Source organism: Erinaceus europaeus, chromosome 7 (genome assembly GCF_950295315.1).
Source record: "Erinaceus europaeus chromosome 7, mEriEur2.1, whole genome shotgun sequence".
Taxonomy (NCBI): Eukaryota; Metazoa; Chordata; class Mammalia; order Eulipotyphla; family Erinaceidae; genus Erinaceus; species Erinaceus europaeus.
This window is the reverse complement of record NC_080168.1, coordinates 84,418,907-84,556,374: the sequence shown is the minus strand read 5'-3', so window position 1 is coordinate 84,556,374 and position 137,468 is coordinate 84,418,907. Positions and strand designations below refer to the sequence as shown.

Below are 137,468 nucleotides of genomic sequence, written 5' to 3'. Positions count from 1 at the left end.
ACTCTTTTCCACATACATTTTAAAGACATTTTCAATGAAAGGAATCCAATTACAAAGAAGACTAAGGCAAGTATAAACCTATGGGACTTCATCAAATTAAAAAGCTTCTTCACAGCAAAAGAAACCACTACCCAAACCAAGAGACCCCTCACAGAATGGGAGAACATCTTTACATGCCATATATCAGATAAGAGTTTAATAACCGGGAGTTGGGCTGTAGCGCAGCGGGTTAAGCGCAGGTGGCACAAAGCACAAGGACCGGCATAAGGATCCCGGTTCGAACCCCAGCTCCCCTCCTGCAGGGGAGTCGCTTCACAGGCGGTGAAGCAGGTCTGCAGGTGTCTATCTTTCTCTCCTCCTCTGTCTTCCCCATCTCTCTCCATTTCTCTCTGTCCTATCCAACAACGACAACAACAATAATAACTACAACAATAAAACAACAAAGGCAACAAAAGGGAATAAATAAATAAAATAAATATTTAAAAAAAAGTTTAATAACCAACATATATAAAGAGCTTGCCAGACTCAACAACAAGACAACAAATAACCCTATCCAAAAATGGGGGGAGGACTTGGACAGAATATTCACCACAGAAGAGATGCAAAAGGCCGAGAAACACATGAAAAATGCTCCAAGTTTCTGATTGTCAGAGAAATGCAAATAAAGACAACAATGAGATATCACTTTACTCCTGTGAGAATGTCATACATCAGAAAAGGTAACAGCAACAAATGCTGGAGAGGGTGTGGGGTCAAAGGAACCCTCCTGCACTGCTGGTGGGAATGTAAATTGGTCCAACCTCTGTGGAGAACAGTCTGGAGAACTCTTAGAAGGCTAGAAATGGACCTACCCTATGACCCTGCAGTTCCTCTCCTGGGGATATATATCCTAAGGAACCCAACACATCCATCCAAAAAGATCTGTGTACACATATGTTCTTGGCAGCACAATTTGTAATAGCCAAAACCTGGAAGCAACCCAGGTGTCCAACAACAGATGAGTGGCTGACAAGTTGTGGTCTATATACACAATGGAATACTACTCAGCTGTAAAAAATGGTGACTTCATCGTTTTCAGCCGATCCTGGATGGACCTTGAAAAAATCATGTTGAGTGAAATAAGTCAGAAACAGAAGGATGAATATGGGATGATCTCACTCTCAGGCAAAAGTTGAAAAACAAGATCAGAAGAGAAAACACAAGTAGAACCTGAACTGGAATTGGCGTACTGCACCAAAGTAAAAGACTCTGGGGTGGGTGTGTGGGGAGAATACAGGTCCATGAAGGATGATAAATGACATAGTGGGGGTTGTATTGTTAAATGGGAAACTGGGGAATGTTACACATGTACAAACTATTGTATTTACTGTTGAATATAAAACATTAATTCCCCAATAAAGAAATAAATTTAAAAAAAAAAGGAGACAGAGAGACACCTGTAGCACTGCTTCACCAATCACAAAGCTTTCCTCCTGCAGGTGGGGACTGGGGTCTCGAACCTAGGTCCTTACACTTTGTAACGTGTGCTCAACCAGGTGTGCCACCATCCAGCCCCTAAATGTGAAATTTTTTACAGAACATGTGAATCTAATCTGTTAAGTCTAACATGTTTATTTTTAGTCTGTCAAGATAAATCACTAATGGACTAGAAATAAAGGCCAAAGAATTTAAATTAACATACCAACATAATATTACCAATGTACACTAAGCTTTTAGTCTGTGTTAAATGTTTCTGATGTATTTATTATTCAATTCCCACAAGCAAGCCTATAAGCTAGGTAGTATAACATTATTTTCTTACTACTATATGTTTTAATTCATTATTTAGAAACTCAAGAATGAATTAGATTTCCATAGTCACTGCTGGTGAGAATGTAAAATGATTAAATCATTTTGGAAACCGTTGGGTAGTTTCTTAAAAAGTCAATAATCGGGGCTGAGTGGTGGCACAACTGGTTGAGTGCACATGTTACAATGCGCAAGGGCCTGGGTTCAAGCCCCTGGTCCCCATGGGCAGGTGTGGTCCTTGTGCTTTGTGTCATGTGCGTTTACCCCACTGCGCTACTTATTGCCCAGCCCCCCCAATACAAATTATTAAGAAGAAAATGGGGGGGGGGTGCACCTGGTTAAGCACACACTTTACAGTGTGCAAGGATACAGGTTCAAATCCCTGCAGAGGGAAAGCTTTATGAGTGGTGGAACAAGGCTGCAAATGTCTGTCTTTCCCTCTCCCTCTTCCTCTCAACCTCCCCCTCCCCTCTCAATTTCTCTCTGTCTCTATCTAGTAAATAAGTAAAATCTATACTTAAACAGATTAAAAAAAACTGTATCTTTATAGATTATAAACTGCCTTAGGACAGGAGTCACATATTTATTTTCACTAATAACACAGAAGTGCTATCATGCAAATCATAGGTGACCACATTCAAGCTCTAACACAAATCCTTAGTTCTGAAGTCAGGCAGCTAGCAGTTTTGTTTTTGTTTTTACTGGTGGAGCACTACTCAGCTCTGGCTTATGGTGCTGTTGAGAATTGAACCTGGGACTGCAGAGCCTTAAGCAGGAAAGTCTTTTTACATAACCATTATACTATCTCCTCAGCAGCTGGCAGTTCTTACCTCCCATTATCTCTTAGAATACAATATTCCAAGGGGAGAAATATGACCAAGACTAGCAATGCCAACCACTACACTTTGGTAAGACTGAGGCCAAAGACAGGGTGAGATATTAAAATATCTGACTAATATACAATCAAAACTTGTTAAGAATGTTTTTGAAAGAAGGAACTTTGTTAACAGACCTGTTTCAGGTGCCTCTTCTGCATCTGACTTCTCAAAAATATTAAGTCTCTTCCCCTTGAATATACTTTGGTTAAGACTGAAAAAGGAAAACAATCAGTTTTATTGAATATTTCATACACCCCCAATAAAATACAGCCTATGAGAAAACATTTTACATGAACTATTATTCAATGTAGATGGAAAATCACTGGTCAACTTAAAAATAAGAAGACCTTATTAAAATTAGATAAAGTAGAGGCCCAGGAGTAGGGCTTGCATAAAGCATTCAACTCTTCAGCATGAGGACCCAAGTTCGATCCCTGGATATCAAACATACAAAAGTGATACTCTATCTCATAAATAAATAAACAAATAAATCTTTAAGAAAGCAAATAAAAGGTGGGGATAGATAGCATAATGGTTATACAAAAAGACTCTCCAGCCTGAGGCTCCCAAATCCCAGGTTCAATCCCCCACACCACCATAAACCAGAGCTGATCAGTGTTCTGGAAAGAAAAAAAATCCTGCTTAAGGCTCCAAGTTCTGAGTTATAGTCACCAGCCCCATCATAAACCAAAGCTGAGCAGTGCTCTAGTTAAAAAAAAAAAAAAAAAAAAAAAAAAAAATATATATATATATATATATATATAAAATGAATTTTTTTAAAAAAAGCAAATAAAGATCACAGAACACTTTTTTCTTTATTGGGGGTATTAGTGGCTTACAGTTGACAGTAAAATACAGTAGTGTGTACATGTGTAACATTTCTCAGTTTTCCACATAATAATCTAACCCCCTCTAGGTCCTCCTGTGCCATCATGTTCCAGAACCTGAAACCTCACCCCAACCCCAAAGTCTTTACTTTGGTGCAATGCACCTCCTCCTCACCCCCCACTCCACATGTTTTATACTAAAAGATCTCAACATATTTTTATTGGCATTTATGCTTTAGAACTATTCTCAGTGCCTTGAATGCTTCTCTCCACCAGCCAATATTCCCTCAGCTGTCTGTCAGGTAAACAGGATGAGGGACTAAAGTAATTTACAGTAAACAACAACTGATTTGGAAAGTGTGGAATTTTAAAAAGAGAATTGCAGGAGTCGGGCAGTAGCGCAGTGGGGTAAGGGCACGTGGCGCAAAGCGCAAGGACCGGCGGAAGGATCCCGGTTCGAGCTCCCAGCTCCCCACCTGCAGGGGAGTCACTTCACAGGTGGTGAAGCAGGTCTGCAGGTGTCTATCTGTCTCTCCCCCTCTGTCTTCCCCTCCCCCCCCTCCATTTCTCTCTGTCCTATCCTACAACAATAAAGAACAACAAGGGCAACAAAAGGGAAAATAAATAAATATTAAAAAAAAAAGAGAGAGAATTGCACAAAAGAGGAAGGAAGGGGATGCACATTTGCCATGCATCCATTATAAAGAATTCATACACGTTCCTTAGGAAAGTCAATTAAACTGGTTTCACTTTAAGCATTTCATTCAGGAGAGAGGTGACAATGGGGCTATGTAAGTTGCCCTAGTCACAACTTAAGTCAGGCAACTGTGACTTCAAAGCCAGTGGGCCATGAATCACACCCTCTGTAATAGAAGGAATCAGTTCAGGGCTGATTGTCTCAAGTTAGAGTTGAGTAACCAATTTAGTATCTCATCACTGCTTCCCTTTATTTTAGTCCTTTAGTCAGATTTTCAATGCACTGATCATATATTGCACAATAACCCCTTTTCTACTTTTTGTTTGCTTCTCTCACCACCTTCCCATTTCAGCACATATGCAAATCAAAACTATAATATAACATTCTGATGTGGTTACATAGAATATTTTCAAATAAATTCGGTTTAAAGAAGATTATAAGACTGAAGTAAAGGGAGTCGGTGGTAGTGCAGCAGGTTAAGCGCAGGTGGCGCAAAGTGCAAGGACCAGCTTAAGGATCCCGGTTGGAGCCCCTGGCTCCCCACCTGCAGGGAAGTTGCTTCACAGGTGGTGAAGCAGGTCTGCAGGTGTCTATCTTTCTCTCCCCCTCTGTCTTCCCTCCTCTCTCCATTTCTCTCTGTCCTATCCAACAACGATGAAGACAACAAGAATAACTACAACAATAAAAACAACAAGGGCAACAAATGGGAATAAATAAATGTCAGAATGTCCCATAAATTAAAAAAAAAAAAGACTTAAGTAAAATATTCTTGAAGAATCTTAAGCCTCAGGTACACATTCTATTTTACTCAGTAGCATGCTACAGATACAAAATGACAAGGGCGGGCGGTAGTGCAGTGCAAGTGCACATGGTGCAAAGTGCAAGGACCAGCATAAGGATCCCGGTTCGAGCCCCAGGCTCCCCACCTGCATGGGGTCGCTTCACAGGGGTGAAGCAGGTCTGCAGGTGTCTTTTTTCTCCCCCTCTCTATCTCCCTTCCTCTCTCAATTTCTCTCAGTCCTATCTGACAACAGCAGCAACAATGGCAACAATAACAACAACAACAAGAGCAACAAAATAGGAAAAATGGCCTCCAGGAGCAGTGGACTCATACTGTAGGCACCGAGCCCCAGCAATAATGCTGGAGGCAAAAAAAAAAAAAAAAGATATAAAATCACTTTAAATTGGTAATTCAAATAATTTTCCAAGCATAGTAACTTCTTGAAGTTCCTTTATTAACTGCTAATCATCTTTTCCAGCCTTCCACGATACTTTAGTAATTTTAACAACCAGAGGAGATAATTTAAGTTCCTAAGGTTATACTTAAGACAAAATCCATGGGTTATCAGTATTAGAAACATACTCCAACTGTGACCATATCTTGCTTTATAAAGGTCAATCAGATATTGCCAAATCATGTCCAAATGTCTTCTTAGAACTGCAATTATCACTTCATAGGCTTTCATTAAAAAAGAACAGAAACTTAATGCAATGCAGATGGTTTTCTATTACAAAATAGGTATAAGGTATGGCTTAGCATCTTTAAGAACTGCAAATTACTAAATAATGCAAATGGCTACAAATAACTGACCACTTTAAAGTATGATGACCTTCCTTTCCTTCCTTTTTAGAGGTGGGTTATGTCTCTAAGACATGAAGATAATTAGAAAAAGGATAGGAATACACATTTTCAGGCATGCATCAGAATAAAATATAGCACTGCTCACAAAATGCTCACTTGTTCCAAACTCAGTTAGCTCCACTTATTCCTTGTTCATCATGGATAAAATGAGGTAAGGCCCATTTTGATTAATGGGACAAAAAAGTGTCCCTACATGGGCAGCTAGTCCCAGGGCACCCTTCTGTCTCGATACAACGGTACATGGTCAATAAGATGACAGGCCAAAAATGTACAGATAATTGTCAGCAATAGCAGACTCAGCAGTAAAAGTACAGTGAAACAAAGCCAAATAGGTTACAAAGTCCAAATACCATGTCCTAAGAGCACTGGTCTTCTCTTGGTCAAGAAAATCATCAGCACCTTCATCAAACTGAATCTGATGCACTGGCCTTCTACTTCTGGCTGTGGGAGACTTGGCAATCTTCATATCTGATATTAAATTACTGAAACTGAAATAAGAAACAGGTTAAATACATTAGAAACTTTACTTGTGGATAGTAATAAACTTTCCTAAATGTGAGATTCATATCACTTAATTTTTTTCACACTTATGCACTAATACAGCATAAAGAGCTATGCTTAAACAGTCTTAAACATAAACATTCACATTCCACAAAGATTTATTTTTCTGTTCATTTAAAGACGTTCTTCAGAAATACTCAAGACATAAAAACATATTCTGTCAAGCTGCTAAACATCTAGAGAAGTTAGCTACAATCAGTATACCTGTATACCAATTGCCTACATTTTAAAAATGCATAAAAATTGAATGTTAGGTATTTTTACTTATTGTTTTACACTTGCTCAAATACCAATAAGGCCACTAAATGGCATCATATGTGAGCTTCTGAATTCATTCCCAGGCACTGCATGAAAATGAATCATCAAAGTATTACATTCTGTTTATGAGGTAACTTTATATATAAATTAATGTACCATATATTATACTATATATTAGTCATCTGGCACATGATGATAGCCCATCTTTAGCTATTTTATTTATTTTCCTTTTTTTTTTAATCATTGTGTGGTTATTATTACTGTTGTTATTGATGTTGTTGATGGAGAGGACAGAGAGAAATGGAGAAAGGAGGGGAACATAGAGATGGGGAGAAAAAGATAGACGCCTGAAGACCTGCTTCACTGCCTGTTAAACAACCCCTCTGCAGATGGGGAGCTGGGGGCTTGAACTGGGATCCTCACGCCAGTCCTCGGGTTTTGCACCATGTGTACTTAACCTGCTGAGCTACTGGCCAACCCCCGATAGCCCATATTTAGATGTCAGCATTCATGACATAGTTATTTAGTTACTAACCTAATTTTAGGTCTTTCTTTATTTCTCTGTGCCTTTAAGTCTTCCTCATGCAGCTGGAGCTGTCTGAGCAGCTCTGACTTGGTTGTCTGCCTGTTAAAAGGGAGAGAATCTGCAACAGCAGATGCAGCAGCCACCAACTCAGGACTGAGGGACTCACTGTTAGAAAAAAAAAGAATCATTATTTACTAGGTCATTCACTTATTAGAAAGTAAAATTTGTCAGAAACAACTTTCTGTCACTCAAAAGTATATTTAATTCAATTTCTGACAACATCAGGAGTTTATAAGTATGAGGTACCAGTTTCAGAAAAACTTCAAGATGTTAAATTTAGTGGACACTTAGCATAGTTTTGGCTAAGAACAATATATTAGACTGGAAGGGTAAGGAATCAGCCTTAGAAGTTATAAAGTCATAGGACCTTTTAAGAAATATTTATTTCCTTTTGTTGCCCTTGTTGTTTTATTGTTGTAGTTATTATTGTTGTTGTTGTTTGATAGGACAGAGAGAAATGGAGAAAGGGTGGGGAAGACAGAGAGGGGAAGAGAAATGTATACACTTGTGAAGTGACTCCTCGTGCAGGTGGGGAGCCGGGGGCTTGAACTGGGATCCTAACGCCAGTCTTTGCATTTTGCGCCACCTGCACTTAGCCTGCTGTGCTACCACCTGACTCCATAAAGTCATAGGACTTTTAAATTAGAGGTAATTTTATTTAAAAGTTGCTCATAGAAGTTTCATTCATCATAGTCTAAAACTATAAACAACCTAAGTCTATCTTTAGGAGACTATAAATTGTGGTACATTCACATAATAAAGAAGTACTCAGTTTTTGCCAACAACATGAATAAAAATGAATGGAAGAAACTGGAGAAAAAGGAGTGCAGTAAGCCCTCACTTAACATCCTACACAGGTTCTTGAAAACTGTAATTTTATGACAAGTCATACATAATGAAATAGAATCTTTAAATAACATCATTTTCTTCAATGTCACTTCAAGTTAATGATTAGGAAAAAAAACTATTACTACTGAGCAAAATATATTATATGAGGAACTCCTTTATAGATCCTGTTTATACAAGTACTAGAACAGGAAAAAAAAAATCAATGGTGAAAAATAAAATAGTGATTGCTTAGGAGAGAAATCTATTGACATAAAAATTGGAAAATGGGAGGGCCGGGCAGTAGCACAGAGGGTTAAGCGCACATGGCACCGAAGCATAAGGACCGGCATAAGGATCCTGATTCAAGACCCCAGCTCCCCACCTGCAGGGGAGTCGCTTCACAGGCGGTGAAGCAGGTCTGCAGGTGTCTTTCTTTCTCTCCCCCTCTCTGTCTTCCCCTCCTCTCTCCATTTCTCTCTGTCCTACCCAACAATGACATCAATAGCAACAACAATAATAACTACGACAATAAATCAACAAGGACAACAAAAGGGAAAACAAAAAAAAAATTGAAAATAAAAAATGCTCTTCATCTTGGTAAGTCTGTGGATTACATGAAAATGGTCCTTTATTAGAATCTTACAGCTAGAATTTGTATAGTTCAGTGTATATAAATCTTAACAAGCAAAAAAAACCCCTATAAATCAATATCAAGTAGAAGATAGAAAGTGGGTAAAACTATAGATAATATAGGAAATGGCAAGATGTTGCCAAGCATTGAAGTTGGGTAACAGGTGCCTCGATGTGCATTTTACAGCTTTGCTTCCTTTATGATTTAGACTTTCCTGCTAAGAGCAGCCAAGGCAGAGTACAGGATATGTGTGAGTGAAGTCCCAAGTTCAATTCCTATTACTGCATAGGCACTGGCTTTCTCATAAATAAGCAAATCTTAAAATAAATAAACCTTTTAAAAGAAAAAGCCACTCTTCAGAAAGTTAAGAGTGAAGTTACTAGAAACATATCAGAAATAAAAAATAACTTATTTACATTTTTTTTAATCACAAGAGAATTATCACATCAATTGAGTGGGGGCCAAATGACTGATGTACTACACTTGTACTACACCTGATGATCTGTTATCCCCAAGGTTGTTGGATAAAGATGTCAACAACTTTGCTTAGTAAGAAATGGGAGTATAGGGGCTGGGTAGTGGCGCAGTGGGTTAAGTGCACATGGTGCAATGCCCCTGGCTTCCCACCTATGGGGGGGTGTCACTTCACAGGTGGTGAAGCAGGTCTGCAGGTGTCTTTCTCTCCCCCTCTTTGTCTTCCCCTCCTCTCTCCATTTCTCTCTGTCCTATCCAGCAACAACAACAATAAACAACAAGGGTAACAGAAGGAGAAAAATAGCCTCCAGGAGCAGTGGATTCATAGTGCAGGAAGCCCCAGTGATAACCATGGAGACAAAAAAAAAATAGTATCTTGATGGGATAAATATGACTGGAATGGGGCAAAATAAAATAAGAACAAGAATAACAATCTGCTAAAATAAAGTGCTACTTTAAAATGACAAGACTGAGAAAGTTTGGGGTAGTCTGGCCATAGACAGAAAAGTGTTACTTTCTAAACTTTCATCTGTGAATGAAGTGTAAGTAAAGGGTACCCCACATCACCTTACCTATGGCATGAATTACTTACAAATTTTAATTTCAGATTTTAATATATATATTTGATCACAGTATGCAAAGAATATAGTGAGTATTCCTTTTCTAGAATCATGCACTTTATAACAATGGTGTGTTCTTGTTAATCCTAGCTTCTGATTTTGTAATATGAAATGGTCTAATTATAAGAGAATCTCTGTCATCAAACATAAGATAATGTTGAGAGCACATGCCACCATGCACAAGGAATCAGGTTCAAGTCCCTGGTCTTCAGCTGCAGTGGGTTGGACCTTCACAAGCAGTAAAGAAGGTCTGCAGCTGTCTTATCTTTCTCTTTCCCTCCCCTTTATATCTCTCCCTCCTATCTCAATTTCTCTCTGTTCTATCAACTAAAAGGAAAGAATGGCTGCCAGGAGTATTGGGTTCGTTGTGCAGGCACTGACCCTGATGGCAAATTATTATTATTATTAGTGATGGTGACATACAAGTATCTTTCTATATACTAACATTTTATTCATTCATGAGAAAGATAGGAGGAGAGAAAGAACCTGACACCACTCTAGTACATATGCTGCCAGGGGATCGAACTCAGGACCTCATGCTTGAGAGTCAGTGCTCTATTCACTGCCCCACCTCCTGGACCACATCTATATACATTTCAATCAAGTGTTGAAAGCTTGTTAAAATATCAAGGTCCCAGTGCCCAGCTACAGTGGGGAAGATTCATGAGTGATGAAGCAGTGCTGCAGATCTCTCTCTCCTTCCTCTATCAATTTCTCTCTGTCTCAACTAATAAATACATAAGAATAAAAATAATAATTATTGGGGGTCGGGCGGTGGCAAAGCGGGTTAAGCACAAGTGGCGCAAAGTGCAAGAACCAGCATACGGAATCTGGTTCAAGCCCATGGCTCCCCATCTGCAGGGGAGTCGCTTTACAGGCGGTGAAGCAGGTCTGCAGGTGTCTATCTTTCTCTTCCCCCCTCTGTCTTCCCCTCCTCTCCATTTCTCTCTGTCCTATCCAACAATAAACAACACCACAATAACAATAATAACCACAACAAGGCTACAACAAGGGCAACAAAAGGGGGAAAAATGGCCACCAGGAGAAGTGGATTCATGGTGCAGGCACTGAGCCCCAGCAATAACCCTGGAGGCAAAAAAAAAATTTTTAAATAAAAATAATAATTATTATTTTTTAAAATTTCAATGTGGATTATTCACAATAACTAAAACATGAAAGCAACCTATATACCTATTGACCAATGAGTGGCTGCATAAAGAAGTTATGTGATATATACTCAATGGAGTTCTACTCAGCAATTTTTTAAAAGATAGTATTAAATAAATAAATAAAAGACGGTATGATGTCCTCTTGGACAAAATTAATGGCACAGGAGGTGAATATGCTTAGTGAAGCAAGGATGTGAAAGACAACTACCAGATAGTTTCACTCATGTGGAATATAGAAAACTGAAAGTCATGAACTTAGGGGAAAAAAAAAAAAAAGGAGTCAACTTGTCTCTAAATCTTCATGAAAACAAAGGGGCAGAGAATTTTGGTGGTGTGCATGGTATGGAACTATGCTTCCATAATCTTTTGATTTTGTGAAACACTACTAAATCACTAATAAGAAAAATAAAACAATTTAACATGGAACAGGAAATGAGAGTGGTGATGCAAAAGTTAGTCCATAAAAAAATGATACAAATTCCTCCTCAGTTCTCTTGGGAGACTTATCCTTGGAACAGAGGCACTGTCCTTTAAGGAAACTTAGGTCACGAAGCCAGGCAGTACCACTGGTAGAGCACACCTGCTATAAAGCAAAAGGATCAGGGTTCAAGGCCCCCTATCTATCACGCTCTCCTGTCTCAATTTTACTTTGTCTCTATCCAGTAATAAATAAATTAAAATATTAGGGGGAAAAAGTCAATCAGACTAGAGTTAGTAACACTGAGTTCTCAATTAGAACACTACTGGTTTCCTCTTTTATACAGCATATACAGGTATCCCCCATTTAAATATAAAAACAAAAGTATTTCTCAAGTAATTTTTAGTCCACATACTTACAAAGTGTTACCTCGTTTTCATTTACTCAGTATTGCTCATGTACTCTTAATTCATTTTGGTTGTCTGGTTTGGTTTGGTTGGTTTTTTATTTTTTATTTTATTATTTTTTAAAGATTTTATTTATTTATTAATGAGAAAGTAGGAGGAGAGACAAAGAACCAGATGTCACTCTGGCACATGTGCTGCCGGGGATTGAACTAGGGACCTCATGCTTGAGAGTCTAGTGCTTTATCCACTATGCTACCTCCTGGGCCACTTGTTTGGTTTTTCAACCAGAGCACTGCTCAGCTCTGGTTTATGATAGGGATTGAACCTGGGACCCCTGGTGCCTGAAGCATGAAAATCTTTTTGCAAAGCTATTATGCTATCTTCCCAGCCCTCTAACTCATTCCTCGCCCCCCAAAAGAAAAAACTTACTAGAATTGGAATAATTATTATCAAAGAACGTCCAACTTGCAATTCAATTTACCTCTCCTGTGAGGCAGCTCTTCTACCTTTTTGATGTCTACCAGTTGAAGCCTCCGAACTTTTAAGTGGTTTTCTGCCAGGTGGCCTTGTTGTTTGCACATTTGCTACGCTTAATTCAACTTTCATGTCCATAATAATATTCAACAAGTCTTTTTTCTTCTTCTCCTGTATGTTGACTGGCTCCTTGGAAACATCCTGGGTTGGAACAGATGCATCATCTTTCTTGCTGTAGATCACACTGTTAGTACTGAAATATCTTGTCCTTAAAAGATTATAAATAAAAAATGTGTTTAGTCTTGTGCAATAATTGTTATGTACATTTTCTCATACTCACATCTTTCCTTAGGGCTGGTACTAGTCCCATTTTGCAGATAAAGAAGTGAGAAATCAGTGAAATACAGTTAACTTACCCAAGGTTACAAAGCTCAGAGCTCTCTAAGACCCAAGACACACCAGTGCTTCAGAAATGGGTTACAGGTATACTAAGATATTGACCAACTGGTCTTTTAAGCAATGACCAAGAACCAGGGCTGCTGGCACTGCCCAAACTGTCTATAGCCTCTTATTTACCTCAGGCCTTAGTATAAATATAAACTCTATGTGCTCTATGGTATTAAAAGAAAAAGTTGTAAAACACTGTCAACAAATCTCAATTTATTATTCTCAAACCACATCTGACTGCCAAATACTTGATGTAAATATTTCCTTTCAAATGTCATAAGGGTGGGTACAGATAGCATAAAGGTTATATAAATACACTTCCCTCAGGCTAGGGGTATGGATTGACCTGCCAAAACCCATGTTCAGTGGAGAAGCAATTACAGAAGCCAGAATTCCCACCTTCTGCACCCCAAAAAGAATTTTGGTCCATACTTCAGTGGGAGAGAAGTGATAGGGGGAAGATGACCAGAGGACTCTGAATTCCAACTGCATCAGGACCCAGAGAGAAAAGTGGAAAAAAAGGAAGGTCACTCAGAAGTAGTAATAGGTATAGGTGTGACTTAGAAAGAAAAAGAATATAGGACCATAGGGGGAGAAGGCGGGGGGCACAAATATACATACATAGTTAAAAATAATAATGAATCATTAAGTTAGTGGTCCTCAACTTAATGATACTTTACGCGTCGTGTTGAAACTATAAGCTACAGTGTCACTTAGGGCTCAACTCGGTGCCGCCAATAATGCGAGCACCTGCCACAAGCTAGATACGGCGGGACGGGGAGGGGGTGCACCTGGTTAAATGCACAAGGACACAGGTTCAAGTCCCCGGTCCCCACCTGCAGAGGAGAAAGGGTCTCCAGCAGGTGAAGCAAGGCTGCAGGTGTCTCTCGGTCTCTATCTCCCCCTCTCTTCTCAATTCCTGTCTCTATTCAACAAATAAATAATATATATGCAAGAATGTCACGGCCATTTTGGGAAGCAAAACCCAAAGCCAATTCCTGACGCTGCTGAAGGTCAGAAGGGGCTGCGGGGCTCTGCTCACCTCTGACCTCGGCAGGTGCTTCCCTTTCTGGGCTCGCTCTCTCCTCGGGCTAAAAGCTGCGGTTGCTAAAACCCCGCAGATCATAATCTAACTCCCCGCCTCCCCCCCAACTCTAGCATGATGGGGAGCTGGGGACCCGCGGCGCCTACCTGAGCGCCCCCCGCCCAGACGAGGGGGACACACGCGGAGCCCCCGGGGGCCCGCGGCCTCCAGCGCACACGGAGCGGCGGGGGAGGGTCGCGGACAATCTCGCGAACATTTCGCGGAAACCAGCACCACCCGCAACACACCGGACGTAGTAGGTGCTCCACCCAATGTGTTCCCCGCTCACTCTTCCGTTCCCAGTAGACCCGAGCCTTTTCCTTTTAGTTCCGGTAGACAACAGAGGTCGGCAATTGAGTTCCGGGCTGGCCCGAGGCGGGGCGGAGCTCGCTGCCGGCGACCCCGCCCTCCTGCCCGCAAGTTCCGCAGTGGGGCGGGGCTGGAGGCGGGGCCTGACTGACACGTGCAGGTGCCCTCCACCCAGCAAAGGATGCAGACACAGGTAATACCAGGCAAAGGACAGATTTCCTTCCAAGTGTTTTGGAGAGAAGTCTCCATAGCGTTCATCTAGTACTCAAAATGATCCGTGGAGTGACAACTACACTGTAAATCATTAACTCCCTACCCAGTAAATTAAAAAGAAAATGATCTATGGGAACAAATTTGCTACCCCATATTATGTTTCTCTGGCATAAGGATTATTTTGAGCTGCTTACTTTTAAAAATATTTATTTCACTTTCTTTTTGAATGTGAGACACGCGGGGAGAAAGACACAGAAAGCCCAGAACACTTATCAGCTCTGGCTTGTGGAGCTGATGGGGATTGAACCTGGAATCTCAGTCTCAGGCATAAAATTTGCATAATATCATCATGCTTTCTCCCAACCCCTGAGCTGCTTGATTTTTAAGTAGCAGCACATAGGGAAAGCTCTGAAAACTGAGTGTAAGTTGGCCATATTGCAAGACATGCACGCACATAGAAGAAAAACAAAAACTCCAAAAACTGTAAGGGTATCTTCCTCCCAGCTCCAAGAATAGAAAGCACAGTACAAATATATATCCTAACAAAGTCTGTTAAAATTATTTTCTGTATGTTCACAACCCAGGTCTGAGCCAAGTCCCCACAGCATCAAAGGTATCTTCGCTGCTGTGGCTTCATTCACTTTCTCTCTCTGGAGGAAAAATAAAAATTACTCTCTATATCTTACAGTTTCGTTATGGCCCAACAAACGTTTTCTTACTAAATATTTGCTTTTCCTGACTTGCTGTAAATTGTCTCTCTTCCCTCCCCCAAAGTTTCAGATCCTAATTCCTAAAAAAGGTAATGGTCTAAGCCATTTCAGGAATCAGTCCATTTTCTCAAATGTCTTTCATGTATATGGGATTGATAGGCCGTGTTAAAATTTTGTTTTACTCGTGCTAATATTTACTTGCTTATTTATTTATTTATTTATTTCTCCTTTCCTTTTGTTAGAGAGAACATGTCAGCCAAGAATTTGGAAGGGTAGAAGAAAAATTATCTTTCTTCCCCTACACCACCAAGGAAGAAAAAAAAAATTAGCTATACTTGTAGAGTGCACACTTTACCATGCTTCATGAGAGCAATGGAGGAGGCATATTTTCCCTTCTCTCTTTCATCCTCTATCAAACAAAAGGGGAAAAAAGGGTGGGGGGGGCAAGAGATGGAAAAAGCATTTTTACTCATTTGGTTTCTCCCTTTCATTAAAAAAAAAAGTTAAATAACAATTTGAAAAACAGACAAATCCCAAGGACACTGTGTTAGTGAAAGAAGGCAGATCCAAGTGACCACACGCTGTATGAATCACTTTTTTTTCTCTTTTCTTGGACACTGTGACGGAGATAAGAATCTAGAGACAGCAATCAGATTGGTAGTTACCAGGAAATGCAGATAGGAGAAGTGACTGTGCATGAAGGTGTTTGAGGGAACAATGTCTAGGATTACTGAAATATTTTTTAAGTTTTTTTTTAAAAAATTTGTGATTAATAGTGGATTACAAGGTTGTAAGATTACAGGGTTCAGTTCCACATCACATCCATAAAATATTCTATCTTGACTCTTGTAGGGGTTTTGACATTTTTATGTTTATCATAAAATGTAGACTGAAAAGTGAATTTCTCTAGATATAAATGATGTCACAATAAATTTGATGTCAACCAAAAAGATAATTCATAGAGTAATAACTAAACCACAAAAAAGTCAAGAAACTCTAAAAAAGTTAATCTGTTCTTTGAAAGACTGTAACTTGTACAGTCTCCCAAAGAGATCATTCATAAAACTGACAAAAATGTAATCTGAAAGTAAAAAGGTTTTCCCTCCTTTTGTTCCCATTTTGGCACTCACTAGTCATTTTCTGCCAGTAACTCCTTGAATTATGCTCTCCAGAGCAATATGCCACTGGCCGGAGACAGCAAATAAGTTGATAGGTCCTGATACACATCAGTGACTTTGTTCAAAATGTCTCATGAAATTCTACACTAAACGACAAACTTTCAGTGAAAATGAAAGACAAATCTCTCTTAAAATTGCTGCATAACAGACCATCCCCTAAATGTAGTGGGTGAAGAAAGTAGTTTATTATTCCTCATGGTCTTGTGGGTGACTGGGCTCAGCCTTGGGGTTCATGCTTGAAATCTTCCACGAGGGTGTCATCAGATCAGATAGCATGCTAGTCTAGAGGGATGGCCAAGTTGGCTTCTTTCACTCACATAGCTGGTGGCTTAGCTGAGATTGCTGGAAAACTCAGGAATTGGTGCTCTCTTGTTCACTCTTTCTTTTTTAATTTAAATTTTTTAAAAAATATTTTTAACTTTATTTGATAGAACAGAGAGAAATTGAGAGAGGGGGGAGATAGAGACACAGAAAGATACCTGCAGCACTGCTTCACCCCTCTGGAAACTTTCCCCCAGCAGGTGGGGACTGGGGGCTTAAACCTGGCCCTCTCACTCTCTCTTCATATGGTCTCTGTGGCTTATCAGTAATGAACACCTGTATCTTCATGATAATAATTAAGGTGGTATTCATTCATTCATTCATTCATTCATTTTTTTGCCTTCAGAGTTACTGCCAAGGCTCAGTGCCTGCACTACGAATCCACTGCTCCTGGAGGCCATTTTTCCCATTTTTGTTGTCCTTTTTGTGCCCCTGTTGTTGTTATTGCTGTTGGATAGGACAGAGAGAAATTAGGAGAGAAGGGGAAGACAGAGAGAAGGAGAGAAAGATAAATACCTGCAGACCTGCTTTAGCGCTCGTGAAGCAATCCCCCCCTTGCAGGTGGGGAGCCAGGGGCTTGAACCAGGATCCTTACACTGCTCCCTGCGCTTTGTGCCATGTGCACTTAACCCTTTGTGCTACCACCCAGCCCACACCACACACACAAATTCTATTATACCAGCAAAAGCTTCCCCAAACACCAATACAAGTCCTCAGTAATGACAATGTATGAAATTGGCATGAATTGTTTGCATACAATGCCACTTTTAAAACAAGACCATTTCCTCTCCTTCCATTTATACCTTTTTATGATCATATATATGATTTTTAATTTCTTTTTAATTTTTTAAAATTATTTTTACTTATTTGTTGGAGACACCCAGAAGTCAAGAGGAAAAAGGAGAGACAGAAAGATACCTGTAACACTGTTTCACCACTTGCAAAGCCCTGCAGATGGGAATTGGGGGCTCAAAAGGAATCAAGAGGGAGAAAGAGAGATACCTGCAGCACTGTTTCATTGCTCATGAAGCTTCCCCCTGCAGGTAGGGACTGGGGGTTTGGATCCAGGGCCTCATACATGGTAACATGTGCACTCAGTCAGGTTGTTTAATGAAATAATATTGTGGCAGGGGGGTAAAATTATGCTTCAAAGGTCACTTAATCCCTCTAGTTGTCAGACCAGATTTTGAGTTCATGAAATATGAGATAGCTCTTTTGGGAAAAAAAATAGCAATAAATGTGTCATCATGCCCTAATACTTGAGCTGATGACAAGGTAACCTACAACGATACAAAGTCAAATCAAGAAGAGCTTGCAAAAAAAGAAAAAAATGTACCTGGGGGGTCGGGTGGTAGTGCAATGGGTTAAGCCTACATGGTGTGAAGCACAAGGACGGGGTCAGGGATCCCAGTTCAAGCCCCTGTCTCTCTCTCCCCTTCTCTGTCTTTCCCTCCTCTCTCAATTTCTCTCTGTCCTATCCACAACAATGACAGCAACGACAACAATGTTAATAACAACAATGACAAGGATGGGCAACAAGGGGAAAAAGTAGCCTCCAGGAGCAGAGGATTCATAGTGCAGGCACAGAGCCCCAGCAATAACCCTGAAGGCAAAAAAAAAAAAAGTACCTTTCAGGCTTCAAGAATTTATTGGTGCCATTGCTTAGTGTTGGGGACTCCAAATGCCAGATGCCAATGTCGACGACCATAAAAAAAAAAAAAAATCTTGCTATAGGTTCTAGAGTTAATTCCATGTGCTTGCTAAACACCTCCCTGCATGAGGAAGGCAGGACCAAGACTGGTATTAACAGCAGGCAAAGCTACTTCAGAGATGCTGTGTGGCATAGAATCCTCACTCAGTTCCCCTAACTAGAGAGAAAAAAAAAAAAAAAAACTCTGACATGTTTTTTTATTTTTATTTATTTATTTTTTAATTTATTTCTTTATTGGGGAATTAATGTTTTATATTCAACAGTAAATACAATAGGTTGTACATGCATAACATTCCTCAGTTTCCCATTTAACAATACAACCCCCACTATGTCATTTATCATCCTTCATGGACCTGCATTCTACCCACCCACCCACCCCAGAGTCTTTTACTTGGGTGCAATACGCCAATTCCATTTCAGGTTCTACTTGTGTTTTCTTTTCTGATCTTGTTTTTCAACTTCTGCCTGAGAGTGAGATCATCCCATATTCATCCTTCTGTTTCTGACTTATTTCACTCAACATGATTTTTTCAAGGTCCATCCAAGATCACTGAAAACAGTGAAGTCACCATTTTTCACAGCTGAGTAGTATTCCATTGTGTATATATACCACAACTTGCTCAGCCACTCATCTGTTGTTGGACACCTGGGTTGTCTAACAACAATATTTGTCCAATATTTTTTATATTTATTTATTTTCCCTTTTGTTGCCCTTTTTTATGTTGTTGTAATTGTTATAGCTGTTGTTATTGATGTCGACGTTAGATAGGACAGAGAGCGCGTAACTGGCTGTGCTACCGCCCGACTCCCAACTCTGACATGTTTTTAAGACCATTTTAGATTTTGTCCCAGGGGATGGGGAGATAGCAAAATGGTTATGCAAAAAGACTCTCATGTCTGAGCCTCCAAGATCCCATGTTTAATCCCCACCACCATAAGCCAGAGCTGAGCAGGGCCCTGGTTGAAAAAAAAAAAAAGTGTTAAGCGCAGGTGCTGCAAAGTGCAAGGACCGGTGTAAGGATCCTGGTTCGAGCTCCAAGCTCCCCACCTGCAGGGGAGTCACTTCACAGGTAGTGAAGCAGGTCTGCAGGTGTCTATCTTTCTTGCCCCTCTCTGTCTTCCCCTCCTCTCTCCATTTCTCTCTGTCCTAACAATGACGATATCAATAACAAAAACAATAATAAGTACAACAATGAAACAACAAGGGCAACAAAAGGGAATACATAAATAAATATTAAAACATATATATAGTCATGACTGCTGCTGGGAACCCGGGATCCATTATGTCCCAGAATTAAAAAGAAGACTAACTGGAACACTTATTGACAAGTGTAAGAGTGGTCTGGAGAGTGGACACACCAGTATGTTTACTGAGTGTGACCCTGAACAGACATCCCTCACAATATTTATTAATAAAAGTCTGCATTGCATCAGAGCATAGAATGAGAAATATCAAAAACAGTTAATTTTGGCGATACCAGGCGATTCACATGTAGGCCTCTGGCTACGCAGTAGGTACACATTTTATCCGTACCATGCATTCCATAGTCTATGAGGAGCAGCAGTGTTTTCATAGCATGCAGCTTTAGGCCTTTTTGCCTTGGGGGCTTGTTGGCCCAGTTGCTCTATGTCAATCCACCAGATGCCCAGCAGAGAACAGGAACTGTAGTCAGAGGGGAACATGAGTGAACATGAGTGATTGCAGGTGGCCAAGCTGTCTTTCTGTTCTAAACATAGCTCCCAATAATTGGAAATTGTATGGTAGAAAATAAACTTGTGTCAAGAGGTAACAGGCATTGTAATTCAGGGTTCACCAACATTAAGTAGTAGGCAGCAAGAAATCAGTGGGTTTCCAACAAATAAAAGTAGGTTTTCTCCCAAGAAAATCATGACAACAAAGAATAGAGCAATCTCAATAAAAGTCCCAGGTTGAGTAAAAACAGACTCCAGCGGGCAAGAGGAGGCAATTGGGGGCTCGGCTCTCCATCTTCCTGTGTGAATTTGGACGTTTTCTTCCTCACTGAGTCCCAGGCACCTTATGTATGGAAAGGGGAGTAACAACACCACCTTCTTTTTCAGGACAGCTGTCAGAATCCGTGGGTTATAGCTATGCCTCTGTGTGGGGCCGGGTGGTGATGTACCTGGTTGAGTGCACACGTTATAGTGCAGAAGGACATGAGTTTGACATCCTGGTCCCCACCTGCAAGGAGAAAGCTTTGGAAGTGGTGAAGCAGTGCTGTCTGTAGGTGTCTCTCTGCCTCTCTATCTCCCCCTACCCTCTTGATTTTGGGCTGTCTCTATCCAGTAAATAATAATAATGAAGAAATTTTAAAAATGGGGGTCAGGCGGTACCGCAGTGGGTTAAGCACACACAAGGCGCAAAGTGCAAGGACCCATACCGGTTTGAGCCCCCGGCTCCCCACCTGCAAGGGAGTCGCTTCACAGGTGGTGAAGCAGGTCTGCAGGTGTCTTTCTTTCTCTCCCTCTCTCTATCTTCCCCTCCTCTCTCCATTTCTCTCTGTCCTATCTAACAACAATAATAACTAAACTGTAAAAAAAAAAAAGGGTCAACAAAAGGGAAAATAAATATTAAAAAAAGAAAACTAATTAAAAGTAATCAAGAAAACAGAAGCAAGCAAACTGTAAGACTTGGGAGAACTATGGTGGTTATCTTTGGGAGGTGGGAAGGTGGGGGACACAGAACTTTGGTGGTAGGTGTGGTGTGGAACTATACACTGTGATCTTAAAATCTTGTAACCCACTATTAATCACAAATTTAAAAAAAATCAGTGAAAGTGAAAAGTACAATATAAAAATTTTAGATCTTTTTATTCCCATTGCTCTTTTACAAATATTGGTGAGGGCTATACCATCAGTATTTCCTCAATAACCTTACCTGTAGTTAATTTAATTTAATTTAATTTAATTAAAAAAGTATGCTATTTATTTTTATCTTCCTGAGATAGATATACACAGAGAAGGATGAAGAGAGACCAAAGTACTGCTCAACTCTGGTTTATGGTGGTGTTGAGGATTCAACCTGGGGCTTTGGAGCCTTGTGCATTTTAAAAGCCTTTTGAGGGCAGAGTAGATAGGATAATGGTTTATGCAAACAGATTCTCATGCCTGAGGCTCCAGTGTTCCAGGTTCAATCCTTAGTACCATCATAAGGCAGAGCGGAGCAGTGCTCTGGTAAAAAAAAAAAAAAAAAAAACAAATAAAAAAACCTTTTACATAACCATGATGCTCTTCTTCCAGTCAACTTAATTATTATTATTATTATTATTATTATTATTTTGCTGCCAGTGTTATTGCTGGGGCTCGGTGCCTGTATTATGAATCTACTGCTCCTGGAGGCCATTTTTTCCTCCATTTTGTTGCCGTTATTGTTACTGCTGTTGTTGGATAGGATAGAGAAATGGAGAGAGGATGGGAAGATAGAGAGGGGGAGAGAAAGACACCTGTAGACCTGCTTCACTGCTTGTGAAGTGACACCCCCTGCAGGTGGGGAGCTGGGGGCTCGAACCAAGATCCTTATGCCGGTCCTTGTGCATTGTGCCATGTGCAGTTAACCCACTGCACTATCCCTGCCCCTCACCTTAGTTATTTTATTTACTCATTTTTCTTAATTATTTTTTAACCTTTAACTTTCTCCAATAAATTTTCTTAATACAATATACAGAAGTTTGAATTAAAGTGATTGTTTGTGTGTGTGTGTGTGTAAGAGAGAAAGAAAGAGGGAGCTAAGGAGGGAGGGAGGGAGATGAGAGTGGAAGAGTGAGTGAGAGAGAGAGAGAAGGGGATGTCAGGACACCACTCCTGGGGATTGAGCCCAGGGTCTTATGCATACAGGAAAGAATGTGTTCTCTTTGCTGAAATACCTTCCAAACAATTGTGTTGTATAACATAGAGACATGTGGTAATAGTATACTTTTAAAAAAGATGTATTTATTCACAAGGAAAGGAGGGAGGAAGGTTGGGAAGGAGAGAGAAGGAGACTGAACCAGAGCATCACTCTGAAAAATGCAATGCCAGGAATTGAACTTGAGACTTCATGCTTGAGGATCTAATGCTTTACCCACTTCACCACCTCCCAGGCCACTTATATTAGCATACTTTAATATTTTAATACTTGTGTGTTTGCATGAGACCTATGATATTAGTATCAATGTGTAAAAGTTCGTATCTACCTCCAGATGCTGGTCTGGCATGGTCTGGCAGGTCTTAAGGTTGGTTCACCCTTGATATGTCAAGATAAAACCAACACACAATGGGGCAAAGCAACACTGGGTCCTGCCAGGGCCTGGATGGAAGAGTTTCTTGGTTGCCATCACCCTTTTCAGAAGATTTTCATGCTCAGAGCAAAAACTAGGTCAGGGGCAAGGGTGGCAAGCCATCAGCCACCTGGAGCCTGGACAGATGAGGAAGTGGTTTTTGTCCTTCAAATCTGACTGAGCTTGCATCATCCCCACCGCCACCATCACCACCATCGCTGTGCAGAATGACGCATTCTTGGCCCACTAGTAGGTAAAATTGCTTTGGATGCTGCGTTTATCAAAGGTCAGGGCCACGTCACTCTAACAGGAGCTGCACTGCACCAGACATGTGTGGTGTAATAGGGATGCTGAAGCAGTCGCTGGTGAGTAATAAGCAGAGATGACAGAGGCACTTCCAGGCAGCACTGTCCCCCAGCTACACTTTAAAGTGACTGGGAGTCTGGGGTACCCTCCTCCACACTGCCTTATTTATTAATTTCTCTGTCATCAGTGGTGTATTACTGCTCCAGGATTACTTTTTTTTTCTTCAGATAGATAGATAGATAGAGAGAGAGAGAGAGAGTGAAAGAGGAGCAGAGAGCGCATTGAAGAGACCATACATTGATGTCCCCATAATGTAGTGTGGGCGGGGTTTGAACAGAGTTGGTGCATATAGCAATGCAGTGCACTAGCCAAGTGAGCTTATTTTGCTGGCTTCGTCTTGTCTTTCTGTGCTTATTCTCTGTCATGCACCTCTCTCTAGGCTGTTTCTTGGAGTTCTCCTCTTCCAGCCGCCTTCAGGCCTGGCCCCTGGGCCAAGACATTCTCTCCAAAGTAGCCTCTCCTCCTTCCCTATCGCTTATCCACCTGCAGGTTGATAGCTAACTTACGATCAAGCTAACTTACAGCCGTACTGGAAAACCCAAACTGCTGGCCTAATATGCTAGCTAATATTAGAAACTTAAATTCTTCTTCTTTTTTCCCCCCCTATTTTGTTGCCCTTGTCGTTATTGTTATTGTTGCCATTGATGCTGTTCTTGTTGGATAGGACAGAGAGAAATCCAGAGAGGAGGGGACACCTCCTTGAGAGAGAAAAATAGACACCTGCAGAGCAGCTTTACTGCCTGTGAAACGACCCCCCCTGCAGGAGGGGAGCCAGGGGATCGAACCGGGGTCCTTACGCCGGTCCTTGCACTTTGGGCCATGAGTGCTTAACCTGCTGCGCTACCGCCCTACCCCAGAAACTTAAATTCTTGAGGAAAAAAAGTTTTGATAAGATCTTAAAAGCAGAAGACCTCAGCTCTGGCTGAGATCAGTTTCCTCTGGCTTTCCGGCCTCTCAAAGGAAGCCCTGGTGAAACTGCTTTTCAGGGAGTCGGGCGGTAGCAAAGCACAAGGACTGGCGTAAGGATCTTGGTTTGAGCCCCCGACTCCCCACTGGCAGGGGAATCTCTTCACAAGCGGTGAAGCAGGTCTGCAGGTATCTATCTTTCTCTCCTCCTCTCTGTCTCCCCCTCCTCTCTCCATTTCTCTCTGTCCTATCTAACAACTACGACAACAATAATAACTACAACAATAAAACAACAAGGGCAACAAAAGGAAATAAATAAATAAGAAGAAACTGCTTTTCAGAGCTCATGTGCTTAGCCCCTGGACACATTTGTGGTGTTCGAGCGCCCTCTGCGGGTATAACAAGTTTATGACACGTGTACATTAAGAATGTGTCTCCGTGTCTGAGTCCCATATGTGCATCCCGCCAAAATATTACAAATTAAACTTGAACATGTACTGTGGATTCGCCTCATTACTTGCAGTTCTGTTCTATACCACACCACGCTCAGTCCAAGCTGATGGTGCCTTGATCGATGACTTTCTCACAATAGTCACCATCCTAGCTCCTTCTCCCTGTTCTTGCTCTACAGTAATTCTTTCTCTACTAAGCTACCAGAGTGGTCCTTAACCATTTAATTCAGACCACCTTTCCCCCATGCACTTAAAATCCTGACCTGTATCTCTTGTGAACCTTTTTTTTTTTTGTTTGTGTGTTTGTTTTACCAGAACACTGCTCAGGTCTGGCTTGTGGTGATGCTGGGGACAGAACCTAAGACTTTGGAGCCTCAGGCACAAGAGTCTTTTTCCATCACCACTATGCTGTCTCCCTAGCCCTTTAGTGAACATAGAGTAAATGTAAAGCCCATACCTTGACCTATGTGCTTACATTACCACCCTGTGCCAGCAGCGATGACCTTGCTCCCACCCACCTCTCCTTCCTCTCTCCATTCCAGAAACTTGATCTTCTTGATAATCAGAAATAGTAAGAGGTGTAGGTGTGACTTAAAAAGAAAGAGAAGAAGGGACCATTGGGGATAAAAAGATACATATTCAGATAGTTATAGAAATAAGTCTATAACTAGATAGCATAATGGTTATGCAAAGAGATTCTCATGCCTGAGGCTCCAAAGTCCCAGGTTCAATCACCTGTACCACCATAAACCAGAGCTGAGTAGTGCTCTGGTAAAAAAAAAAAAAAAAAAAAAAAGGAAAGAAAGAAAGAAAAGAAATAAGTCAACCCATATCTGCAACTTTGGGAGAACTACTGTAGCTTCCAGTGGAGGGAATGGGGATACAGGACTCTAGTGGTGGGAACAGTGCAGAATTATACCCTTTTTATCTTATTATTTTGTGAATCAATATTAAGTCACTAAGAAAATTAAAAAAAAAAAAAAGAAACGTGGCCTTCTTTAGGTTTTTTTGTAGTTCTGCTTTAGAACTTTTAGACTTCACTAATTTTTGCCTGAGCCCAACAGCTAACATGCAGATGGGCTAAAGGTATGGTCTGGGGAGATGGAGTCAGAGTTGGAAATAGGACTAGAAAGCTGGATCAGGGAAGACAGTAGCTCCCAAATATGGGGAAAGCATGTAAGATACCATCTACCGTAAACCCTATCAATCTGATCTGAGGCCCATATTCAGCACAGGAGCCTGTGTAACCTCTGCATCGCTGTAGGTCTGAGCTTGTGTTCCATGATCATAGCTAGGAACATTCTAGGTTGTACTCATTTCAGGACCCGTCTTCCTCGAGTGGCAGAGTATGTTGACCCAGCCTCCTTTGAAGAATGGGGTAGTCCCTACCATTGTTGTTCCATATTGAGGGCATATTGTGTGTGTGTGTGTGTGTGTGTGTGTGTGTGGTGTGATGTGGTGTGTGTGTGTGTGTGTGTATGTGTGTGTGTGTGTGTAGCATCAATGGCTGTCCCACAAAATTTCCTCCAATCAGAAGTGCATTCACTAAAAACCTCATTTACATATTCTCGGGTCTTAGCTATTCTCTCAACCATGGTAGATTAAACGCCAGACTTTCCTTTCTCACTCACCACCCATATTCCTCATTCAGTTCTTGTGAGAGGTGATCAACATACTTTATTATTAATTTTTAAAATTAAGATACAGAGAGAGGCAGAGGGAGATAGTGGGTGTGGCCACAGCACCAAAGCTTTTTTCAGTGTGGTTAGGGTTAGTGCTGGGCTCTAACCCAGATCATACACATGGCAAAAGCAGTGCACTATCCAAGTAAGTTGTTTTACTAGGCCCAGAATTTCTTCTTCTTCTTCTTCTTCTTCTTCTTCTTCTTCTTCTTCTTCTTCTTCTTCTCCTTCTCCTTCTCCTTCTCCTTCTCCTTCTCCTCCTCCTCCTCCTCCTTCTCCTCCTCCTCCTCCTTCCTCTTCTCCTCCTTCCTCTCCTCCTCCTCCTCCTCCTCTTCCTCCTCCTCCTTCTTCTTTTTACGAGAGAGATACAGAGTGAGAGCAGAGCACTGCTCACCTCTGGCTTATGAAGGTGATGAGGACTGAACTTGGGACCTAAGAGCCTCGGGCATAAGAGTCTTTTGCATAATCGTTATGTTATCTCAATATCCTTTTAAACAATTGCCTTTTGAGCATCATTAGCCACAGTGAGTTTCTGCTGATTGCCAAGAGTCCTGGATAATATATACCAACAGACTTTCATCCTCTTGTCTTTCCAAAGTCTCTCTGATATGGAGGCTTCCAGGGAGACTCCCCAGAAGCTCTCCCATTTCCTGCTTTAGTCCATCTCTTTAAGCCTTTCTCTTGGATGCCATACTACACACATCCCTCTTATATATTCTGCTTTAAGGAAGTTCACCTATTTCTCCTTTTCTTGGAATGGGGTTTCTTTGAAACCCTTCTTCTGCACTTCTGTATTTCCAGCACTTGGCTGGACACTCAGTCTAGCGTGTGATAAATGTTAAATGAAAGCTTGTTATTGATGAGAGGCAGAGATCTGATGTATTGGGAGAACCAGGACAGGAAAAAAAAAGTGGTCTAGCTAATACATGTCCAGTCATTTCCCTGCCCCCATCATCCTTCCTTAACTTTATCACAGCTGAGTTTAAAAAAGTCTCTTTGTCTCTCTCTCTCTGATTATTTTAATGAGACAGATATAGAGAGAAAGAAATAGAAAATGAGACTAGAGCACTGTGAAGCTCTGGCTTATGGTGGTGTTAAGGATTGAACCCAGGACCTCAGAGACTCAAGCATGAAAGGTTTTTCTTTTTCCCCTTAATCATTATGCCATCTCCTCAGTCTCCTGTGTCAGTCTCTTACAACAAAACATTTTCACATATTTACATATTTTACTATAATTCTGTTGTCCAAAAATGTAAATTGTCCCTCAAGTCACATTTCCTAAACTTCCCTCTGCATAGCGGTCCAAGATTTCCTTTTTTTTTAAAATTTTTTAATTTTTTTTTATTTTTTTATTTTTATTAAAGAAAGGATTAATTAACAAAACCATAGGGTAGGAGGGGTACAACTCCACACAATTCCCACCGCCCAATCTCCATATCCCACCCCCTCCCCCGATAGCTTTCCCATTCTCTATCCCTCTGGGAGCATGGACCCAGGGTCCTTGTGGGTTGCAGAAGGTAGAAGGTCTGGCTTCTGTAATTGCTTCCTCGCTGAACATGGGCGTTGACTGGTCGGTCCATACTCCCAGTCTGCCTCTCTCTTTCCCTAGTAGGATGGGTCTCTGGGGAAGCTGAGCTCCAGGACACATTGGTGGTGTCTTCAATCCAGGGAAGTCTGGCCGGCATCCTGATGACACCTGGAACCTGGTGACTGAAAAGAGAGTTAACATACAAAGCCATACAAATTGTTGAGCAATCATGGACCCAAAGCTTGGAAAAGTGGAGAGGAAGTATTAGGGCGGTCCAAGATTTCCATCCCATCTCCAATCAAAACCTTTGATACAGGGTGAGGATAGATAGCATAATGGTTATGCAAACAGACTCTCATGCCTGGGGATCCAAAGTCCCAGGTTTAATCCCTCTAACTACCAGGGCTGATGAGTAAAAAAATAATGGTAAAAAATAATAGTACATAATAATAATAAACAAATAAACACACACTATTTTTTCTTGATTCAATCACTCATATTAAAATAAGCTTAGAAATTACTTACTTGGGGCCAGGTGGTGGTGTACCTGGTTAAGCACTCACAGTACAGTGCAAAAGGCCTCGGGTTCCAGCCCCCGGTCCCCACCTGCAGGGGGAAAGCTTTGCAAGTGGTGAAGCAGGGCTGCAGGGGTCTCTCTCCCTCTCTATCTCCCCCACCCCTCTCAATTTCTCTCTGTCTCTATCTAATAATAAATAAGATATCTAAAAAATTTGAAAAAAGAAAGAAAAAAAAGAAATGACTTACTTGGGGCCAGGTGGTAGTGCACCTGGTTAAGCGCACACATTATAGTGCACAAGCCCAGGTCTCCACCTGTAGGGGGAAAGCTTCACAAGTGGTGAAGCAGTGCTGCAGGTGTCTCTCTGTCTTTCTCCCTCTTTATATCCTCCTTCCCTTTCAACTTCTCTCTGTTTTTGTCCATATAATTAATTAATTAGTTAATTAATTAAAAGTAATAAAAATAAAACATGTTAAAAAAGAAATCACTGCTTTAGCTGACTGCTACAATTCTAAAATAGGAAAATTTTATTCAGTTGCAACTAGAACATATTTATTATTTTTATTCAGGTTATAAAACACAAACTTTCTAGAGTAGATTTGAAATGTTCAAATAAAACAAAAAATAAGATCAGGGAATCGGGTGGTAGCGCAGTGGGTTAAGCGCACGTTGTGTGAAGCGCAAGGACCGGCATAAGGTTCCCTGTTTAAGCCCCCCACACACACACCTGCAGAGGAGTCGCTTCACAGGCGGTGAAGCAGGTTTGTTAAGTGTCTATTTTTCTCTCCCCCTCTCTGTCTTCCCCTCCTCTCTCCATTTCTCTCTGTCGTAACAACTACGACATCAGTAACAACAACAATAATAACTACTACAACAATGAAAAACAAGGACAACAGAAGGGAAAATAAATAAAATATATTTAAAAAAATAAGATCACATATTTCAAAATGAAGAAAGAAAATAGCTATTTCAGAAGCAAGTAGATAATAAAACATATAGTCCTTCAGTAATCTGTGAGGATTTTACAAACCAGGACCCTACATTAAAATTGACTGCAGTCTATTGGGGGGGGAGTATTTTTTAAGAGTATTATTTTCAGTCATTGACATACTTCTTCTTCTAGCATTTGCCATTGACATACTTATTGTCTGTGACTGTTTTTACTCTACACTGACCAAAAAATAGTCTTGACAATGTTGTCTGAAAATACTTTATCTTTTCAGAAAATGTTTGCCAAATCTAGAGCAGTTCAGCAGCACCTATAGAGCAAAATAGTTGTAGCTTAGTTGAAACTAAATTATTATATAAGTTTGCTTGAGTTAAGTGATGGCTAAGAAAATGTCCCTGTCAGATTTCACATTTACTCTATCACATGTAACTGAATAGGGAAGGCAATAATGTTCTTGTGAATAACATAAGTCTCAGTATCTCTCTCTCTCTACGCCATGAGAAGTACAAGGATGGTGTTAGGAAGATACGGAATCTTATTTGAAGCTCAGAGTTGGAACTGGAGACTTTTCCCAATTCTTTGCTATTACAAATTGTATCTTTTTTTTTCCATATAAATTCCTCCTCTATCTCTTTTCTTCTTCTCCCCTTCCCCTCCCCCCTCCCTTCTCCTCCTCCTTCTTCTTCTCCTTCTCCTTCTTCCAGCATGGTTATTGCTGGGACTCTGTGACAGCAGGATGAATCTACTGATCCTGATAGCTAGTTGGCTCCCTTCCCCTACCCCCTTCACTTTCCTTTCCCCTTTTTCTCCCCTTTCCTTTCTTTCATAGAGACATAGAGAAATTGAGAGGGGGAATGGGGGGATAGAGAGGAAGATAGGAAAAGTAACATTGCTTCAGGACTCATGAAGCTTCCCCCATAAGAACTAGGTAACCCAGGTAACTAGTACACATGGTAATTAGTGTGTTCTACCAAATGCAGTAGCACCAGCCTCTTAAATATAATTTCAAATTTAAACCTAGAGCTCATGAAACTGGTACTTCTTTTGACTTTTATTTTCCCATTCCCCACGCTCCAGCTCCCCTATCTTCCTCCTCTTCTTCTTCCCTTTTCCCTTCCTTTCCCCCTTCTCCTCCTTCTTCTTGTTTATACCATTAACAAGCACCAAATTAAAAGATTATGGGGGAAGGAAGAGATGGGAAAGGATAGAGTGTCGGGAGTTGAATGGTAGCGCAGCAGGTTAAGTGCACTTTGTGTGAAGCGCAAGGACCTGGCATAAGGAGCCGGGTTTGAGCCCCCAGCTCCCCACCTGCAGGGGATTCACTTCACAGGTGGTGAAACAGGTCTGCAGGTGTCTATCTTTCTCTTTCACTCTCTGTCTTCCCCTCCTCTCTCCATTTCTCTTTGTCCTATCTAAAAAGAAAGAAAGAAAGAAAGAAAGAAAGAAAGAAAGAAAGAAAGAAAGAAAGAAAGAATGGAAGGAAGAAAAATTTAAGAGTGCCTTAGGGTCTTGGCTTATTTTGATGAAAAAGGTGAGAGTGTTCTGCAGACATCTACCTGGTGAGATGAGGAACTACCACCCATGTGTCAACAACTATACTGTAAACCAATAACCACCCCTCACCAAAAAATCTACCAAGGAGGAAAAAAAAAAAAAAACCCAAAAAAACTAAAACAAATTGCTCTTCTTTTAAATATTTTCTTTCTTTTTTATATATTTATTTATTTTCCATGTTTTACCCTTGTTGTCTTTTTGTTGTTATTTTTATTATTGTTGCTGCTAATGTTGTTGTTGTTGGCTAGGGCAGAGAGAAGTGGAGAGAGGAGGGGAAGACAGAGAGGGAGAGAGAAAGACAGACACCTGCAGACCTGCTTCACCGCCTGTGAAACGACTCCCCTGCAGGTGGGGAGCCGGGGGCTCGAACCGGGATCCTTATGCTGGTCCTTGCGCTTCACGCCACGTGTGCTTAACCCGCTGAGCTAGCGCCCGACTCCCTCTTTTAAGTATTTTCTAAGGAGCTGGGAAGATAGCATAATGGTTAGGCAAAACAACTTTCATACCTAATGTTCCAAACTCCCAGGTTCAATCTTTTTTTTTTTTATTTAAAGATTTTATTTATTTATTAATGAGAAAGATAGGAAGAGAGAGAAAGAACTATCATTCTGGCACATGTGCTGCTGGGGATCAAACTCAGGATCTCATTCTTGAGAATCCAATGCTTTATCCACTGTGTCACCTCCTGGACCACTCAGGTTCAATCCTTTGTATTTCCTTAAGCCAGAGCTAAGCAGTGCCCTGGCTAAAAAATAATAATAATAAAAGTAAAGTGAAATAAAATATCATATAAAGGACTCTTTCATGAGACACACAGAAATCCAAATACATGGTTATTTCATATATAAACTCTCCTGACTCCAAAACAGGTTTGAGAAGCTTTTCAGTAATAGTCACATTTGTGGTTTCTGGGCAATGGCACACCTGTTTGAGCATACACTTTACAATGTGTAAGGACCTGAGTTCAAGCCCCTTAGTCTTCGTACCTGGAGTGGGAAAAGCTTCTCAAGTGGTGAAGCAGTGCTGCTGGTGTCTTTCTCTCTCCCTCCTTCTCTCCCTCTCCCCTATCACTTTCTCTCTGTTCTATCAAGTAAATAAATAAATGTAGTCAAGAATGTTCCAATGGGAGTTGAATTTGTGTAAACAAGGCACTGTTACCTTTTTTCCCCATGAAGTAAAAACACGTTTTAACTAATACTACAGAGTTAATTAAGATTACAGAGAGAAAGAGAGAGAAAGAAAGATATTGTGCCCTTTGGGACAGAATCACCTTGAGGTGATTATACTTAGTGAATTAAGGATATGAAAGACAACTACTGGATGGTTTCACTCATATGTAGGATATAGAGAAACTTATAACTTGCAAAGAAAAAAAAATTATCCAAGCTGTCTTTACAACATTGTGAGAACTATGTTGGTTGGTATGTAGGGCACAGAATTTCAGTATTGGGCACATTGTGGAACTATCACCTTGCTATTTATTTTAAGATTTTATTTATTTGCTTCCAGGGTTATCACTGGGGCTCTGTGCCTGCACTATGAATCCACTGCTCCTGGAGGCTATTTTTTCCCCTTTATTGCCCTTGTTATTTATTGTTGTTGTTGTTGCTGCTGTCGTTGTTGTTGGATAGGACACAGAAATGGAGAGAGGAGGGAGGAGGGAGTGAGGTGGTAGCGCAGCAGGTTAAGTGCACATGGCCCAAAGCTCAAGGACTGGCATAAGGATCACAGTTCAAGCCCCCGGCTCCCTACCTGTAGGGATGTTGCTTTACAAGCGGCGAAGCAGGTCTGCAGGTGTCTTTCTTTCTCCCTCTCTGTCTTCCCCTCCTCTCTCCATTTCTCTCTGCCCTACCCAACTACGACATCAATGACAACAACAACAATAACTACAATAAAAATAAAACAAGGGCAACAAAAGGGAATAAATAAAATAAATAAATATTTTTTAAAAAAAGAAATGGAGAGAGGAGGAGAAGACAGGAGGACAGAAAGACAGACACCTGCAGTCTTGCTTCACTGCTTGCGAAGCGACCCCTCTACAGGTGAGGAGCCGGGGGCTTGAACCGTGATTCTTACGCGGGTCCTCGCGCTTTGTGCCTTGTGCGCTTAACCCTCTTCGCTACTACCCGGCCCCCAGATTTTACTTATTTATGAACACAAGATAGGGAGAGAGAAGATAGAACATCAGAGCATCACTATGGCATATGGAATGTTGGGATCAAAAGCTGGGCCACATGCTTCCAAGTTCAGTGCCATACTTGAATAAGAAACCATTTTTGAATTATTTGTAACTTCAGTTAACAGTGTTAAAGCATGCCCAACTGGGAGTCAGGCGGTAGCGCGGCGGGTTAAAGCGCAGGTGGCGCAAAGCACAAAGACTGGCGTAAGGATGCTGGTTCGAGCCCCCAACTCCCCACCTACAGGGGAGTCGCTTCACAAGTGGTGAAGCAGGTCTGCAGGTGTCTATCTTTCTCTCCCTCTCTCTGTCTTCCCCATCTCTCTCCATTTCTCTCTGTCCTATCCAACAAGGACGACATCAGTTACAACAATAAAACAAGGACAATAAAGGGGAATTTTTTTAAAAAAAACCATGCCCAACATGGACCAAAGAGCTTCAAATGGTGAAATTATTTATCTTAGTGTCATTAACTAGTTCATTGTGAAATCCTGTAAAATAGCCAAGGCTCCCTTACCCATTAGTTACTCTGCTGTCCTCTCCTCCCTGACCTGCGTCACCCCTGCCCCTTCACCACAGAGTCAACCGTGCTGAAACTCTTGGGTTACGCAACTCCAGGTGCAGCAAACAGTCACCTAAGCAAAAGGCTTAGTGCACTGACTTGTGTGCTGTTTTTGAACCTAGGTCTGAAATACTGCTGGGTCAACTGATTGAGAAAAGTGATGCTTGGCTACAATTCTGTCCTCAGGAGGCCCTAGGATTCCTGGGGGAAATCGCTCTAGAACAAGATCTACAGGGGGCACTTCCATGACTTGATGCTAACCAGGAGTTTTTCCAATCAGTTCTCTGAGCTCCAATTAAGATGTTAATTTTTAAAAATTATTTATTACTGAATAGAGATAGAGAGAAATTGAGAAGGGAGGGGGAGATAGAAAGGGAGAGAGACAGAAATACCTGCAGACCTGCTTCACTACTTGTGAAGCTTTCCTCCTGCACGTGGGGACCAGGGGCTTGAACCTGGGTCATTGCGCACTGTAGCGGGTGCACTTAACCAGGTGCGCCACTGCCTGGCCGCCTGATGTTAATTTTTTTTATCTGCATTCCTAAAAATCTCTATTTTTAATCTCTATCCATATCCATAAAAAAAAGATGGCAGAAAGAGTGATGACTACGAATGATTTCAAGGCACTAAGGCTATTTTATACATCACAGAGAGAAATTTCCTCTAGGAGATACTTTTGGTGCCTGCAACCCTCTTGCTTCTAAGAAGACGTCTCTTGGGAGTCGGACAATAGCACAGCGGGTTAAGCGCAGGTGGCTTGAAGCTCAAGAACCAGCGTAAGAATCCCAGTTCAAGCCCCCGGCTCCCCACCTGAGGGGAGTCGCTTCACAGGTAGTGAAGCAGGTCTGCAGGTGTCTATCTTTCTCTCCCCCTCTGTCTTCCCCTCCTCTCTCCATTTCTCTCTGTCCTATCCAACAACAATGACATCAATAATAACAATAATAACTATAACAAAACAACAAGGGCAACTAAAGGGAATAAATATTAAAAAAAAAAAAAAGACTTCTCTTGTGGTTGGGTAGTGGTGCACCTGTTACCATGCATAAAGACCTAGATTCAAACCTTTGGTCCTCACCTACAAGAGGGAAGCTACACATGTCTTCGTGGGAAATGTTGCATAACATAGAAGCAAAGGACAAGAACTTTATGATTAGAACTTGTGGACTCCCAGCTCTTTAATACTTAGATAGCTTTGGGCAAGAACTTGGCATCTGAAAGCCTCGTTCTCCATGCCAACATCATTTGTGTGAGCCAGGGCTTTAGGTATGGGGACACAGCAAGAAAGACAACAGACACCCATCCAAAAAAAAATCTGTGTACACATATGTTCTTGGCAGCACAATTTGTAATAGCCAAAACCTGGAAGCAACTCAGGTGTCCAACAACAGATGAGTGGCTGAGCAAGTTGTGGTATATATACACAATGGAATACTACTCAGTTATAAAAAATGGTGACTTCATCGTTTTCAGCCGATCTCGGATGGACCTTGAAAAATTCATGTTAGCACAGCTATATACAAGATACTGGGTACTGTACAGCAAACCATAACAAAGGGACTTTTCAAAGTTAACCCAATTAACAAATAATGTGTGGGTAATATTAACTATTGATTGTCTTTTTGAACCCTAAGACAGCAGGAACCTCACATCTTCACTATAGAGCCCCTACTTCCCCCAGTCCTGGCACCCTTGGATAGGGCTCACTTTCCCGTATGCTTCTCCCAATCCATACCAAATAATATTGCATCCGCCGATCACAACCTAACCAAAGCAACGATTGCCATCTCAACATGCTTCACCTCAGACTCTATCCAGAGACTTCACGTGTGGAATGACAACCCTTCAGCTTCATTACTCGGGTGAGACCTTTCCTTTTATAGTACACTCTAATTTCATCTCAGGTAGTTCACTTTCTAACAAAGTCCCATAACCTAGACATACACCAGTTTCTGTGAGAGAGAGCGTATGTGCACACGTATCCATAAACTACTGCAAAATATATACCTGAAAGCAGGATTACACTAGAGTTTGCAGTGAGTACCTCCCCAACACTTCCTCTCCACTATTCCAATCTTGGGATCCATGTTTGCTCAACAAATTGATTGGCTTTGTATGTTAACTCTCTTTTCAATCACCAGGTTCCAGATGCCACCAGGATGCTGGCTAGGCTTCCCTGGATTGAGGACCCCACCAATGTGTCCTGGAGCTCAGCTTCCCCAGAGACACACCTTACTAGGGAAAGAGAGAGGCAGACTGGGAGTATGGACCGACCAGTCAACACCCATGTTCAGCAGGGAAGCAATTACAGAAGCCAGACCTTCTACCTTCTGCAACCCTCAACGACCCTGGGTCCATGCTCCCAGAGGGCTAGAGAATGGGAAGGCTATCATGGGAGAGGGTGGGTTATGGGGATTGGGTGGTGGGAATTGTGTGGAGTTGTACCCCTCCTACCTTATGCCTTTGTTCACTAATCCTTTCTTAAATTAAAAATTTAAATAAAAAAAAAATATTCTTCTGCCAGGGGATCAATCAGGTTAGATTTCTATAGGCACATTCATGGAAAAATATGTATTTTTTCAACATACATATATAGCCATTAAAAATCACTATACCTCACAACCTAACCAAAGCAACGATTGCCATCTCAACATGCTTCACCTCAGACTCTATCCAGAGACTTCACGTGTGGAATGACAACCCTTCAGCTTCATTACTCGGGTGAGACCTTTCCTTTTATAGTACACTCTAATTTCATCTCAGGTAGTTCACTTTCTAACAAAGTCCCATAACCTAGACATACACCAGTTTCTGTGAGAGAGAGCGTATGTACACACGTATCCATAAACTACTGCAAAATATATACCTGAAAGCAGGATTACACTAGAGTTTGCAGTGAGTACCTCCCTAACACTTCCTCTCCACTATTCCAAACTTGGGATCCATGATTGCTCAACAAATTATTTGGCTTTGTATGTTAACTCTCTTTTCAATCACCAGGTTCCAGATGCCACCAGGATGCTGGCTAGGCTTCCCTGGATTGAAGACCCCACCAATGTGTCCTGGAGCTCAGCTTCCCCAGAGACACACCTTACTAGGGAAAGAGAGAGGCAGACTGGGAGTATGGACCGACCAGTCAACGCCCATGTTCAGCGGGGAAGCAATTACAGAAGCCAGACCCTCTACCTTCTGCAACCCTCAACGACCCTGGGTCCATGCTCCCAGAGGGATAGAGAATGGGAAAGCTACCATTGGAGGGGGTGGGTTATGGGGATTGGGTGGTGGGAATTGTGTGGAGTTGTACCCCTCCTACCTTATGCTTTTGTTCACTAATCCTTTCTTAAATAAAAAATTAAAAAAAAAAAAAAAAAAAAGAAAAATTCATGTTAAGTGAAGTAAGTCAGGAACAGAAGGATGAATATTGGATGATCTCACTCTCAGGCAGAAGTTGAAAAACAAGATCAGAAAAGAAAACACAAGTAGAACTTGAACTGGAATTGGCATACTGCACCAAAGTAAAAGACTCTGGGGTGGGTGGGTGGGGAGAATAGAGATCCAAGAAGGATGACAGAGGACCTAGTGGGGGTTTTATTGTTATATGGAAAACTGGGAAATGTGATGCATGTACAAACTATTGTATTTACTGTTGAATGTAAAACATTAATTTCCCAATAAAGAAATTTTAAAAAAAAGAAAAAAAAAGAAAGACAACAGAAGAAAGTTTTTGAAGAAAAGGAGGAGGAGGAGGATAATAATCAGAAAGAAAAGAAAACAAGGGTGGGGGTAGATAGCATAATGGTTATGCAAACTAACTCTTATGTCTGAGGCTCCAAAGTCCCAGGTTTGATCCCCCATACCACCATAAGCCAGTACTGAGAAGTGCTCTGATATTAAAATAATAATAATAAATCAAAGAAAAAAAAAGAAAGTAAAAAGATTAGGTATTACAAAAAAAAATGCACAAAAGCTTCCTAAGAGTGTTTTAGTTAATAGACTAAACCAAGATAAGAGTTTGAAACAGCCTTTGAGGGTAGAAGAAGAAAGGGCTAGAGGGAAAGATTTCTCCAAAGGGAGGTGGGATTGAGGTTCACAGAGGGTGAAACTGTAATCGATCTGGGGTTGCAGCCACATTCCAGATTGTTCCAGCAGGCTCATGCCAGCAGGAGGTTCAAAGAAGGCCATGATGCAGTGACCTGATGGCTATGGTTTAGAAAAGCTGAATGATTCATGAAAGGACATACAGAGATTTTTACACAAACATCCTGATTCCAATTCTTGTGCTCTTTCAAATCTGTAAAAGGTGAGAATCTGGGTCTGACCTCTATGAGGTTTCTTTTGGGGCTCACTTTTCTAGTTCATAAAAGCCACTGGATCCAGTGTAGCTGAAAGGTCCACATCCACTGGGATATTGTAGCTGTGGGCTTTCCACATTATAAGATGTATCTAAGCCAGATGTGCCACTGGCAGGCCCCTGTGGTCCTGTTTTGTTATGTCATCATAGTGCCTCTGTTGCCAGTCAGGAAGGTCTCTCTGTTCATGTTAAACACTAGCACAAATGAAATATTTTTTTTCACTTTCTTTATTGGGAGATTAATGTTCTACATCCAACAGTAAATACAGTAGTTTGTACATGCATAAAATTTCTCAGTTTTCCACTCTGTCATACTTTTTGGACCTTTACTCTCCCACCCACCCCAGAATCTTTTACTTTGGTTGCAGTACACCAAATCCAGTTCAGGTTCTACTTGTGTTTTCTCTTCTGATAGCACAAGTGAAATATTTAAGTCAAAGACCAACACTAAAACCACCTCTCAATGGTAGTAGCACATCCAAACAGGGCAGAAAGGTGTAAAGGAAAAGGGCACCATGTTTTAAGGAAGGAAACTCACTGTCAGATATAAAAACAAACACAGGGATAGAACCAAAGCAAACTGAAGCTCCTACCTGTCATTTTGAGTAGCTGTCGACAGTAAAGTGTTGGACTCTCAAGTTCCAGGCCTAGCAGACTAAGAAGCTCTCCTTTTCTCTTGCTCTCATTAAAAAGTAAGTAAATATACCATCCAAGTACTAACTGGGCTGGACAGCTTAGCTTCTAAGATCAGACAAGATAGGGCGTGTTTATGGTGGTATGGCCGTAGGCTTATTTTATTTTATTTATTTTTTTAACCTATTTTAATGAGAGAAAGCGATACAGAGAAAAAGACCAGAACACTGCTCAGCTCTGGTTTATGACGGTGGTGACCGAACCTGGGACCTCAGAGCCTCAGGCACAAAAATCTTTTGCAGAACCATTAAGCTGTGCCCCCTGTTATAATTTTGCAAATCAATATTAAGTCACTCACAAAAAAAAAAAAAATTAAAAAAAACCAACCAAATAAATGAATCTTTAAAATAAAACTAGGGTCCGAGTCTCAACAACGTTTATCAATCTAAAGATTTCTGTCGGTCCAAACTCTTGGCACCTTCAGCTCCAGCTCCAACCTGAAGTTTAACTTGAGGAGGCGGAAAGCGAGCGGGAGTGGGGGCCCTTGCGCCCCCAGCGCCCCCAGCGCCCCCAGAGCCCAGGCCTCCAGTTCACCGCGGCCGCCCGGTGCCAACTTCCGCTTTCCCGGGCAGCCTGCCCCGCCGCGGGGGCGCTGCAGAGCCGCGGGCGGGCCAAGCGCACTCCCGCGCGGGGGCGGGGCGGAGGGCCGGCCGGGCCGACGTGGGTGTTAAGCGGCCGCGGGGTGGCCGCGAGAGACCCGAGAGCGAGCGCCGGAGCCCGAGCAGGACGCGGCCCCGGCGCGACGGTGAGCGCAGCCCGGGCCCTGAGCTCGCGGTGGCGGCGGCGTGCGGGCGGAGGGAGCAGGAGCGGGAGGGTCTGCGCGCGGGGGCAGCCTGACCTTCCCGGGCCGCCGCGCTCACACGTGCCCGGGGACCCGCGGTGCCCCCAGCGTGGGAGCTGCCCCGGCGCTGGAGGGACCCCGGCGGGCGCCGCGGCCTCCTTCCCGCGGGGTCACCTGCTGGAGGAGCCCCCCTCCCCCCGGGTGCCGGGTGGTGCGGTCTGGCCCGGGGGCTAGGGCGGCGCGGCCAATGAATGGGAGGCTCTTGCAGGTTGCAGGGGCATTGGCTGGGCTAGAGCCTGGAAGAGAAAGTTGGAAATAGACTCGATAAGCAGTTGCAAGGGCGGCCCCACATCGCGGGGCCGCAGATGGAGCCATTCTATCCGGCATCCCTGCGCCCTCCTGCCCCGGCTCGGGGCTCAGGGCTCGGGTAACTCGGCTGCCGGATGCTTGAGAGTGGAGGTGGGGGCTGGGGGTTCCCAGCCTGAGCCTGAGCCTAGAACCTAGAACCTAGAACCTAGAACCATCCTCTCGCTCCCTGTTCAACCTCTCCAGAGCGTAATGCCCACCCCTTCACTTTCCCTTAGAAGAACTTTCTCAGGGAAAAAAAAAAAAAGATGTATGACCTACGCAGTTGTTTCCTAAACTTTTGCAAGATGGTTACAGGAACGTTGGAAGGATTCACTTGCTTCTTGTATTTATTTGTTTTCCCTCTTGTTGCCCTTGTTTTTTTCATTGTTATTGTAGTTATTGTTGTTATTGATGTCGTCGTTGTTAGGACAGAGAGAAATGGAGAGAAGGGGAAGACAGAGAGGGGCAGAGAAAGATAAACACCTGCAGACCCGCCTCACCCCGTGTGAAGCGACTCCTCTACAGGTGGGGAGCTGGGGGCTCGAACCGGTATCCTTATGCTGGTCGCAAGCTTTGCGATACATGCCCTTAACCCGCTGCGCTACTGCCTGACTCCGATTCACTTGTTTCTATCCCAGGAGATACGTATAGCTCATAAGCGATCAGTTTCACCTCCTTCAAGCCATAGCCCTGAAGCCAGAGCTATACATCATTTGAATTGGTTTCCCACGCATGGGTCCATCCTGATCTAGGAGTAGTTTTAGTATTTAGTGTTCCAGTTCTGGATGCTATGTGCTTTATCTGTCTGCAATCTATGCCGTTTCACCTCCAGCCTGTCTGGTTTTTCTCTGAAGTGTGGAGAGTTGTGTGTGTGTGTGTGTGTGTGTGTGTGTGTGTGTGTGAGTATTTTCTTTTTGACCAAGTTGAAATACTCTGGAATTAAGTCTTAGATAATAAATAGGTAAGCGTAGGCCCAGGAGGCCAGGCTGGAATCCTCACCCTGCTACTGACCACCTTCACCTTATCTCATTTTCGGTCTGGAAAGGAGGTGGTTAGATTCAGATCGTGATGACCTGCTGCAGATACTGGGTGATACCCACCTTTTTAGCCTTAGTCATTGGCATTGCCTCTCCAGGCCTAGCAATGACCGCAAATCCTTGCCTGACTTAGTCATTTATACTAAGCCCTCTGTTTCTATTGCTGGTTTTAAAATCTTTTTATAAAGGACTAGGGGACAGCTTAGCAGGTAGTGTGCAGGTGCTGGGTTCAATCCTCAGAACACAGTAGACAGCATCAGGGAAAACTCTATGGATGGTGGAGCAGTGCTCTGCTGTTTCTCTCTCTTCCCTCTAAGTAAATAGCATTGAAAAATTGGGCTGGTAAGGCCAGTTGGCTGTATAAGGTGTGTGTAGGCCCTTGGTTTATTCCCCAGCAATGCATCAGAAAATGGTTTTGTAAAGAGAGGAAGATGCTTGGTGTCTGGTTATTAACAAAATACCTTGGTTAAAGAAAATTTCTTTGGGACTTGAACGGTAGTGCAGTGGGTTAAGCACAGGTGCTGCAAAGCACAAGGACCTGCATAAGGATCCCAGTACAAGTCCCTGGCTTCCCATCTGAAGGGGAGTCGCTTCACAAGTGGTGAAGCAGGTCTGTAGGTATCTATCTTTCTCTCCTCCTCTCTGTCTTCCCTTCCTCTCACCATTTCTCTCCTATCCAACAACAACAATAATAGCTACAACAATAAACAACAACAACAACAATAAAGATTTAAAAAAAATTCTTCATGGGCAGGGGAGATAGCATGGTGGTTATGCAAAAAAAAAAAAAAAAAAAAAAAAGCCCAAACTTTCATACCTGAGGCCATGAGGCCCCAGGTTCAGTCCTTGGCATCACTATAAGCCAGAGCTGAACAGTGCTCTGGCAAAAGAAAAAGTAAGTCTTGGTAGTTAAATTATATTCTGATGTCAGGTTGGCATTGGCACTCATCTTTGACCCAGATCAGAGGTAGCATGACCATGATCACAGTTCTTTAGTGAGAAGAGAGAGGGGAATGTGATTCCTTGTTACTCAGAGAAGCCTCTGAGCAATTGAAAGCCTTAAAGAATTGGTCGCAATTATTTTAACCTTCCATGTTAACAAGCCATCTTTTGCTTTCTCTCTGTTAAGTCCATCTCTGAATCATAGTTGACTTTTGCTTAGCAGTAAAGGAATAGACTCAAGTTTTCCCAGCTTACTTGGGTCCTTGCTCAGACATATGGAATTAAGACTTGAGTTACCTGGTCATGTTTAGTCATGGAATGTTTGACAAGTGCCCCTAGTTATTCCTACTGAATACCTCAGTGGGAGTCATAATGGGCCAGGTATTGCTCTTGCAAGTCTTCTTGATGTCCCGTGTTATTAGCCCTAATGCATCTGAGGATACTTTGTGTCTCTGACCCCACCTGAGAGCTGTCTAGCAGATTCTGCATCTTAGCAAGCTCCTCAGACAAGGTGTCTGCACTTTTGTGACTGAGAAGTACTGGAGACAGCCACAGTGACAGTCCCATCAGAAGCTATGCTGGGTAATTGTTCTTAGAACACATTCACAATTCTTCATCATACTGATCTGGTGTGGCTATTTGGAACTGCCTTTGTGTTCTGGTGAGTTTATTGTTCACCTTGTACAGGTGGTGACCCTTGGCATTAGGGGCCCAAAGGGATACTTCCTGGTGACAAGTCAATCATTGGTACACCAATCTGTGTGTCCTTAGCAGGCCTACTGTTTTGTGGTCTGCTTTTAGGAACTCGGCACAGACTGCTGTCTGAGTCTTGGAAATGGGCCCATATGTCAATGTAGGCCTCCAAAATGCAGTGTGACATAGGTTTCCTGTGGGGGGCTCGCTTACTTGATATTCTCTCAGGTTTTAGAATTGTTGCTTGATGTAATTGCCACTAGTAATGGCCTTTCCCATTCATACTCAGGAAACCTTTTATGGAGGAAGAGGGGACTGGTTACTCATTGAACCACACAGCCCAGCTAGTTTGAGCTCTTTTCCTCTGGAGCAAGGTGGAAGTGATTCTCAGCTCCCACAAGTTCAGTTCCAGGGGAGGGCAGGCTGTAGGGGCCAACTAATGATGAATATTTACCTCTTTCCAGGGATGTAACGTGCCTGTTAGCAGCTCCAGAGTTGTCTTCCCCAGAGCCCAGAGGAGCAAGAGAACATGAAGTCCAACCCTGCCATTCAAGCTGCCATTGACCTCACTGCAGGGGCCGCAGGTAATCCCCGAGGGCCCAGGTCTCTGTCCCCTAAGTATCTGCTGTGCCTGAGAAGGGAGCAGAAGGCAGAAGCAGGTGGAAGCAGCTCCTCATCATACAAGAAGCCACATGCTTTAGCTTTGGGATGAGCCCAGGTAAGGGAAGTATAGTGTTGTGTTTAGAACCTGGCAGAAGAGGGATAGTACCCATTACATATAGTCAGGGCCTGAGAAGCACCTCAGCTCAGAACTGAAGTCACTTGTCCATCATCACCTGGTGACACGGGGTTCCAGTCCCAGCCTGGCAGTCTGTAGAGCCAAAGTGGTGCAGAAATAATTCCATGCCATATCCCCAGGGTGATCCCAGCTCCTGTCCTTATTACTGTCTGGGAGAGAAGATGCCCTAGAGACACTTTGTAAGCCAGACTAACCTTAGACTTTGTCTTAGAGCCCCAGGAAAGGAAAGGCCCTGGGGTTTGCCTGGGGTGAGGTATGGGGGTTGGGCTGGCTTGAGCTCCATGGGGATGCTTGTGAGTGCTCCCAGCAGCACTTACACCACACACAGTGCTTGATTTCTTCCATCCATCTTTCCATATAAGTACCTTGTGCTAACCGATTGCGCCACTGGAGCTTCACCATCCATCTCTCCTCCTTCCTTTCCTTCCTTCCTTCCTTTTCAGACTAACTTATTTAGTAATGAGAGAGGAAGAAAGAGAGAATCAGAGCAGCACTCTGGTGTGTGTGATGCCAGGCTGAACCTAGGACTTTCTGCTTGAGAGTCCAGTGTTTTATCCACTGAGCCACCTCCCAGGCCCCTGGACTGCTCTTTAGAAAGATCATGCACATGACAAAGCAGGGACTCAAACCTCGGTGAAGTACCCTCTGCTGGGTGAGCTATCTCCCAGTCACTGCATATACATTTATCACAGCCTCCATGGTAAGGCCATGCCCACAAAATATTAGGGGTTCCCTGCTCCTGGGGAAAAACCCCAAAGCCCAACAGTTAACCTACCAGAGAGTTAGGTGGGAGGCTTGGGGTGAACCCCCATGGAGACAAGACCCAGCCCTGCCCTTTATACCATCCTGCTGTGGAACCCTGAGCAAACCTATTTTCCCTCTCTGGGACTATCTCATCTATGTCTAGAAAGGAGTATTCAAACCAACAGAAGGCCCATCTATGGGCCTTCTATCTCCATCATTCAAAGACTGAGAGCCTCTGTTGGTTGATTTCTCTTGTGCCTCACTGTAGAGGGACTTCCTAGGCCACTGATGACCTTCTAGTCTCCAGCACCAGCCATGCACCACACCCTCCCTCCCTGCCCCAGGTTCAGGCAACCTGGCCCCTGCAGAAAAGTCTGTGTACTTGGAAGACAGTTGCACCCCCCTCCCCAGAAGAGGCATTTGGGTCACTAATGTGGAAGAGACACCTCTCCACAGTTAGCAGGAAAATTAAATGTTAATATACACGAGGAAGCTTTTATTTCATTTCCATAGTACTCTAAAAAAGTATGTCTGCCTACAAATGACTGACATACCAGATTCTCAATGACTCTGCTGCAATTCTGATCTTCACAGTGACTGCATATTATAAATGCAGTGCCCAAGTATATGTCTATACAGAAATGCTTTTTTAAAAAATATTTTATTTATTAATGAGAAAGGAGGAGAGAGAGAAAGAACCAGACATCACTCTGGTACATGTGTTGCTGGGCATTGAACTCAGGACCTCATGCTTGAGAGTCCAATGCTTTATCTACTGCGCCACCTCCTGGACCACCAGAAATGCTTTTTGAGGAAAAGGCTGGCATCTTAACATTATCACAGTAGATTCCAAAGGCCGAGAATCTCTTATGTGGCCAAATGCCCTCCTGTCTGAGTAGCCTCCCAAGAAGCTTTTACTTTCCTACCATCAGCCTTGTTCATGGTGGGGGTACAACACACTTAGTCTGGGGACTAACAATTCTATTTCATAGCAGGAACAGAACTTGCTCCTAGGCAGGCCACGCCTACTTGGCCTCTAACTGGGGGCAGTGTCCAGGCCCACACATTATCTGCATCTGCTATCCCTGCCCCAGCCTTCCTCATCAGCCTCCCTGTGGCTGACCTTTGGTTCATAGGAAAAGACTTTGTTCTTCTCTGAGCCATGGTTTGTTCTGTAGGGCTATTGGGTAAGTGGACAATGGACAGCCCACTCTTCCAGCTGTGCCACTGAGGGAACAGCAACCCATTAAAAGAATCAGTGCAGAGGGTGGAAGTAAATAGCATAATGGTTATACAAAGAGATGCTCTTGACTGAGGCTCCAAAGTCTCAGGTTCAATCCCCTGTACCACCATGAGCCAGGACTGAGTAGTGCTCTGGGAAAAAAAAAAAAAAAAAGAACCAGTACAGGATGCCCCGGGAGACCAAGGGAAACCTGGGAACCTCTCAGCTCTCCTTCAGCCTAAAATCTGGAAAGAGAAAACATCACCCAGTTCAAAACATCATCCAATTCAAAAAGCACACAAGAACCACATTGAAGGAAGCTTTGGCAGGGAAGATAGCATAATGGCTATGCAAAGAGACTCATATCTAAGACTTCAAAGTCCCAGGTTCAATCCCTTGCACCACCATAAGCCAGAATTGAGTAGTGCTCTGGTAAGAAAGAAAAAAGAAAAGAAATTTTGATGCTTTTGTGGTATCTCTCTCTCTGTCTGAAATAATTGGCCTGGGGCAGTGAAGCCCTAGTGATGAAAAAAAATAAATAAAAGGAAAAACAGTCCAAAGACCTTTTCTGACTGGCATGTTTGGAAATGATGTGCCTCTCTTACCGCAGAGTATCGGTCAGCCACAGTAGAGGGACTTGAGTTTCTCCCTTGTACATTTGTGGAACAAAAGGGGCATGGTCCTTCTGCCTGGGTGTCTGTGCTCAGTCCATACCTCTGCCCTCCGTGTGAGCTATGCCTGCCCTGCTCACACCACCCCTGGCCTTCAGTTTCCCACATAGCCTGATATTGGCTGTCTTTTCTGCATCAAGAGCTGAAAACCCACAACCAACTGGGTGAGATTGGGTGTGCAGTACAGTTCTTGTGTGCCTTCTGCGAATGGGAGGCAGGGCCAATTTCAAGCCTTCCAGAAGTTTCTTTTTATCTGTTACCACTTCCATTTATTTCTGAGAGAGAGAGAAAGAGAGAGTCAGAGGTCTAAGCTCCAAGCAAGTAAAGAAGCACCTAATTCCCATAAAGTACTCACTGTGCCCTTGCTTTGATAGGTGTCTTATGATCGGCTAGTTCTTGGGCTCAGTGATTGATGTTCAGAATAGTCATCTCCCCCTTGAGGAGAAGGGGGTACTGTGAGAGCCATTTGTGTGTTGAGTTACATTGGAGGTTAGTTTCCCCTGGAGGGCAGGAGAGAATTGCAGATAGCATTAGAAAATTCACTGCATGTCTACCCCTCACCACAGGGTTATTACTTTGGTGCCCTACTTACAATTTGGTCAGGTCCTGCTTTTAGTCTCCCTTTCAGATCTTCTTCCTCAACTTCTGTTGATGAGTGGGATCATCCCATACTCATCTTTATCTTTCTGACTTAGCTCACTTAACATACTACCTTCTAGCTCCGTCCAAGATGGGTCAGAGAAGGTGGGTTCATTGTTCTTGATAGCTGCATAGTATTCCATTATGTATATATACCACAGCTTTCTCAGCCACTGGGTGGGATATGGAGAATGGGTGGTGGGAATTGTGTGGAATTGTACCCCTCCTACCCTATGGTTTTGTTAATACTTTCTTAAATAAAAAAAATTAAAAAAAAATTCACTCCATCCCTTTTACCTTCTTGCCTTTGTTGGAAATGTAACTGTTAAAGATTTGTAATAATCACATAGTGTAACTCATGGACCCTGGCCTCTTCAGGATGACTAAATTAAGCTACAGAAAGCTTCCAGCTAAAATATTTATGGTCTGGACTAAATACTTTATTCAGCTTATTTCCATCCAGATTTTTTTTTGTGTGTGTAACTTTTTTTTTCCCCTCCAGGGCTCAGTGCCTGTGCAATTACAAATCCACTGCTTCTGGAGGCCATTTTTTTTCCTTTTTGTTGCTCTTGTTGTTTATCATTGTTATTATTACTGTGTTGTTATTGCTTTCATTGTTGTTGGACAGGACAGAGAGAAATCAAGAGAGGAGGGGAAGACAGAGAGGGGTGAGAGAAAGATAAACACCTGCAGACCTGCTTCACCGCTTGTGAAGTGACCCCCCTGCAGGTGGGGAGCCGGGGGCTCAATCCGGGCCTTAAGCCGGTCCTTGTGCTTTGCACCATATGCATCTAAGCTGCTGCGCTATCGCCCAACTCCCCTGAGAGTTATTCTTAACGACTTGGTTGGAGTTGCTGCACAGTGTCATAGATATGAAGTTGTATTTCTGAAAATAGTGTAAGCAAGGGAGGGGGCTGGATGGTGGCTCACCTAGCAGAGTGCACATATTACTATGCTTGAGGACTCGGGTTCAAGGCTTTGGTCCCCACCTGCAAGGGAAAGCTTCACAAGTTGTGGAGCAAGATTACAGCCATTCTCTCTCTGTCTCTCTGTCTCTTAGAAAATAAAGCAGTGTCAGCAAGCCTTCTTTTTAGTCTGATGGGGCTTTAATAACATCTTCCAGTGAGTGTTTCCTGGCACAAGCAGGGGACATGGTGGGCCTCATGGAGGTGGTCACGCTGAGCAGTGGTAGTTCCAGGCTTGGAGATGGTAGAGGATGGTAATGGTTCATCCCTCCTGTTATCCTCAGAATTTGTATTGAGGTGGTTTCATGAAACTTAGGTTTTGCTATATGTAGAATTGTTGTGGCATAGAGTGTGTGAGGTAGGCATTATGCCGAACACAGTTTAGCCTCAGTCTAGCCCCCACCTGGATCCAAAGTACTAATTGGCAGAAGCCATGGTAGATGCTTTTCCCACAGGGCTCAGCATTTAACTCTTGAGAGATTAATTATCTGGGCTCTTTGTTTTCTCTCTCTGTTCCCTGGCCCTCTTATTATTCTGGTAGTCACTGGTACTTCTGGGTGGCAGGTAAAGAGAAGTGACTAGGGGTCTGCTGGTGGTACACCCAGTAGTGAGCACATGCTATAGTGCACAAGGACCTGGGTTCAACACCCCAGCCTCCACCTATAGGGAAGTTTTTAAAAAATATATATTTATTTATTTATTTTTCCTTTTTATTCCCCCCCTTTTTAATGTTTATGCTTGCTTAATAGTACTTAAGATGATACCTGTTCTTTTTAAAAATATTCCCTTTTGTTGCCCTTGTTTTATTGTTGTAGTTATTATTATTGTTGTTATTGTTAGATAGGACAGAGAGAAATGGAGAGAGGAGGGGAAGACAGAGAGGGTGAGAGAAAGATAGACACCTGTAGACCTGTTTCACCACCTGTGAAGCGACTCCCCTGCAGGTGGGGAGCGGGGGGGGGGGGAGGGCTCAAACCAGGATCCTTATGCCAGTCCTTGCACTTCGCACCATGTGCGCTTAACCCACTGCACTACTGCCTGACTCCTGACACCCTTTTTTATTGTTGTAGTTATTGTTGTCATTGATGTCATCGTTGTTAAATAGGACAGCGAGAAATGGAGAGAGGAGGGGAAGACAGAGGTGGGGGAGAAAGATAGACACCTGCAGACCTGCTTCACCACCTGTGAAGTGACTCCCCTGCAGGTGGGGAGCCGGGAGCTCAAACCAGGATCCTTATGCTGGTCCCTGCACTTAACCCGAAGCACTACTGCCTGACTCCCTAGGAGAAGTTTTATGAGTGGTGAAGCCGTGCTGCAGGTTTCTCTCTCCCTCACTATCTCTTCTCCCCCTCTTAGTTTCTCTGTGTCTCTATCCAATGAATGGATATATTTTTAAAGAGAAGTGACTAGCCTTCCCCTGGCTTTCACCTCCCCTTCTTTTCTCTGGTTTCTGACAGACAGGAAGTAGCTGCTATTTGTCAAGCACAGGTGGTTCAAGTTCCTGTTGCACATGTAAGGAGACAGCTTCATGAGTGGTGAAGCAGGACTGCAGGTGTCTCTTTTTTCATCTATCTTCCCCTCCCCTCTCAGTTTCTTGTCTCTATTAAAAAAAAAAAAAAAAGCGGGAGTCGGGCCGTAGCGCAGTGGGTTAAGTGCAGGTAGCACAAAGTGCAAAGACCGGAGTAAAGGTCCCGGTTGGAGCTCTCAGCTGCCCACCTGAAGGAGAGTTGCTTCACAGGTGTTGAAGCAGGTCTGCAGGTGTCTTTCTCTACCCCCCCTCTGTATTCCCCTCCTCCCTCCATTTCTTTCTGTCCTAACCAACAACGACAACATCAATAACAACAATAATAACTACAACAATAAAACAACAAAGGCAACAAAAGGGAATAAATAAATAAATATTTAAAAGAAAAAAGCATTGGTAGGTGGCAGGCAAGCCCGCTCAGCCACTTTTGCTTAGTCCTCTGAGCTGGGCATAGATCTTGAAACTCAGAAGTGATGTCTCTTGTCCATGGTGTCACAGAAGAGCCAAGCCTCAAACCCCAATTCTGTTCCATTTCTGATGTCACACACTTTTGTGTCCTGTGATCTTGATTGCTGAAATAGACATCCGTCTTCCTTACTGAATACAAACTCTGTCAGGGCTGGAGCTGGGCCCCTCGTGCACTTGGGAACCTTCCCTAGGAGGTGAGGCAGTGCCCCAAGGAAGAGGTAAGTGAACAGAAGTAGAGGTAACCCCCCTGGGGAGACATGTGCCTTCATTTCCAGAGGTCATCGGAGCCCTTCTGTCCTGTTTGTAGGGGGTACGGCATGTGTTCTGACCGGGCAACCTTTTGACACAATGAAGGTGAAGATGCAGACATTCCCTGACCTGTACAGGGGCCTCACCGACTGCTGCTTGAAGACCTACTCCCAGGTGGGCTTCCGTGGCTTCTACAAGGGCACTAGCCCAGCGCTGATTGCCAACATCGCCGAGAACTCTGTCCTCTTCATGTGCTACGGCTTCTGCCAGCAGGTGGTGCGGAAAGTGATTGGGCTGGACAGTCAGGCCAAGCTGAGGTGAGGGGATGGCTCTTGACACTTTGGGTTTCCTGGAAACATGATGCCTTAGCCAGTAGTTTTAGTATATGCTATGAGATTTTTTTTTTTTTTAATTATTGGATAGAGGTAGAGAGAAACTGAGATGGGAGGGAGAGGTAGAGAGGGACAGAGAAAAAGAAACCCTAGCCCCTCTGCCTTACAGCTTGTGGAGTTCGCCCCCTGCAGGTGAGGACGCAGGATGGGAACTGGGTCCTTGTGCATGGTAACGTGCACTCAACTGGGTGCGCCACTACCTGGCCCCACATTAGGAGGCTTTTTAAGAAATGACTTTCTCAGTTCGGACCCCCAGCTCCCCACCTGCAGGAGCTTGCTTCACAAGCGGTGAAGAGGTCTGCAGGTGTCTATCTTTTTCTCCTCTCTGTTTTCCCCTCCTCTCTCAATTTCTCTCTGTCCTTATCCAACAACAACAGCTATTACAACAATAACAACTACAACAAGCACAACAGGAGCAAAATGGGAAAAATGGCCTCCAGCAGCAGTGGATTCGTAGTGCAGGTACCAAGCCCTAGCGATAATCCTGGAGGAAAAAAAAATTAGTAAAAAGAAAGAAAAGAAAAGACTTTCTTTCTAATTATGGCATCGTCTACTGTCATTGTATAAGACTTGGAAAATATACTTTGTAGGTATTTGCACTAAAGAATTATCCATGGTATACTTTAGCCCTGGATTATCTTAGAAAATGCCTTTTCTTCCCCCCTCCCTCCTTCTATCTCTCTCTTTCTTTCTTTCTCTCTTTCTTCTTCTTCTTCTTCTTCTTCTTCTTCTTCTGCTTCTGCTTCTGCTTCTTCTTCTTTTTTTAAAAAATTTAGTTATTAGTGAGAAGGAAAACCAGAACATCACTCTGGCACATAAAATACTGAGGATTGAACTCAGGATTTCATGCTCAAGAGTCCAACACTTTTATCTATTTCCTTTTCCTCCTGGGCCACAAGATGTACCCTTTCATAGGCAGGAATTCAGGGCAGGGGAGATAGCATAGTGGTTATACAAAACAGACTTTCATGCCTGAGGCTCCAAAGTCTCAGGTTCAGTTCCCCACACCACCATAAGCCAGAGCTGAGCAGTGCTCTGGTTAAATAAAACAAATAAGCAAACAAGGCATGAATTCTGTCTCAACAGATGGAGCTTTAAAGGCTTGAAATAGGCTGTCTCCACCCAGGAAGACGGCATCTGTGGAGGGTTGAGCACTGCCTCAAAGCCCTTCCAGCATGGAGGGGTTAGGACAGGGGAGGAAGTGAAGACGTAAGCATGGGGCCAGACCAAGACAATGTGATGTCACATGGCAGAGCCCACAGGAAGAACACTGGAGGGACTGTAGCTTTCTCTGCTCCAGGGAAAGACTTTGTACTTGAAACCTAGAGTGGAAGTCTTTGTCAGCATACTCAGAGAGAGACAGAGAGGTCAGGGGAGATGCCGGGGGATGGAGTGACCACATGAGTCTGGGAAAAATCCTGTGGAGAAGAGGCCATCCTGTTTGACTTGACCTAATCTCTTACTCTTACCTTTTTATTTTATTTTACTTTATTATTATTTTTGTTTTGTATTTGGGGGGCTCCTGCTCTTTCTTCCGGCAGATCTGTGCTTGTTTGCAGCCATACTCTCTGAGCATTTACAAAAGCCCTGACATGTTTTTTTTATGCCCTCCCCATGTTTTTTTAATGAGAGGCTCTGAGCAGGTGTGACTAATTCTTTTTTGCAGGTGGGGAAGCTGGAGTATAGCTCCTGACTTGAGATCACCAGACAGCTAGCACTTGAACTTGAACCTCTGAGCCCCACCCCACTTACCCCTACCTTGAGACCTCAGTCAGGGCTTCAGAGTATTGGGGGCAGAGGGTTGGTCTAAAGAACAGAAGAATATGCAGAAGTAGTAAAAGGAAAGACCTGTTCATGAGGCCCTGTCGTGAATTTCTGCAGTGTTGTAAATATTTGTCTGGTTGTCATTGGAACAGTTCCCCACCTCCACCATTCCCCCACATCCCCATTGGTAGCTCTTTCCTTTGACCTTTGTCTGGACTGGGTCATAACTGTCATAGCAACGTCCAGGTACATGTTTGTTGAAATGGTGTCAGCGACTCTTACAAAATCCCACACTGATTGCCATTGCAGTTTCAGTTCTAAATGTTTAAACTCCAGGTGCAGCTCCCCCCACCCCAGCACCCTTCAGTGTTCTGAGCTGTGTAAGAACTTGCTAGAAAACAAAGTCCATGGCAGATCTGATTTGACCTCATGGCACTGCGGCACCATGTTCAGTGCTTCCTCAGGTTTGCACACCAAGGCCACACTTCAGCCTGAGCAGATGCCTGCCTTTATTGACAGCCACCTTCCTTCCAGAAGACTTGGAAGACTCTGTTTACTGACCTTGAATGACAGCGGCCTGTCAGCAGGCTGACAGAAAATCCCTGAGGGTGGTCAGGGAGGTATCTGTAAGCTGACTGGAAGGTAGCAGAAACCTTTACCTTTTTTTTTTCTTTTTAGATGAAGACACACACACACACACACACACACACACACACGGGGTGGGGGGAGGGAGGGAGAGAGAGAGTGAAAGAGAACATAGCTTCCTTCAGTGAGGTGGGGCCCAGGTTCAAACCTGAGTCATGTGCATGGCAAAGCAGTGCACTAACCAACTGAGTTATTTTGCCAGCCCTAGCCTTTGACTTTGAGAAATGAGGTGTCAAGTGGGATACATGGCATGAGCAGCCTCCACACACACTGGGAAGCTCAGTGCTGGAGCAGGTTTGAGTCTGGCCCTCCTCCCATGATGAGCTGCTATCTCACTCTAGAATCAAAAGGCAGTGGCATTGCAGGCATGCCTTCCTTCTGAGAGAAAGCCTCCATGCAGGTCCTCAGAGGCATGTGTGTGTGGAGGCTGTGTTGAGCTTGGGCAACTCTTTCTCTCTTCCTTTGCCCAGAGGCCAGGGCTCCTCAGAAACAACAAGTTGGTCGAGACTGGCCTTGACTGGAGACTACTGTGTGACACTAGTCTCTGAAGCTCTTGAGTCTGTTAGAACATTAGGAGAATTGAATGTGATCCATCTGGAAGGCTGTCATTTCCAGGCTGGGGACATATTGTCAGGGGGGCTCTACAGTGAGGACTGTCAGCTGTGAGGAGGTGACTGCCAGGGATTCTGGGGAGTTTGAGTGACCACAGGATGCTGGCATTGATGGCTGCCCAGCTGGGAGTAGTTAAAATGTTCCCTCAGTAAGGGATTGTTCATAGGTTCCAGTGGCCAGACACTGGCCCACAGTTGGGGAAGGAGCTTCTTTGCTTAGGATTTAAGGCTCTGATATAATGATTCTAAGGTGAGGGGCCATACTCACTGAGCCCATAGCACTGTGACTAATAAATAGCATGGGTTTTTCAGTCAGGCAGGCCTGAATTTGAATCTTAACATCAAGGGGGCCAGGTGGTGGCCCAACTTGTAGAGGCCCCAAGTCCCCAGTTCCCACCTAAAGGAGAGAAGCTTTACTGCAGGCTGTGAAGCAGTGCTAAAGAGGTCTCTCTTGCTCTCTATTTCGCTCTCTTTCTCTTTTATTTTAAACTTTAGAGTTATATTGAATAATGGTTTACAGTATGGTTATTTTTTTTCTACCATTCCCATCACTCCAAAGGTCTGTGTCTCCCATCCTCACCCTCATAAATAACCTGTATAGTTCTCCCACAGTCTGAAATATAGGTTGACATCTTTTTCACATTCATATGTTCAATTCTGCATTTGAGTAAAACCATTCTGTAGTTTTCCTTTACCTTCTTACTTGCTTCACTGAGCATCAACTTCTCCAATTCCATCCACTTGATCCCAAAGGAAACAATATCACCTTTTTTATTACTGTGTAGTACTCATTGAGTATATGTCCCCATAGTTTTTTTGCATAACCATTATGCTATCTACCCTCCAGTCCCCATACCTTTTTTATCCAGTCATCTGTCGAAAGATATTTTGGTTGTTTCTAAGTTTTTGCGATTGTCAATAAAGTCGCTATGAACATGGGGTTGTATATACCCTTTTAAATCACTATTACTATATCTTTTGGGCATATACCTAGGAGTGGAATTGCTGAATCATAAGGTATTTCCATGTGTATTTGTTTAGGGATTCTCCATACCATTTTCCATAATAGCTGTACCAATTGTGCTCCCACCAGCAGTAGAGTTCCTTTCTCTTCACATCCTCTCCAATATTTTTCTTTTATTTTATTGATGGAACTCATTCTCACAGGTGTGAGGTGGAATCTCACTGTTTTAATTTGCATTTCTCTAATGATGAGTGAATTGGAACATTTCCACATTTGTCTGTGAACCATCATACTTCTTTAAAGAACCGTCTATTCATTTCTTCTGCCCACTTTTAATTGGGTTGTTCTTTTTCTTTTTGTTGAGCTGTATGGGTTCTTTTTGAGAACTGTTTGAGATCAACCACTTGTCTAAAGTGTAGTATGCAAATATCTTTTCCCATTTGCTGGGTTTCCTGTTTATCCTTATGAAATTTTCTTTTGATGTGTAAAAGCTTTTTAATTTAATATAGTCCCATTTGTTTTGTTTTTGTTTCCCTTGCCCATGGGGTGGAGTCTCCAAATATGTCTCTAATGTTAAGGCCTTAAAATGTTTCGCCCATGATTTCTTCTATGTGTTTTATAGTTTCAGGTCTAATATCCAGATCGTTAATCTATTTGGAGTTAATTTTGGTGCATGGTATTAAGTGGTGGTCTAGTTTCATTTTCCTGCACGTGGTTGTCCAATTCACTCAATACCATTTCACCATTTGTTTATCTCACTCTCTTGGACCAAAAAAAAAAAAAAAAAGGCCTTTGTGAATGGTGGTAGAATCATGCAGGCACTGAGCTCCGGTGATAACCCTAGTGGCAATAAATAAATATTAAATGAATCCAGGGAGCTGGGTGATGATGCCTCTGGTTGAGTGCACACATGACATGTGCAAGGACCTAGATTTAAGTCCCTAGTCCCCACCTGCAGGGTGGTAGTTTCACAAATAGTGAAGCAGTACTACAGTTATCTCTCTCTTTAGCCCCCCTTCCCTCTCAATTTTTCAATGTCTCTATCCAAAATAAATAAATAACAAGTAAAAAAAAAATGAATGACTCCTAACACGACTGCTTGGTAGCCATGTGACTTTGGGCACATTATCGATCATCTCTCAGTGTCATTTTCCCCATATGGATGTTGTCATCCTCACAAGGCTGGGAGCCCTCAGTGGAGGAGCAGCCCTTGTGCTCCATTGCCACCAGATCGAGCAAGTGGTGTCTACAGGAAGTCACTGGTCTTGTGTGCTTGTCCTCTAGTGACCTGCAGAATGCAGCTGCTGGCTCCTTTGCTTCTGCCTTCGCGGCGCTGGTGCTGTGCCCCACTGAGCTGGTCAAGTGCCGGCTACAAACCATGTATGAGATGGAGTCATCGGGCAAGATAGCCAGGAGCCAGAAGTAAGTGGCATCGGGATGCACTAGAGCTCTGCTAACTGGGTGTTTAGAGATTTGTTTGTTTGGCTTTTTTATTTGTTTGTGCTGTGGTTTTTGTCCTGAAACAAACAAGACTTTATCTTCAAACAGACTTTATCTACTCCAAAATAGTTTCAAGAATTCTTGCCCCGACTAGTCAGAGGACAACTTTTTGTCATTTATTTATTTAATGTTATGTTGTTGTTGCTGGGGCCTCACTGCTCTGGGTCAGTTATTTTTGATGGATGGATGGATGGATGGATGGACGGATGGATGGATGGGGAGGGAGAGAAGGAAAGATGCCAAAGTGCCAAAGCTGTGTGTGTGTTTGTTTAATTTAGAACCTGGGTGGCATGCATGACAAAGCAGGTAACCTCCCTCAGAGCATGCAGATCCCAAGAGGACAAATTTTGGAATGGACACCCCACTCCATAAAATATTTGGCAGGGCACCTAGTTAAGCGCACACATTATAGTGCACAAGGACCCAGTGTTCAAGGGCCCAGGGAAAGTTTCACAAGTGTTGAAGTAGAGCTACAAGTGTCTCTCTGTTTCTCTCCTTCTCTGTCTCCCCCCCCTCAGTTTCTCTCTGTCTCTGTCCAATAATTAGAAAAAAAAAAAGAACTTTTTTTTTTTTGGGTGGTAGGTAATCCTTAGGGCTTCACTACTCTGGATTGACTTTTTTTTTGCCTCCAGGGCTATTGCTGGGGCTCAGTGCTGGCACTATGAACCCACTGCTCCTGAGGCCATTTTTTTTCCCTCCATTTTCTGGATAGGACAGAGAAATTGAGAGAGGAGAGAAAGATAGGCAGAGAGAAAGATAGACACCTGCAGCTTCACAGCTTGTGAAGCGACCTCCCTGCAGGTGGGGATCAGGGGGGCTGGAGCTGTGATCCTTGCACAGGTCCTTGTGCTTTGCATTATGTGTGCCACTGCCCAGCCCCCTTCTGGGTTAACTTCTTCAGATAGAATGAATCAGACAGAGAGTGAGAGAGGAGAGACGCCATAGCACCGAAGCTTCAGTGTGGTCGGGGCTGAGCTCAAACCTGGATCGTACACATGGCAAAGGGCATTAGTTTTTTGGTTTTGTTTTTTAATCTCTCATAATATGACTTCTAGAAATGCGTACACCTTTTTAAATGAAATTTCTTGACCAGAGACTAAGCTCAGATGCCAAAACTTGTTAGAAAATACTTGTATCTGGGTATCTCTAAGAAGCCTTTCTTTCTTAGAGGCCTGGTCCTTCTGGTTATAAAATCATCAGCTTCCTTAGAGCATCTCCAGTTCTGTTGAGTAGATGTGACTGTCGTTGGCTCTTTTCCTCCCCTTGCCATAACCATTTCTTTCTGTGTCTCCTCCAGCACAGTTTGGTCTGTTGTCAAGAGTATCCTTAGCAAGGATGGCCCCTTGGGATTCTACCATGGACTCTCAAGCACTTTACTTCGAGAAGTACCAGGTTATTTCTTCTTCTTTGGTGGCTATGAACTCAGCCGATCTTTCTTTGCCTCGGGGAGATCAAAAGATGAACTTGGTAAGTGTGTTGGCATCCACAACACTTGGGTTTGACGGTGTCCACTCCCCAGGGTGTGGTTGCAGTGGATTCTGCTCTTCCTGGGAGGGTATCCCCCAACATTGCGCTGGTTCTAGATGCAAGAAGGTGACATGGTGGTAGGTAGTTGCTGGCACTTTCTTCTGAGCTTGATCATTTTCTAAGGATAGGGTGGGAACATTCTATCCCAGACTACTTGACTGGGATAACACCTATTAGTTAGCTCTGGAGCCATCTTAGGGGAGAAGAAATATTTGCTATATTGGAGAAGAGATATTTTCTTGTAGGATATCAGCATGCAGTTAGCTTAAAACTTGGTAACATGTGGCCCAGGGGATAGCACAGTGGATAAAGCATTGGATTCTCAAGCAGGAAGTCCCGAGGTCTATTCCTGTCACCACGTGTGCCAGGGTGATGCTCTGGTTCTCTGTCTTTCTCCCATTTCTCTAATTAATAAATATCAAAAGACTTGGTCATAAATTTTGGTAGTGCTTTGAGAGTAGTGAAAATTTTAGTTTTCTTTTTTAAATCTTTAAAAAATAATTATTATTTATTGGGGGGAATTAATGGTTTACAGTTGACAGTAAAATAGTTTATACATGGGTAACATTTCCTAGTTTTCCACATAACAATTCAACCCTCTCTAGGTCCTCCTCTGCCATCATGTTCCAATTTAGTTCTTACTAACTTATCCTACATTATTTATGTGCTTGACCAACTGAATCAGTGTTTGACTCTCAAGGGTAGCTCCTCCCCCTCCCCTTCCCTTTACCCCTCAATATCTTGGACCTATTTTATGGTTAGTCAAGTTCCTAGACCAGACTATTGCAATGAATAAGACATCTTTGGCTTTTTCAGGGCTGTTAGACATAAAAAAATATTAAGGTATTTCAGGATAAGAAAGTTGGAAAAGGATGCAGCCTCTGGTTCATGGTATCTATTCTGTTCTCCTGGTCTAACTGCTTGGGCCTGAGTGTTCTGTGAGGCAAAGGGGCCATAGTGAGCAGCCAGATTCAGCCCTCACAAGGGATCTATTCTTGGTGCAATGAGCAGTCAGTTCAGGCTACCAAGTGGAACATTGTGCTCTTCAGTCTTTGTTTCCTTAGAGAACTGTGACTGGTAACATTCATGTATCTTATTTGCAGCCACTGCTAGGTTGACCTGGAAATGTTAAATCAGTGGTTCTTGAGACAAAATACCTTTTACTAATCTTTCATAGGCCCAGTCCCTTTGATGCTAAGTGGTGGTGTTGGTGGAATCTGCCTTTGGCTTGCTGTATACCCAGTGGATTGCATCAAATCCAGAATTCAAGTCCTTTCCATGTCTGGAAAACAGGCAGGATTTATCGGAACCTTTATAAGTGTCTTGAAAAATGAAGGTGAGTTGACTGACAGTAGAAAGCACAACTTTGGATGGGGTGAGGTAGACCAGATGTCTTTCTCCCTGCCTCAAGAACTTTAGTAGTTTATGTTCATTCAATGTAAGGGTTTCTGTTTCCAAATTATTTTCTTTCAACTGCTTTTATTATTCAGGATGCTTTGTTCTAAAGAACTTGGAGGAAAATTTAAACATAGGTACTTTATTTAAGGGAATGAGTATTTTGAAGAGAACACCATTTGTTTTTCAGAATATAAGTATTGTCAGATGACAGTCTCTAACAAACCACTGATGTATCTAAAAACATATATAAGCACCCTAAATGCTAAGACTTTTAGAATTTAAAAATGGGGGGGCCGGGTGGTGGCCTACCTGGTTGAGTGCACCTGTTACTGTGCACAGGAACCAGGTTTGAGTCCCTGGTCCCCACATGCAGAGGGAAAGCTTCACGAGTGGTGAAGCAGGGCTGCAGGTGTCTCTCTCTCCCTCTCTATCACCCCCTTTCCTCTTAATTTCTGGCTGTGCCTATCCAATAAATGAATAAATATTTTTTAAAAAGAATTAAAAAATGCCCAGTTTTGAAGGTGATTTGCTATTGATTTTTACAGTTAGGCAGGAAGGTATAGAATTGAAAATAAGTAAGGTTTGGTGTCAGTTTTATGCTACTAGAGAGTAAAGTCAGTCATTTTTTTAGCATCCACTATATGTCTTAGAGCTTGGAATATGAACTTCTCTGTCTTGCCTTTAAGAAAGAGCACACAGTATGCAGAAACTGATCAATGTGTATCCTAACAAGAGCACACACATTTTGTGTATTACTAATAGTAACCCCCTTTAAATTTTGCATGATACCTTACAGTTTTGCAAAGTACTTGGCAGTTCCCTTATCTAATTTGATGTACATGACAGCACTTAGCAGTGCTTACACAGTTACTGCCTATTATACAGCACTGTCAAGAACCTATCACTTAATTTAATTTTTAGATTCTTGACAGCTATGACTTAAACAAGACAATGCTAAGAAGCCAGTCTTGGTAGGTTGGGAAGACAGCATAATGGTTCTGAAAATGACCTTCATGGAGGCTGGACGGTAGCACACTGGTTTAAGCTCATATAGTACAAAGCACAAGGACCGGCACAAAGATCCCAATTCCAGCTCCTGGCTCCTCACCTGTGCAGGGGGGCTCGTTTCACAGGCAATGAAGCAGCTCTGCAGGTATCTATCTTTCTCTCCCCCTCTCTGTCTTCCTCTCCTTTCTTGACTTCTCTCTGGCCTATCCAACAACAGCAGCAATAACAATGGAAAAAAGATGGCCACCAGAAACAGTGGATTCGTAGTGCAGGCACCAAGCCCTAGCCATAACCCTGGAGGCAAAACAAAACAAACAAAAAATGACTTTCATATCAGAGGCTCTGAGCTCTCAGGTTCAACTCCCAGCACCACTATAAGCTAGAGCTGAGTAGTGCTGTGGTTAAAAAGAAAAGGGAGGGATGGAGAAAGGGAGGAGTGAATCTTGTTTAGGAAGGAGACAAGATAATCACGCCTAAGATCACCAAAGCTATTACCAGCTATTTAGATAAAGACACCAGACAGTCCTAATGTGACACTGTTTTCACACCCATTTGATTTTCAGCCTTCTCATTCTAGCTCAGAATCATGCATGGCTGGAAACCATGCCAGCAACTGAGGAGCAGGACAGAGACTGCCCTGAGGCAGGACACCCTCCCATTGCAGTACACTGACCCCGACACACCCACCCTTGCCCACTGCTGAACCTCATGTGCACATCTTCAGGGTGTGGGAGGAAAAACAGGAGCACCCAGAGGAAACCCAAGGACCTGGGGAGAATGTATACCTTCGTGCAAACTGTGAGCTGAGCTCAGAGTTGACTTCTCTCCTCTGTGTTAGTGGGAGGATGCTACTCAGGGGTCCACAGTCCTAGACACAGCACCTGAAGTCTCTGGGTTCTCACTGCTCTGTGTCCTAGTCCCATGCTTCATGGTCCTTGCCCTCTAAGTGAAGCATGAAGCTGCTGTCATCCATGGCTCTATGTTGCCTTCAGTTTGCCTGTGTCCTGCCTCATTCATTTACTAATAAGCTAATTGAGCATATAATTGATGCTTGTTACCGGACATCACCCAGTCTTGCAGGGAAAGCTGCTCCGAGTGTTTATTTCCATTACTCTCTGTAGTTCCATTAGTCCATGAGAAACCTGGAAGTAAGTTTGACCATGGCTTACCATTAGTTTTTTGTTTCTTTGTTTGTTCTAGATAGAGACAGATAGAGAGGGAAGGGGGAGATAGAGAAGAGAGAAAGAGAAACATGTAGCACTATTTTACTGCTTGTGAAGCTTCCCCCCTGCAGGTGTGTTGTGGGGTAAGTGTCAGAGACCACCCGAGACCAGTTCAGTCAAATTTGAGAGTTTTTTATCAAGCCAGCCAGTAACTATACCCACAACACTGCTCAGAGTGCAGTCCTGAGCTCAGTGTAGCACAACCGTTTATAGGGATAAGTGCAGGAAGCAAGCTAGGTTACAGAAGCCAAACATGCAGTGGTTAAGGCGGTCTGTTACTGTGGTCAGGACAACCCATTGTGGAAATAATCAACAATCAATGGTTAATCAATAATTTCAGAACACTAAGATCTACTTCTTGTTGGCAAGGAAAGCGGTTGCACAGGTTAAGGTTGAGGTCAAGATGGAGTCAGTTATGTTAAGGAAGTGGGGATCCTGTCACAGGTAGGAACCTGGGGATTGGACCCAGGTCCTTGCACACTGTAACATATGTTCAACCAAGTATGCCACCACCTGACTCCTCAATTGTTTCTTTTCCAGTTTTTTTTTTTTGGGGGGGGGGTGACTTGTGTATGGTCTGGATTTCTAAGTATAAAAATATCTATGCTCTGCAGCCTCAAGGGGCATCTCTAAGGCAGGGAATCTCAGTCTTTGCTTCCCCTTTTGTCTTCTAGGAGTAACAGCCTTATATTCTGGACTGAAACCTACTATGATTCGCGCCTTCCCTGCCAACGGGGCCCTGTTTTTGGCCTATGAGTACAGCAGGAAGTTGATGATGGGCCAGTTTGAAGCATACTGAAAGGTTCTGGCAACCTAGGTCTCACTGCAGGTGTTTGAGGACTTAAGTTCATCTCAGGGTTTCACGGAGTACCTATCAGACCAATGTGGAATGATTTCAATTTAGTGGAGACTGCATTGTCTTCCTCTTTTCTACTCTCAATCTTAAACCTTATGGAAGGATCTCTGTTTTGCATATATGATTTGTGCCCAAAATTGTACTGAAATAGGAAATCTCTTGTCCTTGACAGGATATATAAACTAGCCCTATGTAGATGATTTTTCTAGCAGACTTTTGCATACGCCTGCATTTCTACATGCAGACAGTTTTAGGTTATGTGTCTTGAGTGAAGCATCATTTGGTTCCATGTTTAATTTCTGATATTACCAGAAAAAAAAAAAAAGAAAAACTCACAAATAGCCATGTTTTGTGAAGATGGTTATGAACAGTTGCTTCATCCAATCTAGATGTAAGATATCTCTTACAATCTACTTGACACATGCACTCTAGTTAGTGGTTAATATTTTTAAAAACAATTTCTTCTGGTGCTTTAACACTAATATATCCATCTAGATTTAAATGAGAATATACCTGCCTACTGGTATGGTTTCTAAATCCTAGATGGGAGCATTGCTGCCTTTTAAGTCATGACTAAGTTTCAGAGTCTGCATCCTATATTGTGCCAAGCTGCTCCACTGTTTAAACAGTGCCATTGATTTTCTAGGTGGGACTCTATTCCACACTTTGACATGCTGTTGGGTGTGGTCTAGACCATGAGGCCTTTGGAAAGTAGCATAGTCCTCACCTGTGCCAGATCCCTTTTTTGTCTTCCAAAGAGCTTTCCCTGACCTGGGATTTAGGGGTAGAGCTGAGGGGACTGTGTTGTTGTACAAGGTAAAGACCTCATCCTACTAGAAATAGTCATTAGCTTCTCTCTGGGTCCTGGCCTGGCTGGGATTCCAGAACATTCTATTGGATTACATATGGGGTGTTGACCCACTTTGGACCACTCACTCATTGCTTAAACACATCAGAAACCCTTGTGGGGAGCGGAGTGCCAAAGCCAAGAGATGCCTTAGTTCCCCATCTGATGAGTGGCAGTACTGGTGGACAGTCTTCTCCTCTCAGACAAAACTGGACTGAATGTAATGCACATACTCCACTATGAGTGAAGTCAAGACTGACTTGTTCTGAAGTCTGTCTCAGGATCCATAACTCCTCACCAAGCAGTGAGAGGACGGTCCTCGTGATTGCATATGCAGTGTGAACTTATAAGGCAATGAAACGAAAGTAATTTTTTTTTTTAATTCTGCCTAACAGCACCACCCCTCACTTCATCTGATTTTTGGAGACATGGAGATGGGCAGCCATCCTTTGGCCATCTAGTGTGAGAAAGGGTCCTTGTTATCCTTAAAGAAAGCCTTGTCATCCCCAGGCTTCAGGGCTAGCATCAATGCTCACTCAATAAGAAGGAAGACTGAGGGAGTCGGGCTGTAGTACAGCGGGCTAAGCGCAGGTGGCGCAAAGCACAAAGACCGGCATAAGGATCCCGGTTCGAACCCCGGCTCCCCACCTGCAGGGGAGTCGCTTCACAGGCAGTGAAGCACGTCTGCAGGTGTCTGTCTTTCTCTCCTCCTCTCTGTCTTCCCCTCCCTCTCTCCATTTCTCTCTGTCCTATCCAACAACAACAACAACAATAATAACTACAACAATAAAACAACAAGGGCAACAAAAGGGAAAAAATAAATATTAAAAAAAAAAAGAAGGAAGACTGAAGAGAACTGATTAAGTGCACGTTACCATGCCCAAAGACCCAGGTTTGAGCTCCCACTCCCCATCTGCAGGGGGTTCACAACAGGTGTCTCTCTGTCTCTCTTTCCCTCTCTTTCTTCCCCTCCCCTCAATTTCAGTCTGTCCTGTCCAAGACAAAACAAAAAATAAAAAAAGGAAAATGGCTGCCACGAGCAGTGGATTTGTTGTGTAGGCAGCAAGTCCCCAGTGATAACCCTCGTGACCAAAAAAAAAAAAAAAAAAGTAAGACTGTAATACTGAAAGCAAGCAAGCCATCAGTGTTAACAGTTCACCCCATGGGTGTTTGTCCCTGTTGTCAGAAAGTAAACCTTATGTGAACCTTCCAGTTTCCTTCAGCTTTTTTTCTCTGTGAAGCCTCTAAGGTGTAACTGTAGCCATATTCCAAAAGTATAATCAGGAAAGCGAGATACAGACACACAGCTGCTGCCAGTAGACACTTGGGGAAGGTCATTGCTGCCATGAAGTAGACACTTGAGGAAGGTCATTGCTGCCATGAGCTATCCTCGGAGCTGTGGCTGCTCTTCTACTTGCTTTGTCTTTAGACAAAGATGATTGTTTCCTTGAGTTTCAGAGTAGGCAACTTGGATCTTCCCAAGATGCTCTACTGTTAAATCGTGCCATTCATTTTCTAGGTGGGATCATATGCCATTACTTCTGACATGAGTGGTCTAGACAACTTTGCTTTTCTCTCTGTTCTTAAATGGTCAGTATCTACTAGCTGGTGCTTCATCTGAACAGGCCTAGAATGATGCAAAATAAGAGACTGGGATGGGCTTCTAGAAGGAAGCAAACTGCTTCAGAGACCCTGTTCCTCCACCATGGTTAGTTCTGTTGACTATAGACTTTATCACATTGTTCGTTAGTGATTTAACCAACTATATTCAACAAAAAGAGTCTGAGGCAAGTAAAGAGAGAGAGGAAGTAAGGAATAAAAACTCAAGTCAGGAGAAATTTTCATTCTTTTTTTTTTTTTTTTTCCCCAAGCACTACTCAGCTTGGCTTAGGATGGTTACAGGGGATTGAAACTGGAACTTGAAAATCTCAGGCACGAGAGTCTCTTTGCATAACCTTCATGCTATCTCCTCCACCCCTCATTCTTTTTGCCTTATCCATGGTTCAGCATTTGGATACAGCTTGTACCATTTTCAGACATGGACTTCAGAAAAAAATACATAGTAACTGGAAAATAGTGTGTTTAAAGAAGGTGTGGTGTTCTCTGAGTATTATTTACTTAATCTCTACATCTAAAATGAGCTGTTTTGTTTAAGTAGTTTATGTTCATGCTAAGAACCAATTGTCAGGAATGTCTTAAGAGTTCTAGTGGTTCTGTTGCAATTAATACTGTTTTTATTTTTGCCAATAAGATTCCAGATAGAGAACTTCACTGCAGGTAAACTTGATATTGGTACTTTGGCGACAGATGTAACATATTTTCAAGAGGTGTAAAATTATACTTTTAACACATTTATATTCTTGTAAACCAAGACCATCTAAAACAAATAAAACAAATAAATTATAAAGAAGTAAATCTTCATTGACATTTTACCTACTATATTTTCAGTACATTTTAAAGAGAGTATTTTGAGGATAAGTTTAACCATAAGGGAATATGGATTTGAAGGTACAAAATATAAGACTTAGAAGGCAGCAGAAGAAATAGGGTTAGCAGGTATAAGGTAGCAAGGAGTGGGAAGTAGGTGATTCTTAGAAGGGGAACTACAGTAAGTCATCATTAACTTCATCAAAATGCAACTCGACAGCAAATTTTTCACGGTAGATTTTCCATGTCTTTGGCCTGTGTGGGTTATCCAGCTGATTCCTTGGGAGGTAAAGCCTAGAACAGAAAAAGAAAATCATTACATTTTATTTTAGGGAGAACAGAAAATCATGTGTTAGGGCACCCTTTCGTTAGAGCTCTGTCAGAAAGGCTGTTAAACCTTCATTGACTTTTGCAGCCCCTTTTCTGTCAGCTAAGAGCTAACTCCCCCTTTTTCAGTTAGTCCCGCTATCTATTAAGGGATAAAAGACCCTTAATCTTAGTAGCAAAAACAAAAAACAAAAAACAGAAAAGAAAAATCAGCAACCATATGTTCTTTTAACATCTCTTTTTTAAAAAAAATATTTATTTTATTTATTTATTCCCTTTGTTGCCTTTGTTGTTTTATTGTTGTAGTTATTATTGTTGTTGTTATTGATGTCATCATGGAGAGAGGAGGGGAAGACAGAGAGGGGGAGAGAAAGATAGACACCTGCAGACCTGCTTCACCGCCTGTGAAGCGACTCCCCTGCAGGTGGGGAGCCGGGGCTCGAACCGGGATCCTTATGCCGGTCCTTGTGCCACCTGCGCTTAACCCGCTGTGCTACAGCCCGACTCCCTTAACATCTCTTTTTATAGAATCAATGACATCTGGGTTTAATTACATTTTTAAAGATTTTCATACAACTTTAATATGGCAGATGACACTGTAGTCAGTGTTAGAAACTGACCAGAGATTCAAGTTTTCAGATTTGCAACATAAAGAAACCAAGATTTAACATACAGAACATAAAGATATACTTATCCATAAAGAGATTGTCAATGTAAGAGAAAAACAGGTGAAAGACATAAATAAGCAATTCATATGAAATTTAGGGGCAAGTAGGAGAGAGAACACAGCAGTTTACACAACAGACTTTCATGCCTGAGACTTGAAGGTCTCAGGTTCAATCCCCGGCACAACCATGAACCAGAGTTGAGCAATACAATACTAAGGTAGAAAAAAGTTTGTTTTTTTTAAGGTGGCAACACTTAAACTAAAATATCCTGGATTGAACATGAGGAAGTCATGTTAAATAAGATAAGACAAAAGGAAGATGAATACCAGATGACTTCACTCATAGGTAGAACATAGAGAGAAAAGGGAAAATACAGGGTGACACAGACTAGCTGTGATGTACTGCGGCAGAACCAAGGACTCTAAAGGAGGATGGGAAATGGGAGTTAAACTCCTGGGTGTCGGGAACCCAGTGCACAGTGGTGGAGGAAGACTTCAGTTGGTGGTAGGTGTGGTACAGACACCTATCATGGAGAGATAAGAAATTGTATTCATGGGGCGTCGGGTGGTAGCGCAGTGGGTTAAGAGCACTGGCGCGAAATGCAAGGACCGGCATAAGGATCCCAGTTCAAGCCCCCAGCTCCCCACCTGATGGGGAGTCACTTCACAGGCAGTGGAGCAGGTCTGCAGGTGTCTATCTTTCTCTCCCCCTCTCTGTCTTCCCCTTTTCTCTCCATTTCTCTCTGTCCTATCCAACAATGACATCAATAACAACAATAAGAATTACAACAACAATAAAAAAACAAGAACAAAAGGGAAGATAAATAAATATTTAAAAAAAATTGTATTCATGTGAGAACAATTGCCACATGAATAATTATGTCCCCTCCCCCATTAAAGTGATTTGGAAAAAGAACTGTAAAATAACTGCATATATTACTACAGGTAACAAAATCAGAGAAAGTATATTGTTGAAACTAAATAAAAATAATTTTAAATGAAATTTGATAGCAGTTAATGTCATAACTAATAAAACCATCTTTACCCAGTATGGATATTTTAATGTTATTTTCAAAAACATGAAAATGAGAAAAGTGATCTCATTCCTTTCTCCAATGTGAATGCAGTTCCTTAAAAGCACAAGTCATTTGAAGGGACATATGCACCTCTATGTTCATGGCTACATTATTCACAATAACCAAAGAGTGGGAACAGTCTAAATGTCCATCAAGAGATGACTGGATAAAGAAGTTATGAGGGGCAGGGGTAGATAGCATAATAGTTATACAAAAAGACACTCATGCCTAAGGTTCCTAAGTCCCAGGTTCAATCCCCTGCACCACCATAAGCCAGAGCTGAGCAGTGGTCTGGTAAAAATAAAATTAAAATAAGAAGTTATGAGACAGGGGTCAGGTCCCAGCACACCTGGTTTGAACACACGTTACCACACGCAAAGATCCACGTTCAAGCCCCCAGCTGACTCCTGCAGGGGGGAAGCTTCCTGAGTGATGAAGCAGGGCTACAGGTATTTCCCTTTCTTATTTATTTCAGAGAGAGACAAATTGAGAGAGAAGAGGAAGATAGAGAGGGAAAGAGAGAAATACATCTGCAAGACTTGTGAAGCTTTTCTCCAGCAAGTGGGGGCCAAGGACTTGAACGTGGGTCCTTGAGCAATGTAATGTATGTGCCACTATCCAGCCCCAGCCCCATCCCCTTCCCTCTCGTTTTCTATCTCTAGTCAATAAATAAAATATTTTTTAAAAGAAGTTACAAGATATATACTTCATGGAATACCACTCTGTAATAAAAAAAATATGATAGCGTATCCTTTGGGGCAATCTGGATGGAACTGGAGGTGATTATGCTTAGCAAAATAATTACAGAGATGAAAGAAAACTGGATGATTTCAGTCATATGTGGGATCTAGAAAACTGAAACATGAACTTGCAAAAAAAAAAAAACTGTCTCTAAGACTAGAAGAACTGTGATGGTTGCCATTGGGAGGATGGGGACACAGAACTTTGGTGGTGGGTACAGTGTGGAACTAGACTGTTACCTTACAACCTCGTAATGACTGTTCGTCATAAATTCAAAGAAAATGGCTTGACAAACATAAATTTTCATAAGAGGAATTTATTACCCCACTCAAGATCTGAATCTGTTTTAATTTATAATGCATGGATCTTGTGAATGATACAACAGTAGTGCTTATATCTATTTGGTTTTTTTTGTTGTTGTTGTTTAACATTTTACTTATTTATTCATAGGAGAGAGAGAGAGAACCAGGGCATCACTCTGGCACATGTCATACCAACGAACAAACTGGGGACCTCATGCCTTTAAATTCAATACTTTAGTCAAGGTCATGGTGCCACCTCCTAGCCAACAAGGGTAGCCATTTTTAAACAAGCAGATAAAGATGTGTAAGGGGGAGTCGGGCGGTAGTGCAGCAGGTTAGGTGCACATGGTGCAAAGTGCAAGGACCAGCATAAGGATCCCGGTTCGAGTCCCCGGCTCCCCACCTGCAGGGGAATTGTTTCACAAGCAGTGAAGCAGGTCTGTAGGTGTCTCTCTTTCTCTCCCCTCTCTGTCTTCCCCTCTTCTCCCCATTTCTCTCTGTCCTATCCAACTACGACGACATCAATAACTACAACAGTAAAACAGCAAGGGCAACAAAAGGGAATAAATAAATATTTAAAAAGTTTTTTAAAAAATATGTGTAAGGGAATGAAGAACAATGAATGACACAAAGATTTTCTCTTCTTTCTATGAGTTTCTGGCAATCAGTAGACATACTTGCCATCATCCCTTCCACAAACATTGGAAATTCAGCTGTTTCTACTGCATGATATAGCCATACCTGCTGTTACGTACAAACGACGTATGAAACCAGAAGAAAAATGGACAATTGTTGTAGAATTTAGGCAGATCCTAAAAAGACATAGTTTTAAAAGGTTATCTTTCCTATTAAAACTCATACCAAGAAATAATCCTAGAGGAATTAAAATTTATTTTTATGTCTTTTTTTGATAGAGACAGCCAGAAATTGAGAGGGAAGGGGGAGATTGAAAGAGAGACAGAGACACTTGAAACACTGCTTCACCACCTTTAAAGCTTTCCCCCTGTAGTTGGGGACTGGGGGCTTGAACCCAGGTCCTTGCACACTAACATGTGCACTTAACCAGGTGTGCCACCATCTGGCTCCCTATTTAACTTTATTTTAATGAGAGGCAGACGACAGACACCAAGGCACTGCTTAGCTCTGGCTTTTGATGGTACTGGGGACTGAACCTGGGACCTTAGAGCCTCAGGCATGAGATCTTTTGCATAACCATTATGGTATCTCCCCAGCCCCAGACCAATGTGTTTTAAAGATAAAAAATAAAGATGTAAGTATTGTTATACAGAAAGCCAACCTTTGTCATTTTAACATCTTGGTTTTTATATTTTTTTCTTACATGAAATTAGTACATGAAAACTGGGTTAGAACATAGAAATAATGAATGAATGATTTTTTTAAAAAACACTACAGTTCAGCTCAGATTTATGGTGATGCTGGGGACTGATCTTGAACTTGGGAGCTCAAAAGCCTTTGGCATGAAAATCAATTTGTATAAACATTATGTTGTCTCCTCAACACTGAACAATTTTTTAATTACATGCTTTAAAAACTGTTTAGATATGATCAGCCTAAACCTCTAATAGATCCCTCTCTCCACCATCACTGGTCATTTCCATTAGAAACATCATCATAAGCCCTCTTGTGGGCCTCTCCAGGACCTTGCCCTCTCCACAAAGCTGCAATGTTAGGGACTGCCCCACTCTCAGGAGGGAGGTTGGGTTAGCCTACTTTGCCACTCAAGGAAGACTGGTGTTGAAATGAGTGCAGCCTAGAATATTTCTAGCTATGACCATGGACTGCAAGCTCAGACTGACAGGCACTCAGAGGTCAGATAGGTTCCTGTGCTAAATAGGAATATATATGGGCCCTAGATCAGATAGACAGTTTAAATAGTCAATGGTATTTATATACTTTTCTCATGTTTGGGAGCTACTCTCTGCCCTGACCCAGCTTTCTAGCCCTATTCTCTCTTCTGACACCATCTACCCAACAACATTTTTAGTCCACCTGCTTGTTACCTATCAGGCTCAGGCAAAAATGACTAAATTCACGGGTCTCTTGGAACCTACCTAAAACAGACTTCCTAGCTTCTTCCCACACAAAGATCCCTAATTTCATCTGCTCTATTCCTACCTTGGGTTCCTGTTTATTAAACAATTTTTACTGCTTTATATCTTACCACCTTTCAGCCAACAAGTTGCAGATGCTACTATGACGCCATCCTGACTTCTCTGGGCAGATGACCTCACCAATGTGTCCCGAAGTCTCATCTCTCAAGAATCCTACCCCCCACTAGGGAAAGATAGAAACAGGCTGGGGGGTATGAATCAACCTTCCAATGTCCATGTCCAGTGGAGAAGCAATTACAGAAGCCAGACCTTCTATCTTCTGCACCCCATAAAGAAATTTGGTCCATACTCCCAGAGTGATATAGAATAGGGAGTTTCCAAAAGAGGGAATGGGATGCAGAACTCTGGTGGTGGGAACTATATGGAATTGTACCCCCATTATCTTACAATCTTGTTAATCATTATTAAATCACCAATTAAAAATGTATTGGGTGGTGGTGCATGTGATTGAGAACATATGCTACAATTCTCAAGAACCTAGGTTCGAGCCTCCGGTCCCCACCTATAGGGGGAATGATTTGCAAGTGGTGAAGCAGGGCTGCAGGTGTCTCTCTGTCTCTCTCCCTCTCTCACCCCCTTACCTCTCGATTTCTGGCTGTCTCTATCCAATAAATAAATAAGGATAACAAAGAAAAAGATTTATAAAAAATGTGTTTAGGCAGACTGACAGGTACTTGGAAGTTATACAGGCTCCTGTACTAAATATGAATGAATATATATGGGCCTTGGGTCAGATCAGTGGGGTAAACAGTTCATTGAATTTATATAATTTCCTCAAGTTTGGGAGCTACTCTCTGCCCAGATCTAGCTTTCCAGTCCTATTCTCGACTCTGACACCATCTTCTCAGACAATATTTTTAGTCCAACTCGATGTTAGTTATTAATATTAGGCAAAAATTATCAAAGTCATGAAGCCCTAGAAGCATACTTAAAGTAGACTTCCTAGCTTCTTTTCACCCTAAAACCCCTATTCTGCAACCCACAATGACCCTGGGTCCATGCTCCCAGAGAGATAGAGAATGGGAAAGCTATCAGGGGAGGGGGTGGGATATGGAGATTGGGTGGTGGGAATTGTGTGGAGTTGTACCCCTCCTACCCTATGGTTTTGTTAATTAATCCTTTCTTAAATAAATTTAAAAAAACCCTATTCTCCATGCTCTATTTCTACTTTCTGGTTCCTATTTATTAAACATTTTGTCCTGCTTTATAGTTTGCTGCCTTTTAGTCAACAAGTTGTGGATGCTACCATAATTCCATCCTGAACTCCCTGGGCAGATGACCTCACCAATGTGTACAAGAATCTCACCTCTCCAGAGCCCTACCACACTAGGGAAGGATAGAGACAGGCTAGACAGGCTAGAGTTATGTATCGACCTGCCAACATCCATATCCAACAGAGAAGTAATTACTGAAGCCAGACCTTCCACTTTCTGCACCTCATAAAGCATTTTGGTCCATACTTCCCAGAGGGGTAAGTGAGGGAAATACCAAAAGGCTCTGAACTCCAATTCCACTGGGACCCAGAGAGAGAAGGAGCGGGGGGGGGGGGGGGGGGGGAGGAAAGATACTTGGAAGTAGTAGGTGTGACTTAGAAAGAAAGAGAAAGCAGGACCATAGGAAAAAAGGGGGGAGGGGCCGAAAAAATATATAAATATAGTTATAGAAATAACAGTCAACTCATATCTGTGATCTTGGGAGAACTAATGCAGTTTCCATGGAGAAAATGGGGACACAGAATCTTGTGGTGCGAAAGGTGGGAAATATATCTCTGTTGTTTTATAATTTTGTAAATCAGTATTAAATCACTAATGAAAGATAAAATAAAGTAGCTCCTGAGGGAAAAAAATTGTGTTTAAGGCTGGGGAGATAACATAATGGTTATGCAAGAAGACTTTCAGCCATGAAACACCAAAGGTCACAAGCTCAGTCCCTAGCACCATGATAAATTAAAGTTGAGTAGTGCTCTAGAGTAGAAAAAAAAGTTATTATTATTATTTATATATTAAATATTTTTATATATTAAATATAAACAATATTTATATATTTATTTTATTTATTTATTCCCTTTTGTTGCCCTTGTTGTTTTATTGTTGTAGTTATTATTGTTGTTGTCGTTGTTGGATAGGACAGAGAGAAATGGAGAGAGGAGGGGAAGACAGAGAGGAGGAGAGAAAGATAGACACCTGCAGACCTGCTTCACCGCCTGTGAAGCGACTCCCCTGCAGGTGGGGAGCCGGGGTTCGAACCGGGATCCTTATGCCAGTCCTTGTGCTTTGCACCACCTGCGCTTAGCCCGCTGCACTACAGCCCGACTCCCAAAAGTTATTATTTTTTAAAATCTCTGACTTGTCTTTCTCCATAGCTAGAGATTGACATCTCCTACCATCTTCCTTGTTGGGAACTGCTGCAAAGAGAATCCCAGGGTGGGGGGGCAAATAGCATAATGGTTATGCAAACAAACTCTCATGCCTGAGGCTCCAAAGTCTCAGGTTCAGTTTCCCACACCTCCATAAGCCAATGCTGAGCAGTGCTCTGGCTAAAAAAAAAAAAAGAAAGAAAGAAAAATCACAAACTAGAGTCATTTCAAAGACCAGAGAGGGACAGTAAGTTTAAGCTGCTTCTGGGTTACTCACCGAAGTCGAATAGAATTGTACCTTTACGTCGTCATAGAGTAGTGGGCAGTTGACTGGTTTAATTACTATTTGGTCTGCTTCCACATCATGAAATAACTGTGAATGAACCAAACAGACTTCAGAACTGCACTCCTAGTTAGTAATGAAATAGTCATAGCAGTATAGCCCATGTTAACTGATCAGGGCCCCCTATACTTTTTAAAAATATTTATTTATTTATTCCCTTTTGTTGCCCTTGTTTTATTGTTGTAGTTATTGTTGTCATTGTTGTTGGATAGGACAGAGAGAAATGGAGAGAGGAGGGGAAGACAGGGAGAGAAAGATAGATACCTGCAGACCTGCTTCACCGCCTATGAAGCAACTCCCCCGCAGGTGGGGAGCCGGGGGTTCGAACCTGGATCCTTACTCGGGTCCTTGTGCTTTGTGCCACCTCCGCTTAACCCGCTGCGCTACCGCCCAACTCCCGTGGCCTCCTATACTTATAAGTACACTTGCTCTCACTTACTTATACTAAATGTATAAGTAAGTGCTGATCACTATTTCTAGAAAGTTGCAATACGTTTGAACTACTTTTAAATATATAGTTTAAATGTTTTACTTATTGGATAGAGATGCAGAGAAATTGAGAGCAAAGGGGAGACACCTAGAGCCCTGCTTCATTGCTCAGTAAGTTTACCCACTGCAGGTTGGGACTGAGAGCTTGAACCTGGGTCCTTGTACATTGTCATATGTGCATTCAGTGGGGGTGTGCCACCATCCTGCCCCTATTTAAACTTTTTAAAAGCCAACATGTTTGAGTGTGAGGTACTGCTGAAAAGCAAAACACTGAATTTTCTATTACAGTTTTTTGTTGTTGTTGTTCCTCCAGGGTTATTGCTGGGCTCGGTGCCTGCACCATGAATCCACCGCTCCTGGAGGCCATCCCTTTCCCCCTTTTGTTGCCCTTGTTGTTGTAGCCTGGTTGTGGTTATTATTATTGCCATCATTGATGTCGTTTGCTGTTGGATAGGACAGAGAGAAATGGAGAGAGGAAGGGAAGACAGAGAGGGAGAGAGAAAGACAGACACCTGCAGACCTGCTCCACTGCCTGTGAAGCGACTCCCCTGCAAGTGGGGAGCAGGGGGCTTGAACCAGGATCCTTACATCGGTCCCTGTGCTTTGCACTTAACCCACTGCGCCACCACCCGACCCCCCCATTACAGTTATATATATATATGGAGAGAGAGAGAGAGAGAGAGAGAGAGAGAGGGTGAGAGAGAGAGAGAGAGAGAGAGAGAGAGACGGAGAAGTTGAGAGGCAAGGAGACACAGATATCTGCAGTACTGCCTCACTGCTCATGAAGCTTCCTTCCCCACTGTAAGTAGAGATGGGGCTTTGAAGCTGGGTCCTGGAGGTGCAGCCACGGAGTAACACTTGTACTGTACTGGGTATACCACTGCCCAACCCCTCTATGAGTTTAAATAAAATAACTATAGGGGAATAACAGTAAGCAAGGATCCAGGTTCAAGTCCCTGGTCTCCACCTGCAGGGGGGAAGATTCACAAGTGGTGAAGCAAGCACTACAGGTGTCTCTCTGTCTCTCTACCTCCCCCACCCCTCTCAATTTCTCTCTGTCCTATCAAATAAGAGAGAGAGAAAAAAAGAAAGAGACATGTGCGCTCAATCAGGTGTGCCACCATTCAGCCCCGAAAAAATTTTTATAATTGAGAAGAACATTGACAAGATAATCCATTCCAGATAGGGACCAGTGAAGAGAAAGAGGGGTGGGGATCAACAAAAAACATGAGGTAGAAATTAAGAGAATTGTGTTCCAAGGGTCAGAGGTTCATGGGGACTGGGAGGTTTCCAGTCCTCTTGAAATGGAGTTTGCTGGCAAATTTACTGTTGGATATAAACTGAGATATGACAAAGCTATGGATTAAGAGTTCAAGCTCAAGGGCCGGGTGGTGGCGCACTTGGTTGAGTACATGTTACCATGTGCAAGTTCCTGGTTCAAGCCTCCAGGCCCTGGTTCAAGCTCCTAGTCCCTACTTGCAGGGGGAAAGCTTCATGAGCAGTGAAGTAGGTCTGCAGGTGTCTCTGTCTCTTTCTCTTTTATCCCTTTCTTCCCTTTGCCTCTCAATTTCTCTCCCACTATTCAAAAAATGAACAAATAAAATAAGTTCAGGTTCTCTTGAGGCCAGGTGGTAGCACACCACTTGAGCACACACATTACCATGTACAAGGACCCCAGTTCAAGCCCCCAGTCCCCACCTGTCATGGAAAACTTCACAAGCAGTGACACAGTGCTACAGGTATCTCTCTGTTTCTGTCTCCCTCCCTAACACCTTCCTTCTTAATACTTTTCTGCCCTATCATATAAAGTAATAATAATAATAGTAATAATAATTAGAGTTCAAGCTCTCATACATAAATAAACAAGATGTTTTTAATAAGTTCTCAGCCATTTCTCTTCATGGCCCTCATGTAATCTGTCACACGAGTTATCCTGCAACTTCATTCTGTTTCTGCATGATTTATGCTTCACTTCTTTGAAATAGAAAGTTTGCATCTTGCATACCTGAGGGGGGAAAAGTTCTCATAAAAAGGGGAAAAAATGTAATATGATGCATATATGATGACAGACCTGTGCAATTTCAAAATGTCTGTATACACACAAATACTAAACATTGGGGGCCAGTGGTGGTTCACCCAGCAGAGCACACATATTACCATGTGTAAGGATCAGGATTCAAGTCCCTGGTCCCTACCTACAGGGAGTGGTTGGCATGGGGGAGCTTCATGAGTGGTGGAGCAGTGCTGTAGGTGTCTCTCCTCTCTCTCTCTCTCTCTCTCACTCTCTCTCTCTCTCCCCCCAGCTCTATTTCTCACCCTCTATTCTATCACAGAAAAGGGGAAAATCGAATATTATGTTGCACACCTAAAACTAATATAATGCTATGTCAACTGTTTTTTATTTTCTTATTTTTTAACTATTATTTTTTAATTTTTATCTATAAAATGGAAACACTGATAAGACCATAGGATAAGAGAGATACAATTCCACACAATTCCCACCACCAGAACTCCATATCCCATGCCCTCCCCAGATAGCTTTCCTATTCTTTACCCCTCTGGGAATATGGACCCAGGGTCACTATGAGGTGCAGAAGGTGGCAGGTGCAGAAGGTCTGGCTTCTGTAATTGCTTCCCTGCTAAACTGAGTATTGGCAGGTTGGTCCATAATCCTAGCCTGTCTCTCTCTTTCCCTAGTGGGGCAGAGCTCTGGGGAAGCGGGGCTCCAGGACATCTTGGTGGGGTTGTCTGCCCAGGAAAGTCCAGTTGGCATCATGGTAGCATCTGGAACCTTGTGGCTGAAAAATATTGACTGCCCCATCCTATAGTTTTCAGTGAAGAGAATCCTCTCCAATCATACACTCCTGTGTTATTTCTTCTTGTACAGTTAGGATATCTGAGTTAGAATGACTTGAGACATTGCTAGGTAGAGATTCTTGGGCTCTATTCTGTATTTCCTAAATTATACTTTTGGAATATGACATTAAAAGCTGTATCTTTACAAGTTCCTAGGTGATTTTTATACACACTAACATTTCAGAATGTGTCTTACAATAAAATAACTAAGAGGAGAGACCAGGCAGTGGAGCACCCAACTAAGTGTACACATTACCATGTGCAAGGACCTGGGTTCAAGCCCCCAGACCCCACCTGCAGGGAGGAAGTTTCCCAAGAGGTGAGCAGGTATGCAGGTGTCTCTCTTTTTTCTCTCCCTCTCTATTTCCATTTCCCCTCAATTTCTTTCTGTCCTACCCAAAATAAATAAATATTTTTTTCAAAATGGGAAGGCTAAAATGCCCTCACTACCTTAAAAAAAATAAGAGGTAAATATAGTTAAAAATCACTTAGATACAGGACTTCCCAACTTGATTCCTGAGAATATTTGTGGAAAATATTCCTGGTGGCATTGGTGGAAAAGTGAGAGACAAAGCAGTGCTGAACTGAAAATGTGTTCTAAAGAACCGCTTTTAAATAGCAAGTTTAAATTAGCACTAAGTTGTAGCTCTACCCAGTGACACCAAATTGAATGGTAACCAGAAAGTCCCTCTTTGTAGTGTGGAGGCCAGCTTGCTAAACTAGCACAGATTTAAGACAAACATCAGAGTATTCAGTTTATAGGCTCTCTTACCCGGAAGTTTTTTAAACTTGAGTATAGATAGAAGGTCTTTTGCTGCATTGCTATTTGTAAATTCAGATCAGTACCGTTTCCATTTCCAACACCTGAATACAATGAATGAGATGGGTTGGTTAAAGTAAAGGTCAATGAGTCTCACTAATTAACACCACGGATTAAGAAAAAAGAAAACAATATTCTGCCTAACCAGGTATCAAGATAGAATAATCTAATAGGACTGAGAAAATGAAAACACAAAGTTCAATTTTTTTTTCCTCCAGGGTTATTGCTGGGCTCGGTGCCTGCACCATGAATCCACTGCTCCTGGAGGCCATTTTTCCCCTTTTGGTTGCCCTAGTTGTTGCAGCCTCGTTGCGGTTATTATTGCCATTGTTGACGTTGCTTTGTTGTTGGATAGGACAGAGAGAAATGGAGAGAGGAGGGGAAGACAGAGAGAGAGGGGAGAGAAAGATAGACACCTGCAGACCTGCTTCACCGCCCGTGAAGCGACTCCCCTGCAGGTGGGGAGCCGGGGGCTCGAACTGGGATCCTTACGCCGGTCCCTGCGCTTTGCGCCACATGCGCTTAACCCAAAAGTTCAACTTCTAAGACTTAGAATCCCATTGCTTCTCTTTCAGAGAACACAACTCACAAGTTCTTGTACTAATATGCTGCTGCTTCAGACTTCTTCATAATGGACTAAATTCCTCTTGCGCAAGTTTAAAATTAGTTCTTAGTACAGTCATTATGAAAGCATATAACAGCTATATCAAAATTTTTCTGTGGTGTTTAGCATATATTCACAGACAAAAGTTTTCTTGCTCTCTGCCTTTTTTTTTTTTTTTCCTTTCACAGGCCTACTTCCCTTAGCTGTTCCTCAAGGGTTGATTTTTCTCAAGCCAGCCCTCTATGACTTTTTATTGCTTTTCCTTATTTATTTTTGCCCTTTATTTGAATGAGAGGGAAGGATACACAGAGATCACCAGATCATCACTCAGCTCTCGTTTATAGTGGTGTGGGGATTGAATCTGAGATTGAGGCCCCACTGAGATATCCCTCTGTCCTACCTCCCCTGAGGGAGGGTGAGCTATGCAGGGAAGACAGAAGGCTGACAGGGCATGGGATTGTGAGACTGATCCCTCAACCCATGCTCCTTATTTTTCTTTCTTTGACCTCAGTGATAGTTAATGTAACCACCTTTCCTGATGATGTTGGATCTCTCTCTCTCCACTCATGGAAACTTTTCTTTTTTATTCATAGCTCTAGTTTATGGTGGTATGGAAGATTGAACCTGGAACTTCAAAGCTTCAGGCACGAAAGTCTTTTGTATAACCATTATGCTATCTCTCCCACCCCAATTTTTTTTTTCTTAAGGTTCAGAGGATTTTTATTCCTGGAAGTACTGGTAGCAGCTGTCTTTTTTTTTTTTCCAACATATTTATTTATCCCCTTTTGTTGCCCTTGTTGTTTCATTGTTGTAGTTATTGATGTTATTGTTGTTGGATAGGACAGAGAGAAATGGAGAGAGGAGGGGAAGACAGAGAGGAGGAGAGAAAGATAGATACCTGCAGACCTGCTTCACCGCCTATGAAGCGACTCCCTGTAGGTGGGGGTCCGGGGGCTCGAACCTGCATCCTTACCTTGGTCCTTGCGCTTTGCGCCATGTGCACTTAACCTGCTGCACTACCTCCTGACTCCCCGCAGTTGTCTTTTAATGTACCCTCACACAGGGGATGCAAGACTCACCCTGGAAAAGAAGCCAGCTTCCTCCTAGCCCACTCTGCTCTCCCGTAGGGAAGGTTTGAGTATGCAATCCCTCTAGGAATATTTCCTGGACCCTCAGGAAATCTAGGTAGATCTACAGTGTACTGCCCTCCCTACACACACACACACACACACACACAGGCCAACTCTTTGGCTATGTACTCATTCTACTGACTACTCAGAGACTCTTTGAGGAAAGGAAAATGTCAGCACAGAAATGAGCCCAAAACAGGAACTCGGTAGTTACTCATAAAAACAATTTGTGGGGGAGTGGGGCAGTAATGCAGTGGGTTAAGCGCAGGTGGCGCAAAGCACAAGGACCAGCATAAGGATCTTGGTTCGAGCCCCTGGCTCCCTACCTGCAGGGGAGTCGCTTCACAGGCGGTGAAGCAGGTCTGCAGGTGTCTCTCTTTCTCTCCCCGTCTTCCCCTCCTCTCTCCATTTCCCTCTGTCCTATCTAACAACATCAGTAACAACAACAATAATAACTGCAACAAGGACAACAAATGGGAATAAATAAATAAATAAAATAAAAATAAAAAAAGAATTTGTGGGGTGTCAGGCAGTAGTGCAGCAGGTTAAGTGCACGTGGCGTGAAGCACAAGCACCAGCTTAAGGATCCTGGTTCTCCACCTGTGTGTGGGGGGGTCACCTCACAAGCAGTGAAGCAGTTCTGCAGGTGTCTCTCTTTCCTCCTCTCTGTCTTCCCCTCCTCTCTCCATTTCTCTTTGTCCTATCTAACAATAGCAATAACAACAATAACTATAACAACAATAAAAAACAAGGGCAACAAAAGGGAAAATAAATATAAAAAATTTAAAAAAACAAACAAAAAAAGAATTTGTGATGGTGACATTTCTTTGCTGGTAGGATCCTTCACACACCTTGACGGAGCTCACAGGTGTAGAAAGCTATTTGGTGGAGGGGAGGAGGAAGAAGGCAGAGACCTGAGGTAGTGAGGAAAAAATTTCTCTCTCAGCAGAGGAGGGAAGGGAATGAGATAGTGGTGCCTTTGTCAGGAGGAAGCCTGATAGCTAAACAAATCAGAAATTAAAGAAATGAGTATGAAATTCCTTCTCGTGGCTCACAGACATTCCTTTCTTCATCCTTAAAGGCTCGACTCTGAAAAGTACCTTAGAGGCTGAGACCAGAAGCATTGAGGACAGGAGAAAAGCAGGAGGGCATATGAACTCCTAAGGCATCACTGAACTGATGCACAATTTCAGGGGCCCACGTTCATAGGTGAGCGTACAAAACAAACAAATACAGTGTAGCTGTTATTGGCTGGGGTTGTCTTACACAGATATAAGCAAACCCCACAGTTACCCTGACCCCCTCATACACATAACTCACATTACCTGCTTGAGTTTTCAGATACAAAGAACTTACCGTGAATTGAATATATGACGATTTTTCTGAGAAAGAGTAGTTTCCTTGGAGGTAGATTCAAACTGTACATGTTTTTCAGATCAGCAAAATACCCGACATACCTATGCTGCAGACAACATAAAGCTCAATTTAAATGAAGGGGGAGAGTCTAAAGTTGGCATTCCTGATTGAAAAAAAAAATCAGAACTTAAAGAGAGTAACTTAAAGAGATACGCATATGTGTATAGACTGGCACTTTGTTACTTACAAAGCAATTTTATTAACCCTTGGTTAACAAAAAATACTTTAAAATAAGGGGCCGGGTGGTGGCGCACCTGGTTGAGCACACTTGTTACAATGTGCTGGTCCCCACCTGCAGGGGGAAAGCTTTGCAAATGATGAAGCAGAGCTGCAGGTGTCTCTCTGTCCCTCTCCTTCTCTATCACCCCTTTCCCTCTTGATTTCTGGCTGTCTCTATTCGATAAATAAATAAAGATAAAAAATTTTTTAAAAATACTTTAATTTGGGGAGTGGAGTTTTCACACCTCTGTATGCGCATAAGACACTGTACCCACCACCAAAGTGCCAGTAAAAATAGTTATTTTTAGAATTTTATTTTATTCATTCATTTATTTGGGGTAGAAACAGAACGAAGTTGAATGGTCTAGGAGGTGGTACAGTAGATAAAGCACTGACTCTCAAGCATGACATTCTGAGTTCAATCCCCAGCAGCACATGTACCAGAGTGATTTCTGGTTCTTTCTCTCTCTTACTCTCTCTTTCTCTGCCTATCTTTTTCATGAATAAATAAATAAAATATTAAAAAACAGAAAGAAGTTGAGAGAGGGGAAGACAGATGGGGGTGGGGACAGAGACACCCACAGCACTGATTCACCACTTGTGAAGCTTCCCCTAAGCAGACACGGACCAGGAGCTTGAACTCAGGTCCTGGCACATACTAATGTAATGGCACATACTAAACTCAGCTCCTTGTCTCTTCCTTCTCTCCCCTCTTTTTTCTTCCCTCTCCCTTTTCCTCCCCCCCTTTTTGTTTAGGTATAGTAGAAAGGTAATAATAAAGTTGAGTTCTTTATTCCAAACTCAGTGCCTAGGGCCAGCAGACACTATGTATACTCACCTTCACTCTACCCCTAAACCTGGATATTTTAGAGGAAATGCCTGACACCTAATCACTTGGTCCCTGATATCATATGAACAGCACCAAGGGAGCTCCATGGATGAAGGAACAGTGTTTTGGTGTCTCTCCTCCACTCTCCTCCTCTCTAAGACTATAGAAAATAATGGGAGGTTAGGTAGTGGTGAACCTAGTTAAGCATACACATTATGATGTGAAAGGACTTGGTTCAAGTCCCTGGTCCCCACCTGCAAGGGGGAATCTTCACGAGTGATGAACAGGGCTGCAGGTATCTCTCTGTCTCTTTCCCTCTCTACCCCTACCATCTCAATTTCTCTCTGTCTCTATCCAATAATAAATAAATTAAATAAATTAAAAGATTAAAAAGCAAGAAGTAAAGGGGACCGGGCAGTAGTGCACCAGGTTAAGTGCACATAATACAAAGCACAAAGACCAGCACAAGGATCCTGGTTCTGGTTCCAGCCTCCAACTCGCCACACAAGCGGTGAAGTAGGTCTGCAGGAATCTGTCTTTCTCTCCCCCTCTCTGTCTTCCCTTCTTCTCTCAATTTCTCTCTGTCCCTATCCAACAACAGCAGCAACAACAATGGGAAAAAGATGGCTAACAGGAGCAGTGGACTCATAGTGCAGGTATCAAGTCCCAATGATAAACTTGGAAGCAAGAGAGAGAAAGAAAGGAAGAAAGAAAGAAAGAAAGAGAAGAAGAAAAAGAAAGAAAAGAAAGGAAAGAAAGAAGGAAAGAAAGAAAGAAAGAAAGAAAGAAAGAAAGAAAGAAAGAAATGGGATGGCCATTCCACACACTATGCATGTGCAAGGCCCTTGGTTCATTCCTGGTGTCCCATAAAAAATAATAATTACATTTCAAATCGAGGTGCCTGGGGAGAATTCAGCTTGCAAAGCCCAGGCAGTGCCTGAGTGTCGTTCCTGGTTTCTGGGAGGGATCAGTGCTGCCTAATGAGTTTCAGAGAAGAATCTAAATAGAAAAGATATTGTGTGTGTGTGTGTGTGTGTGTGTGTGTGTGTGTGTGTGTCTGTGTGTGTGTGTGTGTGTGTTTTGGCATTGCCAGGTGGTGGCGCACCAGTTTCAGTGCACATAGTACAAAGCGCAAGGGCCCATGTAAGGATTCAGGTTTGAACCCCCAGCTCCCTACCTGCAAGGGGGTCACCTAACAAGTGGCGAAGCAAGTCTGCAGGTGTCTATCTTTATCCTTATGCCCCACTCCTTTCTCAATTTCCCTCTGTTCTATACAACAACAACAACAACAAAAGTGGCAAAAATGGCTGTTAGGAGTAGTGGATTCGTAGTGCTGGCACTGAGCCCCAGTATCAGACAGAAAATACAGTTCTCCCACAGAACCCACACACACATAGAAAGACAGAGAGGAAGGAAGGTTGGCAGGACGAAGAACAAATTTACCTGGGATGGCGTTTCCACTCCTTGATATTTAGAGCTGGTGGTTTTATCTGTGCGGCGCTCTCCAAAATAATAAAGACTATCCTACAGAAAAAGGGACAGATTAATCATGGTTCATCTATACTTTCTTTTCCTATATAAGGCATCCTTAGAATTAAAAAAATATATTTATTTATTTATTCCCTTTTGTTGTCCTTGCTGTTTTATTGTTGTAGTTATTATTGATGTTGTCATTGTTGGATAGGACAGAGAGAAATGGAGAGAGGAGGGGAAGACAGAGAGGAGGAGAGAAAGACAAGACACCTGAAGGCCTGCTTCACCACCTGTGAAGCGATTCCCCTCCAGGTGGGGAGTGGGGGGAGGAGGCTGGAACCGGGATCCTTAGGCGGGTCCTTGCACCATGTGCGCTTAACCTGCTGCGCTACCACCCGACTCCCAGAATTAAAAAAAAATTATATTTATTTTTCCTTTTGTTGCCTTTGTTTTTTTATTGTTGTTGTAGTTATTATTGTTGTTATTGATATTGTCGTTGTTAGAACAGAGAGTGCCGGGAGCCAAAACCTTAGCTAAGTTTCTCACATAACCGGTGAGCGGACATTCTGATCATTGGAACTGAGATTACCATCTAGCTGTTTGGAAAGTTGCTCACCCACCTCCCTCCCCCCACTACCTTAGCAGAACTTCCTCATGGTGTGTGCTTAAAATGCGGCTGCAAAATAAAATTTTCAGAGCTTGATCAGACCTCATGACTTGCTCTCATTCTTCGTGTCTCTTGTCCCCTCCATTCTCTCGCCCCCTACCCTAGGTTTCGGTCGATAACCCCGCAGGCCGGGGCAAGAGAGAAATGGAGAGAGGAAGGGAAGACAGAGAGGAGGAGAGAAAGACACTGCTTCCCCACTTGTGAAGTGACTCCCCTGCAGGTGGACTCTAACCGGGATCCTTACACCGGTCCTTGCGCTTTGCGCCACATGCGCTTAACCCGCTGTGCTACTGCCCGACTCCCCATCCTTAGAATTTTTAGGGACATGTGATTTTCTCAAGTCCTAACAACCTCCTCTCCAATGATTTCATTAGGTATCATGACTCTGAAAATCATTATCAAATCCTACCAATGAAGTCTTAGAACTAGCCAATCAACATAAGACCATTTGTAGCAACATTTTTTCCATACCTCTGCAGTAAAAAATATTTCACTGGCAATAAGGTAGGCACAAATCATCGTTCCAGTTCTTCCTAGAAAAGAAGGGAAATTTGTTTATGCACAACCTACCACAGTCCATTGTAGTACTTGATATAAGACTACTCTCAGAACTGTTCAGAGACTTTATCCTTGGATTTATTTTTATAAAAATACTTTATTTATCCCCTTTGGTTGCCCTTGTTGTTTTATTGTTGTAGTTATTGTTGTTGTCGTTATTGATGTCATCGTTGTTAGATAGGAAAGAGAGAAAATGGAGAGAGGAGGGGAAGACAGAGAAGAGGAGAGAAAGATAGACACCTGCAGACCTGCTTCACTGCCTGTGAAGTGACTCCCCTGCAGGTGGGGAACCGGGGGCTGGAAGCGGGATCCTTATGCTGGTCCTTTGTGCTTTGTGCCACCTGCACTTAACCCACTGAGCTACTGCCGACTCCCAAAAATACTTTATTTACTTTATTGTAATGAGAGAGAGCTACAGGGAGAAAGATACACAGAGAGAGAGATACCAGAGTTTCTGCTCAGTTCTGGCTTATGGTGGTGCTAGGGATTGAACCTGTGATCTCAGAGCCTCAGGTTTGAAAAGTCTTTTGTATGACCGTTATGCTATCTCCCCTACCCTGGGTTGATTTTATTTCACTGTGGATGTGTTTGTTCAAAATATTTCAATTCAGAATCCAAAGCTCTTTCTTGCTCCTGAGGTTCTACCTGGCATGTTGCATTTAACTGTGTGAGTGAATGCATGAATGCACATTCACCCTGCTCTTGAAACACTGCTGCTGAGGAAGAAAGTAAAGTCCTTTCATAAATGACTTTCTTTTTTATTTTTTTAAATATTTATTCATTTATTCCATTTTGTTGCCCTTGTTGTTTTATTATTGTAGTTATTATTGTTGTTGATGTCATCGTTGGATAGGACAGAGAGAAATGGAGAGAGGAGGGGAAGACAGAGAGGGGGAGAGAAAGATAGACACCTGCAGACCTGCTTCACCGATTGTGAAGTGACTCCTCTGCAGGTGGGGAGCCGGGGCTCAAACCCGGATCCTTCAGCTGGGCCCTTGCGCTTTGCGCCATGTGCACTTAACCCGCTACGCTACCGCCCGACTCCCATAAGTGACTTTCTGTTGTCATTTTACTCACTCCCAACTAAAATCAACTTCTTTGCATCATCACACTAGAAAAACTCCAGTATAAATTTTAGGTTTCTTGGGTGGTGGCACACCTGGTTGAGCACACATGTTACAATGCACACGGATTTGGGCTTGAGCCCCCCAGTCCTCACCTGCAGGAAAAAAGCTCTGCAAGTGCTAAAGCAGTATTGCAGGTGTCTCTCTTTCTTGTTCCTTCTCTATCTTACCCTTCCCTCTCAGTTTCTGGCTGTCTCTATCCAATAAATAGATAAAGATTTTTTTAAATTTAAGTTTTTGAATTAGCACTGTTGCTGATTCCCTTAATCTAAAAATAAATAAATAAATAAATAAGGAAAAGGTTCTTACAAAGTTTAAGAGAAAAAAGCTTTCTTGTTGTCACTTCATTGCTCTGGGCCAACTTCTTCAGGTAGAAAGAGATAGGCACAGAAAGTAGAAAAGATACCACAACACCGATGTGATGTGGGCTGAACTTGAACCTGAGTTGTGTGCATGGCTACATTGCCAGCTCATATGAGCTATCTTGCCAGCCCAGGCACAAGGCTAAATAAAACTGCTCTAACAGATTCTAAAGTTAAGCAGAAGCAGCATGCACACACACACACACACACACACACACATTTTTTTCAGTCATCAGTAGAGCTTCACTGCTTGAGCCTGATTTTTAAAATTTCATTTTATTATTATTATTTTTTATCAGAGCACTGCTGAACTCTGGCTTATGGTGGTGTGGGGGATAGAACCTGGAAACTCAGAGCCTCAGCCATTAAAGTTTGCTTGTATAACCATTATACTATCACCCCCACCGTGAGGCTGACTTTTTCAGATTCAGAGATAGATAGATAGAGAAAAAGACATCATAGCACAGACCCAAGTTTCCCTCCGTGCAGTAGAAGCCAGGATCAAACCCGGGCTGTATCCATGACAAGCAGACGTATTATCCAAGTAAACAGTCTTGCTCGTACATTTGATAGATGTATTGGTAAATGAAAATGAAGAAGCACAAATATGTTGATAGACATGGAAAATGTTTAAGCTTCCTTAGTTCTGTTATTTCTATTTTGTCCCCCCTCCCTCTTTACTTCCTTCTCATTCACTCTTGAGAGCTTGTTTGGATGTTCTAGCAGGGGAGTGTAGCTACTCGTATACCCTCAACCGGTCCTCTCTATTTGGGGAAGGCCATCCTCTTCCTTCAACCGAGTGCACAGCTTCAGGAGGGATGCAAATAGAGCAGTGAGGGAGGAAGTGGACACCCGCCTAGCCAACCAGATCAGCTGAATCAACCCTGGCGATCAGTGGGGTGACAGATGTCGCAGGCAGATCACCCTCAGATCCCCTTCTCATTCACTCTTGATGCTAATATTTTTAAATTATTTATTTATTTATTTATTCTTTTTTGAAATTTTCTTTATTGGGGGATTAATGGTTTACAGTCGGCAGTAAAATACAATAGTTTGTACATGTGTAACATTTCTCAGTTTTCCACATAACAGTTCAGCCTCCACTAGCTCCTCCTCTGCCATCACGTTCCAGGACCTGAGCCCTTCCCCTCACTCCAGAGTCTTACTTTGGTGCAATACACCAACTCCAGTCCAAGTTCTGCTTTGTGTTTTCCTTAATTTATATTTATTTATTTTGATAGGACAGAGAGAAATTTTAAGAGGAAAGGGGGGGGATACAGAGGGAGAGAAAAAGAGAGACATCTGAAGCACTTTGCTTCATTCACATTTTGTGCAGCTTTCCTCCTGCAGGTGGAACTGAAGTTTGAACTCGGGTCCTTGCACATGGCAATATGTGTGCTCTACCTGGTACACCACCACTTGGCTAATATTTTTAATGTTTATAACTGTCAATACAGATTCACATCAGTGTGGTGTCTTGTTCTCTGACACATCTTTCTAGTCTCTTTAGCAAAAGAGAAGAAAAGCATGCTTACCTTTGCCTCCTTTACAATGAACCACTACGATGTTTTCCTCATCTTGAGTCAGCCATCTGTCTACTTCTTTACAGAAGTCTATCATCTCACTGATTGTAAATGTAAGATTTTTAGTGAATTCAAATACTTCCAAAACATTACAGCCCTATATACAGCCCTCTCTTGACAACCAAGCTGTGTAAAACTTACCTTAGTGTAGGGACATTGTGATCTTCAATTTTGATGCGATGGACTCTAAAATGGAAGTACTTAGGATCATAAGCTCTCTCACCTAAAATAAATAATATATAGATCATATCTCTATAACTGACAGAGAAAATGATCAAACTAGAAGTAAGTTATAGTTTCCTGTTAGAAATTTCTTACACATCTTTAAAAGGCCCACTCATGCTTGGGGAAAAAAATTAAGGGTCTCAAAAATAGAAGGCTAACAGAGGTTTGTCCATCTTGAGTTATCTAAGTTTAATTTATTTTGACTTTACCCCCCCAAAAAAACCTTACATTTTCTAACAGGTTACTTAGGTACTAGACACTAAAGACCAGAAATAAGTACAGCCAGCCGAAAAACCTGACGCCTGAACACATCCATTTAATATACACTATAGGAAGGAGAAAATCAAGAAAGACAGGGCACTAAGCTGGAGTCAGATCTGTTTTCTACTGTTTTCCCTCATGTAGGGCCAAGCTTGCTTCATATTCTACTTCTAGTGGGTTGTGTGCTTGCTTGATTGTCTTCAAGAACAGGAAGTGGCAGCAAAATGAGAGGGGAGAAAATCCTCCTAAATGTAATACCACTAGAACAGACTCTTCCTTAAATGATTACACTGTATATAGATAAGGCTAGTACAAAAAAGAAATTTATTTATTTATTTTTTTGCCTTTGAACAAATTTTTCAAGGGCAGGGGGGGAGGATAAGAGATAGAAAAAGGGGGAACACTACAGCAATGACGCTTCCTCAGGTGCCATAGTGGTTTCATGTGGTATACTAGCAACTTGAACCATGACTGAGTGAATGGCAAAGCAAACACCTTCCCAGGTGAGCTGAGCTGTTTTTTTTTTTTTAACCTTCTCAACTGTGTACTAAGAAAATTAAAAATGAGCACCTGTGCCCAGGGCTCCTACCCTATAGAGGGCGGCACAAGCCTTTATAGGCTCCTGGCAGGCAGGTTGGTCCATGTCCACCTTAACAGTAGCCCTCTTGCTCAGAGCCTCCCTGTAGCTGTAAGCCAGCCTTGCCACTCTGTTGTCATACACGTTTCCTATCCCTTCAGGCAGCTGTAGCCACAGTTAAACTGCTTGCCAGCTCCTGTCCAAGTCATCTCCCTAGGTATTAGTTACTTTTTGTTTAATGCTCTGGTTACATGGGTTTCAAGTAGTTTACCCTGACTGGTCTTTTTCTACCATGAACTCTGTTATTTTTAGGGTGTGATTTTGCAAGATATGAGATTTTCTTTCCAGGAATGCATGCATCACTTTATAGCAGAAATACTCACATGAATTCTGCCCTGCTCCTTTGTTGGGACTATGTGTAAGCCTGATAGGGCTTAGGGAGAACTGCCCCCATCCTTGGATAGAGGTCTGAGGAGATAACCTCTTGGTGAGTCTCTCTCAACCGAGGTGAGCATAAGGAGGGAAACTCAGACTTAGTTCTTTCCTTCTTTACTCTCAGGCCCACAGAAACCCCAATACTTCCCTCCATTAACTGCAGGCCACATGGCCACAGATTCACTTATTCAAAGTCACCTTCTGATCACAGAAGAGCACACCTTATCACACACTTCATCACACACCTCAGACCCCAGACAAGAGAAATTCCAAACTATATGGCCTTTTGATATCCATCTTCTCTCTGTCTCACCCTATGGGTTTAACCCCTATGCTTCTCTCAAATACCTTTGGATAATTAAGTTGCTTGCATCATGGAGAATAATTGTCTTGTATCTCATCAATTCCTCATACCAGCCCCCTACCTTAGGGGCATGCCAACCGTTAAGAAACCTGTAATTTCTGACATATTTTAGTAATAATTCCCTTCGTTTGTTTTTCTATTTAACCCATGTCCACCTTGCTAATAAAGGAGTTCTGAGTTCTGAGAACGCTGGAGAGCTCCCTGGTGTCTTTTACTTCGTGTCACCCCTGTCATGAGCGAGAAAGAACCGGTCCATTACCTTTCCCCTGGAGTGTGCCGCCCCGTCACAAATGTCAGGGAGCCTGACATGGTCATCTCCTCTGGACCTGCATTCAGACTTCAAGGAAGCTGGGCAGGAGGACGAGAATGGGTCGACGCATTCTCCCCCCATTATTGTTACAAATAATTATACTGTCACAATTGATTAATAGTGCTTTGGCAGTGCCTGGTGGGAATGGAGAGTCAGAAGCACCCCCTCTCCCTTACACAGGGGCATATTTGAAAGTTACATTATGAAAGCGGAGAAGGTGGGTCAACATAGACGGACAAAAGAAGTCATGTTATGACTTGCCCCTCAAAGAAAGAATGTAGAGATTGAGGCCTCCCAGGTACAAGTTGACGTATTGAAACAAAGAAAGATTAATAGTTAAACTGTACCAGACCTAGATGAGCAGTGGTCCACGACTAGGCAAAGATCTGTATGCCCCCCATAGAAGATTAATGATAGAAATAGCCCTCTGCAAAAGTCAAAAACAATTCTGGGCATGACCTCACCTGAGAATAGGGCGATACTAAGTATCGTGCCATTCTTTACAGTAAAAGGGGAGTAACATGTAGCTTGCCAAAGCCACAAGACTATAATGCTTATTGCTACTTCTTTACGAGCTAGTTGCTTAGGCAACCTGAATGTAACCTGAAAAAAGTATAAAAGCTAATACAGTTTCACTATTAAAATGAGTCCAGATTCACCCTCCAATAGAGTGTGGTGTCTATCTGTTCTCCCTCGTGCTGATTCCTGACCCACCGGGGAGGTTGCCTTTGAGACCCCTGACCCTCCTGCTGCTCATACACTGTGGTGGTCCGCGGCACTAGAGATCAACCCGCCAGAGACCTCGACACTCCTTCATTAGACAAGTCTCGGGATGCCAGGGTGACAGTCACTGTCACACTGGGGAATAGTGTGCCTGGCATTTTATAGTATAGTATACTCAGTTGTTATGTATATGATGGTTGGATATAACTGGATGAGTACTGCTACTCTTGTCTCTCTCTCTTTTTTTTTTGCCTCCAGGGTTATTGCTGGGACTTGGTGCCTGTACTATGAATTCTCTGCTCCTGGAGGCTATTTTTCCCATTTTATTGGCCTTGTTGTTGCACTTGTTGTAGTTGTTCTTGTTGTCACAGCTGTTGTTGTTGTTGGATAGGACAGAGAGAAATGGAGAGAGGAGGGGAAGACAGAGAAGAGGAGAGAAAAATAGACACCAGCAAACCTGCTTCACGGCCTGCAAAGTGACTCTTCTGTAGGTGGGGAGCCGGGGGCTCAAACCAGGATCCTTATTCTGGTCCTTGTGCTTTGTGCCATGTGCACTTAACACACTGCACTACCACCTGACCCCCTGCTACTCTTTTTTTAAAAAATTTATTAGTGATTTAATAATGATCAAGCAAACACCTTCCCAGGTGAGCTATCTTCACGGCACCAATAATGAAATACTTTGTGGTCATCTTCAGGGCTTTAAGCTCCATGCTGACTTTTTTTTTTTTTTCAAATAGAGATAAAGAGACAGAGAGAGAAGTAAAGAAACCACATCACCAGGGTTTTCCTTCACCGTAGTGAGGCCTAAACTTGAACCTGGGTCACATACATGGCAAAGAAGAGAGAAAATTTTAACTCATTTATCACCCCCAACAAATGCTTATGATTAAATGAAATGTAAAGACTAAATAGTCATCTTACAAGCAGTAATCTGTTTTCTATCTATAGTAGCAAAATATCTAGATATGTACATACTGCATAGATTGTACACCAAGTAATGGTCCTGATGCTTGATATCCAGAAATCGGACAACTTCCTGGAAAAAAAAGATGGACATATATCTTACATATATCCACATGTAGATACAGAAAGAGACAGAGGAAGGAACTTTGGCTGATTCCCCAGGCATAGCCTAAAATGATTATTACCTTTATTCATTGCCCCTTCCTTAGCACCTTTTTTTGGGGGGGGATGGGGAGTGTAGGAGATATGAGGATATTTACATATAAGTACTGGGTTTTCAGACATTATAGTTATGTTTGACTACTCTTATTAGCTTCTAGCTTAAATACATATTACTTAAAGGCACCAGAGAAGGAAACGATATGTTCACTAGCTTGTATAAATTCATTGCAAATCACTGATTTCTAGTGGTAAGTAGAGCAGAGATCTCTGGTTAGAAAAGCACCCAAACCACACTTGAAGGCAACTCACTTACTAATCCTTCAGCAAATAAGAGGAAGAGAGCTTTAGAAATGAGCTCCATATCAGAAAGAAAGGCAGGCCCCATCTTAGCAAGCTCTTACAGCCTTGCTGTAACACAAGTACTGACAGGGGCCATTTTGGTATCCTTAGGCCAGCCAACTACAGCAACTGAGTGAAGCCCTGCTGAGATCACCACCCAAGCCCAGTGTTGACAGTCACAGTTATGCAGGAAAGCAAGCACAGTGGAATTTCAGATACAAGTTGTAGGACTTCACTCTTAAAATTACTGACCTCCTACGGAAGAAGGGCAAACGCTAGAAGAAGAACTGACCTCCAAAAGTAAACCTATTTTCTTTCTTTCTTTCTTTCTTTCTTTCTTTCTTTCTTTCTTTCTCTCCCTTCCTTCCTTCCTTCCTTTTTTTTTTTTTTTTTTTTTTAACCAGAGCACAGCTCAGCTCTGGCTTATTATGGTGGTATGGGGGACTGAACCTGGGACTCTGGAGTCTGAGGCATGACAGCCACTTTGCATAACCATTATGCTATCTATCCCCACCCATAAACTTATTTCTTCAGCTATACTTTTTGATATTTGGAATCTTAAAATTTTTGTCAATTTTGTGGACTGTTTTACTGCCTTTGCAAAGGGTGTACAATCACATATTCTCTCTCTTTTACATAGTCTTTTTCTTTATTTTCTAGTTTACTAATGTAATCACATAATTTCTGTATGTACACTGAAAGTCTGGGCTTTCAACAGTTTCAGTATTTATTAGAAACTAATAAATATTAATGCTTCATAGGCTAGACCATCTACATTTGCACAACAATGAAACTGACTAAGAACAGATTTCTCAGAATGTAGCCCACTGTTAAGTGACATGTAACCATATATATATATTTTTGTGTGTGTCTACCAGAATACATATATATGTATATATAAAATCTCATAGAATTTATTTTGAACATAAAAATCCAGTGACAAAAGATGCCTTATAATTGCTTATAGTTTGTAATAACTTATGATTGACTTATATAAAGTTAAAAAGGGGGGGCGGGTGGTGGCGCATATGTTACAGTGCTCAAGGACCCTGGTTCGAGCTCCTGGTCCCCACCTGCAGGGGGAAAGCTTTGAAAGTGGTGAAGCAGTGCTGCAGATGTCTCCCTTTCTCTCTCCCTCTCTATCTTCCCTAACTTCTGGATTTCTGGCTGTCTCTATCCAATACATAAAGATAAAAAAAAAAAAAAGTAGGGCAGAGGTAAATAGCATAATTGTCATGCAAAGAGACTTTCATTCCTGAGGCTCCAAAGTCCCAGGTTCAATCTAACATAAATTAGACTAGTAATTACATTTGGTACATTGGGATACTGACTGAAAAGAGAAAAAAATGTTCTATACCTTGATAAAGATGTTGGTCTAATATGTATATACTATATTTAATTTCATTAAGATACTGTATTAGGACATTTTGGTTTTTGACCAGAGCACTACTCAGCTCTGGTTTGTGGTGTTCCCAGGGACTGAACCTGGTACCTACAAACCTCTATTGTGTAGACTACTATACTATCTCCCCAGTCATATCAGCACAGCTTACAGTATTTCTTATGTTTCAATAAAAGAATGAATTATATGTTTGCTGCTATTAGAAGTGTAAATAGCTCTAATGTGAATGTTTACATATATACACATTTCTAAAGCAGTGATTTTCAACTGGAATTTCACAGCAAACAGAATTTTATGTTTAAAGTTCAGAACCTAAAGCAGTATGTTTCCAATGCAATGGAGGATTTTGACCTAAGAGCAAAAATTTTAGTTACAGATTCCTATTCCTATTCTCCCCTATGGTAAACAACAATAGATGGCCACAACTCATTGCAATTTTTTCCATCAAGAAATGTGTACCTGTCAACAACTGCACGTAAACCATTAACCCTTCAATAAAACGATTAAAATTTAAAAAGGTGGATTGGACTGCAAAGGATGAAGGGGGACCAGGGAATTTTGGTGGAGAGATACTGTGTGCTTTGCTTGGGAATGGGGTGTGATAACACATCTGAAGAGGTGAGGAATTAGACTTCGGTGGTGCACCCAGCTGAGCACCCATATCACTATGTGCACAGAGCCAGGTTCAAACCCCCAGTCCCTACCTGCAGAGGGAAGCTTTATGAGCAGTGAAGCAGTGCTATAGATATCTCTGTCTCTCCCTTTCTATCTCCCTTTCCTCCTGATTTCTCTGTTTCTACCCAATAAATAAATAAATATTTTTAAAAGATTTATAAAAAGGCAGAGGAGATAGCATAGTGATTATGCAAAGAGACTGTCATGATTGAGGCTCCAAAGTCTCAGGTATAGTCCCCCAAAGCACCACAAATCAGAGCTCAGTAAAATAAATGAAGCAGTAAAATAAATAAATATGGGAGTCGGGCAGTAGCTCAACAGGTTAAGCGCAAGTGGCGCAAAGTGCAAAGACTGGTTTAAGGATCCCGGTTCGAGCCCCTGGCTCCCCACCTGCAGGGGAGTTGCTTCACAAGCGGTGAAGCAGGTCTGCGGGTGTCTATCTTTCTCTCCCCCTCTCTGTCTGCCCCTCCTCTCTCCATTTCTCTCTGTCCTACCCAACAACAATGACATCAATAACAATAGCTACAACAATAAAACAAGGGCAACAAAAGAGAGTAAATAAATATTTTAAAAATCTAAAAATAAATAAAATAAACAAATAAATAAACAAGATAATAAGAATAAAGAAAGTGGAATCAGTTTTTTACTCATTCATTCCAAACAGGATTTGTAATCTGCTTTGTCCAGCAGAGTGATATAAAAGTCACATCATACTAGTTTCGAGTCTGTTCTTTCCAACATGCGAACAAACCTAAACCACCCAGTCCTGAGATTTCAGACTACCCAATCCTGAGATGCCTAGTTGCTGTCTGTTGGTCCATAGGTTAACCAAGTCAAGACGAATGGATCAGTAAAACCACTCAGAGACGCCTGACCCCACATCACAAAACACTTTGTCATGAGTTAAGTAAATGATTGCTATTGTAAGTCACTAAATTTGGGGGTGATTCATAAGACACCAAAAAAAATTGATATAACCTTGACAATAATTAGATGAGATCCAGTATATTCAGGGTGGTATGGTCATAGACTAAAAACAAGTTGCTAGAATGAAGCCATCTCTAGACCAATATTAGACTTATTACTCCAGCCTGTTTATTGAGAAATACAAATATATCTTAGATCAACATGCTTACCGTCATAGGATTCCTATAGAAGGACTCTTTTCCTGAAGATGGAAAGGACATGGCAATGATTCGTTCTGGAAGTAAATGCAGTCACTATTACACACACTATTGTTAATGTGAGATCATATATAAGTACTTAAATTTTAACCAAACTCCATTTTCATAGAAAAGAACTTTCAGGATTGAGACTCACAGGAAAAGCTACCTCTCAGGAGAACCAAAAATATGTTAAACTAACCAATATCACCAGAATGGCCTCATAGCATTCCCAGAGATTCACCTGGTTCCAGCTACATGGGCCAGAATTATATGGAGCTCTTCCTGAGCACATTTGAGGGCTGGGTTGGAGCATTTAAGGTTAAGAGATATTGGGAACTGGTTGGGTTCTTACCCATGCTCTTGACCCAGAAACCTAAACCCTCCAAAGCAAAGACTGCATCCACTGGAATTCTAGGAGAAGATTGGGTCTTTCTCAATCTATAAAAGCCAGGATAGTTACTACATCTCAAACATTAAATCAAGCTAAAGGAATCTGCTGAAAAACCTATTCTACTGTCTGTACTGTAACCAAGTAGCAATTAATAGAGATGACACTTGAGATTTGCCATTTTCAGGGCTAAACCACAAATAGGCTATACTATCATCATGACATATGTCTCCATGAGTAAAGGATGTGCTTTGAAAGAGCATGACTTGTAGCCCAGGAGGTGGCATGAAGACCTCTCAAGCATGAATCATGAGTTTGAATCACAGCATGTCATGTGTCAGAGTTAGGTTCTCTTTCTCTCCAATAAATAAATATATGATTTTTGTAAAGGAAAGAGCATTTCAAAGAAACAAGCACAAAACACATTATTCACACATAAGGAAAATGTGGACTTAATTAAGTATAAGTAAATGAACAATAAATATCACAAACCAGTAACATAAGTAAGGTCTAAGTCAAATCCATCCTTTCTGTATCTTCGTTTATTTCCTGAAACCTGAGTTAAAAAACAAACAAACAAAAGAACCCCAGCATTAATTTAGAAGACATAAATAGTCATTTAAAAAAGAAATATTATTATATCCACCCCTACTGCCAATATTCACAAGCATTCTCTCTGAGTCATCAACGTGGCTTTTCCCCACTTACTATCCTTCTGGTCACCATTTCAAGTTGCCTTTTTTGATAAGCCAGATGGAAAATTCTTATCAGCATAATAAGTCGTAGAGGCCGAAATAACACTGCCAGTCTAAAAATAAAAAGATCAAATTTTGTCTGATCTTGAATCAGATGTTTGTTTATCAATATAAATTAACTCTAGTAGTTTTTAACTCCAGGTAATTTTGTAGACTCCTCCCACTCCCACACCAACCTCCTACTTACCTTTTATGGATTATTCCTCAATACCTGGAGACATTTTTATTAATACAACTTTGTGTAAGGGGTTGCTACTTGGATCAAGTGGGTAGAGTCCAGGAATATCACTATTAACAAACAGGACACCCTCATAGTATAGAACTGTCTGGTCCAAAATATTAATAGTGCTCAAACTGGAAAACTTTGCTCTGGAGAAATAGTTACGACTATAGAATCTAAGAATCAGTGGATTTAGCTTGTGTAACGATGCCAGAGCCTATCCACTACAAGTTTCGTAGCTGAAATCAAGAGCAGATGGAACACAGATCAGTGAATGAAACTAGGAAGGCACCTAACTTCATCCCAGTACTTCTCTCATTGCCCTCTCTGCTTACGAAGAGTAAAGAAAAAAAAAAAAAAAGCCAGAAGTATCATGTACATATTTTAGTTTCCTGTCTGTTACATATTTCACTCCCCTGATATCTGACTTTGCCTCTGACCTGGTCATTTCAACTGTAGTGTCAAACTCTAACTTTGGATTGCTATTTCACTTGGGTTTCTGCTCCATTAGCTTCGTTTTAACAGGATCATCACTAAACATGTCAGCTCAACTCAATGCTCTCTTGACATTAAAAAAAAATTGGAATTTCATGTGTATAAAATTTGTGATCAAACTCGAAGGGAAATATAGTGGAAATTTTAAAACATACAGAAGTTAGTTTACCACAAGAAGCAAAGCTTTCTAGCTTCTTTTTGAATGTTCCACCTTCATTTAATTCAAGGTACTTTCTATGTAACCCCCCCTTTCTAGTTTCCTTACACCACCATCCCTTGATTTCCAAGTGTGTCAGAAACAATTAACTTTCAAAAAGTTTATCTGTCACAGAATCAGTACATTTAGCGGTTAAAATTTGGGGGAAGGGGGACAGGTAGTGGCACATTCTATAGAGCAGATGTGTTATCAGGTGCCAGGATCCAGGTTCAAGCCCCTTGTTCTCAGCTCTGGGGGATAGCTTTATCAGTGGTAAAACAACGTTGCAGAGGTCTCTCTCCATCTCTGTTCCCCCCTTTCCTTCTAGGTTTCTTTCTGTCTCTAGCCAATAAGTAAATAAATATTTTTAAAAGACTAGGAGGGAAGATAAATGAATCTGTTATATTTTAAAAGGTTATATACAATGAAAATCACAGAACATGCAAAAAGTGTATGAAGTGAATCATAAACTATCTTACCTGGGGAGATCTTTAAGAAACTTAAAGTCATAAAAAAGATAAACAGTGTCAACACCTAGGGCCACTATGACAATGATAGCATCTAAGGAGTTGAGGGCATCAGAAAAATAGTGCATTATCCTGTAATATAAAACAAAATGTTACAAGTGTGTGTGGTGTTGTCTGAGTCCCACACATAGTTTCACAGCTCTGGACGAATTTTTTTCTAGACATAGACAGACAGAGAGGCACTATGGCACCAAAACTTCTCCTAGTGCAATAGTGCTCCCATGTGGTATGTCAGGGGTTCAAACCTGGGCCGTACAGTATATATGGGTAAGGTTGGTGCCCTGAGAGGTGAGCTTTTTTGCTAGTCATTGACATAGAGCTATTTTATTATTATTTTTTCCAAATTCAAGGTATATATACTACAAAACAAGACTGAAAGCCAATTTAGTATATTTCAAATGCTGGGCAAGTTAGAACAATTTTTACTGTAACTGACCAGGGTCAACATCTTGAAGAATATATTACAAGGTAATCTTCATCAAATACATATATGTATATATGTACATGCAAGTATATCTAGAAATTGTAATTTTTTAAAAGATTTTATTTATTCATTAATGAAAAAGATAGGAGAGAGAGAGAACCAGACATCACTCTGGTACATGCGCTGCCGGGGATTGAACTCAGGACCTGCTGCTTGAGAGTCCAATGCCCTATCCACTGTGCCACTTACCAGACCACAGAGATTGTAATTTTGATGTGTGCCAAAATACCCACTTCATCAGTATGAAGATAAAGATGTATTTTAAGAGCATGTGTTATTTGGCTATTCCCTAGGAAGAATCAAACTTTTTAAAATTTCTGTTTTTAAAGAGCTGGAGACCCAAAGGGGCACAATTTCACTACAAAACACACATACACAGAGAGAGAGAGAGAGAGAGAAAGAGAGAGAGAGAGAGAGAGAGAGATATCCAGAGCTTCTCTGATACAATAGCACCTCCCATGCGTCAGGGTTTGACCCTGAGTTGTGAGCATGGGAAGGCATAGACCCTAATTGGTGAGCTCTGTTTCTCTCTCATTAGTGAATTACACTTTAATGATTGTCAATGGGTTTACTAAAATTGGCTATAGAGGAAATATTAATATTTCATAAGCTTATACATGCATGTGACAAAAGCATTACTATAGTAATCTGCAAAAACAAAGTAATCTGTAATAACAAAGGAGGATATAGAAGCAAAATACTGAAAGAGAAGTGAGGTTACCTCCACACAGGTGGATCTAAAAGGCGCAATGTTGGGCAGCATGACTATGGAATGGAAGCCAAACAGGTCACAGTCTTAGAGCGATTGAAGCTATGAGGAGTGTTCAAAAGGATTTGATGAGGGGGTTGAGTGATATCACACCCAGTAGAGCACACATATTATCATGCTCAAGGACCTGGGTTCAAGCCCCTAGTCCCCATCTGCAAGGGGAATCTTTATAAGCAGTAAAGCAGTGCTGCAGGTATCTCTCATTCTCTCTCTTTTTCTATCTCTCCCTTTCCTCTCAATTTGTCTCTACAGAAAGAAAGAAAAGAAATACAAAAAGAAAGAAGGAAAGAAAGAAGGAAGGAAGGGAGGAAGGAAGGAAAAAAGGAAGGGAGCAAGGAAAGGAGGGAGTAAGGGAGGGAGGAAGGGAGAGAGGGGGAGGAAAGGGAAGATTTGACCACCAAGAATGGTGGATTTGTGTGAGCACCAAGACCCTGATGGCAAAAAAGTAATGATAAAATAATAAAAATAAAAATTAATGGGGCCAGGTGGTGGTGCACCTGGTTGAGCTCACGTTACAGTGCTCAGGGTCCTGGGTTCAAGTCCCCAGTCCTCACCTGCAGAGGGAAAGCTTTACAAGTGGTGAAGCAGTGCTGCAGGTGTCTTTCTTTTTCTCTCCCTATCTACCCTACCCTCTCAATTTCTGGCTATCTCTATCCAATAAATAAAGATAATAAAAAAAACTTAAAAAAATTAAAAGGATCCAATAGAGGGAGTGGGATCTACTACTTTCACTCACAAACTCATGCTCTGGCTTTGCACCTACACAGAGATTCTAGCAGGCTACAGTGGCAAAGTGCTGCAACTTCTGCCCCAACACTGGTTCCTTCAGTGTGGGCACAGATGCTCCAGGGTAAGCTTCTTCCAGCTTTGGGGAATTCCCGTTCAGGCTGAGTTACTCAGGAGTGAGTAACTGCCCTAGTTCAAAAGCACGAGGCCAGATGCTGAGCAGGAGAGGGCTCAAGATGACTTTCTAGAGGAAGTGAGGCTGGGGAGTTTAGAGCCCAGTGCTCAGAGCAATCCAGCTCCAAGGCTTGGTTCATACTATCCATCATCTCAGAATGCCAGTAGGTAGAGGAAATCAGATGCTTCCTCAAAAGTTTGTGTTTAATCGAGGAAGGAAGTTGTTATTTACTATACTCTCAGCTTTTATTTAGACACAACTCTTAATGAAAAAATATATACATGTAATATACACACATATATACATAAATGCACACACATACATACACTGTAAATTTATTTATTTATTTTACTAAAGCACTGCTCAGTTCTAGTTTATGATAATACTAGAGATTGAAGCTGGGGCCTCTGAGCTTCAGGCATGAAAGTCTATTGTGTGACCACTATGCTATCTCTCTGACCAGAATTTACTAATATTTATATTTCACATAAATGTTTCTTTTAATAATGTTCATGCCAATATAATGGCTTCCTGGTGTCATTTTGCAAGTCCTTTAAGCTTTACATGTTAAAGGAGACTAGAGTGCCAGTTGTAACAATATTTAAGCCTGGACTAGGGAGATAACATAATGGTTATGTAAAAAAATATTCTGATGCCTGAGACTCTGAGGTCCCAGGTTCAATCCCCAGCACCACCATAAGCCAGAGGTGAGCAGTACTCTGATCTCTCTCTTTCTTCCTCTCTATAAAATAAAAATAAAGAAAAATTAAAAGACAATATTTAAAACTAATCTAGTAAAGAGAGAGAGAGACAGAGAGAGAGAGAGAGAGAGAGGTGTTGTTTCTCTTATAAAATATACTTCCAGGGAAAATTAGTTTGACAAAAAGGAAAACATTTGGTTGGGTTGACCTGATCATTATCTTGAGATGCTTCTTAAGGCAGCATAGAATAGCTTTGTGTGTGTGTCTGTGTGTGTATTTTCAATCAGTCATACTTACCCATCTACATATACTCGAAGAATAAGATCCAGTAAAAAAAATAAAGCAATGGAAAAACAAACTGAACGATATTCCACAGGAATGTACCGCGAAGGATCAGTGATAAACATATCTACAATCACGAGGGTCACATCCAAAAAGATCAGCAATATTCCAAATATTCTACAATAAATAATAAGAAAGATTCACTGGTTTTCACCCATGTAGTTAAGGTTCTTTAATTTAGATCAGTGATCTGATACAAAAATGTTATTATTTAGCAGTAAGCTGTCCAGGGGTAGGGAGAATTGCCTTGCCTTAGGACCTCCAAAAAATTACTCAGTCTTCATCCAGTAGTAGTAGTAGCTGTTGTTAAGGAACTAAATTCCCACCAAATCCCTGCCCTTCCATTCCTGAGGCTCTGAGATTCGATCCTCAGCATCACCATAAGCTAGAGCTGAGCAGGGCTCTGGTAAAAAAAAATATAAAGTGGGAGTCCGGCGGTAGCACAGCGGGTTAAGGGCACGTGGTGCAAAGTCCAAGGACCAGCATAAATACCCCGGTTCCAGCTCCTGGCTCCCCACCTGCAGGGGAATCGCTTCACAGGCGGTGAAGCAGGTGTCTATCTCTCTCTCTCCCTCTCTGTCTTCCCCTCCTCTCTCCCTTTCTCTCTGTCCTATCTAACAATGACGACATCAATAACAACAACAATAACCACAACAATAAAAAGCAACAAGAGCAACAAAAGGGAATAAATAAATAAATAATAAATATTAAAAATAAATAAATAAATATTTAAAAAAACCACAAAGCCACAAATTCAATCCCCCCTGAGCAGTGCTCTGGTAAAAATAAGAAAGAATATATATATATATATATATATATATATATATATATATATATATAGTGTGTGTGTGTATGCCTCTTCCCGTATCTGTTTTATTAAAATAAATAAATAAAAATTTTAAAATAGGGGCCAGGAGGTGAGTACCCATGTTATAATGTGCAAGGATCCTCTGGGTTCAAGTCCCTTCTCCCACCTGCTGAGGTGGGGGAAAAACTTCAGGAGTAGTGAGGCAATGCTTCAGGTCTCTCTCTCTCTCTCTCTCTCTCTATCTCTATCTCTATCTCTATCTATCTCTCCCTTCCCTTGGATTTCTGTCTCTATACAATAAATAATAAGCAAACTATATATCTTTAAAAAGTGAGAGAGAGAAGGCTTCCAAAACTGAGAAATAGTTCTAACTGTATTTACTAAAATACTTTGCTTAGAATTATATAATTTGAAAATGCATGCTCATTAGTTTTATACTTTAGATGGAAAAAAAACTATACAGACTTATTATTATTATTTATTATTACCTCCAGGCTATTGCTGGGGCTCAGTGCCTGCACTACAAATCCAGTGTTTCTGGAGGCCATTTTTCCCATTATTGTTACCCTTGTTGTTTTTTATTGCTGTAGTTATCATTACTGTTGTCACTGCTGTCATTGTTGTTGGATAGGACAAAGAGAAATTGACAGAGGAGGGGAAGACAGAGAAGGGGAGAGAAGGATAGACACCTGCAGACCTGCTTCACTACTTGTGAAGCGACTCCCCTGCAGGTGGGGAGCTGGGGGCTCGAACAGGAATCCTTACACCAGTCCTTTTGCTTTGCACCACCTGCATTTAACCCGCTGCGCTACCTCCCGGCCCCCTATATTATTTTTTAAAAGATTTATTTATTTATTAATGACAGAAAAAGGAAAAGAGAAAAACTAAAGCATTACTGGCACAGGGGGTGCCAGAGATTGAACTCAAAATCTTATGTTTGAGAATCCAGTGCTTTCTCCATTTTGCCACATCTTGGGCCAAAACATGGAAATATTAGACTGAGTAAAATGCTCTTTCTTTGCAAATTTCAATGTTTAACACTAAATTCCAACATTAATTATATCATGTTAAAGATGACATAGAGGTTATTTAGTAACACACTGACAATAGGAATGTTTTTTTTAAACTTCCCAGATCTTCTTAAAATAAATACTGATAATCAAATGCTATGCTTATTTAATTACCTTCTTTTCTAGGGGTTCACATACCTGAATACTAAGGATGATATAAGTAAGTTTACATACTTCTTAATTTTGTTTCTGCAAAAGAAAGTAAAAATAAGATCCCAGAATTTTCAAATTTATTATATATTTATTCTAACATATAAACTTAACTAACCATCTATGGTCATTACATATATGATCTTTGTATTCAAATCATTTTATCAGGGAAATAATATTTATAGGACAGTTGATGTCATGTGGACATGATTTCTTATCTCCTCTTGATATTTATCTGCACACCACTCCACTCCCACCACCAGCTCAAGGTCCTCTTCCACCGTTTATGCTGAGTCCCCAACACCATCTCTACCCCATCCTCATGGTAATTTTTTAAATAAATATAATATTTCCAGAAAATTCTTTACAGGTTGCATAACCCATTTTACCAGGAATTAATAACTTTTTTTTACTAGCAACTTTTCTTTTTACTTTCATATGAGAAATATATGTGCATCAAATACATTTTCAATGTTTAGTATCACAGAACTTACCTGTTAAAACCCCAACTCCAACTTCATATATATATATATATATATATATATATATATATAATATTTATGATTTTTAATGAGAGAGAGCCAGAGCAGTACTCTTACTGCAACACCAGAAATGGAACTCAGAACTTCATGCTTTTGAGTCTCAAGTTTTATCTACTGTGCCACTCCCTAAGCCACTCTAGTAATATCCAGCTGAGGATGATCAACTAAGACACCATAGCATGGAAACAGAAGGAAGTGGAAGAAGAGACCCGTGTCCCAGTTTTCTCACTAAAAACAAGGGATTTCCAGGTGGGTAAGGGTGAGTGAATGACCCTCTGGTCCTCTAATACTTGTTTCTTGAAACTAGACACCTTGTATTCAGATATGAACCTTAAAGATAGTTAAACACTCTTTCATAGGTACTTGCATTTTGAGTTGCAGATACACTTTGGAGATGAGGAATTTTAGTAAAGAAAAAATAATTCAAAGGAGGGGGAGGGAAGGGGGAAGAAGAAGGAGGAGGAGAAGAAGAGGGATGGAATGAGGAGGAGTAGGAGGAGGGGGACAAGGAGAAAGAGAAGAGGAAGAAGTCAGGCTGATGGCATAGTGGTTCTGCAAGACTTTCATGCTTGAGAGAGGTCCCAGGTCCCCAGTCCCCAGCACCACCAAAATCCAGAGCTGACCAGTTCTCCGAACTCTCTCTATAAATATACCTCTCATGTGTGGGGGTATAGCATAATGGTTCTGCAAAGAGACCTTCATGTCTGAGGCTCTCAAGTTCCAGGTTCAATCCCCCAGTACCACCATAAGCCAGAGCTGGGCAGTGCTGTGGTAAAAATTAAATAAATAAATAAATAAATAAATATACCTCTCACTAAAATAAAATAAAACAAAATATTTTTTTAAAAAAGAAAGGCTTACCCCACCTGCAGGGGAGTCACTTCACAAGCGGTAAAGCAGGTCTGCAGGTGTCTTTCTCTCCCCCTCTCTGTCTCCCCCTCCTCTCCCCATTTCTCTTTGTCCTATCCAACAATGACGACATTAATAACAACAATAATAATAACTACAATAATAAAACAACAAGAACAACAAAATGGAATAAATAAATATTTTTCTAAAAAAGAAAGGCTTGTTTTATCCAATCCATCAAAAAATAATAATCATAATTCCCCAGTCCTGAGAGGCCTTATTGCAGACACATAACCTAAGTGACAGAGCAAATGCCTCAGTGATGACCATGATAAAAGAAATGTTACGGAAAATGGACATTTATGACAAGTTGAAGAATTATTTGAACAGATCAGTTACTCCTCTATTTTCCAGGTAAATTTTTTCTAAACAAAACAAAGAAAAAGCAACAAGTGAGCAATAAATTTCCTCTTTAGCATCATTCACTTTCCAATATTGAGGGGGCAGGTGGTGGCACACCTGGCTAAGCACACGTGTTACAATGCGCAAAGACTCAGGTTTGAGCCCCATCCCTCCCCAGTCCCCACGTGCAGGGGGAAAGCTTTGTGAGTCGTGAAACATTGCTGCATGCTTTCTTTTTTCTCTGCCTCTCTCCCTCTATCATCCCCACCCTCTCGATTTCTGGCTGTCTCTATCCAATAAATAAATATAATTTTAAAAAGTCTGAAAAACTTTAAGAAAGAAAGAAAGAAGGAAAACAAGGAAGGAAGGGGAGGGGAGGGGAGGGGAGAGGAGAGGAGAGGAGAGGAGAGGAGAGGAGAGGAGAGGAGAGGAGAGGAGAGGAGAGGAGAGGAGAGGAGAGGAGAGGAGAGGAGAGGGAAGGAACGATGGTAGGAAGGACAGAAGCCGGTGAATGTCAATGATGGCCATTTTGGCCAGTGCCAGGCTACCTTATCACCTAGGTTCCTAGTTATGTGTTGTTTTTTTTAATTCACCCATTAATACGAAGGCACAGACTTGTAAGGAATCCCTCTATTTTCCATCGCTGGTTACTTCCATCAGGGATGTCCTCATCAGCCCTTTTGTGGACCTTTGAGGACCTCGTCCTTGCAACCAAGTAACACTGGTAAAGACTCCAAAGGGAGTCTGGGTCATTCTACTCTGCCACTCAAGGAAGACTAGTCCTGCAATGTGTGCAGCCTGAGAAGGCCCTATAGACTGCTCAGACTGACAGGGACCCCATGTCATATAGGCTCCTTACTAAATATTAGTAAATATGGGCCTAATCTCATTGGCTTTAATCCTACTCTTTGAATCCTATTTATTAAACATTTTGTCCTACTTTATATCTCACCAGTTTTCAGTCACCAAGTTCCAGATGCTACTACTGTCTCATCCTGGCCTCTAGGGATAGATAACCATGCAAAGATGTCCTGGAACTTCACCTCTCTAGAGCCCTGCCCTACTAGGGAAAGATAGGGACAGGTCTGGGTGTATGAACTGATCAGGAAACATGTCCATCTCAGCAGAGAGCAATTAAAATAGCCCAGAACTACTTCCTACAGCAAGACAAAAAAGAATTTTGGTCCATACCCCCAGAGAGGGAAATATTAAGGGCAGATGACTAGAGGATCCTGAACCCAATTCCACTTTGATTAAGTACATTTGTTTTGCACCTTCATTGGGAAGAGAGGGAAAACCTCAGGGAACACCTCAAGTAACACCTGAGGAAAGAAATTAGACTTTGCTTCTTTTATCAGAAAGGGAAGGGGAAAAAAATGAAAGACACTTGGAAGTTATAATAGGTATGGTATAGCTTAAAAGAAGTTCAGGCAGTTATGCATGTACAAACTATTGTATTTACTGTTGAATGTAAAACATTAATTCCCCAATAAAGAAATAAATTTAAAAAAAAAGAAAAAATAAGTTCAGGCAGGCCTTAGAAGTTTATACATGTTATTGTTAATGTACCTTTTCCCCAAATATTTTGATGCCTTTCCACAGTTCTCCCTCTTTTTTTTTCTTTTGACTCATCACAAGTCCTATATTCACAAAGATAAGATGTCCATTTCTCCCTCCAAACTTCAAACTGACTTACCTATGTAGTTTTGGGGAATACTCTTCTTTCTCAAACTTGGATAGCCGTTGTGTTATACTGAAAATATCACCAAACACAAATTATTTCATTATATTTTCTACACAGAATGAAGATATAAAAATTCATTTGAACATAGGCAATTCCTCATATATGTAAAGGATATTATAGGGGCTTGGTGGTGGCATACCCAGTAGAGTACACACATTTAAATGAACCAGGACCCAGGTTGTAAGTTGTCTCTCTCTTTCCTTCTCTGTCTTCCCCTTCCCTCTCAATTTCTTTCTATTAAAAAGAAAAAAAAAAAGGAAAAATGGTTGTTGGGAGCAGTGGATATATCATGCAGGCACTGAGTCTCAGAGATAAACCTAGTGGAACGAACAAAAAAATAAACAAAAAGGACATATAACTTTAGAGCTCAGACACTGTGAGTCATAAATCCATTTTAAATAAATAAATAAATATTATAGCAAACATGACTAATTACTGGAAAATCGACATTTTAGAAATGAACATTCGGGTCATTGTCCAGAAAACTGTTCCCAAGGACCCTTCCAAGTTTGAATTTTACATCATTCACTCTTTTTTCTACCTGTGTCTATCTTGGTCCTGGAGGTAATGACTTTATAACTAATTGGATTCTGGGATCTCAATATCCCTTCCTTTCTCTCTCTATATGGCTACATATTTATGTCTCACCTTTCCTTTGGAATGCCATGGTAAGTTACATGTCTTGATTCAAAGCTAAAGGATTAAAAGTGAACATGGTAAATGCACTTTCTAGACTTATATTTAAACATAATCAGTTAATAACAACCATACAATTTATAATGTAGTTGACCTTAAAAATAACTTGGGGGCTGGGGGAGGGGGTGGGAAAATCATGTAATGTTTATGCAAACAACTTTCATGCCTGAAGCACTAGAAGTTGCAGTTTCCATCCCCTGCACCACTATAAGCCAGAGCTGATCAGTGCTTTGATAACAATAAATAAATAAATAAGATATAAAACAAAAACGATCAGCTATTTGAATTTTTTATTGTTGTTGTAGTTATTATTGTTATTGATGTCATCGTTGTTAGGACAGAGAGGAGAGGAAGACAGAAAGGAGAGAGAGAAAGATAGACACCTGCAGACCTGCTTCACTGCCTGTGAAGCGACTGCCCTGCAGGTGGGGAGCCGGAGGCTCGAACCAAGGTCCTTAGGCTCATCCTTGCTCTTTCTGCCACCTACGCTTAACCTGCTTCGCTACCGCCTGACTCCCAGCTATCTGAATTCTTATACATTTGGAAAGAAAATCTTAGTCCTGTGAGAAAAAAATTTTTTTCTTTAAGTATTTTATTTATTTTATTTTTGAAAAGGACACAGAGAGAAATACCAGAACATTGCTCAGTTTTGGTTTATGGTGGTGTGGGCGATTCAATCTGGGGCTTTGGAGCCTCAGGTATGAGAGTCTTTTGGCATAACCATTAGGCTATCTACCCCCGCCCCCCAAACTGTTTTAATGGATCAAGTTCATGCATATTTCTTTACATGTGAACCATTTCTATTATACTCACTCCAAATAAGATTCTTTCCTGTCTTGGTTCACTTTAATGAAGGATGCACCACAGATACTTTGACAGTATCCTAAGAGTTTTGGCTGTTGATAACTGAAAGTGATGAACAAATGAGAAATAAGAAGCATCCTTCTTGGGGTAAGGGTGTGACACGCCCAGTAGAGCACACATGTTGCAGTTCACAAAGACCCAGGTACAAGTTGCCAGTCACCATCTGTAGGGTGGGAAGCTTCACAAGTAGTTGAAGCAGTGCTGTAGATATCATTCTTTTTCTCCCTCTTTCTCCCCCTTCCCTCTCAATTTCTGTCTCTATCCAAATAAATATTTGTCCTCTTTTAAACAATTTGTTTAAAAGAGGCATATGTAACCCTGCTTCACCTCTCACAAAGCTTTTCCCCTGGCCCCATTTCAGTGTAGTTTTAATATGCACTTCGCTAACGATAAGTGAAGTGAAGCATTTCTCCATATATCTGTAGGCCACATGTATCTCTTCTTTAGAAAATTGTTTAGTTCTTTGGCCCACATTTTATTTTATTTTTGCATTTATTTATTTATTTATTGCCTCCAGGATTATTGCTGGGGCTCAGTGCCTGCACTACAAATCCACTGCTCCTGGTGGCCTTCTCCCTCACCACCATTTTATTGGATATGACAGAGAAATTGAGAGGGGAGGGGAAGATAGAGAGGGGAAAAGGAAGATAGACAACAACAAACATGCTTCACTGAATGTGAAGTGACCCCCACCCCCAGCAGGTAGGGAGCCAGGGGCTTGAGCTGGAATCTTTGCAAGGGTCCTTGAACTTCATTCTATGTGCGCTTAACTGCTTGACCCCCTTTTGGCTTCTTTTGCAGATTTGTACCAACTCAGTATAGACGTTTGATATAATTAGTTTGTCCAATGTGATATTTGCGGCGATGTGCAAATATCTTCTCCTGTATACTTGATTATCAGGTTATTCTTGTGTAGTTTGCTTTTGGTGTGTAGAAGCTTTTGAGTTTCATGTAATCCCAGTTATTTACTCTTGATTTCATTTCTCATGCCCAGGAGGTTGCATCTGCAAATACATCTTTGACGTGAAGGTCCTGGTAAGTTTCACCAACATTTTCTCTTACAAATTTTGGAATTTCTGTTCTAACATCTAGACCTTTAACCCATTTTGATTTGGCCTTGGTGTATGGTATGAGGTGGTGGTCTAGTTCCACTTTTTTACATGTGCTGTCCAATTTTCCCAGCAACATCTGTTGAAGAGACCTTCTTTACCCCATCAAAAGGTTTTGGTCCCTAGTGTATGGCTGTATATGTGTGGGTTCATAGATAAATATTTTTAAAACTTTTTTATTGTCTTTATTTTATTTATTTTTAAAATATTTATTCCATTTTGTTGCCCTTGTTTTATTGTTGTAGTTATTATTGTTGATGTTATTGATGTCGTTGTTGCTGAATAGGACAGAGAGAAACAGAGAGAGGAGGGGAAGACAGAGAGGGGAGAGAAAGATAGATACCAGAAGACTTGCTTCACTGTTTGTGAAGTGGCTTCCCTGTAGGTGGGGAGCCAGGAGCTTGAACCGGGATCCTTACGCAGGTCCTTGCACTTTGTGCCACCTGTGCTTAACCTGCTGCACTACCATCGACTCCCCTATTTATTTTATTTTTGAGTGAGATGCAGAAAGAGAGAGAGACACACACACACAAACACCAGAGCACTGCTCAGCTCTGGCTTACAGTGGTGTGGGGAATTGAACCTAGGATTTTAGGAGCCTCAGGCATGAGAGCCTGTTTGCATAACCATTATGCTATCTTCCCTGCCCTCTTAATTTTTTTCATTTTATGTATTTATTGTTGGAGAGACAGAGAGAAATTGAAAGGGGAGGGGGAGATAGAGAGAGAGAGATAGAGGGACACCTGCAACCCTGTTTCACCACTTATGACGCTTTCCCCCTGCAGGGGGAGGGGACCAGGGGCTTGAACTTGGGTCTTTGCATGCCATAGCGGGTGTGCTTGACCAGGTGCACCACTGCCTGCACCCTTGTCTTTATTTATTTATTGGATAGAATCAGCCAGAAATGGAGAGGGAAGTGGCAGACAGAGAGGGAGAGGGACAGAGAGACATCTGCATTACTGCTTTACCACTGGTGAAGATTTCCCCCTGCAGGTGGAGACCAGGGACTTGAACCTGGGTCCTTGCACACTGGAATATGTGTGCTCAACCAGGTGGGTCACCACCCAGTCCTGATAAGTCTTCTTTAAAGGCATCCTTCTCATAAAACAATTATCTTTTTTTAATAAATATTTATTTATTTATTTATTTATTTCCCCTTTGTTTTTGCCCTTGCTGTTTTATTGTTGTAGTCATTATTGTTGTTTTATTGATGCCTTCGTTGTTGGATAGGACAGAGAGAAATGGAGAGAGGAGGGGGAGACAGGGAGAAAGATAGACACCTGCAGACCTGCTTCACCGCTTGTGAAGTGACTCCCCTGCAGGTGGGGAGCCGGGGGCTTGAACCGAGACCCTTATGCTGGTCCTTGTGCTTTGCGCCACCTGCGCTTAACCGCTGTACTACCGCCCGACTCCCAAACAACTATCTTTTATATGTCTAGATGCAAAGAAGTCAGAAAGGCATTAATATATGACAGGGTGAGAGATTCAGAACCATCAAAGACTCTGTACTATCAAGGACACTCCTAAAAAGGAACCTCTCTGATTTCAGATCTTTCCACACACCCTCTGCACACCCACACACTCTGTTTCTCTTTTTTCTTGTTCACCTTCTTCTTATCTCTAGTGCTCTATCACTGTGTCTCTGTGTTTGTATTTCTTGCTCTCTGACAGCAAGATTCCATTAGAAATTGGATTTCCCAAACCTCAATATTCTTCAGCCTCTTTCTATAAACAGGCATATATCTCACCTTTCAGAGTTGATTTCAGAGTAGTTCTCTTTCAATTCGTTTGTGTCAAAGCTATAAGATGAAAAATGAATGTGGTAATGTGTCTTTCTAGACATACGTTAATACAAATTAGCTACAGTCATTCTATATCTATAATATAGTTGGATTTAACACTTAGCAACCAATGATTAGAGAACAGGACTTGCATGCCTGAGGTCCAACCTTGGCTGCTTATATGCCAGAGAAAGGCTTTAGTTGCTAGATAAATACATAGATAGATAGATAGATAGATAGATAGATAGATAGATAGATAGATAGATAGACAGATAGATAGATAGATAGATAGATCTTGAATAACAGCATTTTAAATAGCCATTTGAAAAGTGGTAAGTGTATTCACAAGTTAGAGGTTTTGTACATTTACAATGAACGGGTGTGGAAAAAGTCTTTTTGAATTGTGTTCATGCACACTTCCTTATTTATGAACCTTTTCTACTTGCTTGAGCTAGACTTCTCTCCTGACTCTGCTCACATTGGCAGGAGCTCCAGCACAGACATTTTGATAGCTTCCTAGGGATATTGGCTGCCACTAACTTAGGATGACAAACAAATGAGAAATAAGAAGCATCCATACTCTCAACTGTTCCTCTTACAAACTAGATGCAAAGAAGTTGGGAAATTAGGGGCTTGAGGTAGATAACTTAGTGGCTATGCAAAGGCTTTTCTCCAGCACCACCATAAGTCAGAACTGAGCAGTGTTCTGTAGAAAGAAAGAAAGAAAGAAAGAAAGAAAGAAAGAAAGAAAGAAAGAAAGAAAGAAAGAGAGAGAGAGAGAAAGATAGGGGAGAGGAAGGAAGGAAGCAAGGAAGGAAGGGAGGGAGGGAGGAATGGAGGGAGGGGAAGCATGAAACTGGGACTCATATTCGGTGAGAGGTTCAGGAAATCTCCAAGTTGGATGTGGATACCTTGAGGCAGAAGTTTGCTAACATCTGCAATCAATGTACTTTGAAATCATCTTAGCACATGGCTGACTAGTGAATGGAGAAGAATAAATAACAGATGGACAATAAAGTATTAATGGCTGCCTGTGAGTGTGGGCACAGGGGTAAACAATGCAGAAATATTACTCTGCTGCATATCTGAAATCCCTTGTAATTACTCAGTGAGAACAGGAGGAGGTACAGTAAATCCTGAATCACTGCCTATATATATGAAAACCTACATACTAGATATCATTGCATAATGTACTGTGGTATTAAAGAACAAATGACAAATGTCAAAAGAGGAAAAGAAAGTTTGGGCAGGGGTAGATAGCATAATGGTTGTGCAAAGAGATTATCATGCCTAAGGCCCCAAAGTCCCAGGTTCAATCCCTGCGCCACCATAAGCCAGAGCTGAGTAGTGCTCTGGTTAAAAAAAAAAAAAAAGTGCCAGAGACATGGCATTACTATGGAAGTTCCTAAAAATGAACCTCAAGAATTGCAGTCTCTTTCTTCCTCATTCATCTCTATGCTCCTCAGCACTGCTCCTTCTATCTCTATGTCTCTGTGTCCTTTCTTGACCTCTAAGAGGAGCAGTCCAAAACCAACTGGATGGGGCCAGGTGGTGGCACACCTGGTTGAGCACACATGTTATACAGTCTGCAAAGACCTCGTTCAAGCCCTTGGTCCCCACCTGCAGGGGGAAAACTTTGTGAATGGTGAAGCAGGGTTTCAGGTGTCTCTCTGTCTCCCTCCCTCTCTATTACCCCCCTTCCCTCTTGATTTCTGGCTGTCTCTATCTCTTTCTCTATATGTAAATAAATATAATTTTAAAAAATTGAAGAAAAAAAGAAAAAGCTGCTAAACTTCTCTTTCTCTTCCTTCTCTCTCTCTCTTTCCTTTTCACCAGAGCACTGCTTGGCTCTGGTTTATGGTGGTATAGGGGACTGAATGTGGGACTTTGGAGCCTCAGCCAAGAGAGTCTCTCTGCATAACCATTATGCTATCTATCCCTGCCATAAACTTATTTCTAAATTAGGGTCTGAACAACAACAACAAACTTTTTTTTTAACTAACTGGATTTACCTACCTTTCTTTTTCAAGTATTTCTCATTTTTCATTGACTTCACTAACATTAGACTTACAGCTAAAGAATTAGAAGTGAACCTGGTTTTCTGGATTCATTTTCAAATGCAATCTAGCTTTCATTGCATTTCAACTCACAATGGAACTATATTTACTATGATATTATAATAAGTTATTTGAAACCAGGTACCTAATTTATCTTTGGAAATTAGATTTTACACAATTATCTTTTTTCTTGTAGAAGAATCTCATGCATATGTGATTTCACTGTTCTGTGCTGCTATAGAAAATTTTATTAGTGACTTAATATTGATTTAAGAAATTATAAGATAACAGGGGTATAATTCCACACTTTTCCCACCACCATATTTCTGTGTCCCCATCCCCTTCATGGGAAACTACAGCCGTCCTCTCAAGATCACAGATATGGATTGACTATTATTTCTTTTTTATTTTTATTATATTTATTTATTAATTAGAGACCGCCAGAAATCGAGAAGGTAGGGGCAATAGATAGGGAGAGAGACAGACAGACACCTGCAACAATGCTTCACCATTTGCAAAGCTTTCCCCCAGCATGTGGGGACCGGGGGCTTGAACCTGGTGCTTGTGCATTGTATCATGTGTCCCCAACCTGGCCCTAGTTGAATATTAGTTCTCTAACTATCTATCTATATTTATATATTTGCCCTTATTCTTTTTTAAAAAATCATTTCTATTTGTTTTTAATAGTTTGTACACAGATTATAAGTATTATATATTAAGATTACAGTGTATAGCTGCACACACACACTCCACCTAAATTCTATATTCCCACACTCCCTCCTTTCAAAGATAACCACCAGAGTTCTCACTCGTCTGTCTCACAAACTGCTTGCTTCTGTTTTTTTTTTTTTTGGCAAGTTCATGTGTATCAGATCTTTAGATTCCACATATAAGCGATATAGTCTGGTAGTTGTCTTTCATTTCTTTACTTATTTCACTAAGCATAATCTCCTCCAGTTCCATCCATTTGTCCCAAAGAACATATATACTTTTGATTGCAGAGTAATATTCCATGGAATATAAATCCCATAGCTTCTTTTTAAAAAAAATTTAATTTTTTTAATTAATAGATTTTTCCACTTTTGGGGGGGATTAATGTTTTACATTTGACAGTGAACACAATCATTTTACATGCATGACATTTCTCAGTTTTCCACATAACAATACAACCCTCACTAAGTCCTCTGTCATCCTGTTCAGGACCTGTACTCTCCCCACCACCCACCCCAGTCTTTTACTTTGGGGCAATACACCAACTCTTGTTCAGGTTTTACTTGCGTAAAACATTTATTTTTTTTATTATCTTTATTTATTTATTGGTTATAGACAGCCAGAAACTGAGAGAGAAGGAGGTGATAGAGAGGGAGCGAGTCAGAGAGACACCTGCAACACTGTTTCACCACTTGTGAAGCTTTCCCCCTGCAGATGGGATCTGGGGGCTCGAACCTGGGTCCTTGCACACTGTCACATGTGCGCTCAACCAGGTGCACCACCATCCAGCCCCAATCCCATAACTTCTTCAGCTAGACATCTATTTATGAGCATTTAGGTTATAAACATAGGGGTGCATGACTCTTCTGATTAGTATTTGAGTATCTACTGGATAAATGCATAAGAGAGGTATTATTGGGTCATAAGGCACTTCCATTTTTATTTAAGGATTCACCATACAGTCTTCCAAAGGGGTTGTACCAGTCTGCATTCCTACCAGCAGTGTAGCAGAGTTCCCTTTTCTCCATAGCCTCTCCAACACCAGTCATTTCCTGGGTTGTTGATATAGGCCATTCTCTCAACTGTGAGACAGTGTCTCAGTCTAGTCTTGATTTGCATTTGTCTAATGATAAGTGAAGTAGAGCACTGCTTCATGTGTCTGTGGGCCATGTGTATCTCTTTAGAAAACTTTGTTTAGTTATTTTTTTTAGATATTTATTTTATTTTATTATTATCTTTATTTATTGGATAGAGACAGCCAGAAATTGAGGGGAAGGGAGAGACAGAGATAGATAGATAGATAGATAGATAGACAGACAGACAGACAGATACAGATAGACAGACACCTGAAGCCCTGCTTCACCACTCGCAGTTTCCCCCCTGCAGGTGGGGACTGGGGACTTGAACCTGGGTCTTTGTGCACTGTAACATGTGTCCTCAACCAGATGCACCATCGCCTGGCTCAAATATTTAATTTATTAATTAATGAGAAAGATAGGAAGAGAGAGAGAAAGAAATAGACATCACTCTGGCACATGTGGTGCCAGGGATTGAACTTGGGATATCATATTTGAGAGTTCAATGCTTTATCCACTGCATTGTGTCTCAGGTGACCACCTGTCTATTTAGTTCTTTTGCCCACTTTTTTACTGGGTTATTTTTGCTTCTTTTGTAGACTGTCAATTGATTGCCCATTTTTTCCTATGGCCCTGCCCTCTCTTCCTTTCTAAGTCACGCCTACTATTTCTTGAGTGTCTTTTTTTCCCCCTCCTCTATCCAGGTTTTGATGAAATTGGGTGTTCAGATCCCTATGTTCATCTTCACCTAACACTTACCCCTTTGAGATTATGGACCAAAATTCATTATGGGGTGCAGAAAGTGGGAGTTCTGACCTCTGTAATTGCTTCTCTGCAGGACATGGGCATTGGCAGGTCTATCCATACCCCAGCCTATTTCTGTCTTTCCCTAGTGGGGCAGGGCTCTGGAGAGGTGAGGTTTGTGTTGCTTTTTTAATTCAGAACTGATATTCAGGGACTTGGGTTCAAGCCCCTGGTACCCACCTGAGGGGGTTGGAGCTTCACTATCAATGAAACTTTGCTGCAGGTGTCTCTCTCTTTTCTCTCCCTCTCTATATCCTTCCCCCTATACATTTGTCTCTGTCCTATCAAATAAAAATAAAAAGAAATTTTTTAAAAAGGCTGCAGGGAACAGTGGATTCCTAATGGCACTAAACCACAGCAATAACCCTGGTGGCAATTGAAAAAAAAAAAAAAAAAGGATGAGAAACCAAAAGCATTCTCTTGTAACCAGTCTAACTTTTATCCAAATATATGTAAAAAGTGTTAGAAAGTTACTTATCTTGTGTTAGAGTGACAGATTCAGAAAGTGTCAAAGACTGTAAGATCATGACTGCTCTCAAAAATGAACCTCTAAGACAAAAGGGGTTCTGTCCTCTTTCTCCTTTTCCACTGCCTCCACCTCCTCTCTTTCTGTTGGGTAGTATGCCAGCTCCCCCTGGCTTCTGCTTAACCAAGCACCGGTATACCTCTATAGGGATTGGGTTTGATCCCATTCAAAGTGGTCTATTTACATAAATCACTTTTACATTTACATAAAGCACCACACTCCCTCCAGGGCATTAGTGGTTTAGTGGTAGAATTCTTGCCTGCTCCGTCCCCTCTCCTTGTCACACCCTGATCCTCTCCTTGTCATACCCTGATTTTCACCAGTCACTTTTCTCTCCACCCTCTCTATGTCACATCCTGTTTCCACCCTACTTGGCAAGTATATATAAAGATAGCATTGTGAGTTTTAGGGTACTTTAGTTTAGTTTAGCTTAGCTCAGCTTGGATTGTGCTGCGTCCTGCATGAATAAAGAGATACTGCCTACAGCTCAACCATGAGTCCCTGGTCGTCTGTTACCCGCCCGTGAAGCCAGCCCAGCGAAAACAACATAGCCCGGCGAAAACAACATCTTTCTATCTGCTTCTCTGTGTCCTTCTTTCTGCTAAGAATTCCACAAGTAACTGGAGTTCACACATCTCAATATCCTCATTTCTCTCCTCACTATTTTCCCCATCTTGGTTCACATATAATTTGGATAGTTTCCTAGGGATTTTAGCTGCCATTAACCAAGGGTGACAAATAAGGAGTAAGAAGCCTTCTTCTTATGACCTGTTTCTCCTCTAAGCTGGTGCAAAGAAGTTAGAAAGTTAATTACATATGCTAGAGAGACATTCAGAAAATGTCAGACTCTGACATATCACAGATGCTCCTAAAAATAAACCCCTTCAATCTCAATCTCTCTCCTTGCTTTCCTCCTCTTCCTCTTACTATCTTCTCTCCCATCACCTCCCTTCCCTCTTCCTTGTCCTCCTTTTTTTTTTTGCCTTGCTGTAACTACATATGGATATATTTGTGTATATCCATCTATCATTATACCTCCTGTTTAAATGAAGCTTTATATGGTGACAACTAATATCTGAGATCTGAGGACATACTAATGTATCAAGATGTGTGTGATGAGGGCTGGGCACAGCAGATAGTGTGCACATCTTACCATGTGCAAAGACCTAGGTTCAAGTCTCTGATCCCTACCTACGGGGTGAAGCTTTTTAAATGCTAAAGCAGTGCTGCAGCTCTCTTGCTCTCTCTCCTCTCGCCCCCCCCTTACTTTCAATTTTCTCTGCTTCTATCCAACAAAAGATGTAAAATAATATCCTTTAATAGTCCCTTAGTCCCAATCTACATCAGCCTCTTATGGTGGCATTTATTTCTATTTAACTTCAGTTTGTGGGCACCATGCCTGTTATTGTATCTAAATCAGGGTCCTCAAACGCCCACCTCCTCTTTACTTTCACTCATCACAGTCATCTCTCCTGTCCATCAGCAGAATCCAGAACTGCAAGCCTGATGCAATAGCTCTACCTGGAACTTAGGAGTGTGGAACAGATCTAGGACCTATTAATTCCATTCTTTTCTGCTGTGGCCACTTCTGTTCCCAGATCACTGTTATCATTCTCCTTGCTTCCAAATAGGAATCTCTCCTTATCTGTCTCATACTATCTCATACTATAGGAATGTTGTTCCGCCAGAATTGGTAAGTTGAAGTCCTGTTGCCTGCAATACAGAAAGTGACCTTAATGGGAAATGGGTTTGTGTGGGCCTTCCCAGGACCTTGCCCTCACCATAAAGCAGTGATGGAAGGGATAGTCCCAGTCTCCAAAGGGAGGTTGAGGTATTCTGCCCTGCCACTCGAGGAAGACTGGTCCTGAAATGAGTGCTGCCTACAGTGTTCCCAGCTGTGACCAGGAGCTGTGAGCTCAGACCAACAGGGACTCAGAGGCTATACAGGCTCTGGTGCTAAATATATATAGGCAGGCCCTGGATCAGGTGGATGGAGGTAAATAGTTAATTTTATCCACAGAATTCTTTCAAGAATGAGAGCTACTCAACTGCCCTAATCCAACTTTCTAGCCCTTCTCGCTACTCTGACTCCATTTTCTCAGACAATATTTTTATCCAACTTTAGGCTAGCTATCAAACTCAAGCAAAACTACCATACTCTAGGGACATGCCCAAAATGGACTTCCTATCTTTCTTCTACCCTAAGATCCTAAGCTCATCTGCTCTCTTCCTACTTTTTCATTCCTGTTCATTAACTATTTTGTCTCACTTTATGTCCTGCCACCTTCCAGTTGCAGATGCTACCACGATTCTATCCTGACTTCTCTGGGCAGATGACTTCACCAGTGTGCCCTGGAACCTCATCTCTCCAGAACTGTACCCCACTAGGGAAAGATAGAAACAGGCTATGGGGGAGTCGGGCTGTAGCGCAGTGGGTTAAGCGCAGGTGGCACAAAGCACAAGAACCGGCCTAAGGATCCCGGTTCGAGCCCTGGCTCCCCACCTGCAGGGGAGTCACTTCACAAGCGGTGAAGCAGGTCTGCAGGTGTCTATCTTTCTCTCCCCTTCTCTGTCTCCCCCCTCCTCTCTCCATTTCTCTCTGTCCTATTCAACAATGACGACAACAATAATAACTACAACAATAAAACAATAAGGGCAACAAAAGGGAATACATAAATAAAATAAATATATAAAAAAAGAAACAGGCTATGGATAGACCTGCCAACACCCATGTCCAATGGAGAAGCAACTACAGAAGCCAGAACTCCAACCTTCAGCACCCCAAAAACATTTTTGTTTTTTTAAAGTATTTATTCCCTTTTGTTGCCCTTGTTTTATTGTTGTAGTGATTATTGTTGTTGTTATTGATGCCGTCTTTGTTGGATAGGACAGAGAGAAGTGGAGAGAGGAGGGGAAGACAGAGAGGGAGAGAGAAAGATAGACACCTGCAGACCTGCTTCACCACTTGTGAAGTGACCCCCCCCCCGCAGGTGGGGAACCGGGGACTTGAACTGGGATTCTTACACCATTCCTCCTCACGCACTTAAACTGCTGTGCTACTCCCTGCAAAAACTATTTTAATCCATACTCCCATCAAGGGAGAATTGATAGGAGGAAGAAGATAAGAGGGCTCTCAACTCCAGCTCCATCGGTACCCAAATTGAGAGGAGGAAAAGGAGAGGGACATTTGAAGGCAGTAATGGTGTTATGAGTGGCTTGGAGGGGAAGAGAGGAAGGGAGCTAGAAGAAAAAGGGGGAAATTATATACAAATGTAGACAGATAGTTATAGAGATGATGGTTGATTCATGTCTACAACTTTAGGGGAACTGTGGTGGCTTGCAGTGGAGAGATTGAAGATTCAGAACTCTCATGGTGGGAACGGTATGGAATTACACCCCTATTGACATGTAATTTTGTAAATCAATATTAAATCACTAAAAAACTAAGACCAATAAGGACTTAGAGGTTACACAGGCTCTGGCGCTAAATATAAATATGCATTTACATATGGGCCCTGGAGCAGGTGGATGGAGGTTAATGTTAGCCACAGAATTCTTTTTTTTTTTTTTTATAATAATGGGAGTTACTCTCTTCCCCTAATCCAACTTTCTAGCCCCTTTCTCCACTCTGACACCATTCTCTCAGACAATATTCTCATCCAACCTCATGCTAGTTACCAAACTCAAGCAAAACTACTATTGTTGTATGCCCCCAGGAACATGCCTAAAATGGTTCTCCTAGCTTTCTTCTACCCTAAAATCCCTAGCTCATCTGCTCTGATCCTACTTTCTGGTTCCTGTTCATTAACCATCTTGTCTCAACTTAGGTCATGCCACCTTCTAGACACCAAGCTACAGATGCTACCATGACTCCACCCCGACTTCTCTGGGCAGATGACCTCACCAATGTCTCCTGGACCCTCACTTCTGGTCCACTAGGGAAAGACAGAAACAGGCAGGGGTATTGATTGACCTGTCAATGCGAATACTCAGCAGAGAAGCAGCTACAGAAGCCAGAACTCCTACCTTCTGCTCCCCATAAACAACCTTGATCCATACTCCCAGTGGGGGAGAAGTGACAGGATGAAGATAAGGGGACTCTGCTCTCCAGCTCCATCAGCACCCAGAGAGAGAGAAGGAAAAGGAGAGGGACATATGGAGGTAGTTATTATGTCATGAGTGGCTTAGAGGGAAAGAGGAGTGAATCAGAAAAAGAAGGGGCAACTATGTATAAACATGGACAGATAGTTGTAGAGAAGATGGTTGGCCCATATCTACAACTTTAGGGGAACAGTGGTGGATTGCAGTGGGGAGAGTGAAGATTCAAAACTCTGGTGGTGGGAATGGTATGGATTCAAACCCCTGTCGACATGTAATTGTGTAATATAAAAAACTAAAAAATAAAATATGGATTTGCTGCTGAGGTCAACAGTTAAGAGATATTCATATTGGTTTAAAGTGGGCTTCTCATCCAATTTAACTGGTGCCCTTATACAAAGGGAACATTTGAATAATATGCACCGGTAATCTGATAGTTTGCTGAGAGTTCTGACTGTTAATCACCCAGCTCTGAGGAAGCATCTGTCTTCCAACCTTTTCTTATTTTAACCAAATAGATAAAATAATAGTAATAATAATAAATAGTAAAGTTTCAAATAGAAGTTGGCATTACTAATATTTCAGAAGCAGTATCTAAGAAACTCCAGTGTGTATGTGTGTGCGTTTGTTCAGAGATGTACCTCACCTGTCAATGGAAAATTCCTTACTGGTTACTGATGTCTCTTCATTCTGGTCAGAGCTGAAGGATGAAAATGTACATGATCAAACACCATATGACCACACTTTTTTTTTCCCCATTCAAAGTACCTACAAAAGAGTTATAGTCGGGGCCAGGCTTAGTCTAAGGAAGTGCTTTTTAAATTCCTGACCCATGAGGGAAACTTTTACAGGCCTGAGACTTTGATTACAACCATATAAAGCTACATTCCTTAGAAGAAAATGAAATCCTTACGCTGGTGCTTGCACTTCATGCCATGTGTGTTTAACCCATTGTGCTACCACCCGACACCCTTAATGTTTATTTTTATGAGCACCACTCATCTCTCCAGGTTATGGTAGTGCTGGGATTGAACCTAGTACCACTGGGGCCTCAAGTATGCAAAATCCTGTGCTCTGATATATCGAGCTATCATCCCTGGCACAGCTACCACCTTTTTTAATCTAATATATTCTCTCCTCCCTTGGTCCACTCTAATAGAATGTCATACACATTCTGATAGTTTACTGAGGACTCTGGCCATTCCTAGCATTCATAAACAGGTCAGTGTTCTCTATTTTTGATTTGTTCCTTCTTTTCCCACCAAGACCCAAAACAAAAAAAGTTATATACAAAAGTTAAGTAGCTATTATAGATGCTCACATTGTCCCCCCAAATATTCTCAAATGGTGTTCCCACTTAAAAGACTTACCTATTATTGATGTTTCCAAAAGGGGGCACCACTGCCATTTCTGGTAAAGCATCACCAACTCTGCTGAAGAACAACAAATATCAGACAAAGTGGAAGGACACAATGCTCTGCCTGAGTGGGAAGTTCAAGCAAGAAAAGTCAGTTCCACCATCCTATGGAGACACTACAGCAACAGCTTTGGGTTACTGAGGTGGGGCCTATAAGCCAACTGAAACAGGCAGATAGATAGATAGATAGATAGATAGATAGATAGATAGATAGATAGATAGATGGTGTTAAAGCAATCAAGAGAGGAGTAGCAATGATTAAACATCATTTCTTCTAATTTTCTCTACAGTTCTCTACAACATTGACAAATAAATTGGGGGGAAAGGAGGAGAAAGAGGTAGACAGGAGAGTATAGAGATGGGAAGTGAACACAGGTAACCATTGTGAAAGGACATGAAAGGAATAGAAAGGGAAAAATGTGAATTTCAATAGCAAGGGTCAGTGCCTGGCTGCTATTTAGTAGGACAGGTTAGGATCTACCTAAATGATGGTCACAAGAATTTCTCCTCCCTTCCTTTTTATTTATTTTTCCCCTTTTTCTTTTTTTGAGGCAGAGGGTGAGAGACACACAGAGACAGGAAGACAATTCAGCCCTGCTCCACCATTTGTGAAGCTTCCCCCCTACAGGTGGGAACCAAGGGGTTGAATCTGTGTTATCATGGAATAGTAATGTGTGCATTCTACTTGGTGTACCACCACCCAGCCCAGCTCCCTTTCAAGACTTTCTGAATTGAAAGTATAGAACATGATCAGAATAACTTTTCTTTCTGTAAATATTTCTTTAAAGACTTTATTTTCCTAAAACAGGTTTATTTTCTTTGTCTTAACTTTTATTGAAGTGACATTGGCTCACAAGACTGTATGCTGTAGAGGCACAATATCCTACATTTTCTTGTGTGTTACCACACTGCGCCCACCACTTAACAGCCCTACCATAACAGTCACTGGATTTTTTCCCCACTTTCCAACTCTTATCACCCATCCCTTTTGGTAGCCACAGTAGAACAAGTTCAGATTTATAGAAAAATTAACCAGAAAACACAAATTAACCAAAAACTCCCGCCTTTCTGCACTGTCTCCATTATTCATAATCTTCATACTTCTGATACATCTCTTAACTGACAAACCAATATTGATACATTATCGTTAAATAATGTCTACAGTTGACCCTAGAGTTCACTTTTTTGGTTGCACTGGCCTATTCGTATTGTCAAAGGTACAATGTCATCTATCTATGTATATAGCATTAGTCTGCATAGAGTTGCTCATCTGAAAGTTCCCAGAGCTCTACCAATTCATTCTTCTGGCATAATGCTAAATCCAGGAAACCACCGGTGCTTTTTGCTGTCTCTATAGTGTTACTGTTCCTACCAAGTCATTTGATTGATGCCTTTTAGTATTTTGCCTTTGCAAACTACCTTTTTTCACTTAGCAAGTGTCCATCTAAGGCCCCTCTATTTTTTCTATCATTTGATAATTCATTTTTTAAAATTTACTTAATATTTTTCCACTGCATATTGGTATCTCGGTTTACCTATGACATCTTGGTTGCTTCACTTGCTGGCAATTAGCAGTCAAACTGCTACCAATCTGCATATAGACTTGGAATTGAACTTTATTAGAAGCACAATTGCTGCATCATGTAAGACCATATGATAGCAAAGCTGAAGCCTATTTAACCATTCTTTCCTGTCGAAAGCTCCATGGTCCCCAAACTACAGCTACCTCTTCCTTGATCCAAGTGGGAATCTCTCTCCTCTCCTCTCTTGATCCACTTGGGCATTCTGGTAGGTTCTTAGGAGTTTGGGCTGTTAGCTACTAAGGGTAACAAGCAAACCATGAATAAGAACTCTCCTTGTTATGACCTGTTCTTTATTCCACCTAGACCTCAAAAGGAAGAAACTTCAAGTCTCTTTTGGAAACCTGTTATGGTCATGGATGTTCCCAATAGCTTTTACCATTCAGATTAGTCATATCAACTTACCCTTCATTGTCATGGTTGTTAGAGGATCTAACAGAAGAATCCATGACTCTGCTAAAGAGTAAACACCATGTGAAAGATTAATCAGACATTTGAAAAGGCAATTGTGTTTTATCTTTTGTTGCCTGACAAAATTTTAGGACACAAGGCAAAATCATGAAGAAACACAGGAACATTGCAGAAATAAAAGAAACAGTTGCATGGCACAGCATTGGGACCACTGAGCCCTAGTTGGACCAGTGTCTGTGTTTCTGTGTGACTGTGGATATGTGTGTAAGGAGAAACAGAGGAAGAGGGAAAGAGTAAAATCATACTAAAAATTCCCCCTTTCATAAAAAACATTATTTATTTCTTATACTCATCCATTCATGTCAAATGCTGTGCCAAAAATAAATCAGTATATCACAACAATCTAAGCAAACACATATCTGGAAGTGTATTACTTGAATAAAATCCTCCTCAAAGTAATACAGTTCCAAATTTTCATGGAAAATATTGAGTTCTTATTCCAGATAATAGAGACTCCTCTCCTAAGGGTAGGGACACAGAACCTTGGTGGGAAGTGTAGTGTGGAACTACACACTGTAGTCCTAGAATTTTGTAGGCAATTATTAATCACAAATAAAAATGGCTTGGGAAAAAAATCCTCCCTGAAAAAACTACAGAAATAAAAGTATAGATTCTAAGAAATAACTGTAGCAACACAAATTCTAGGAGACTCCAGAAAAGTGAGAGTTGGCTCCTAGCTGGGGGATGGACTGAAGAGCAGGATTACAGGGGGCAATCTTGAAGGGGATCAAGGGGACTGAAAAATTCAATTTCTGCTCTTGCCTGTCCTTGAGTTGCCTGAAGACAAGCACTGACTTCTCAATAGGAGCCAGGAGCAACAACCCATTTATGATACAGTTATTAAAGACTCAGGTAGTATCAGCTTAGCTTGGAAAAAAATAATCCTTAGGCAGGGGTAGATAGTATAATGGTTATGAGACTCTCATGCCTGAGGCTCCAAAGTTCCACGTTCAATCACCCATACCACCATAAGCCAGAGCTGAGCAGTGCTCTGGGAAAAAAATAAATAAATAAAATAAAAATTAAAAATAAATAAAAGAAAAAATAACCCTTGGTAATTGGGTGGTGGAGAGAACACTGGTAGAGAGAATACATTGCCATGTTCAAGGACCCAGGTTCAAGCCCCTATCCCCAGTGACAGGGTGCAATGATGGAGGAACTACAAGAGCAGTGCAGCAGGTGTGGGTGGGAGCTTGAATACTCTCCTCTCTGTCTTTGTCTCTCTCAGCCGCTAACAAAACAGAAAGAAAAAAAAATGGCTGCTAGGAGAAGTGGAGTTGTGCAGGCACTGAAAGCCAACAATAATCCCAGTGGCAAAAATATCCAATCCTGGATCATCCTCCCACCCCCATCATTAAGCCCCCAGTGACAACCAAGGGCAATTGCCTCTATCAGTATTGCTTTTACACAGGAGCTCCAGATGGCAAGGCCTGAACAGAGTGGTTGCCCTGCCATAGTGTTTCATGGTTCCTGAGCCATCTTGTCTCTAGACTCATCACCCCCTACCCCAAGTTAAATTCACTGAGAAAATATACTTTAATTTTTAGTGAGTCCTAGCTTTAAACAAAGATTGACTATATAATACCTCACCTGGGACAGAACACTTTTGAAAGGGACCAGGGCACTATTACTAATCTTGCTAACATCACAGATAGGTCATTCTGTGTAGACCTTCTTCCCTTTTCTCATGCACCTATCAGAAACGGGAGCCAAGAGCCACAGATAACACCAGGGTAGATGTCAGTAGTAAAAAAATAAAAATGAAAAATCATGGAGGAAAAATGCTCAAGAGAACAATCTTAAGCATAAAAATAAACTTGATGGGCCCAGTGGGGGCACATCTGGTTAAGTGCACATGTTACAGTGCACAAGGACACTAGTTTGAGCCCCCAGTCTCCACCTGCAGGGGAAAAGCTTCACAAGTGGTGAAGTAGTATTGCAGGTATCTCTCTATCTCTCTTCCTATCACCCCCTTCCCACTCAATTTATGGTTGTGTCTATCCAAAAAGTAAATAAATAAAAAATTTAAATAAAAAAATAAAATTGACTTCTGGAGGCAGGGCTATGGAGCAGCAGCAGCTTTGTTTCATTCCCCTCCTCTCCTGGGTCAACTAGGAATACCAAAAGAGACCACCTGGGACCAAAAAAGACAGGACTAGAACGACTTCAGGAACCCACCAAATCACTGGTGAGTGCAAACACATGTGACTCGTGAACAGAGAGAAGCCTAGGGAGAGATTAAGTGGCTGATAACAGTCCAGCAGTTTACCAGTTGAGACACCACCTCCAGTCTGTTTCACCAAGAAGGGGATGGCTGAAGGGAGGAGAGGACTCCCCTGAGATTCACCAAATGCAACTGTGAGTCTCCATTGCTACTGCTCTCAGAATCTGGAGGAGCAGCAGGGAGGCCCTGTGCTGACACCAGGGGACACAGAACTAACCAGGAAATTCAGGAGAAGATCTATACCTCAGTGGTGGCCTAGTGGTGGGGCTGTGAGAGTCTCTTTGCATAAACACTGGATTATCTCTGCCCCACCCTGCTTTATCTCTTGGTCAGGAGTCAGTGATTAAGCTAAGAAGCCTACATATAGTTTAAAAGCCCTCAGGCTCCCATAACCTACAGGGAAGAAAAAGAACAGAAGAGGCTTTTAACCCACTGAGTTCCAAATCAGAGATTAAAATACTATTGAAACAACTGTCAATTTCCACAACTGTGAACCCTTTAATTACCTTACTTAGACACAAGTCAACCCAGGCAAGAATGATCAGTAATTTGAAAAGTACTGAGAGAGGGACCTCATAACATACTATATAAAATGGTTAAACCAACAAGAAGAAATATTGGAGAAATGAACCAGGACAAGAATCCAGCTAAAAGCCCCCCAAAGGGTGAAGCACAAAATAATGAGTTCAACATCGAAACACTAGCTAAGGAAATAATCACAGGAGTGAGTAAAGAGTTTGAAAGAATTGTCATCAGAAATGCAGAAACAACAAATGAGACCCTGGAAGAAAACACTAATTATCTCAAGGTTATTAAAGAGCTGAAAGCTGAAATACCTGAGCAAGGACACAACTAGCTGAACAAGCTAAAACAGTAACAGAACAGGGTAACAAAACAAATGAACCACAGAAAACAGTAGAGGGGAGAGAGAATAGAATCAATGGGGCTGAAGACAGAATTAGCAAGATCGAGGATGAATTAGAGACAACTAAAAAAGAAGTAAGAGATCTCAAAAAGAGATTAAGAGATACTGAAAACAACAACAGAGACATCTGGGATGACTTTAAAAGAAATAATATACACATTATTGGCTTACAAGAGGAAGAAAGAATGGGAGGGGAAGAAAGCATTCTTCAGGACATAATAACTGAGAACTTCTCTAATCTAGACAACAGGTTCCAAACAGAATTAACCCAGACTTAAAGACACCAAGACACATCATATTTAAAGTGGAAAGGAGTAAGGACTGTCAGAGTCCTGATGAGGACCCTACTTCTCAATCCAATCGAGTCAGTTGACCCACTCTGTTGCACACCAGAGGAGGGGTCTGAAGGGGTCGGACCAAGGGCAGCAGGGGTGAGTATGAGCTGAGGGTCTGTCCCTGTGGGTCTCAGCAAGAGACAAAGACAAGGATCACCCCAGGACATTATTTGCCTATGAATAGTGCATTTATTGTATGGCAAGCAAGGGTTTTTATAGGTTGGGGTAGAGGGGAGAGCAGGGCAGCTATGGCCTTGGCTTATATGGTCAGGAATGTTAAGGGAGGAGGGGGCCACAGGGGGTTTTCAGAGACAATTACTTGTTTATATCACATATGGTCAGGAGCGTGGGAAAAAGGAAATGGTGAGGGTCTTTCCAGTAACTGTTGGGTAAGTGGACCAACTGGTTTGAGAACAAGGAAGTGAACTGTTGTGCTAACATAGAGAGGATGTGGGGCCCATGTGGGCAGGGGATACTGACAGGGGGACTAAACCTGGAAAGCCAAGACCCTCTCCTACTTGACCCTGAGGTGGAGGAGACTGACGAGATGGCTGTACTTTCAGGCACCCGTTTTTCCATAGGTGGTCCACACGATGCTCAACCTCAACCTCACAATTCCCCACAAAGTATAAAAAAAAAGGATCCTTAAGGCTGCAGGGGGAAAAAAAAAGAGTCACCTACAGAGGAAAACCTATAAGATTAGCATCAGACTTCTCCACACAAACACTACAGGCCAGAAGAGAATGGCAAGACAGCTATCGAGTGCTCAATGAGAAAGGCTTTCAACCAAGACTACTGTATCCTGCTAGACTGTCATTCAGACTAGATGGAGGCTTAAAAACCTTCTCAGACAAGCAACAGTTGAAAGAATCAACTATCACCAAGTGTGCCCTGAAAGAAGTTCTGAAAGGTCTCCTATAAATAATCAGACCACGAGAAATAGGATATATATCAGAACACTCTAAAACTCTACAAGAATGGCATTAAAACATCTTTAATCTTTGATATCAATAAATTTCAATGGCCTGAATTCACCTATTAAAAGGCACAGAGTAGGAAGATAGATCAGAAAACACAACCCAACAATATTCTGTCTACAGGAAAACACTTAAACAAGACAAACATAGACTCAAAATGAAAGGATGGAAAACTATCATACAGGCCAATGACCCACAAAAAAGGGCAGGAACAGCTATTCTCATATCTGACACAATAGACTTTAAAATAAATAAAATTTAAAAAGATAGTGATGGACACTACTTAATGCTCAGTGGATCATTCAGTCAAGAGGACTTAACAATTATTAACATCTATGCACCCAATGAGAAGCCATCTAAATACATCAACATGTACTGAAAGAGCTATAGCAATATATTAACAGCAACACAGTCATAGTAGGGGACTTCAACACCTCACTCTCTCAACTCGATAGATCATCCAGGCAGAAAATCAATAAAGACATGAGGGAGCTAAATGAGGAGATAGATAAACTAGAACTATTGGACATTTTCAGAGTCATTCATCTCAGGAAACTGGAATGCACATTATACTCAAGTCCACATGGGTAATTCTCAAGGATAGATCATATGTTAGGCCACAAAGACAGAATCGGCAAATTCAAAAGCATTGAAATCATCCCAAGCATCTTCTCAGACCACAGTGGAATTAAACTAATACTTAACAATCAACAAAAGATTAGTAATACTCCCAAAATGTGGAAGTTCAACAATACACTCCTTAAAAACTACTGGGTCAAAAAGGAAATAAAGGAAGAAATCAAAATGTTTTGAGAGTTCAATGAAAATGAAGACACAGGCTATCAAAATATTTGGGACACAGCTAAGGCAGTACTGAGAGGGAAGTTCATAGCTATACAAGCACACATTAGGAAACAACAAAAAACACAAATAAACAGCCTGATTGCACATCTTAAAAACCTAGAAGAAGAACAAAGGAACTCTAAAGCAACCAGAAGGAAATAAATCATTAAAGTTAGGGCAGAAATAAATACCACTGAAAATAAGAAAACCATACAAAAGATCAATGAAAGTAAATGTTATTTCTTCAAAAGAGTGAACAAAATTGACAAACCTTTAGCCAGACTCACAAAACAAAAAAGGGAGAACACCCAAATAAATAGGATCATAAATGAAAGAGGAGATATCACAACAGACACCACAGAAATTCAACATATCATGCGAGGTTTCTATGAACAACTGTATGCCACCAAGCTTGAGAACCTGGAAGAAAAGGATGATCTCCTAGATAACTACAAACTTCCAAAATTAAATAAAGAGGAACTAGATAACATGAACAGGCCCATCACAGCTAATGAAATTGAAACAGTTATCAAAAATCTCTCCAAAAATAAAAGTCCTGGACCAGATGGTTTTACAAATGAATTCTACAAAACCTTCAGAGAAGAATACCTCTATTTTTAAAAGTCTTCCAGAAGATTGAAGGCACTGGAATACTCCCTTACAACTTCTAAGAAGCCAGCATCACTTTGATACCAAAAGCAGACAGGGACACAACCAAAAAAGAAAACTACAGACCAATATCTCTGATAAACATAGATGCTAAAATATTGAACAAAATTCTAGCCAACCGGATACAGTAGTATATTAAAAAGATTGTTCATCATGACCAAGTGGGATTTTTCCCAGGCATGCAAGGTTGGTTTAATATATGTAAATCAATCAACATGATCCACCACATCAAAAAAAGCAAGACCAAAAAACACATGGTCATATCAATAGATGCAGAGAAAGCCTTTGACAAAATACAACATCCCTTTATGATCAAAACACTACAAAACATAGGAATAGGTGGCAAATTCCTGAAGATAGTGGAGTCTATATATAGCAAACCTACAGACAACATCATACTCAATGGTGAAAAACTAGAAGCATTTCCCCTATTACTATTCAACATAGTGTTGGAAGTTCTTCCCATAGCAATCAGGCAGGAGCAAGGAATTAAAGGCACACAGATTGGAAGAGAAGAAGTCAAACTCCCTATTTGCAGATGACATGATAGTATACACAGAAAAATCTAAGGAATCCAGCAAGAAGCGTTTGGAAATCATCAGGCATACAGTAAGGTGTCAGGCTACAAAATTAACATTCAAAAGTCAGTGTCATTCCTCTACGCAAACACTAAGTTAGAAGAAATTGAAATCCAGAAATGAATTCCTTTTACTATAGCAACAAAAACAATCAAATATCTAGGAGTAAACCTAACCAAAGAAGTGAAAGACTTGCATACTGAAAATTATGAGTCACTACTCAAGGAAATTGAAAAAAGACACAAAGAAGTGGAAAGATATTCCATGTCCATGGGTTGGAATAATTAACATCATCAAAATAAATATACTACCCAGAGCCATCTACAAATTTAATGCTATTGCTATCAAGATCCCAACCCCATTTTTTAGGAGAATAGAACAAATGCTATAAATGTTTATCTGGAACCAGAAAAGACCTAGAATTGCCAAAACAATCTTGAGAAGAAAGAACAGAATGGGAGGCATCACACTCCCAGATCTCAAACTGTATTATAGGGCCGTTGTCATCAAAACTGTTTGTAACTGGAACATGAATAGACACACTGACCAGTAGAATAGAATTGAGAGCCCAGAAGTAAGCTCCCACACCAATGGACAGCTAAGATTTGACAAAGGTGCCCAGACTATTCAATGGAGAAAGTAGAGTCTCTTCAATAAATGGTGTTGGGGAAAATGGGTTGAAGCATGCAGAAGAATGAATCTGAACCACTATATTTCACCAAATACAAAAGTAAATTCCAAGTGGATCAAGGACATGGATTTTAGACCAGAAAGTATCAGATACTTAGAGGAAAATATTGGCAGAACTCTTTGCCGCATACATTTTAAGGACATCTTCAATGAAATGAATCCAATTACAAAGAAGACTAATGCAGGCATAAACCTATGGGACTACATGAAAATAAAAAGTTTATGCACAGCTAAAGAAACCACTACCCAAACAAAGAGACCCCTCACAGAATGGGAGAAGATATTTACATGCCATACATCAGATAAGAGTTTAATAACCAACATATATAAAGAGCTTGCCAAATTCAACAACATGAAAACAAATAACCCAATCCAAAAATGGGGGGAGGACATGGACAGAATATTCACCACAGAAGAGATCCAAAAGGCAGAGAAACACATGAAAAAATGCTCCAAGTCTCTGATTGTCAGAGAAATGCAAATAAAGACAACAACGAATACCACTTCACTCCCGTGAGAATGTCATACATCAGAAAAGGTAACAGCAGCAAATGCTAGACAGGTTGTGAGGTCAAAGGAACCCTCCTGCACTGCTGGTGGGAATGTAAATTGGTCCAACCTCTGTGGAGAACAGTCTGGAGAACTCTCAGAAGGCTAGAAATGGACCTACCCTATGATACTGCAATTCCTTTCCTGGGGATATATCCTAAGGAACCCAACACACCCATCCAAAAAGATCTGTGTACACATATGTTCTTAGCCACAAAATTTGTAATAGCCAAAACTTGGAAGCAACCCAGGTGTCCAACAACAGATGAGTGGCTGAGCAAGTTGTGGTATATATATACACAATAGAATACTACTCAGCTATAAAAAATGGTGACTTCACCGTTTTCAGCTGATCTTAGATGGACCTTGAAAAATTCATGTCAGAATTTTTCAAAAGTCAGAAACAGAAGGATGAATATTGGATGATCTCACTCTCAGGCAGAAGTTGAAAAACAAAATCAGAAGAGAAAACACAAGTAGAACATGAACTGGAATTGGTGTATCGCACCAAAGTAAAAGACTCTGAACACAGGTCCAAGAAATATGACAGAGGACCTAGTGGGGGTTGTATTGTTATATGGAAAACTGGGAAATGTTATGCATGTACAAACTATTATATTTACTGTCGAATTTATAACATTAACTCCCCAATAAAGAAATAATAAAAAAATAAAAATAAATAAAATAAAATAAAATTGATGAGGCCCAGAGAAATAGCCTTCTTGGATAGTGTGCTGTTTTGCCATGTGCATGACCTAGGTTCAGGGAAGCCAGTCCCCACCACAGTGAAGGAAGCTTTAGTCTCTTTCACTCTTTCTACCTCTCTTATCTAGAAAATAAATAAGTAAGTAAATAAATAATTGTTGAACTGAAGAACAGACTCATGGGATAGTCATTGAGATAATGAAACTAGAGTGAGAGTGAAAATGAAACTAGAGTTGAAAGACTGAGAATTATCCAGCAAATAGTAGGAAAGAATTTAAAGAACAAGAACATACAAAAGAAAAACCAATTGAGATAGCACAACGGTTATGCAAATGACTTCATGCCTCTGGCTCTGAGGTTTCAGGTTCAGTATGGACAAATGTCCGAGGTGAGGAGTACTCTGGTTTCTCTGTATCTCTGTCATTGAATGAATGAATGAATGAATGAATGAATGAATGAATGAATGAATAAATAAATAAATAAATAAAGGAGTCGGGTGGTGGCTAAGCAGGTCAAGCGTACACGGCACAAAGCCCAAAGACCAGCATAAGGATCCCAGTTCGAGCCTCCTGCTCCCCACCTGCAGGAGAGTCTCTTCACAGGCGATGAAGCAGGTCTGCAGGTGTCTATCTTTCTCTCCCCCTCTCTGTCTTCCCCTCCTCTCTCCATTTCTCTCTGTCCTATCCACCAACAACGACATCAATAACCACAAGAACGTTAAACAACAAGGGGAACAAAAGGGAAAATAAATAAATAAATAAATAAATAAATAGTAAATAAATAAATAAAATATTAGAAGAAGAAAAAGCCGGGAGTAGGGCGGTAGTGCAGCTGGTTAAGCCCACGTGGCATAAAGCGCAAGGATCTGGGTTCCAGCCCCCAGCTTCCCACCTGTGGAGGAGTCACTTCACAAGTGGTGAAGCAGGTCTGCAGGTGTCTGTCTTTCTCTCCCCCTCTCTTCCCCTCCTCTCTTAATTCTCTCTACCCTATCCAACGATGACACCACCACCACCAACAATAATAACTACAACAATAATAACAACAAGGGCAACAAAAGGGAATCAATAAATAAATATTTAAAAAGACTTAAAGAAAAAAAAAAGAAAGCCAACTGACAGGGAATATAAGAAAAAGTTATCTGGGGGTCGGCTGGTAGCCAGCAAGTTAAGCGCGCATGCGGGAAGTGCAAGGACTGGAGTAAGAATCCCAGTTCCAGACCCTGGTTGCCCGCCTGCAGTGGGGGTGGGGGGAGTCGCTTCACAAGCGGTGAAGCAGGTCTGCAGGTGGCTATCTTTCTCTCCGCCTCTCTGTCTTCCCCTCCTCTCTCCATTTCTCTCTGTCCTATCCAGCAACAGCATCAATAACAACAACAATAACAATGATAAAACAACAAGGGCAACAAAAGGGGAAAAAGTAGCCTCCAAAATAGTCTCCAGGAGCAGTGGATTCATGGTGCAGGCAGGCATCCAGCCCAGCAATAACCCTGAAGGCAAAACAAAACAAAACAAAACAAAACGAAAAAAACAGATATCTAATGTCTGGATTACAAGCATGTACAAATACATTTAAAAAAAGAAAGGTACGAAGAAACGCTTGTAAAATAAGGATATGGGGCCGGGTGGTGGTGCACCTGGTTGAACACACATGTTAAAATGCCCAAGGACGTAGGTTCAAGCCCCTGGTCCCCTCTGCAGGAGGGATGCTTCACAAGTGGTGAAGCAGGTCTGCAGGTGTCTCTTTTCTTCTCTATCTCCCTCTTCTCAGTTTCCCTCTGTCTCTATCCAATAAGTAATAGTAAGATTTTATTTTAAGGAATAAAAGAAAAAGAGGTTAGGTTTTCCAGGATTAAAGAAGTCACATCACAGAAATGTTATCTCACCTAACAGACACTTAAAAAGTACTTACTAAATGTCAAGGATTCTTGATGTGTCACAAATATTAGTTCAACTGATCCTGATTAGAACCCCTGAAACAGTATCACTAATAAGTTAGCAATTAACAGATCCTGAATAGTTGTGTATTTCCCACACTCATCCTGTTGACTTACAAATCATTAGTCTTCCTAATAAAAACCCACATGTGATTTCCACTGTGGTGATTAATAACATCTCAGGTCTTGAGATGGGACAACTGAAGCAGCATCTCAGGAGAATGGATCCCACCCCGAGAAAGTTTAGCCTCCATTAGTCAACCAGCCACCCTCAAGAGTAGAAGTTTAACACAGACCTGGCTGGGTTGTGCATGTTGCTATGTACACACTGCCTAGGCTGAGGCATCTTTAAGGAAGTTAGAAGCATTGTCTTAGGTCTTCAAACTATGACTGCCAAATTTCACCTGCATACACCTTAGAATGTATACATACGTAAGAGGGTACACACATGCATTCCCTATCCTATTCACTAAGGGTGGGAATTATGTTGAAAGATATATTTAAGCTTTCAGCTATTATATTTGAGAATTGTCACTTACTTATTATGTTTTCGATGCATTACCAAGAGAGGTAGTGGCTTTTTCCTAGATTGCTTCATTGTATTAGCATGTATTTCAATCCAATCTGCAGTTAGTCTAAGAAAAGGAAAGACACACATGAATTTTATGCTCAATGGATTTAAAAACACACAATACCCTATAATTCTCCCCATTAGAGTCACACACAAAACTTATTGGCCACAGATTAATATTTCTTGAATCCACACATTTATATAATATTTACTGCTGTGAAGTTTGATCAGGCCTGTCAGACACATTCTGTTTTGACAAATATTTTAGTTCACACAGTAGAGGAAACATCTTTCCTTAATACTGAATAAAAAGTTTAGCTCAACTATGGAACACTCTAAAAATTACCCAACTATTTTATAGGACCCTGACAGTGAGACAAAACCTGTTTCAAACCACTTTCAAGCCAAACATAGTGATTTTTGACATTTCCATGCTATAACGGTCTATAAAGTATACCAGAGGTACAGGAAGGTAAGAGCTGTGCCCCACCCCCACCCCCACGATTTCACAGAGTTGATTTCTGTTGTACAAGAAAACAGAAAGTCCCTGGAGAACAGAAAAAACACTGCCAAAACTCCAAGTTCATAGCTGCATTATTCACAATAGCCAAAATATGGAAGTGGCCTAAATGCCCATTAACAGATGAATGGATAACGAAGTTGTGAGACATATTCTCAATGGAGTACTACTTGGCAATTTAAAAAGATGGTATTGTGTCCTTTGGGAAAAAGTGGATGGGACCAGAGGTGACAATCCTTAGTGAAATAAGTAAGGAAGTGAAGAACAACTATTAGTTGCTTTTACTCATATGTGGAATATAGAGAGTTGAAGCATATGAACTAGAAAAAGAGAGAGAGAGAGAGGTCAACCCATCTCTTAAGACTTTGTGAGAACTATGGTGGTTATTGTTGGGGGTGGGAAGCACAGAACTTTGGTGGGGCTAGTGTTGTGGAACTATACCCCTATTGTCTTACGATTTTGTAAATCACTAATAAAAAGATATGTTGCCTAGTTAACAAATAATGAGTTCTACGTTGAGGAAGTCAGAAAGCCTGCAACAAATTCTGGACAAGGGGTGAAAAAAAATTTTTTTCTTCAAAAATAGTCTGATTTGAGTATAAATGCTGATTCTGATTTTTGGGTTTGGAGTTCCAGCCACCTGTAAATCCAGTGCATTCTAGATACACCCCTTCCTGTGAGGTGGAGTAGGAATTCCAAAGTTGCAGAGTAGGAGTGAGCTCCAGACCACTGAGCACTGGATGAAACTTCCCAGAGTCCCAAGACCCCGTCCTGCCCCTGCTCAGCACTCTTCACCTCCGGTCCCTTACTCCAAACTTACTGGAATTGTCGCCTCCATGCAATAACCCCTTCCCAACAAAGCTTGAATTCACTGACCTTCAAAATGAACTGCTTTTATGGAATGGAGGCGGCCCTCCTAGCTGCTTTCCAAGAGGGGTTGGAGCTCTCAAGGAACACAGAATACACCAGTCTTGGGGGTGTGTGGGGGGGGTAACAATCGATACCCTGTACAGTTTTTTCTAAGTGGGAGCAAAATTTACTCGGCATCCTCATAGCACTTGACTCTTAAGATGTCTTTACCTTTCTTTCATTGTTTAAATATTTTCCTTTCCCCCAAATCAAGTCCCATTATAAGCCCGACCTTGGCCCAATTCCCAGTCAGCAAGGAGTGACTACCATCCAGTCCCCTTTTCCTCCTACCATCTCTCCCCTCCCCTCCACCCACTTCCTTTCTCCTGAGGACTAGGGGAGGGTCCCCAGAAAGGAATCAAGTAGTGCTCCACTCATCTGAGTACTGAAGGACTGACCCCCCCAACTCTGCTTCTACTCTCCCACTTCCTACCTCCCTCCCCTTCCGTGTCCTTACTCTAAAATGTTACTCTTCCAGTTCTGGTAGGCTCAGAGGGCAATATTAGCAGGCACAAAGGATAGAGGTTGAGACAGGACACCCTAGCTCAGAGGCCCCAGGGCCATGTCTCACTACTGAAATTAAAAATTAGAAAAAAAAAAAAAAAGAAAAGAAAAGAAAAAAAGAACTCATCTGTGATGAACATTCCAGGTAGGTCTGACATCATAATGGAATGGTTCCACAACACACAGTGTCTTAAAAAAAAAAAAAAGGCAGGGACTGGGGGGCGGCGTACTTGGTAAAGCACACATGAGCAAGAACCTTGGTTCAAGGCCCTGGGGGGCGGCGTACTTGGTAAAGCACACATACATGAGCAAGAACCTTGGTTCAAGGCCCTGGTTCCCACCTGCAGGAAGGAAGCTTCAGGAGAGGTGATGCACTTTTGCAGATGTCTCTCTTTCTCCCTCTCTATCTCCTTCTCTCCTCTTAATATCTGAGTGTCTCTAGTCGATAAGTAAACAATATATATTTTTAAATTAAATTAAAAAACTAAAGGACCTCCTTTAAGTAGGGGGGGTGGAGTAAAAGGGTGGAGAGTATTGAGACAAAAGTTTCTAGGATATTACTATTATATTGTTATTATTCTTTTGTTTCTTTTCTTCTGCATCTAATGGAGATGATGTTTCTGACATATTCTTAAATTCTGGAATAAGTTTACACTGAGCTTTCTGGCTTCCCATGTAGTTTGGAGAGAATGACCATGAAGGGTTAAATGTTTTCTGGCTAGTGCTAAGTTGAACTAAAACAGCAAGAGGACTCAGAGAAGACAAACTTACTTTGTTGAAGCTATCATTTCAGAAGATTAAGAGGCAATAGGCAAACATTTGTAAAAGTAAAATACACCTTGATTCTTGGTAAAGTCATTCTGAAAGTCAGAAACAAATGCCAAGCAAAAGAAAACAAATATGGAGAAAGAATTCTAAAAATGTAGGCACTAGAAATTTCTGTTTGCAAGGACCCAGATTCAAGCCCCTAGTCCCCACCTTCTGGGGGAAAACTTCACAAGTGGTAAAGCAGGGCTGCAGGTGTCTATCTCTTTCCCTCTCTATCTCCCTTTCCCCTCTCAGTTTCTTTTTTTTTTAAGTCTTTTTAAAATATATTTATTTCCTTTTGTTGCCCTTGTTGTTTATTATTGTAGTTATTATTGTTTTTGTCATCATTGTTGGATAGGACAGAGAGAAATGGAGAGAGGAGGGGAAGACAGGGGGAGAGAAAGATAGACATCTGTAGACCTGCTTCACCGCCTGTGAAGCAACTCCCCTGCAAGTGGGGAGCCAGGGGCTTGAACTGGGATCCTTACGCCGGTCCCAGCACTTTGTGGCACTTGCACTTAACCCACTGCGCTACCACCTGACTCCCCCCTCTCAATTTCTTTCTGTCTCTATCCAATGAAAAAAAAAATTTGTTTGGGAGGGGGTAGATAACATAATGGTTAGGCAAAGAGACTCTCATGCCTGAGGTTCCACAGTCCCCAGATTCAATCCCCTGCACCACCTAAGCCAGAGCTGATCAGTGCTCTGATTAAAAAAAAGAAATTTCTGTTTGGAAACTGCAATATAAAAATTAATACCAAAAAAAGGTATCAAGATCAGTCTGGCAAGCTGTGTTGGTAAGTATTCTGATGCTGTGTGGTATGATCACAGTTGACGATATAGAGGAAAACAAAGTCATCTTTAGTGTTTATGTAAAGCACCTTGCAGGTGTTGGGGGGAAGTCCCACTATTCTGGGATCTTCTCCAACTGGCCTATAGCAAAAAAAAAAAAAAAAAGGAAAAAATATTAGACCAATCAGCAAAGGAAAAGGATGAACAAACCTTAACAATAATGGGCAATAAATAATAAATGCATG

At 41.7% G+C, this 137,468-nt stretch overlaps 3 protein-coding genes across 7 annotated transcripts in view; 1 reads left to right on the top strand and 2 right to left on the bottom strand.

Moving 5' to 3' along the window:
• The window catches only part of MRPS31 (mitochondrial ribosomal protein S31), a 22,504-nt gene extending 8,419 nt beyond the window's left edge, over nucleotides 1–14,085 (bottom strand). The window contains exons 1-5 of one of the 2 annotated variants that reach the window (XM_060194894.1): nucleotides 13,897–14,084; nucleotides 12,266–12,526; nucleotides 7,187–7,342; nucleotides 6,183–6,320; nucleotides 2,801–2,877 (exon numbers count right to left, since the gene is read on the bottom strand). In XM_060194894.1, the coding sequence (XP_060050877.1) occupies nucleotides 2,801–2,877; nucleotides 6,183–6,320; nucleotides 7,187–7,342; nucleotides 12,266–12,526; nucleotides 13,897–14,006 (742 nt within the window). In that variant the 5' untranslated portion in view covers nucleotides 14,007–14,084. Of the gene's footprint in view, nucleotides 1–2,800; nucleotides 2,878–6,182; nucleotides 6,321–7,186; nucleotides 7,343–12,265; nucleotides 12,527–13,896 lie in introns of both variants that reach the window. The other variant, XM_060194895.1, reaches the window with a different exon arrangement.
• A 24,756-nt stretch (nucleotides 14,086–38,841) lies between these two features.
• Nucleotides 38,842–65,019, top strand: SLC25A15 (solute carrier family 25 member 15). Of its 4 annotated transcripts, XM_007521578.3 has the most exons (9): nucleotides 38,843–38,983; nucleotides 42,504–42,623; nucleotides 49,380–49,638; nucleotides 54,982–55,119; nucleotides 56,495–56,664; nucleotides 57,902–58,060; nucleotides 61,028–62,616; nucleotides 62,911–63,389; nucleotides 63,424–65,019. In XM_007521578.3, exons 2-7 carry the CDS (start codon nucleotides 42,569–42,571, stop codon nucleotides 61,150–61,152), a joined length of 906 nt encoding a protein of 301 aa, XP_007521640.1. In that variant the 5' UTR covers nucleotides 38,843–38,983; nucleotides 42,504–42,568; the 3' UTR covers nucleotides 61,153–62,616; nucleotides 62,911–63,389; nucleotides 63,424–65,019. The 4 variants fall into 4 exon arrangements, with proteins under 4 accessions (XP_060050874.1, XP_060050876.1, XP_007521640.1 ...); XM_016187483.2 differs by lacking the exon at nucleotides 38,843–38,983 and having other exon boundaries at nucleotides 42,618–42,757; XM_060194891.1 differs by lacking the exons at nucleotides 61,028–62,616; nucleotides 62,911–63,389; nucleotides 63,424–65,019 and adding an exon at nucleotides 59,708–61,006 and having other exon boundaries at nucleotides 38,842–38,983.
• On the bottom strand, nucleotides 64,660–136,029 carry LOC103112195 (phosphatidylinositol 3,4,5-trisphosphate 3-phosphatase TPTE2-like). The gene is made up of 24 exons (XM_060193516.1): nucleotides 135,578–136,029; nucleotides 133,660–133,755; nucleotides 122,630–122,680; nucleotides 120,598–120,660; nucleotides 119,874–119,927; nucleotides 109,923–109,973; nucleotides 106,154–106,198; nucleotides 105,458–105,514; nucleotides 101,957–102,007; nucleotides 99,896–100,057; nucleotides 96,696–96,815; nucleotides 95,259–95,358; nucleotides 95,043–95,106; nucleotides 94,133–94,197; nucleotides 90,431–90,491; nucleotides 86,699–86,780; nucleotides 86,510–86,598; nucleotides 83,402–83,463; nucleotides 82,234–82,314; nucleotides 79,683–79,788; nucleotides 76,545–76,636; nucleotides 72,362–72,457; nucleotides 68,338–68,408; nucleotides 64,660–64,777 (listed from the first exon to the last, which is right to left on the bottom strand). Exons 2-24 carry the CDS (start codon nucleotides 133,716–133,718, stop codon nucleotides 64,660–64,662), a joined length of 1,800 nt encoding a protein of 599 aa, XP_060049499.1. The 5' UTR covers nucleotides 133,719–133,755; nucleotides 135,578–136,029.
• Between the last annotated feature and the right edge of the window lie 1,439 nt (nucleotides 136,030–137,468).

What these genes read in the sequence shown, in the direction of transcription:
- SLC25A15 (XM_007521578.3), top strand. Translation starts at nt 42,569, where the DNA reads ATGAAGTCCAACCCTGCCATTCAAGCTGCCATTGACCTCACTGCAGGG. An exon ending in AAGATAGCCAGGAGCCAGAA is followed by an intron (nt 55,120 to 56,494) that starts GTAAGTGGCATC and finishes TGTCTCCTCCAG; the next exon opens with CACAGTTTGGTCTGTTGTCA. An exon ending in GAGATCAAAAGATGAACTTG is followed by an intron (nt 56,665 to 57,901) that starts GTAAGTGTGTTG and finishes AATCTTTCATAG; the next exon opens with GCCCAGTCCCTTTGATGCTA.
- LOC103112195 (XM_060193516.1), bottom strand. Translation starts at nt 133,718, where the DNA reads ATGAAGCAATCTAGGAAAAAGCCACTACCTCTCTTGGTAATGCATCGA. An exon ending in AAGGAATTTTCCATTGACAG is followed by an intron (nt 109,974 to 119,873) that starts GTGAGGTACATC and finishes TTCATCTTATAG; the next exon opens with CTTTGACACAAACGAATTGA. An exon ending in TCGTTTGTACGTAACAGCAG is followed by an intron (nt 64,778 to 68,337) that starts GTATGGCTATAT and finishes TTTCTGTTCTAG; the next exon opens with GCTTTACCTCCCAAGGAATC.